General features: G+C 43.3%; 2 protein-coding genes across 9 annotated transcripts; one reads left to right on the forward strand and one right to left on the reverse strand.

The window, feature by feature from the left end:
- Positions 1–4,266: 4,266 nt before the first annotated feature.
- VSIG10L2 (V-set and immunoglobulin domain containing 10 like 2) lies at positions 4,267–15,366 on the forward strand. Its single transcript, XM_044943551.1, has 12 exons — positions 4,267–4,348; positions 5,922–6,269; positions 6,509–6,784; positions 8,804–9,079; positions 9,656–9,904; positions 10,633–10,893; positions 12,468–12,758; positions 13,390–13,686; positions 14,348–14,470; positions 14,955–14,979; positions 15,079–15,131; positions 15,269–15,366. The coding sequence occupies exons 1-12, from the start codon at positions 4,267–4,269 to the stop codon at positions 15,364–15,366; spliced, it is 2,379 nt and encodes a 792-aa protein (XP_044799486.1).
- A 2,018-nt stretch (positions 15,367–17,384) lies between these two features.
- Positions 17,385–118,226, reverse strand: CDON (cell adhesion associated, oncogene regulated). 8 transcript variants are annotated; one of them, XR_006551356.2, is made up of 23 exons: positions 117,963–118,226; positions 116,095–116,225; positions 83,950–84,086; positions 81,905–82,177; positions 80,270–80,416; positions 79,104–79,247; positions 77,952–78,239; positions 75,900–76,169; positions 70,403–70,747; positions 63,413–63,702; positions 61,520–61,694; positions 58,855–58,983; positions 55,216–55,419; positions 52,967–53,148; positions 51,985–52,090; positions 47,361–47,483; positions 43,214–43,435; positions 40,895–41,145; positions 37,596–37,675; positions 26,844–26,914; positions 26,723–26,749; positions 26,329–26,622; positions 21,684–23,187 (listed from the first exon to the last, which is right to left on the reverse strand). XR_006551356.2 is itself a non-coding variant. In XM_025286383.3 (21 exons), exons 3-21 carry the CDS (start codon positions 84,023–84,025, stop codon positions 20,466–20,468), a joined length of 3,744 nt encoding a protein of 1,247 aa, XP_025142168.3. In that variant the 5' UTR covers positions 84,026–84,086; positions 116,095–116,225; positions 117,963–118,225; the 3' UTR covers positions 17,385–20,465. The 8 variants fall into 8 exon arrangements, 5 of the variants coding, with proteins under 5 accessions (XP_025142168.3, XP_044799483.2, XP_044799485.2 ...); XM_025286383.3 differs by lacking the exons at positions 21,684–23,187; positions 26,329–26,622; positions 26,723–26,749; positions 26,844–26,914 and adding exons at positions 17,385–20,629; positions 21,380–21,654 and having other exon boundaries at positions 117,963–118,225; XM_044943548.2 differs by lacking the exons at positions 21,684–23,187; positions 26,329–26,622; positions 26,723–26,749; positions 26,844–26,914; positions 117,963–118,226 and adding exons at positions 17,385–20,629; positions 21,380–21,654; positions 116,955–116,973.
- Positions 118,227–144,179: the final 25,953 nt, after the last annotated feature.

The following is a 144,179-nucleotide window of genomic DNA, read 5'->3' on the forward strand; positions in this document are numbered from 1 at the left end:
ATACCATTACATCTCATCCCTGAATGTCTTAGTATTCACTAAAAGACAAACAGGACATTGTCTTATATAAACACACAGCTATTATCACACATAACAAAACCAACAGTTTTTCTAAGAGCAGCCTCCTTTGATAGGGGAAAACTGAGACTTGGAGTAAGTGACTTGTTTGCTGTAGCCAGGCTGGTGGATGATGGAGCCAGGATCTCAACGCTGAGCTGACTCCAAGGCCTGCCCTGGCCTCACGCCCCCATCTGTACAGTGGTTTTTATGCTTTTTACAGTCCTCTCCTCCTTCACCACACTCTTACAACAACCCCCAGAAGCAGCTGGTGGGTATGACAACCACATTGTTAATCCATCAGGAAATGGAGGCCAGGAGAAACGGGGTGTGCTGCGCACAGCAGCCCAGGAAGGGACCACTGAGAGTGGTCGAGCAGAGGGAAGGAGGGCTTGTGCCCAGGCAGAGCCAGCAGAGACCCCAGGCCCCGAGGAACCTCTGTCTTCAGGGTCACACCTCGGCCTCTGCCTCCCCTCCCTTCCTCCCTTGCTCTGTGGTTCTCCCTCTCTTCACCCCTCCACCTAGGCCTTGTTCATTTCCTCTCCAGCCTCCAAGGAGCAGTTTACAAAGTGACTAAGCGGTGACCCCTGCTGGACCCTCTGTCCCTCCGGCCCACCCCCCGCCCCTCCTCTCAGCCGTGAACTCAGCGGGAGCCGTGTGGACCGCAAAGCCTCTGGCCCATTTCCTCTCCAGCCCTCGGCTCATCTCCCGCAGGGGTCCCCAGGGCCTACAGTTGGCCTCCAACAAAGCCCACGTGAACACACATGGAAAAGCCGTTAATTTCTAGGAGCATCTGCTTTCTCTGCTCCAGCCCAGCTGTCCCCATCCTTCCATACTCTGCTCCTTCCGAGCGAGGTCTGGGGCTCCAGCATCAGATTCAAGATGGTAGTGACAGGCTGGCGAGCTGGTAAAACCACAGCACAGAATGAGGGGCCTACAAGTTGGCTCAGAGAAGCAGAGATGTGAGGGAAAGACAGGAAGAGACTGGCATGAGAGTCCCTTGGCCCCAGAGCTGAACAAAGTGTCACAGTGTGGCGTGATGCTGCCCACAGCAATGCAGAGGTTCCTGGAAAGTGAGGCAGTGGCCAGAAACCTGGAGAGTGCCTGCAGCCACACCGCTCCCTCGTCCAGAGCTTGGGGAGCACTATGGAGCTACTGTGTCCACTCAGCGTGCTGAGTTACATCCAGCCTTGCTCATGAGCCTGGGTGTGGGCCCTGCAAAGCAGCGGAATCAACACACCCTGGTACATGGTGGCCAGGATGTCAATGTTTACTAGATGGATAAACAGTGGTAGATTTTATTTTCTTGGGCTACAGAATCACTGCTGATTGTGACTTGTAGCCATCAGATTAAAAGATGCTTGCTCCTTGAAAAAAAAGCTTTGATAAACCTAGACAGTGTATTAAAAAGCAGAGACATCATTTTGCTGACAAAGCTATGGTTTTCCCAGTAGTCATGTATGGATGTGAGAGGTGGACCATAAACAAGGCTGAGCACAGAAGAATTGATGATTTTGAACTGGAGAAGATTCTTGAGAGTCCCTTGGACTGCAAGACCAAACCAGTCAATTCTAAAAGGAAATCAACCCTAAATATTCACTGGAAGAACTGATGCTGAAGCTCCAATACTTTGGCCACCTGATGCAAAAAGCCAACTCATTGGAAAAGAACCTGATGCTGGGAAAGATTGAGGGCAGGAGGAGAAGGGAGTAACAGGATAAGATGGTTGGATAGCATCACCAACTCAATGGACTTGAGTTTGAGCAAACTCTGGGAGATAGCAAAGGACAGGGAAGCCTGGCGTGCTGTAGCCCATAGGATCACAAAGAGTCAGACACGACTGAGCGACTGAATAACAAGAGATGGATAAGCAAAACCCTAACAGTACAACACTGAAAGAGATAGTGATCTTCTTGCTAGGGAGAAGAAACTTAGCACTTCCGTGGACCCCTAGCCAGCCTGGAGGGGTCGGAGCCCTGGTTGGGTGGGGACAAACTGAAGAAGGCCCAGAGGTAGGGAGCCAGGTGGGAAATGAAGGCATTGGAGACGGGGGAAATGGAGAGAATTTGAGCTCACTGGTGAAATGCAGGCAGCAAGGCTGTTTCCTGGCGGGCTGAGAACACCCGGCACACCCAGCACAGGCCTGTCAATGGACAGGAACTCTGATAACCACTCAGGTGGAGAAGAGGAGGGCCGGATATGCTGTTGCAAATATTGAATGCCTTTCATTTGAAAGTGGAGAAGGAAATGGCAACCCACTCCAGTATTCTTGCCTGGAGAATCTCAGGGATGGAGGAGCCTGGTGGGCTGCCATCCTTGGGGTCGCACAGAGTCGGACACGACTGAAGCGACTTAGCTGCAGCAGCAGCATTTGAAAGAGGAATTCGAATAGTTTTGCAAAGTTTCATTGGAAGAACTCAACCCCAAGGACAGATGTGTCAGAAAAGCAGATTATGGTTCAACCCAAACACAAAGAGGGCAAGAAAGAGACATTGACTGGACATGCACTGTGGGACAGGGTTTACCAGATGCTGGGGGTGTGTGTGTGTGTGTGTTAGGGGGTGGTTTGGGAAAGATTCAAGTGCATTTTGTATACTGGGCACTTCATTTCTGTTAGTTTTACATCAGCTCCACCTCAGATCCTCAGGCATTAGATCCCAGAGGTTGGGGACGCCTACTTTAAGGGTTTCTGATTCACCCTGTCTGGATTCTCAGGTTTTCTCTGGACACAGGGGGTGCCAGCCACCCTGGGTGGATGGCAAGCCCAGATCCCTATTCTCTGCTCCCCAAAGAATGGCTAATGGACATTCTAATGCTCCCCCAGTTAGGATGAGGGCATCAGAATGGAGGGGCCATAGAGCCAACAGGGGACAGCAAACAGGTGACAGTAGCCTATTTGCCCCACCTATCCCCGCTACATGGGACCCCAATCCCCAGGAACCATTTGCCATTCTACTCAAAGCTGAGTTAGGAACGAATGGAGCCTAAAGACCCTGTGGAAGACAGGGAAGAACCTTGGCTATGGGTTGAGTGAAGGACAGGGGTCTTTCCACTGTCCTACGGCCCCTGAGAGGCCGAGAGTACCAGAGCCAACATCTCTGGGCCCAGCGATGCCCCGCCTGGCATCAGCTCTGACAGCCCCTGTCCCGGCTGAGCCCCAAGGAACCTAACACCTGACATCCAAGCTCATCTCCCTGGGGTCCAGGAATCTCACCCTCCCCCAAACCCTGCCATCAGATAATGGAAAACTCTGACCTTGTGTCAGGTTGTCATAAGAGACAGCTACAGCAGCAGGACGTGCTGAGAACACGAGAGGGGAGACAGAGCTGGGATTCAGAGAGGCCAGTGCAGCAAGCTGGTGTCCATTCCATCTCCAGGGCCCTAACTTTGCAGGCCAGATCTGGCCAGGAGCTTGAATGTTGGTGCACCGACTATGTGCACCATTCACACGTGTGTGTGTATAAATTGTATCAAGCATATATACAAAACTAATATACAGCTTGATGTACTGTAACTCCTACCTGAGACAAGAAACAGGACATTACAAGCACCCAAGAAGCCCCCCAGACGCTAGTGTAAGTTTTTCGTTTATAGTCACAATAATCTTTACAAGAAAGGAGGTGTTATTATCCCCGTTTATCTGTGAAGAAACTAACACTCAGAGAGGCTCAGAAATGTCCTAAAATTTTTCGGTTGATCAGTCAAACCTGAACTCTGGAGTGTCTTTGACTCCAGGGCTCCTGCCAACACTCCACCAGCGTCTCCCCCAGAAATGTGAGGAAAACACGAGAAGGCACAGACGACATGAACCTCCTGATCCCCGTGATCTGGAGGGCTGCACACGGGGTCCCGCATCGGACGGGTGGTTGGACCTGGCGAAGTTGGGGCCTTTGCCACATCCATGCTCACACTCTCTGATTTCATATTACTGAAATCAAGTTTCAGGGAGTGCGGGTCCTCCCCCGGCCCGGTCTTGCCCTCCCCAACTCTGCATTATGGATGGAGTGAATCATCTGGTAAATAATTCACCTGTAATCGGGATGGTGAGGGTAACGGGAGATCCGGGGTGGATGTGTCAGGAGGTGCCCCGGTTGGCAACCTGAGCCAGACTGCCCCCCAACCTTCCAGGGCTGGGCTTTGCTTTGGAGAGAGGGAGCCTGAGAGGCAGGCAGGAACCTCGGCGGGGCGGCCACGCAGGGAGATGGGGCCATGGTGGGTCAGGGAGCCCTGCTCAGCCCACTCAGCCTCCTGCTGCTGGCACCCCTCTGCCTTCTGCATCCAGCGGCCTCGGGTGAGTGATGCTCAGTCCGCCCTCCACAGGAGCCCACCTCTACTCACATCCCATTATTTCTTCCCCTTTCTTCCTCTGGATCCTCTTTTTGCCCTTGTGTAGCCATTCAGTGAAGTCCATTAACTTCATCCACCTGCCAGACATCAGCCAGTGTGCACTGAGCGACCTCTCATGCCAGGTTGGGGAGGCAGGGCCGGAGCACCGAGAGTGCTCTGCTCTTCTGAACTTTGAATAGCCGTAACAGCTTGTGCTGAGGGCCACTGTCGGGGTGTAAGCTTAGTGTGACACGGTCAGACCTGGGTTTCAGGACGTTCCCTCCAAAGCTGACAGATTTCAGGGAGCTGGAGGCAGTGGGGAGATCTTTGCAATAGTCCAGGTGGGAGATGCTCATAGCGTCCAAAGTAAGGTCCACAGGGTTGGAAAGAACCAGTTTCTGGATTAAATGCCTTTCTCCTTGACCAGCTGAACATCAGAATCTTGACTGCTCCCGTCCCTCCAACTCCACACCCGTCTCCTCCTCTTCTCTCTCTGGGGAAGCTGACAGCAGTGGGGGAGAATCTGAGGTCAGGGATTAGGCAGGGCTCCAACCCCAGCTCCTCCATGTACCGTGTGGTTTTAGATGAAGTAATTTCATGTTTCCGAGTCTGGGGAGGGCATGTCGTGGTTGTTATGGTGAAGATCAGTAGGTGATCAGCAGGGGAAGAGTTCAGGGCAGGCACGGTACCGGGGGCACTCAGTCAGCAGAAGCTTGTGTGCGGGAGCCCTGGGGCTCGGTCCTCCGAGGCACTTATCTTTCCTAAGTTTGCTGAGGCTCCCTGCAGCATGCTGACCACAAGCGACAGAAGAACAGGGGCCCAGGCAGGCGTGAGGTTGCCTGCTGGATCTGCCCCCATCGCTGCTGTCTACTGCCTGGTGGACCGGAAGCTCCATGAGGGCAGAGATGGAGGGCTCATTTGTCACGGTAGCCCATGCCTGGCCCCGTGCAGGCGCTCCAGATTAACAGCTGATGAATGAATGGGTGCTGGGTGGGCTGACGGCAGGCTGGGATCATCCCTTTGCTGCAGTGGGTCTGGAATCCCCTGGAGTCCTTACGCAGATATCTCCAGAGCCTGAGTTACCAGTGGTCACGTACACCTCCTGAGCCTTGGGGGTCATTGTCTGGCTGGTCATCAGATTGACTTCTGGATGGTTGTTAATATACAGATTCCTGGGCCCTGAAACCCCTCTCCCCACTCGGGGATTCTGACTCAGTCTTCCGAGATGAGGCCCAGGAATCTACATTTTTATCAAGCTTTCCGAAAGGCCTAATGGGAATCTCTGCTCCAATCCATTCCCTGATTGCAAGAAATCCCCTAACCCCACCCACTCGTACAGCACAGCCAGACAGGAAGCTCTGTGGGCCCCTCAGAAACCATCTCTTGTCCACCAAGTCCAGAAGGGCTTATGCTGCCTTATCAAACCCTGACAAGCCGGCCCGCCCTGCAGACCACCAATAACAGAGATTGTGGGCAAGGAACGGGAGCAGGAGACCTCAGACCGGCCTGGATAGTCTGCGTTGCCTCTCTGTCTCCAGGGCAGCCCCATCCGACCCGAGGAGCCCCCAGGGAGACTTCCTCCATCCAAGGAGTGCGAGGTGGCTCAGTGGAGCTGGCCTGTGGCGCCCAGTCTGCCCCCCTGGTGGTCTTCTGGAGCTTCACTCCCCTGGGCTCTCTGATTCCCCAGCCCGTGGCCGTCGCCAGTGGAGGGGAGTTCAAGGTGGAGGCCAGCGCCTCAGCTCTGGGGGCCGTGAGTCTGCGAAACAGCAGCCTGGTGCTGTGGGAGCTGCAGGAGGGGGCCCGCGGCCACTTCCTGTGCCAGGCCCTGCATGAGGCCAGCGGCCAGCTCCACGTCACCTACTCTTCCCTCGCTCTGGCCGTGCTGGGTGAGGGGCCTGGCCGGGCACCCCGGCAGGCTTGAGCTGCTGTGCATGCTGCTTGGAGTCTATTTGCATGTGCCGCCCATTGTGTTCTGCTGGGCTCGGGTTCTATGGGGCCCTCCTCCTGGGAGCAGGGACACCTGGGATCATGGGAAGGGATGCTCAGGGGCCTGCCAGCAAGTGCTGGGCCGCTGGGCATGGCCTTGGTCTGCGATAAACACAGGGCCTCTCCTTCCTCTGGCCAGTGCCCGTATCGAAGCCTCAGGTGTGGCTGAGTGACCCGTCCCCAGTAGAGGGGGCCTCCTTGGTGGCCACATGTATAGTGCGGGAGGGCACGGAGCCTGTGACCTTTGCCTGGCAGCATCAGGCACCCCGAGGCCCTGCAGAGGCTCTCATGGGGGTCACAAAGCGTCTGATCCAGCTGGACCCCGTCAACCGGACCCACCTGGGCTGGTACACGTGCACTGCCCACAACGCCGTCAGCCAGCTGAGCAGTGACGGAGCCTTCCTGGACATCATCTGTGAGTCACAGTGGCCGAGGGGAAGGGGTCAGGGCTGGCACCCACCTACCCACCTGGGCTTGGCCTCCTGACACATCTCGGGACCCCCAGGAGTACCCTAGCCCTCCAAGAGGCTCCAGCAGGCGGGAGTCAGGGCATTGTACCCGTTGGTGTCAAAGACGGCTCTAGTACAGGGCATGTTCACCTTGTCAAGGTCGAGGGCCCTGTTCCCAGGAAAATGTGTATACGTTCAAGGTCAGTTTACCCTAATTTCAGGGGAGGGGCTCAGAAATTCTGCTTTTGACCAATTGGACCCTGAAGAAACAGGGAGGGAGTTTCAGTGAAAAGAGAGGGTGGCAATTTGATCCTAAGTCTGAGGCTGAGAGGTTGCAATTAGAAGTCAGAAACTTGTCTTGGAAGCACACACAGCAAACAAAGGATTAGAAAGATCTCCAAAACAAGTGAGGAAAGAAGCAGCAATCTGTACAAAAGTGGACCGAGGACAAAAATAGCTATCTCAGTAAAGAGAACACATGTAGCAACTTAACTTCTAAAAATTTTTTTCAAAAGATTTTTTTGAATTTAAAAATGAAATCAGGGGTTTGTGTGAAAGATGAAGACTAGGATAGTCTAGCGCTATACTGTCCAATAGGGTAGCCACTGTGTGACTTTGATTTCTTGGGATGTGGCTGAACCTGAGATGTGCTCTGAGTGTAAAGTGCACACTAGACTTTGAAGATTTAATCTAAAAATAAGTATGTATATCTGTGCATATATATGGGCTTCCCCAGTGGCTCAGACAGTAAAAAATCTGCCTGCAATGCAGGAGACCTGGGTTTGATCCCTCGGTCAGGAAGATCCCCTGGAGAAGGGAATGGTAACCCACTCCAGTACTCTTGCCTGAGAAATCCCATGGAGAGAGGAGCCTAGCAGGCTACAATCCATAGGGTTGCAAAGAGTCCGACATGACTGAGTGACTAACACACACACACATCTATATATATACTTATATATACATATATATATATATTCATCAATACTTTTTAAAAATGACTTTTGAATAAGTGTATATTATTTATTGATTTAGTTTTTAAAAATTTTGTCCATGCCACATGACATGCAGGATCTTAGTTCCCCAACTGGGGATCAAACCCATGCCCCCTTCAGTGGATGCACAGAGTCTTAACCACTGGACGGCCAGGGAAGTCCCAATATTTTTTATGTTGATTGTGCATTGAAACTATAATATTCTGCGTGTATGTGGTTCAACAAAATATTATTAAAATTGGTGTTTTTTTTCACTTGGTTGGCTTTGGTTATTTTTCCTTTCTAAGATTTGGAAAATTTAACACATGTGTGGCTCACATATACCTATTGGATAGTGCTGGTCTAGCACATTTAAGGAGCTAGGACTCTGCCTAAGGATGTCCACTAACAATGGTGGCCTGTGGAGATTGTCAGCAGAGGAGCATGGGGGAGACAGGTGAGAAGTTCTTGGGAAGGAATTAGGAGCAGAATGAAACAAGCAGAGAATTCAGTCATTTCTGGGAATCAGGGAGAGAGAGGACCCAGGAGACAGGGGCAGTGAGTCTCCTCCTGGCTGCTAGGGTTATGCTCAGGTCATCTTCTCACCCTGTTTTCATCCCTTTCCAGTCTAAAAGGATCAACTGCCCCAGTTCCAAGAAACCCCTCAATCCCAGGCAGATGGGAAGGACTGGGCGCCCTGCCTCTTTTCTGCCCAGCTGGGTCTTGCCCATCCCCCCACCTCAGTTCAACCACAGCCCCTCAGGGAACCACACCACAGTCACAGCTGCCCTTCTGAGCTCCCCCGGCCCAGGGTGCTCACCTCCACCAACCCTGGTCACCTACACTGGACTGTGAAGGCCCCTGCTCTTTGAGTTCCTGGGGGCCTAGCACGGTAGTTGACACAGCTGGTACATCATAGATACCCACTGGGTAGGGAGTGAACTCAGCGACGACTGTACGAGTGACTGAAGGAATGAAGGCTGGGAGGTATGACAAGCCTTCCTTGCCCTCCAGATGGTCCAGACAATCCTGTGATCACCGTGGAGCCACTGGGCTTCACTGAGGAGGGGTTTGGGGCCAGTGAGAGGGAAGAGGTGACCCTGAGCTGCCTGGCTGCATCCAACCCCCCCAGCCTCTACGTGTGGCTCCATGACCACACTCAGGTGCATGCCGGGCCCACCTACGTCATCGCCAGTGCCAGCCGTGCCCACACAGGTCTGTACACCTGCCTGGCCCGCAACAGCCGCCTGGACACCCACACGCAGACCAGCATCCAGCTCACCATCTACTGTGAGTGTGTGGGGAGGGGGCCCTTGCAACAGGAGCCCCCCGGACCTGTGCTCTGGCAGAGTCCAGGGGCCCTGGTGTGGACGTGGATTGGGAGGGAACACTTGGGAAACCAGATGGAGTTGCTAGGTGGTCAGAGCCGGTCTATGAAAGCCCTCCAAAGTGGGAAGGGGCGGGAAGACGGGATGACCATATGTAGACCCCCTCCCCAGGGAATTGTTCTTTCACCCTGGGGACTGAACTGAGGCACAGAGAAGGGTAAAGAGAAGGGGACAAAGCAGGGAAAGGGAGACTTCCCAGGTGGGGGCCTAGGGGGGCTCTGGAATTCCTCATGGACTCTGAATACCCACCCCTCTCCCAGCCTCTGCCCTGGGCCTGAGAACTATGCCTTTCCCTTATCAGCTCCTCAGACAGATCGCTCTTTCCCCTTTCACCAACTTCTCCCTACTTCCTCCACCCTTGACACCTCAGGCCTCCAGGCTCCCAGGTCCGTGGGGGGTGGTGGGGAGGTTGCAGCGCACTGCTCCAGCCCTGCCCTCACACTGCTCCAGCCCTGCCCTCACACTCTTCTCCACCCAGATCCCCCCAAGGCGCAGCCCTCCTGTGCTGTTCTCCCTGCCCCTGAGGCACTGACTTTGGTCTGCACCTGGCCTGGGGGGCTTCCAGCTGCCCAGCTGCAGTGGGCCGGACCCCAGGGAGCTGGCCCCACTGCGCTCAGCAACGTCACCTGGAGTTATGCAGCCACGCATCTTGCCAACAGCAGCGCCTTCACCTGCACTGGCAGGCACCCAGCTCTGGCTCTGCCCATGCTCTGCAGGATCACGCTGTGTGAGTGGAGATGGTAGATGGCAGGGCAGGCCAGTGCAGGCAGAGGAGTGGGCAGGGGGCCGGGGCCCAGACCACTGGGGCCATGGGGTTGGAGGAGGGGCTGCAGACCACAGTCTCCCAGACCTGCTGCTTAATGGGGAGGTGGCAGCTTAGTCCCCACCTCCAGCTTTCTCTCCTCTCCAGCCCTGGTCTCCACCCACACGGTGGCTTAAGTCTGGCTTAGAGCCCCGTGACACCCTTGTTACCATCTCCCAGCCCCCAGGGAGGACCTTATTTTTACTGGTCTATTCTCGCACGCTTGCAATATCCACAGGATCTTAAAGAGCTGGACACGACTTAGTGACTGAACAGCGAAAAATTATCGCATGTTGGCCTTGAGACTTGCCTTTAGTTTTCTTTCTACATTGGAAACTCCTACCCATCTACCAAGGCCAAGTTCATATGTCGTCCTGTCTTCAGTCCTCTTCCCTGAAGACCCAGAGACTTTGTCTTTCTACCTATGCTCTAGCACACATCAGATTATATTGCACTCTGTTCCCACTGTTTCCCAGGCACATGGTCAGCCCTCAATAAATGTCAAATGAATGAATGAATGAATGAGTGAGTGAGTGACTGTGTACTCAGAGGCATGAGTGAGTGAAGCAATTAATGAAGAGTGAAGGGATGGGTAGGCCTTCCAGCCCTTTCTCCTCCTGTAGCGCCGTGCTGAGCCATGATTCTCTACCCAGGGGAACCGCTCTGGAGCCCCACTTGCTGGACCATGGCCACAATCAGAGACCAGTTCATCATGCTGAGCTGTGAGTGGCCCGGAGGCGAGCCCCCTGCTGTGCTGAGCTGGCTTGATGAGCAGGAGCAGCCTCTGGGCAGCAGCAGCTCCTCCCCGGCCGTCTACCTCCTGCAGGCCCAGGAAGACCTAGTTGGCAGAGAGTTCACGTGCCGGGGCACTCACCCACTCAGGGTCCCTGACCCCCTCTGCCAGCTACGGCTAGGTGAGTCAGAGCTAGAGGCTTGGTTCTGGGGCGGGATGGGAAGAGTGGCTCTCTGGAATTAGGGCGAGGGGCTCTGGGGGTTGGCGGCTGAGGAGAAATGCAGAGTAAGTCAAGACTCTGGGTCACCTCCCCTCCCAGGGCCTCAAGTTTTTTGATGCATAAAATCAGGGGGCTTGGTCTAGGTCTGTGTTGTCCAATAAAAATATAATGTGAGCCATAGATAGAATTTAACATTTTCTAGTAACCATGTTTTAAAAAAGTAAAAAGAAACAGTGAAACGTTTTATTTAGCTTGATATACCCAACACACTGGGCTTCCCTGGTGGCTCAGATGGTAAAGAATCTGCCTGCAGTGTGGGAGACCTGGGTTTGATGCCTGGGTCAGGAAGATCCCCTGGAGAAGGGAATGGCAACCCACTCCAGTGTTCTTGCCTGGAGAATCCCATGGACAGGGGAGCCTGGCAGGCTACAGTCCATCGGGTCCCAAAGAGTTGGCACGACTGAGCGACTAACACAACCCAACACACTGATATACTAATTCCAACGTGTAATAATAAAATTATCAGTGACATTTACATTCTTTTTTCTTTTCATACTGCCTTCAAAATCTAATGTGTGTGTTTCCAGTGGCAGAACGTCTCAATGTGGACTGGCCACATTTCAAGTGCCAAATTGTCATGTGTGGCCGGGGAGTAGGGGAGGGGGGCTGTTATTGGACCGCAAGGTCTAGACTTGGAGGGATGCTGTGGCCCTCGTTTTCATCAATTTGCACAAGGTGCCTAACTGTCTTCTTGATTTGCATTAACGAATCAGGCACCAGAAGTCCTCCCCTGCTTCTCCGACTCCCGCTGTTTTTGGTCTGATTTCTTTCTCTGTCTTCATCAGGCCAGGCCAGTCCTGCTTATCGCCAACTCATAGACAAAGAATTAAACATTGAAGTAAAAATTTGAGAAAAGCAAACGGCATAGCCGTCACCCAGAACGCTTCTGACAAAATGCTTCATGTCTTGGTCTGCAAAGGCTGAGTGACTAGCATGGTTTTCAGGGAGGTCCACCACTCAACATATTTCTTTCCCTTATTACTCAGCCTCAGGACTGGAAATTCCATCATAGGAGATTCATGAACACCTGAAACCCTGGGTCTTTAGGAGTTAGTCCATAAAAACAGCACCTGCTGTGGGCCCGGCCCTGTGCCTGGGGTGGAGGCGCTGTGGGCCTTTGCGGGGTGGGGATAGGAGGCCCTGGGCCAGGTGCTGGGAGGAGGTGGTTAATGCAGAGGTTAAGAAGGGCGGGGGCCCACCTGTAGGAGCTGCTCTGGGGTCGGGAGGGAGAGAAGCATCATGAAATACAACTACTGTCAGTAAAACTTGGAGCAGGTGGTGCTGGGAATACAGCACAGAATGAGAGCCTGAAAGAGGGGGCAGACCGGGCCAAGGCAGGCTTCACTATCAACTCTACAGCCCTCGCATCTGCTTTCTCCCCTCCCCACTCCCTCCACCACTGGCCAGCGCCTCCCCTCTGAGCATCCCCACCAGCACAGGGGGCACCTTCTCACCTATCCTCTCTGTCCCTACAGAAGCCCCTCAACTGGCAGTGGCTGAGCCCCGGGTGTCAGTGCTGGAGGGGGAAGAGGCCTGGCTGGGATGTACCCTCCTGGGGGGCATGCCACCTGCCCAGCTCCTCTGGCTGGGACCTCAGCGACGGCAGGTGGAGCCGGGCACTTTGGGATTCACTCTGCACCCTGAGGGGACCCAGCTGCGCCTGAGTGTCCAAGGTGCCGACCCAGTCCGCCACGGGGGCACCTACCAGTGCGTGGCCCAAAATGCCTTGGGCAACAGCAGTCGGAGGGTCCTGCTGGAGGTCCTGAGTGAGTGAGGGGTGGTGTGCACGTGTGCATGTGCGCACAGAGGGAATGGGGAACCTCCAGCCACTGCTCTTTAGGTGGAAAGGCATATGGATTCTCTGCTTCAAACATTGGATGTGTTATCTTTCTCAGGCACAGATGGACCCTCAAAAAACACAAACCCCATGTGAACGTGAATCAGATACCCTCGCGTTCAGGCAAACAGAACTCCATGTAGTCAGAATAACTTCCTTTTCCTCCATTTATAAGGGGCTTCCCTGGTGGCTCAGTAAAGAATCTGCCTGCAAAGCAGGAGACCCGGGTTTGATCCCTGGGTTGGGAAGATTCCCCTGGAGAAGGGAATGGCAACCCACTCCAGTATTCTTGCCTGGAGAATCCCATGGACAGACCATGGAGCCACGGAGTCGGACACAACTGAGCGATTAACACACACCTCCATTTACAGAGGAGGAAACTGAGGCCAGTGTGTAAGTCTAGGGTAAACAGACCAAAACTACACAGAAGTGGTCGAGACTACAACCCCCCTCTCCGCATCCCCACACCACCAGCTGTATCTCAACGAAACCCTAATAAGCCCTGGAGCACACACATGCATGCACACACATGCCTGTATGTGTCCCCGCCTTCACCCCAGGATACCCCGCTCCCCCCAACGTCACCATCAGCCGCCTGACCTACGGGAGACGCCGGAGCGAGGTGCAGCTGCAGTGGACCGTCCGAGGCCCTGGCAATCTGACGGGCTTCCTGGTGCAGCGAAGGGCCAGCCTCCCAGGCCTGGGGGCAGGGGCTTGGGAGACCGTGGCTGGTGACATCGAGCCGGAGAGCAGGGGCCGGCGGCTGGGGGGCTTGGACCCGGGGGTCCTCTATGCCTTCCGCGTCCTGGCTCTGAATCATCGTACGGCTGGCCATCCCTCTGAGGTGAAGACACCAGGTGCCTGGGCTTGCGCCGTGGAGAGACTTGCTTTTCTCCACTGAACCCAACCCGAGTCATTTTCTTCTCCGCAGGGCATGCGTTCCTTTTTTGTTTCCTCCTGAGCCCCTCCACCCCCAGTCTCTGTCCTCTCCTCTGCCCTCCCCCTCTCAAGTAACCCCACTGCTGTCTTTCCGTCCCTCTCAGAGTCTCTGGAGGCCTGGGCCTAGCAGCAAGAACCATAGTCCAGTTCAGATGAAATAGTGAACGGGAGGTGTAGTTGCTGGTAGTTAAATTAGGGTGAGGGCCCAGCTCTGCGCCTCAGTCTCACCTCCTAGGGCACAGGTGGGCTCTTGGCTTCCTGCTGTTCATTCTCCACCGTGGGTATTCCTTCCCTCCTGCCCCAGGCGGCCGAGATAACCAGACTACTGCCTGCTCTGCCAGATAGAGGGGGCTTGGCTGGGGTCTCAACACCCCAGGAGCCCAGGCAGGCTGAGCACCCTCTCCTGGGGAGACACCTGGTCTCCCGATTCTCTAGGTCAAGGCTTGCTCTTGATCACAGCCCCCAACCCCCAGGTGGAGGGCCAACCGGAGGAGCAGGGCACGGCCTGCGTGATGCCCCAGAGCCGCTGTTGCCGAGCTCAGCAGTGGCTCTAAACCTACCCTGTACACCCTCTCCTAGCGGACCCTCCCTTCAGCGCCTATGCAGCAGTGCTGGGTGCGGCAGGCACAGGAATGGTGGTGGCGACAGTGGCCTCCCTGCTGGTGTTCCAGTATGCTGCCCGGCACCCGGACACCGTCCCGTGTGAGTGGGAAGCTCAAGGACTGGGCTGTTGACCCCAAGAGGCAGCCCCATATTAGATAGGCTTCCCTGGTGGGTCGGATGGTAAAGAACCCACTTGCCAGTGCAAGAGATGCTAGAAACTCGGGTTTGATCCCTCGGTGGGGAAGATCCCCTGGAGGAGGAAATGGCAACCCACTCCAGTATTCTTGCCTTGGAGAATCCCATGGACAGAGGAGCCTGGGCTATGGTCCACAGGGTTGCAAAGAGTTGAACACAACTGAGCAACTTAGCACACAATACGGAGACTCCCCTGGGCCAAGAATCTAGGCTCTTCCTTAGTTGTGACCTCTTCCCAAAGCTGGAGTCCCTCAGGGCTCCAACCCTGAACCTTGGGGCATCTAGGGCCACCCCCTTCCAGGTTCCTGAGCCTGGGGAGAGGAGGGTTATTCTCCCGGGACCTAGGCTGGCTGCTCAAGAAATGCACCTCTTCCTTTTCTTCCTTCAGGCCTTGGGCGCTTGCTCGTTCCCAGGTGCGTGTGGAAGCCCAATCATTCTGGAGGTCAGGATTTTCTTCTAACTGGACAGGAAGGCTGGGAAAGTATAACTTTACTCTCCTACTTCACCCTCAGGGAGCAAAGTCACCAATATCAGGGCTCAAGGGGTGGCCCCGAGGCAATGCCAGGTAAGCCCAATTTTACCCCCAAACTGGGGAGAATAGTCATGAGCCACCCGTGATAATCAGTCTCCCTTGTCCTCTGGGAGCAACCTGGGACACCCCCAGGCACCTCTCTTTCCTTTGCTTGTGTCCATTCTCTGTAGGCACCGAACCATCCCCCACCACCCCAGGTTCAGATCCTGCACAAGAATCCATGGAGCCCCCGGTGAATGTCACCGTCACAGTGACGGCCACACCATGAGGCCCCAAGCGGAAGGTGCCCACAGGCTTAGGGAGATGGTGGGGGGGATGGGAACATCCCCTCGTCACATTGAATCTTAAAGACCCTAACTACCCCTTCCCGCTGGATAAGCATCTTCTTACAACCAGCGGAAGGCTCAGCTGCAGGGCCTCTAATGACTTGGTTATGAAACCAGTCCTGGCCCAGCTCATGGCAGACGGAGGTGGAAAAACCAGGAAGACACATGACTGCGGAGAAGATCGCTGGCTGTCCGAGGGCAAGTGAGAACGGTGTCTGGAGCCATATGACCTAGCTTCCTGCCTCCAGCCTGAGTTCACGCACTGAACAATCTTTCAATAAATCACTCACGATGCTCTCACTGGTGGAGGGTTATTTCACTTGCAGTTCCCACAGGGAGAAGCTGACCAGCTTCAGTCGGGACCCAGGTTTCCCTACTGGGAGGAAGCTAGGAGATGGGAAATGAGATAGGCAGGTGTGTGTGTGCGCCTTCATGCAACGGTAGCAAGAAATGTGCTCTTCTCCCATCTAAGTACTAACCAGGCCCGACCCTGCCTAGCTTCCGAGAGCAGATAAAACTTGGCACCTTCAGGATGGTAGGGCCGTAGAGATGTGATCTTCTGGCTCTTTCCCAATCTCCAGCTCCTTCCCCCTCAAACACAAGCTGCACCAGGGCTGGTAGCAGAGCCAGGTGCCCAGAGCCCTTGCCTCCCTTTCACCTCTCATGCAGGCACAGCACAGAGCCTGCCGTGGCCAAAGGGCTCACAGTCGCTGGACTCGAGAATCTGTGCCAACAAGACGGGACAGGGGTTCCTGCCACCAGGCTGGGGGAGCTGGCTGCCAGGGGCCCGGGGCTGGCCAAAGTCACACTCTGTCAGCCGCCGGCATGACTCACTGGCTCCGAGCGTGTGTGTCTGACATCTGGGTGAAGCACAAATGCGTGCTTGTTCCACTGCCTCCGCGGGGGACGCAGAGGAGAACAAACAGCCAGGCGGCCAAGGGATGGTCCTGCCAGGAATCGGGAGAGTGGCGCCTGAGAGGAAACGGAGCGCTGACAGAAATGGCGCGCTCCTGTTTCTCACGGACTGTCTCTACGAGAAGAAGGCTTTCGGGTTCCCTCAGAGCTCTCAGGACTGGGGCTGCGGGTCAAGGAAGGCCTGTTTAAATCTGGGGAACACGGCGTGACAGGGCCCACCCCAGGCAAAAGTCCCTGGTGGCTTTCTGGTTGAAGCAGCCCAGACACTGGGTTTTTTTGTTTTTGTTTTTGGCTGTGCTGGATCTTGTTGTTGTTTAGTTGCTAAGTTGTGTCCGACTCTTTGCGACCCCATAGACTGTAGCCCCCCAGGCTTCTCTGTCCATGGGATTTCCCAAGCAAAAATACTGGAGTGGGTTGCCATTTCCTTCTCCAGGGGCTCTTCCTGACCCAGGGATCGAACCCGTGTCTCCTGCATTGGCAGGCAGGTTCTTTACTCTCTGAGCCACCAGAAAAGCCACTTGGGAAGTGCCAGACCTTAGCTGTGGCACGCAGGATCTAGTTCCCTGACCAGGGAGTGAACCTCGGCCCCCGGAGCATGGAGTCTTAACCACTGGACACCAGGGAAGTCCCACCCCAGACACTTTTTTTTTAGGGCAGTAAAGCTAAGCTGCTTCTTAAGACTAAATTTCTGGGGTTCACATGGACATGGCTCTAGGTTAACGGTAAAAATAGACAAGGTCTGAGACGGGATCCCTCTTTCTCACTCTCCTCTGCCCCCATTTCCTTCTGAAGAAATGCTAAGCCCCCTAAGGGGATGTATCTGCTTTGACAGAGCTCCTTGCTGCAGATATTTTCCCAGCCACACATAATGTATTTGTCCTGGATCCTTTTTCTTCAGGGCCTGGATCTCTGCAGTCAGATCAGAAAGGATTAATTCACTTGACTCTAAGTTACGCAGAGGAGGTTAAGGACGGACACGTCCAAAACATTTCAAAGACATGCACCCATCTCCACCACAAGCTATAAGCAGCTTCACACAGACAGGGAGCATCAGAGAACTGCATCTTCATGAGCTACTCTACATGAAAGCAGCATTCTCTTTTAATAGAAAATCATATCGACCAAATAAAACCTGTCAAAGCTACGTCATTTAAAATATATACAATTTCAAACATAATATTACAACTTTAAGGAAAATAAAACATACTTTTCAATATGATACAAAAACATGCATCTGAAAATCACTGCTTTAGGAGAGAGCAACACAGGTGAAATTCAGTTAGAAGGCTGACTTCTTGGCAGTCCTGTAGCTGGAATGAGACTTGCGTCACGATCAGCTTAGTAATCTGTATCCGTCTTCGCAGACTCATTTGACAAAAACAAAACTCAGAAAGAAATGCCTTTTGTTTTTAAAGACCACTTCAAAAGGTTTAAAACATTGCCATTTCACTTACATTCTGTACAGCGCCCATCATCAGAGGATCAGTGCATAACCAAAAGAAGGGGGAAAAAAAGGAGCTAGAGAAATGATATAGCAGAAGGGGCAGTTTGATGCTAAAACAAAGACTCACAGAGTTCTAAGAGAAGGGATGTGAAGAGGTCTGATGGATTACAGGATCACTCTCACGCTGAGAGAAGGTCAAATTTCCCGGGAAGGGGTGGTAGCAAGGGAGGGGGGTCACGGGGAGAAAGGAGGGCTCCGGGGAGACCAGGTAATAAGCTCAGAGCTCTGCCCGCGGGGCACAGGGACAGCCTCTCTAGTTGTGGAGCTAGAGCATTGGAGGAATTCTGCGGTGGGGAGGACCGGGGGCTTACAGAACGGGTTCCATCAGCAGAGTGAACCGCAATGGTTTTGGAAAGCAGTCTGGAAAAACAGGAGCTCAGATTCCCGCTCCAGATAAGTTCAGATTCAGGCTCTGTGGCTCACCCGTGTGATCTGGGGACTTTATCACCTACTTAGTAGCTGTGTCTTAACAGGAAGATTTGAGATAGTAGTAGCAAGCACCAGCAGTCTGGTACATAACAGTAACTCCACAAATGTTAGGGCCATTGCCCATGCTGTCCTGTCCTCTGACTTCCTGGCAAGTAACATTAGGTAGGACTGTTTTGGGTAAATGTGCAGAGCATAAAAGTTCAGAACAACTCATAGTTAGAGAGCACTCATAACTCCTAAACATGAAGGCAATTATATATATATATATATTTATATTTATATATCTCAATATATAAAAGCATTTTTTATAAATAAAATACAATTAAAGGGATAACACTTAAAACAGCGTTACTAATAATATAAATAAAGCAGTCCACAACGAGATTGCCCTACAGTTAAAGTCATTTTTCTCTTCCTAGTGGACAAATCCCATATTCAAACTCAATCTTTAAAAGCAGTTTATGACCTAAGGCTCACGCTAATACACCTCTGTTTCCTGAATCAAAATGACTGCTTACAAACACTTACCCCCCAGTTTTCTGAAACTCCCTTTGTGAGTGTAGCACTATAACCTGACTGGCAGACACAGGGGATGTTTTCATATTCCGTGTCCTTTGCTGGCCACAGAAGTAAAGGATGCAGCTAACTCCCTCCAAAGCTAACTGCATCTAGGCAACAATGAAGAATAAATCCAGTACACTATAGGTGTGGATGTCTGAAATGGAGAATTTGACTCTGGAGCATCCGTGGTACCTGACTATGAAACTGTATCCACTACATTCTACTCCAAGTAATCCTTGCATAGTGACCCAGCTCACGCGGCACATTCCGCTAGCGGTTCTATTTCTAAAATATATAGACGTATGTAAGGGAATATGGAGGCATTTACACAGGAAGTCGATTAATACAGTATTCTACTCTATTTTACTGCAATTGTTGGGAAACTGTAAAAATATTTTCACTTATGCTAGAATCGCTTGACTCTCCATAAAGAGAATTGTTTTGTTTTGTTTTTCCCCAAAGGGATGCACAATCCAAAAAAGGGCAGTGATCCATAAAGCTCGAGTCAAGCCATCAAATACACTGAGCGCTGTGCTGTTTTGTTTCGGACGTGGGGAGGAAAAGCCTTTCAACGGCAGCCGCAAATGTCCTTGTCACTCAGGGGCAGCAATAACTGTGATTTACGAGCTCCGCCAATCAAAGCTATAGGAGCCTGTTACAATGACGACATTCGGGAAAAATGTCAGGAAACTTCAGACCTCCAGATTCTTTTCTGACACTCACATCTTTCAGGTATTGCCCAAGCTGGAACTTAGAAAATACGGATTTTTCGGGGGTGTTGCACCACGATACTTCCTATACTAACAGGAGAGCTTCCGCCAAGATGATCCACCTGGAACCTTCCCTTTCTTCTTAAAATATGGATCTTTCTCTTCTAGTCACCATTTGAAAGTCTTATTTTTCTCTTAGAAACAGTCAAAAAGAGCCCCATGGTAACCATGTTATAAATAAATGTGATTTTAAATGATACTGGGTTTGAAGGCATTCTTTTTCTCTCTGGTCCTGGCTCCCTTTCTGCCTTCTACAACAACCCAACCAGACCAGCTTAACCTCCGTCATGTCCACAACACTGTGATTACTGCCTAGAAAACTGGACGTAACCTGTGCCCACATGCAGACAGCCTATAGGTCAACCATCACCTCCGTGGAAGGCACTCATCAAATTTACAAGACATCTATTATAAACATCAGGTGTAACAACTGTGGTTGATTTCCAATGTTCTCAGACAGTCTGATAATGCAATAGTGAAAGACAAGCTTTCCATCTGAAAACTCCCAAGTGGCCTGTGCAATTCCCTCTTAGCTGAATCAGCCAACAGGTAGGATCCTTGCAGGAGGGGCTCTTACTGTCGCTGAGGCTCTTGGACAACACGGTCTCAGGTGATTGAAACTGTGCCAAACGAGGTTGTTTACTGATGAAGGGAAGGAAGGAAGAGGGAGGGAAACTTTTAAGGCATAAATAACATAAAAGGGCACACCTTTTAAGATACATTCATATGACATCACTACGACAAAAAATAAATAACGATCTTTCTCTGAATTGAACTAATGTCCTTCACACAGTCCACTCCCAGGGCTGTTCCGTGCAGTTGCTGGCTTGCAGTGGGGACGTGACGGCGCCCTGCTGCATCCTCAGGTTTCCTGGGGTTGCTGAAGGGCCCCTGGAGGACTGTCTGCAGGAGTGCCAGGAGGACACCATGGTGTCTCTTCAGTACAGGCCTTCGAGACAGGTGGCAAAATAAGAGGATTCCAACGTAAAATGTTGTTCTCAGCTTCTGAAGGCACACAGCTGTCTCCTGAAAAACAAAGGTTTGGAAGCACTATGAAATGAGAAAGGCTGATTTTTATCAAAGCAGTCTAAAAACACTACCCTCAGCAATAAAGAAAGAACCATGAGCAAAATTAGAGCCCAGTTATGTTTATGTTTGAATCTGAGGGAGGCAGAGGTTTAAAATAAAGTTGAGCTCTCATGGACAGTGACATGATTCACCTAAGGGTTACAGCAAACCCCTTAAAAGCCCCCAAGTAACCATGTTCAAGAACTACTACAACTCCAGAATCAACTCAGACGAGAAAAGAAGCCTAGGATCACAGAATGCACCCTTCTAGCAAGTCTACTGTTCGGGTACAAACTGAATCAAAGCCTATTTGGATTTATTTTCCAGAATAGGATAGAATGAACAATCACAGATGAAGGACGTGTATCACAGAATTTCAGGGACCTCCCTGGCAATCCAGTGATTAAGATTCCCTGTATTGGGACTACAGGTTCGATCCCTGGCTGGGGAACTAAGATCCTACATGCCGTGCAGTGCGGCCAAAAAATTAAAAAATGCCAACAAAAGAACATCCCCAAACACCCCAGAATTTCAAAGAATCCTTTACAGAGTCAACTTTTATTGACATATCCAATACCCCCACACAATAATCTAAGAAATATGAGTTGATCACAGAAAGAACGTTCTGAAAGCATCATCTCTCCTGATATAGTTCTTAGTTAACTGAAGACTATTTAGAAACTTGAGATTTACAATGTCTTGCTGTACCTCTGTGGAACTCTGCTGTATCTTCCACACAGTGGGAACTGGCCCCATCTCTACTGTCTTGACAGCAAATCGGCTGAGCAGGTGTTGGTGTCTCGTCCTCTTTGACGCCCTCCTCAGGTGGCTGAACGCAGTCGGGGACGGTGGAAGCCAGACACACAGGCATCTTCATGTGGCCGAAGGGCTTCATTTCCAAACCGTCTTGAGTATAAGGTGCTATCACTGGGACCACAGGAAGGGGGCTGCTGCTGAAAGTGCTGCTGGTTTTGGTGAAACATCTACAAAGGGTAAACCCAAAGAGAGAGAATCGTGTCTAGAGGCATCAATAATTAAAATTCACTTATTTTGAAATATTATTTGGTATTTTGTATCCACAGATTCTTAAGGAAGACTGGTGCTTAAAAATAACTAAATGATTCACTATGATTTGAATTAGCAAGATCTCAAAAATTAAAGTGAAATACAAAGGAGAAGGCATCAAAATGCAAACCAGTGAATAATGGAACAGTACACGATGACTCATCACCTGCATCCTTTGCCTCTGTCCACTGTTAGAAGTTGTCTTTCATAATAAACTAGCTCCTGAATATAGCACACAGAAGGAAAAGGCCATTCATGCTGGAAGGAGTGAAGCAGAAAAAGAGGAAAAGGACAGAAAGCGGAGAAACTTATGGCCACGTGAGAGAAATGACCTTATGAAAGCCAACAAAAATACAGTTTTGAAACCAGCGATGTTCCCTTTCACTCTTGGAAGACACACTATAAGAACTAGACATTCAAAATCCAAGTTTTGTTTATTTTTCAATTTTTTTTTCTTTGCAGAATTAATTGCCAGAATTTATTAGTACTAAACATTCACTTCAATTCTGCCCTACTTTTGTCTCCTGTCTTCATCCAAGATATGTGTTTTCTCTAATTTTTTCTTCCTGTTCTTCAGATTGGATAATCTCTATTGATCTTTTAGTTTATTGACTCTTTCTTCTGTTGTCTTCAATTTTATATTAAGCCCAAACAGTAAATTCTGCATTCCAGTTATTTATGCTTTTCGGCTTTGGAACTTCCATTTGATCTTTACAGGTTCTATTTCTAAGATGAAGTTCCCCACGTGAAGCCACAGTGTGTTGTTCATTGAGTCCTTGAGCATATTTGTAACAGGGTCTGTTTCTATTGACAATTTTCTTCCCTTGAGTAAGGATCACTTTTTCCTATTTTTTACATGTATAGTAACTTTTTTTTTTTAACTGGATTTTTCCCTCTGATTTTCTGGTTGTTCTGTTGACCTCAAACTCCATCTTTCAACACCTTCAGTTTGTGTTCTTAATCCAAGATTGAAGAATGTCCTCAGGCAAAAACCCACAGACAAATGTTACCCATTGTCTTTCAAGGTTAGATGTATTCAGTTTCTGCCTGTTTCTTGTTACTCTACAATACTTTCAGATTTGCCCAGATTCCATCATTATTACCTGTGGATGATAAGCTATTCCATCATTAATAGAAACTGGAGACTGGAGACCCAGAAGTATTTACATATAAAATAAAAATACTTTTTATTTATAAAATTAGGAGTGAGAAAAGTGAAGACATTTTATGTGACTTTGGTCGGGAAGGTTAGGTAGGAAATACGCAAGTACGCTGGAGTTAGGCATGTTAGGGAATACAGGTAAGAACTCTGTGGACTTGCAGCCTTTTCACATGGGATAGCATGCTTCTGGAACATCAGATCAGGAAGGGGAGTCCACACAGCTGTCATGGGCATCTCTGTTGCTTCTAGTTACTAGAAATAACAAATGCTAAGCTTGAAGCCTTGGAACCTGAAAGAGAATAAGATATCTGTCAGTAAACCAAATCCTTAATTTAAATACGTTCAACTTTAATTTCAAAGAGAGAAATATATCGACTGTACACTTAGTAGAATCCAGATACAGTCATCGGGTATGAACGCAAAGTATGTCTGTTAGGTATTCATCTGCACAGAGAAACGTGACTGCAGCGTAATCTAATATGACTGTAATCCTAACCTTTAACACCATCAGAAAAAACACACACCTGATTGAAAGAAAATCTGTATTCCGATGCAAGTGTTAAGGCAGTAAAAAGTAGAGGAAGGACTGGTACGGAAGAAAGTGTGTTGGAGCCAGAATCAAAGCACTGGGCTAGCAGACCATGACTCTAGGAGAGCAAGGCATTCCTCATGGGCCTGCTGGACATTTCATTCAACTCTGAACTTAAAATTTTTCCTGGGATGCTGGGATGCCGACAAAGGTAAACACAGATCTCCTGACATTCATTTAAAAGTGTCCATGTTATCATCTTTTCATGAGTCTCTTCTGCTGTCTCAATACCCAGGGAATCTGAAAACTCTCTTGAATGTATTCAATTCATGAGAAACTACAGAGTCTAAACAGGGTATTCACCTAAGATGTGTGGCAAGGTCAGGGGGAAAATTTTTTGTTTCTTTTTCTGGCCCTGCCATGTGGTTTACAGGATCTTAGGTCCCTGACCAGGGAATGAATCCAGGGCCATGACAGTGAAAAGTGCGGAGTCCTAACCACTGGGTCACCTGGGAACTCCTGGAAAACTCTTTTTGTATTCAAATTACTTCTAGTGAGAATGTACTGAATACTATATCTCTATATAAAAAAACTTACTTAGAAGAACCCTTTATTCTAAAACCATGTGACATGTGAATACCTTCTAAATGTCAGAAACTGTGGTAGACACTGAAAATATAAATATAAATACAACAGGTTCCAGCTCCCAGTCTAGCAGAGGAGAGTGAATAAACAAATGGTTATACTATAGTGTAGTAAGTATAACGTAAGAAGATATAAGACACTGGGAGCACTCAGCTTTGAGGTGGTTAGGGCTGTATGGCTGATGAGAGTAAGGTACTTTCTGCATTCCAACTAGAGACTACTGTGTATCCTTCCATGCTCTTTCAGACTCAAGAGTCTTATAATTGAGGAAATTACATTAGATGATAATTAGAGAGGAAGAAAGATTCTGATTTCCAAAAACCAGAAATATCTCTGGTCAAGGGAATCTATATGACTACCATGATTTGTTGAAAATAATTCTTAAAAATTACATTCCTGGCTTCTGGCTATTACTGATTAGTTTATATCAGAACAACTCTCCTGCCAAGAGCAACTAAAAAAAAAAAGGATGGAGACATTGGAGTTTAAATCTATTGGAGTCATCAGAGAGCTACCCAGCACTTAAGCGGCTAGGATTCCAGAAAGAAGGTAAATGTGAGTTTCAGCACCACTTGTCCTCACAAGGCATCTGCCCAGCTCAGTGCAGGATGGAACACTGAGGCGTCAAGCACGCAGTGGCGGTTGAGGAACTGAGGAGAACTTCTGGCATTTTCACGGGGCTGGACAGACAGAAATTAAGAGTTCAGAGTCTGCCAAAGAGAAAAGGCCCAGTAAACACTCCAGGCTTTTAACTGGGACTCTTGAAGGGTTACACTGTGAAAATAACGGTGAAGCAGGAAGAGACAAGGCTTTTAAAAAGACCTGAAACTCAGCATTAAATCAGCTCAGTCTCTAAGTGGGTTAAAATGATCTGGTCCTTTCCTAATTGCCTGCCAAAAGCAAACGCAAATACTTTCTGGGGGAAGAAAACATCTTCCAGAGCCTCTAGGAGTTTTTATATGCAATGTCCAGAATTTAATAAAAAAGAATTACCAGGCATTTCCGAAGACAGAAATAAAAGAAAAATAAGTGATGCTTATATTGAGTTAGAAGACAATGACTTTAAAAGAACTGGATGATTATATTCAAGAAAAAAGGTGACAAGATGGAGAATTTTAACAGAGACTGAGCATCTAACAATAATTATTATTTGGAATTTCTAAACTAAATAGTAGAATAACCTAAATGAAGAACTCAGTTCATGGAGTTAAGTGGAAATTGAGCACAGATGACCAGAGGTTTAGTGAATGTGAAGTGTGTTCAGACTGAAGACACAAAAGGATGGAAAATATATAAAGAAGCTTAAGAGATGTAAGAGGCATACAGAAAAGCTCATATACAGAATGAAATATTACTCAGCCATAAAAAGAAACAAGATAATGTCTCTTGCAGCAACATAGATGGACATAGAGATTGTCATACGGAGTGAAGTAAGTCAGAGAAAGACAAATATCATATGATATTACTTATATGTGGAATCTAAAAAAAAAAAAAAATGGTACCAATGAACTTACATGCAAAACAGAAACAGACCCACAGATGTAGAAAACAAACTTATGGTTACCAAAGGGGAAAGTGACAGGGAGGGAAGGAGAAATTGGGAGATTGGGACTGACACATACACACTATTATATATAAAATAGGTAACTGATAAGGACCTACTGTATAGCACAGGGAACTCTACTCAGTACTCTATAGTGACCTAGGGAAAAGAATCTGAAAAAGAGCAGATATATGTATACGTATAACTGATTCACTTTGCTGTCCACCTAAAACTAACACAACATTGTAAATCAACTACACTCCAATAAAAATTAACTGAAAAAAAGAAAGGAGAGAATAGCAACAAAGATAATGTTGGGAATTGTGAATAAACATTGCAAAAAAACAGAAACTGTATTGTCTTAAAAGATTTTAAATATTAATAGAATTAAACTATATGATGAAAATAAGAAAGCACTGGAGAAGAAACTAGAGTTAAAACGCTCTAAAATATTTTGCTGTTCTAGGAAGTAATAACACTACTAACGCATGTTAGACTCCAATTGAGGTCACAATGTCCAGTGCCAAGCACATAGTAAATGCCATATCGTAGGACCTCAGCAAAAATGGTGAATGGATACATAAGAAACATTGAACATCGCAAAATTATTATCAAAGAGCAACAACTAAACTAATGGGTCAAGACATCATATAATAGATCACACCCAAAACTAAGACACATAGATTAAAAGTGAGAATGAATCGTATACTTACCCCTGAAGATTTTTGTACAGTAGGAATGATCTCTGTCTTCGTTCATATTGGCTCTGTTGTTTAGCTTTCTTTCTATCTGTTGGCTTCAAAGTTGTCTGACTTAAATGTCAGTCTTCTGGAGGATGGGCAATGTCTGTCCTTGGTGTCAGAGAAAGCTCTTAGATCAGTGAGACACAACACAGTCAGGCACTTAATGAAACCCCCAATCAGGATGTAAAACAAACAAAATGAGCTTCTGGCTTAATGTCCCATTTCTCTGCAGGAATCTGGAAGTAATACAAAGGTAGCTGAAACCTGAAAGACAGAAAAAAAAAAAAAAAAAAAGGATCGGGTCAGAAAGAGACATTTTCATTTAAAGAAGTAAAGTTAAGGTGTAGGAAAAAAATATACTCGCCAGATTTTGAAACACCAGGGCAGTTCCCTAAAAAACAAGATACTGTAAGTTAATAACTGGCTTTCACAGAGCTAACAGGAATGAAATTTCATAATGTTAACACAAAATAATGAAGACTCACCAGATAAGATGCCTTCAATTCTTCTGTTGTCTTTTTCTCCCCCTTTCATTTCTTTTTCGTCCTGCTCATTTCTTTAATTTAAAGCAAAGGATGAGATTTTTAAAGGACCTCTAAGGGCAGTCTAACAGTTTGAGTGTAGAGCACTTTTGCAAACATTTTATTTCACAGATGTTTGATCACTACACTGGCTACCAGCCTGAGAGCTGTTACAATACGGCAGATGTGGTCCTGATGCCGCCTTCACTGATGAAAACAAGTGCCAAGGCTTCACATTTTCCAAATGAACAAACTAGTTTCTTTCATAGTGGGGAAAAAAAAAAAATACAGCACTGTTGTGATAATGAAGGTGAACGACACGGATGGCACAGGACCAAAGGATGGTGAGGATAGAGGCGCCGGGGCCAATTACTGTGAATAGTATCTAGAAAGCTGATACTGTCGTCTGGTTTTATGAGCTGGGAGTTAACAAGTAAATACATATGTTTTAAAAGAAATCACAGATATTTAGCAGGAGAAAAGTACAATTTCCTATTGGATATCCTTTAGCATCTATCTTTCAGGTAAGTGATATAGAAAACCACTTCAGTGCATACTTTTATTCCAAACTTTGAGTCTCCATTATCAGGGTGGTGCTGACAGTAAAATCATCATGTGAGCTAGGCTGGTAAAGTGACGATTACCCAAATTTCAACCTGATGAACCAAACTGGTTTAAAATGTTCTAGTACAGGGAACCCTGACTCATAATTATCAGTAATTAACCACGTAGAGCAGGGCCTCCAGCCACCGCGTTCTAATGCCTGATAATCTGCAGTGGAGCTGATGTAAGAGCAAGAGAAATAAAGTGCACAACAAACGCCATGCACTTGAATCATCCTAAAACCATCTCCCGCCTGGGCCATGGAAAAACTGTCTTCCATGAAACCAGTCCTTGGTGCCCAAAACGCTGGGGACCACTGATGTAGAAAACCGAATATAAGTAATTGAGTCACATTACTTCTAGTTCATTTTTGGATGTCTGCACAGGTCAGCATAAAAATGGCTTTAACCTGGGGGTTACATGCTAAGATATAAACACAGAGGACATAGCCTATAGAAAAGAAACATGATACCTGTTCTGAATGTAATTAAGCTTGTAACAAGTGAAACAATTCTTTTACTGATGCTTTAATTAAAGCATTTACTGATGCTTTAATTAAAATTTCTAAAGCAACCAGATTACTACAAAAATAGTACCTGTATATATGTAAGAGACCCAAATCTACAGGTAGTGAGAGAGAGAGAAAAGGGCAAATGTCTGCATATTTATGACATTATTAACATGCTCTTACAATGCACATCTCACAGTTTATACGATAAAAATAGTTTGTATTTTCTTATCTATCTTAGGCTTCTCAAATAATCTTTCAGTTGCAGTTATTATTGGCTTAAGGTGGAGCGACAGTTTTCAATGGGTTGTCTCTAGCTCAATGAAATGAGTTTGCCTAACTTTGAAAACACTGAGTAATCAGAACTCCGTGCATCTTGCCACATACAAAGATTTGTGCTGCTTTGCAAGAATTCAGGTGGTCTGGGACCTGTTAGTTTATTACTAAGGTATCTTTCAGGCAACAGGAGAGGGCTGTCTGAGCAAAGTAGAAGATAGGAGAATGACTATTACAGTGTCATAAAAAATAAAATATTCTTGAAGCAGCCATCTGAAGAGCACGCACTAAGAAATAAGAAACTGGAATAGTGGTACAGCATTGTTTAGAAGAATACGTTGCATTAGTATTTGACTAAACATATTTTGGACATTCCAGCAAAACTACATAGCACCTCTGAGATGCTTTGCAGAGAAGTATCCCATATCTGATTACATAGTTGAATATTTGTTAAGCATGATTATGTACAGAATTTCTGTGATTAGATAATTGTACACATTTTGCCTTAAGTTTCCTCTTCTGATTATCCCTGGAGGGCAGGGACTAACTACCCACGAACCTCTTGTATGCGTGATACTTATTTTCATGAATGTGTTCCATGAATATTTTCTGAAACCGTCTCATCTTGGTGGTGGTTTGCTTTAGTGTTCACCTCACCCTTGCTGTTTCATCTTGCCACTGTGCCTGTCACTTTGCTGACCTGGCCCTTATCTTGAGGAGGTCATCAGCTACCCTGCAACAGAACCCTGATGACATTCCTCTGGGGCCATGGAGGTCCTCTGTTCTCACCATACACTCTTTGCTACAGGCTGCAGTGACCTGAGCCAGGCAGTGGAAGTCTCCTTTGGGGAATTAGTTTATTCGTGGCTGTCACAGAACAGGCGACAATACATGTTGGCGTTAGTCACTCAGCCATCTCCGGCTTCCCTGGTGGCTCAGACGGTAAAGAATTTGCCTGCAATGCAGGAGCTGCAGGTTTGATCCCTGAGTTGGGAAGATCTCCTAGAGAAGGAAATGGCAACCCACTCCAGTATACTTGCCTGGAGAAGTCCATGGACAGAGGAACCTGGTGGGCTATGGTCCATGGGACTGCAAAGAGTCGAACACGACTGAGCGACTAACACTCCCTTTAAATACATGTTGCTGCTGCTGCTAAGTCACATCAGTCGTGTCCGACTTTGTGTGACCCCATAGACGGAAGCCCACCAGGCTCCCCCATCCCTGGGATTCTCCAGGCAAGAACACTGGAGTGGGTTGCCATTTCCTTCTCCAATACATGAAAGTGAAAAGTGAAAGTGAAGTCGCTCAGTCGTGTCCAACTCTTAGCGACCCCATGGACTGCAGCCTTCCAGGCTCCTCTGTCCATGGGATTTTCAGGCAAGAGTACTGGAGTGGGGTGCCACTGGGTGACTATAAATGACGGAATGCATTACTGAACGTGGCAAGCTCACTCTCTCTCACACACACACACAATCTTACAAATAAAAGACCAAAAGCATGCACTATTCTAACCACATGACTCCTTGACAAAAGGATCAGGTCTCCATATCAAAAGTAGAATATAAGTAACTTCCTCCCAAAAGGAAGGTACCAATCAATTAAAGAAATTAGACACAGTTTTTTGAATATTTTTCTTAGAGAATCAGGGAGATTACCATAGATGGAAGAGAATCCAAATCTTGGGCTCTGTGTATTTCCTTCCTTTGGTTTTATGGCTAGTTTGGAAGTAGCTGAGTGGTCAGGGATAGGAGATGGGTTGAATCATAACCAATTAACCTGCTGGAGCAGAGTCTAATTGTCTTTAGATAAGCAGTAGTTTTCATATTTCACAAACCAATTGGGTAAACCAAACCCTCCACCTAAAAGATCTACTATTATACTGGAATGTTTTCATATTCATCTCTACACACTTACGTTTATCTGGGTATATCTGATTCAGTGGAAGGTTTCAAGTTGGTGAAGGAGTACCTTCAAACCCAACAATACCCAGACTTTTAAGGTGACCATTACATAAAAACTTGGAGGTCATTTATAATATCTATGTTTTCTAAAGCACTATTCCCAATAGTTTTCTTTCTCCTCTTGACCACCAGCCATGTATAGCTCATACTTTTATCCCCAGATGGATTATATACATTTTTCCAAGTTGATTTTTACTTGGCAACTTCCTGCCCATTTCCAATCTCTCTAGGACACTTAAAGTTAATTTTTGTTCCTTCCTGATGGGACCACTCAGTTCATTCATCTGTGAATTTCATCAGCGTCCTCTCTTACAAATTATCAAGACTGATGGTAAACAGAGCAGATTTAATGTCAATCCCGTCCCATTAAACTAGCCAAGCAACTGACAAACCCCATTTAATGACATATCCAGACCTGCACTACTGTTTTCTGAATTGAAGAGAGAAGAGTAGAAAGCTATTGATTTATTTGATTAAAATCTGTTTAACTCTTGCAATGCACAAGGATTTCTCAACTGAGTTGTTCATGCAGGGGGCTGGCTCCCCCAAAGCTACATTAAATATGTTTCTTTCCAGCTGTTCGTAGTGAGTCGTTACATGAAACTTTTAAACCTGAAAAGCATTCAAATGGACTGAACGCAGTGAGCAGACTGCTGCTGGCTAAGTTGCTTCAGTCGTGTCAGACTCTGTGCGACCCCATAGACGGCAGCCCACCAGGCTCCTCCGTCCCTGGGATTCTCCAGGCAAGAACACTGGAGTGGGTTGCCATTTCCTTCTCCAATGCATGAAAGTGAAAAGTGAAAGTGAAGTTGCCCAGTCCGTGTCCCACCCTCAGCGACCCCATGGACTGCAGCCTACCAGGCTCCTCCATCCATGAGATTTTCCAGGCAACAGTACTGGAGTGGGTTGTCCTCTACAAATGCTACCAAAGCCCTAGAAGCAAATAAAACTCTAGAATGCTAGCGTGTGCACTCCCCTTTCGTTGTTCGGTTGCCACGTTGTGTTCAACTCTTTGTGAACCCATGGACTGCAACATGCCAGGCTTCCCAGTCCTTCACTATCTCCCAGAGTTTGCTCAAACGCATATCTATTGAGTCCATTCCCCTTTGACCTGTTCTCAAGTTTTCACGTCAATATGCCAGTTTAAGAAAGGCAAAGTTTTCTCTTACTGAAATAGAAAGAGGATAAAAGGACCTTAAGGTTAGCAATGACTTGCTTTTTAAAAGGCCACTCCAAGAAGTACATTTGAGTTTAAATCTATAAAGGCGGGGGGGGGGGGGGGGTGGTGGGGAAAGCTAGGGCGGCAAGATACAGGGCAGGTAGATTCCAAGGGGAAAGGCCTTCATCAATTCTTCACCCATCAGTAATCTGTAGAGTAAGACACCTGCCCTGGGTCAAGGTGAGTTTGATGGGGCACCACCGGGGTTGAAGGGGACAACTCCCAGGTGTGTGAGGGGTGGACGGGCATAAGCGTATTCCCGCAGTGTCTCCTCATTCAGTGATTACATCCAGTTACCTGGACACCATCCTTGACATCTTCCCCTCGGCGGCCTCATATCTTTTAAAAAAAAATTGCACCTTCTAAATCTCTCCAAACCACCTACCTTTCTCTGCATCTGCTGTAGCTATCTTAGTGCACCGTTTCTCATCTGGACCGCTGCCACAGCCATCCAACTGATCCCCTGTATCCTTTCTTGTGCCATCCAACGGAGTCTCCAAACTCTATCCTCCAGAGTGCTCTCATCATGCTAGCTTTCGCTGACTCGACTGTGGCTCCATATGGTCTTAATTCACTCATCTACCTCTGACTCTTTCCCTTACTACGTTCCTGCCACATTAGCCTTCTTTGATTCTGTAAGAATTCCAGCATTCTTTTTATAGCTTAAAGTATCTATTACCAATGACTTTAAGATTTTTTTTATTGATGTGGATCATTTTTAAAGTCTTTATTGAATTTGTTGCAATATTGCTTCTGTCTTATGTTTTGGTTTTTTGGCCACGAGGCATGTGGGATCCTAGCTACCCAACCAGGGATCAAACCCACGCCCCTCACTCCCTGCATTGGAAGATGAAGTCTTAACCATTGGTTCACCAGGGCAGTCCCTTTTTATTTACTTATTTATTTTTAGAAATATTTATTTATTTGACTGTGCTGGGTCTCAGTTGGGGCACACAGGATCTTTTAGTATGGCATGTGGAATCTAGTTCCCTGACCAGGGATTGAACCAGGGCCCCCTGCATTGGGAGTGCAGTCTTAACCACTGGACCACCAGGAAAGTCCCAGGATTTCAGTATTCTGCTTTAAAGGTTTTGCATAAATAGTACCTTGCCTTTCCCTGGAAAGCTTTAAACCCATCCCTATTCTCTTTGACCTAATTTTACAAATTCTTCACATAAGGTGCCACTTGCTTAGTGAAGTCTTTCCTTTCTAATGCATTCTTTATATTGTCTTTAAAGCACCCAGTTTGAATTATTTATTCATTTTTATGATTTATTTATGCCATTTTGAAAAAAGATGTGTCTCCCCATCAAATTATAAGCTCAGTGAAGGCAAGGACAATGCCCGTTTTGTGCACAACTGTAGCCTTGGGACCTAGCTCGGCACCTGGTCCACAAAAGACTTTCAAAAAAATGTCTGTTGAGTGAATGATGAATGATTGAATCCTCTTTATTTTTCACTCTCCTGATTTTATCACACCCCTTGCCTCATCTCTTTGAAAATATGTCAAGGCAGTAAGCAAAAAAATAATAACAATATGAGAGGATTATGAAAAGAGTGTCTAATTACTTCAAATACTTAAGAAATAAAAGCCTTTAAAAGTTAAATATATAAAAATAATCACGGTCTCCATTAGTATATCCACTTATTTTTAAGTTTGTTTTCCTTTCAAACTTTGTTTTATTAGGCAATATGGAATTGGTGGTATTCAAACATTTTTATCCTACAAAAACAGCAATTTCTGTATATATGTGTGTATACATATACACATACTTATGCATTTCCAAATAAATGTCTTATTGATAAAACAAAAATCTCCCCCCTACCACCACCAAATATCTTTAAAATGGTCAACTTTTACATGCAGGTAGAGAACTTCAAAATGTCCAACCCATCTTTAAGTTCTATTACTTTGATACAAATGACTCGTAAATATAGAGATCATTGTCCCAATCTACTCCCTGAACCCAAGACCAGCATTTTCATCTGTCTGCTTGACTTAGATGTTTAACTAGCACTTGAAACTCTAAAAACATCCAACCAATATCATCACCTTCCCTCAATATACCATTTCATTAAGTTTCTTGTTTCTATGACTATCACCATGGTGACTACCAGGCCATTCACATCTGAAACTCTCTATTCATCTGAACCTTTTCCTAGATTCCTATCAGTGCATTCCAGTCAATGGCTAATCCCCAAAATTCTAACTCTAGAATCTAACTCAGCTCTCCTTTTCTAGCCTCATTCCTTTCATGAAGCTAAGGCCTTCATTACACAAGTAGTCACACTGGTCTCCTCCCTCCAATCCCACCACCATTAACCAGCCTAAACACATCTCTGCATAGCTGGCTCCCTTTCTCAAACATCTTCAAAAGAATCACGATGCCACTAAGCCCAGCGTGTCTCAACATTTAACCCATGTCCCCCGCTTTTTGATTAAGGCAAAAATCTCATATCTCTCCTATGTTATATTACAGAAACAATGGGGACTTTTCCTATTCCTTAAATAAAACACAATGAGATTCAATGTGCTTCTTCAAACTCTGCTCACCATACTTCAAGCTCTGACTGTGACTCCCTCTTATTAACTGTTGCCTCTCTGGAGGGAGGTCTACTACGTGGTGGGCACTCAATAAATGTTGATTAAATGAACTACTAAACCCTGACAGTAAGGATCATCCATGATATAAACTCAGCCTGGTTTTCCAGTTTTATGATCTGTGATGGGCTTCCCAGGTGACTTAATGGCAAAAGAATCTGCCTGCTAACTCAGGAGACGCAGCAGACGCAGGTTTGATCCCTGGAGGAGGAAATGGCAACCCACTCCAGCCTGAAAAATTCCATGGACAGAGGAGCCTGGCTGGCTACAGTCCATGGGGTCGCAAAGGGTCGGACATGACTGAGCACGAGTACTGTACTTTATTGAGAGGTAGAACTTCAGCCCCTGATGTGGAGCATGTGCTTAGGTGCTCAGTCGTATCTGACTCTTTGACCCCATGGACTGTATCCCACCAGGCTCCTTTGTCCATGGGGATTCTCCAGGCAAGAATACTGCAGTGGGTTGTCATACCCTCCTCCAGGGGATCTTCCCAACCCAGAGATCGAACCCAGGTCTCCTGCAATGCAGGGAGATTCTTTAGAGGCTCATAAAATGAGTTAGGGGTTCACAAGTAATCACCACTTGGCTACTCCAGCCAAATTATGCCAGTGGTTCTCAAAGCATGATCCCACAAACAGAGACATCAGCACCCCTGGAATGCACTAGAAAAGCAAATTCTCAGTCCCCACCTTAGATCTACTGAGTCAGAAACTCTAGAAATAGAGCCTCATAATTTGGTTTTTACAAGTGCTCCAAGCAACTCTAGAGCATGCTAAAGCTTGATAACCACTGAACTAGACTATTTACCCTCATGTAAGTGTTATCTTTCCTCCTTCCATGACTTGATTCCTTCTGCCTGGAAACTCCAGTGCCTGGCTGCTGCTGCTGCTGCTAAGTCGCTTCAGTCGTGTCCGACTCTGTGCAACCCCATCATAGACGGCAGCCCACCAGGCTCCCCCATCCCTGGGATTCTCCAGGCAAGAACACTGGAGTGGGTTGCCATTTCCTTCTCCAATACAGGACAGCGAAAAGTGAAAGTGAAGTCGCTCAGTCGTTTCCGACTCTTAGCGATCCCATGGACTGCAGCTCACCAGGCTCCTCCGTCCATGGGATTTTCCAGGCAAGAGTACTGGAGTGGGGTGCCATTGCCTTCTCCGAGTGCCTGGCTAGTACTCAATAAATGTTCATTTTGCCTGAACAGCCAAAAACTCTAAAATGCCCCCTTGATACACTCACATAGCTGAACTGACATTATGCCTCTTTTTGTGTACATACTCCTTTCAGTTGGCATGAGGAAATGCAAGCTTATTCTGAGCAATAATGTCAATATTTTAGAAGTGTACATTGTCTAAAATTGTGCATATTTGGGGGAATAAATGATATATCATCTACTTCTCAGTATTCGAAGCTTATTACAAATTTTGCCATCTCGAGGATCTTGAGAGGAGATGCCTGTTTTCAATTACAATGTTAAGATGAATCAGAAACCTTTAGATTTAATGATTCCAATTTTGCAGAGTTGAAGATATGTACTTATTGATGTTAATCTGTGTCAGAATCACGTAAGTGTTCCAAGAAGCCAGATGAGCCACTTGGCTAACCTCGGAGCCCAGGCAGGAAACTGAAGGTTTGCCCTAAAAGGGTAGATTCTGAGATAGGAAGAATATTTGGGCCAGGGAGAAACTGATGCTGGCTTTCTAAGGCTGCAGAGAATTCATCTGTGTTTCCAGATAAAAGTAAAATCCCAAACATGAAATACAAGAGGTCGCTAACTTGAAAATCAATAGAAATATTGATTGGCTTAAAGGAGAAAACCATGTATAATAAAACCCCAAAGACCACACACACACATACACACACACACACACAAGCTCACATAAACAAAAATGGCAGTGAACACAAGATGACAGAAGTCTTTCAGATTCTTTTAAGGAAATGGGATATATTTCTGGTACTAGGATATGATACCTCATTATAAAGATGATTAGCAGCAAATTACCAAAAGCTATAATCAGAGTACACTGTGAGCAATTTTACACTATCTAGACAATTCACTATTTTTCAGATAAGGAACAGCCTCAGAAAGATTACATAACTTTCCCAAGAGCATAGATTTAATCAGCGGCAAAGCCTATGTTGATTTCTTCTTGGACCTGAGGTCTTCTTGCTACATCATTCTAATGTCTGGGTTGAATCGTATTTGCTGCTGGCCACAGAAGCCACCGAGAATGTGTTTTAATTAAATCCATCTGATTATTCACCGGGCGTATGAACTATCTTAACCGATTCTTTAGCATGTTCCTAACAAGTTGTGATAAAGCCTTTGACAAACTCAGGACAAAAACGTGGCTTTACTGGTACAAGCATCTTAAAATTTAGTTAAGGTCATACAGCATTTTAAAACATAGCAAGCAAATCTTGGTACACAAAACAGGCAGATGGCTTTTGCTAATACAGAAACCCTAAAATGGGTTAAGCAAATGATGAAAAAAAAATCTCTAGGAAGCTTTATTGCTTTTGCTCAGCAACTCTCAAAACACAAGATGAAACAATGTAATTTTAATTCAGTGGCTGATTGGATCCTTCTTTAAGTTCTGGCTTTGATAGCTCCCAGATGCAACTTTTAATTTCATAATTCATTTTTAAAATATGGGTCAAATCCCATTTCACTAATGAAATATCCAAACTCTAGTCCAATACTCCAGGTATTTTATGTACTAACTGTAATATGATTTCTAAATTGCAGAGTTCTAGAGCTGAGAAGGACTTTTGAGACCATGTAATCAAACACCATCATCTTGTAAAAGAAAGAACTGAGATTTCCGACAGTCGTAACTTTAGTACAACAAAATATCTGATAATCCTTCAGGATTAATATATAAAGAAGCAGCATGAAAGCTTTCTGACTATTCTGTCAGAAATTAAATGCATATGTCACTCTACATATTCTTATCTTGTTTGAAATATTATGAGCACATATAATTCTTAATTAAAAAAACCCAGAAATTAAAAGAAAGCAAGCTTGTGCTACTTAATTATTAATTATCTTAAGGTCTTAAGATTTTTTTTAAAATATTGAACAACCTGATAAGAAAATTTCAGTAATGTTACCATGAAAAAACATTATCACACACACAGGGTTTTTCCCCCCTGACATTCAAAAAGGCTGTCATCTACAATAAAGAGTAGAAAGTATCACACAGCACAGAGAAGTCTATTGAAAATAGAATATGTGAGAAGAGATAAAGTCTATCTAAAGAGAAAGACACTGATTTAAAGGTTTCAAAAAGATCAAACCTTCTAACAGTATCTCAGTGAGAAATACAGCCTTTATATTGTCAATATATCAAAAGAAACCAAAGCACGAAGCTTTAACAATTGTAAAGCTGGGGCAACAACTGGGTAACAGCCTTAAACCTAAGACTCCATACTCTGAGATTTATACATAACTTAGGTAGAAAACTGCAAGAACTTTCTCTGCTGAACACAGCATAACAAACGGAGTCACACACCCCTATTCACAACTCGCAATTACACACCGACATACCTATTGTTGTTCCGACAGTTTCGACAGTTGATGCACTCCATCGGGTCAGCCGGAGGTACTGCTGTGTACAGGCCACCACCCTTGTCAGGAAGGAAGTAGAGGGAAAAGGAAAAAAGAGAGTGCTAAAGGTGTCACAGACTAGAAATCAGATCATCTCTCAAGTTAAACAAAGCCACACCAACAACAAATGGTTACGTGGTATATGTTAACCATCTCCTTGAGCTGTGTTATGTTTATCACTATTTACCTATATTCACACAGGAGTTGTACACAATACTAAAACTGTTCTCCCCAAACTCAACCACCATGGGTTTTTGCATGTATGTTTGTACTGGAAAGAGGGAAATAAATGAAGGGAGAAGGTTAGTCATTTCCCTTCAGTGTTTCAAATCTAATGGGCCCAAAATACACTATACGTTATAAGCTCCTATTCATTTTCACTTTCCTAGCAGTCATGGAAAATTTTTATGGGATGCTAGCTGGAGAAATAGGGTGGAAATCTGTTGGAATGATGTCACAAGATAAACCCATCTTCATTTTCCTGTAATTATTCCGATTAGGTTTGTTCACTTGACTCCATGAAGTCTTAAAACATGTTATATTTTTCCAGATGGAGTAGAGTCTCAGCCAGCGATGACCTGGAGGGGAGTATTAATATTGTGCTGTTGCTTTTGGCGGAAACTGCCCAGCAATTAAGAAAAATGCCCAGATTAACACATACCTCACTGTAAAATGTTCACTTGACATATACAATGGCAAGAGTTCTTCAAAACAGGTTAAGACTTGAATCAGCCTCATGGTCAGAGTCAAAATTCTGCTTTCAGAAGCAAAACAGCACAGCTGAATTTGATAAGGGTGGAGGAGGCTGTTGCTCTGCTCCCCAAGCCCAGAGCAGGCCCTCAAGGTTAGGAAAAGTTCAGGCAATTGTTTTTCCCAGAATACTTTCCATTTCCATTCATCTCATAACAACAGCCAGAATCTAAGCAAACCAAAAGTACTGAAAATTTCTTTGCAACATTCCTGATCCAACTAGCAACACGAGCTTTTGAGAAAACAGAGAGAAAAAGAATATTCCTATGCTATATTCAGTCCAGGAGGATAAACTCCAAAGCTGTAGAAAAACCTGAAGTTAAGAACCTATAGGATAGCATATTTATTGGACTCACCAAACATATTAAAGTTAATTCAATCATTTTATGATCAAAAGCGTTTTAAAAATATATCCAGAATATCCACATATCCAGAAGAGTAAGAAAATGAATGAGCTAAGATCACAGAGGATAACATCTAGAACTGCACACTTACTGGGGCAGCTATTATTTAAATAGCAACTCATTGTTCAAAAAACACAAAGTACTGTGTTCAAATACTAAAGCAAACATCAGACTTATTTTTTTTTTTCTTATGGAAACAGCATGTGCTATTTAAACGGGTAATGCTCTCTCCTTCAATTTCTTGGACAATGTTAGTAGTTTGGATTAGGAATGGTGACAAAAAAAAGTTTAGAAAGTCTGAATATAAGCCATGTCTTTCCATACAAAATAATGAAATCATTATTCACTTTTGGTAATGATGTACTAAAGCAAATTAAATATTTTTTCTACAACATACGAAAGCTAGGTCACAGGAAAGCCATTAGATTTCTAGCTTTAAGATACAAATATATATCATAGTTTTGGTCTCCAAAGGTAAGATTTTAATAAATTTTTACTACTGTTCAAGATTTTTTAAAAAATCTCTATAAACTTCTTCATTTCTAGCACATTGTAGGTTATGACAGATTTATCTGTAATTGAAACAATGACAAAAATGTAAATGAGTGTTTAATTTGATCAACTAAACATTTTATTTATGTGATTGAAAATAAAGTGGCTGACTATCCAAACATTGTAATAAATCAAGCTTCCTGGTGCAGAGAATCTCTTAAACCAGTACAAATCTAAAATGCATTAGTCATTCTATTCCCATTTCAAAAATGAAAGTATATCAGCTGGTTGAAAGTGAAAGTGTTAGTCACTCAGTCGTGTCAGACTCTTTGTGACCCCATGAACTGTAGCCTGCCAGCCTCCTCCGTCCATGGGATTCTCCAGGCAAGAATACTGGAGTGGGCTGCCTTTCCCTTCTCCAGGGGATCTTCTCAACCCAGAGATCGAGCCCGGGTCTCTTTCACTGCACTGAGATAAAGTAGTACTAAAGCTTTATCACTCCTTGTGGGAAGAGAACACTAATCTTATAAAATATAAAAATCTTACAGCCAACCACAAAACATACATGGGCAAAAAAGATTAAGAAAACCTCATAGGAGGTCAGAAGTGACAATCTGGTGGTTCCCAGCCATGCTGTGTACGGCCCATGCAAGGCTTTCTTCTAAAAGTGGAATTAGTTGCCAACATGTAAAAAAATCTAGATTTCACCTGGATTTACAGATGTGAAAATTCAGAAGACCTGGCCACACAGGGTGTGTGGACAACAGGCGCTGAACCTGGGCCGCTTCTTTTTTTTTTTAATTTTATCTATTCATTTTTTGGCTGCGCTGGGTCTTCATTGCTACAAGGGCTTTTCCCTAGTTGCAGCGGACGAGCGGGGGCTACTCTGTAGTTGTGATGCGTGGGCTTTCACTGCGGTGATTCTCTTGTTGCACAGCGTGGGCTCTAGGCCGCGTGGGCTTCAGTATTGCAGCACGTGGGCTCAGCGGTTGCGGCTCCCAGGCTCTGGAGCACAGGCTCAACAGTTGTGGCCCAGGGGCTTAGTTGCTCTGCAGCACGTGGATCTTCCCAGATCAGGGATCGAACCTGTGTCTCCTGCATTGGCAGGGCGATTCTCTACCACTGAGCCACCAGGGAAGCCCCCCAGGGCTGCTTCTACATGGCTCTCCCATACCTTTACTACTTCCATCTCATCCCCAACTTGTTTCACTCAATTTCAGGATCTGCCTGACTCCTCTAAGCGTATAAGCTTTTAGACTTTGCTCTAAATAAATCAAATTTAAACTGTGTGGCTTGGTCCATGGCCAATAGTATTTCCGCTTCATCTCAAGAATAACTTCCAGTCTGTTTATAATTGGCCCTTCACTTTCGGTGCTAAATAACTCTAGATATAATTCAGATTGATGAATACAACTACTGCTCGATAATAGAAAGCTTCCAAAGATGTCTGGATCAAGGGGCTACCGGTGCCACAAGCTACCCCAGTGACCCTGTGAGGTTTCTCTATTGGGAAAAGCACATGTGCTGACCATGTTCTTGCACCCTGACATCGTGGGGCACAGGGGGGCTTTTATTTATAAGTAGGTCTCTTACATTCACTAGATGACGAGGATGTTCAAAATCCACACGTGTTCTGGTTAGAGAGCTCACGTGCCCGGAGTAGAGCCCTCCGTTTAAGCTCCCGCTGACTCCATTGGGGACTTTATGGTGCAGATGCGAGCAGCCATTGCTGAAGCTTCCATGAACACTACCGTTTATCCGGTTTGTGCCGGGCAGAGTGGTGTATTCCACCATCTGCCCGTTGACATCTGACCCTTGGTAGAGATAGCCTGGTGGGTCGTATTCTGTTGAGAGAGAACAAAAAAAGCAAACAAACAAACAGAAAGGGTAAGGGACTGAAAGAGACAATTCTTCTTGTTCGGGAAGTTTTATTAATTAAATCCCTAATAAACTACAACTGTACTAAAATACACTCTTAAAAAGTGTTCACTTACAGCTTCTTTGTGAGATTTGCTTTAATCAAGTTATTACTGTTATTTCCTTAACGCTGTAGAGGCAGCCAGGAACTATGAGTTAGTTATGACTCTTTTAATGGGAAGAGAAATCAACCAGAGAGAAATTGCTCAAAAGAGAATGAATAAATTGTGCAAGTTGCAACTATCGAAGTACCGGCAACACTAAGAAAACGTGTTTAAATTCCCCGATGCGTCAAAGTGCTGAAAGAAATTGTATAGAACACCAGCAAAAGGCTAACTTTAGGTAGAATATTTCAAAAAGCAATAAACACCACTTAGGTAAAAGGATGGGATTGGGGAAACATTCACTATTCATACAGGTCCTTGGTTATTACAGCCAAGTTGGAAATTGTGGGGCATGCAAGTCTAATTATTCCCTTTCCTTACATTAAAAGTATTTCCATAGCTGCCTCAAATATCTGGTTTCCAGAAGCACACCTACCAGATATATTTAGAAAACGTGAAACGTTCTTTAGAATATATATTATCTACACTGCACAGGATTTGTTGCCAGAGTTTTGATCAGTTCTTCAAAGGTCCTGCAGGAGAGTGCCAAGACTGGAGTAGCTGTGCTCCTTCTGTGGCAGCTGTGTGAGCAGCGCAGGCGTGTTCCTGTCAGTGCTTCTCTCCCCACTAAACCACACAGTGTGGGGCACACAGGTGATTCAGTGCGTCTCTTCCCCACTAAACCACACGGGAAGGCGTTGCACCTGCACTGTCCACCACAGTGTGGGGCACACAGGTGACAGCCACAACGACTATCTTCTGAATCAATGACTCGATGGACATTTCCATCAATGAACATTACCATTTCCCATCTTTCAACATATTATCAAGTCACAAAGAAAAGTAACTTTAGCCAGATTAATCTTGCTCAGACAAGCAGATCAGTACTCTTAGTGATTTAGCGCACTCTCACACAATTAAAGTCAATGACATCAGAACCATTTAGAAAAAGACCCAAAAGATGGCCAGCTCTTCCAGTCTGGCACCACCATCACCATCTCCACCACTTCTCACCTTGCCTATCCCTTGGAAGGCAACAAGGTGATAAAAATAAATCACTTTTACCCCCTGAGCTGTTCACTAAAAAGTGACCACAGGCAGGAACCAGCTAAGAGGTGCTGAGCGCTTATCACTGCTGGGGTCTTTGCTTTCGTTTCATCTCTTTACTCTGGGGCCAAAGAGGAAACTGAAATACTTCCTCCCAGCAGAGACTAAAGCCTCTGATTGATCTGACTGTCCTCTTTTATAATAGCTGGGGGAAGAGGAATGGTAAGAAGGTGAGGGGATGAAAAAAGAGGAAAGAAAAGGGAAGAGGGTTCTAGGTTACATGTTTTACTACAGCGCCATCACTGACCGCTCCAGAGCTCATGGACACGTCTGGGGGGTGGGACACCACTCTGGAGCTATTTTGGTACATGAAGCGCCGAATCAGGAGCGTGGTGTCTTCATCTGTGTCATCCCAGGACAGTAACTTAGAACAGTCTTCACTAGCTTCCTTTCCATCATGTCTTTTTCATTCCTTGTTGACAAGATCTGGAGCAGTACGGAGGGGTTCCTGCAGCAATTCCAAAGCTCCACGCTTCGAGTCCTCAGCCTCTTTGGTGGTCCAACACCACCAGAGTTTCCTAGCACTGAGTCAGCTATTTACTTAGAGACCTGCTTAGTTTGGGCTTTGCTGTTTATTTCTCCTGGGCAATTTAATTTGATGCTCCACTTATTTTGGCTGACAGCTAGCACCATCTTAAAGTCATCTCCACTGAATGAAGAGCATCTGATGTGTTCTATCCCACAACACTCATGCACAAACGTGTTAGAAATCAATATTTATTCTGACAATATTTTTCTACCCATCTTTAGAAAAAAGAGGAGGAGACACCGATGAATGGCTTACTCTGTATGGTGCTCTGCTGGCGGTTCTTCCACAGGCACATGGCGATGAAGGCCATGAGAATGAGCACCATCACACCCAGCACACAGCCCACGATCAGGTACAGCATGTCGCTGCTCCTGGTGGGGCTGGTGGCAGGGCCCACGTTCCCTCCACTTCCCGAGGAATTCGGAGGGGTGCTCAAGTCTTTGATGGGATACTCAGAAGCTCCAGGGACCCGTTTCACTAGTTGAAAAACAGAAAGGAAAACATGATGTCAGGGTGAAGACAGTCTCTACGAAATGGTTTACTCTCCGAAGGAGGTCTGGTTAGGAAGGCGAGCCAGCCTGTTTACACTTATGACTGAGATGATCTGACCACCAATGAGTCACAAAGAGGGCTCCAAAGCTTACAAGTCTAATGTGCCAAGGTTTTAGGCCACAAATTCTAGAGAAATCATCAGATCAGAGACACAGATGCACTTGGTCTAACCCAAACTGCTGTACGATGATCTGCTCAATTGTACTGGCAGAAGGCTCCCAAAGAGTTGAAATAAAAATATTTTAACCTACAGATGGGACAAAAACTCCTTTATGTCTGACATACTTTGAGCTGAACGAGACTCACAATTACGTATTTTATGCCTTTTGCCTGTAAATCACATTAAAAGACATGACTTTGAACTACTAGAACAATTATATACAATTCCAAAAACTGCACACATAATACTAAGCATTCCCAAACCAAGAACTCTTGAGGTCTACGTAACCACAGTCCTTTCACCTAATTCACTAGTATTCTGGATAATGGCAAGAGCAAAAGCTAAAAACAGGTGGCACATAAACCCCACTTTCTCTGTCCCCAGAAAACATGCTCTTAATGCTCTACATGTTACAGAGAAGCAGCAGACAGCACAATGGTTGATGGCCTGGTCTCTGGAACCAGACTGTCTGTCCGGGTTTCTATCCTGTTCCACTGTTCACCCCTTAGCCATATGACTTGACTTCCATAAACCAGTTTCTGCATGTGGAAAACAGACATAATAAATAATACCAGCTCCATCATAAGGTTGTGATGAAGAGTAAATGAGGGGACTTCCCTGGTGGCCCATTGGTTAAGAATCTAATTTCCAATTAGAGGACGTCGGTTTGATCTCTGGTTAGAGCTGGACCATAAAAAAGGCTGAGCGCCAAAGAACTGATGCTTTGAAATTGTGATGCTGGAGAAGACTCGAGAGTACCTTGGACAATAAGGAGATCAAACCAGTCAATCCTAAAGGATATTAACCCTGAATATTCATTGGAAGGACTGATGCTGAAGCTCCAATACTTCAGCCACCTGATGCAAAGAGCCGACTCATTGGAAAAGACCCTGATGCTGGGAAAGATTGAGGGCAGGTGGAGAAGGGGGCAACAGAGGATGAGATGGTTGGATGGCATCACCAACTCAATGGATATGACTCTGAGCAAACACGGGGAGACAGCGGAGGCCTGGGAAGCCTGGCATGCTGCTGTCCGTGGGGTCACAAAGAGCTGGACACAACACAGCAACGAAACAACTGAGAACTAAGATCCCACATGCAACGGGGCAACGAAGCCTGCAGGCCACAACTAGAGAGAGCCCTCGAGACGCGACTGGAGAGGTCTACATGCTGCAGGGTCTATGGCACGACTAGAGAGCCCATGCGCCACAACTACTGAGCCTGTGTGCTCCAGGGCCTGTGTACCACGACAAGAAAGAGAAGCCCGGGCAGCACACTGGGAAGCCCATGTGCCACAGCAAGAGACGCCCTCGCGCACTACAACTAGAGAAAGACTTCACAAGAAGACCCAGAGCCGCCAAAACTTTTTAAAAAATTAGAATAAATAAATAAAATCATAAAAGAATAAATGAGTTAATCCGTGTAAAAAAGCTCTCGGCTTACAGCCTGGCATGTGGTAGCGTTCAATCAATTTTGTTACTGCCATTAGTTAATATTCTACATTTCTTGTTATGGTTCCTAACTACTTACAGGAGCAGAGTGATCTTTAAAAACAAACCTACTTCAACAAATATTACATGGGGGTTCCATTTTCTAGCAACTTCAACTCTATAGAACAGGGCTGGAAATCAGTCAAGGAGAGGCTGCCTTTCAAAGGAAAGAGCTCTGCAGCATTGAAAGCTAGAAGAATACCTGGCAAAGACTCTAAAGGAAATTTCTACTTTGGGTGGTATGTTGGATTATACAATTCTAAGGTCCCTGCCAATTCCTAAGACAACAAACAAGTTTCTAAGGCAAAATGAATGTTACAGATTGTACATGAAAGACCACAATTACTCATAGGGAAGTCCTTCAGGTTTGTTCACTCTTCATTTACTCTGAATTTATTCATAATTCCACCAAGCTTGATGAGCGGTTGCCAACCTTTCGCTGAACTTAAAAACTTTTGCAGTGGGTGAGACGGTCCCACGGATGTGAATGAGAAGAGAGAGCCAAGAGCAAGACATGAGCAAGGTAAGGGGCAAAACAGAAAGAGAAAGCAGAGAACTAAACAAAAATCACGATGGCCTACAATCTTTAACAGTGGGGGGAAGTGGCTGGCCTCCAACCCTGTGTCATTCCCGAGAAAACTGTACGGAATTACGAAGATAAGATAATCACTGTTCACAATAAGAACCTTGAGTCATTTCTTTAAAAAGGTGAACTCATGCATCTAGCGTTCTACTTAAACAGGCTGGGGATTGTGTAATACATTTTAGAAAGTCATTCAGCGTGAATGGTTAAAATTTTATTTTTTTAGATTTTTCGTTTTTTTTTTAATGTGAACCATTTTTTAAAGTCCTTATTGAATTTGTTACAATATTGCTTCTGTTTTATATTGCTTCAGTTTTTTTGGCCATGAGGCATGTGGGATGTCAGCTCCCTGACCAGGGATCAAACCTGTACCCCCTGCACTGTAAGTCTTAAACTCTGGACCACCAGGGAAGTTCCAATTAACGTTTTAAAGAAGGTTTTTGCTTTTCTCTGATCTGAAAGTCTATAGCTGGAACCTTTGATTCCCCAGCAGAGTCGATTAATGATGTATACTATAGGACTATTAAAAACAATACAGTTATTTCATTGTTGTCTGTGTTTTATGTTCTGCCTGGCTAGATTCTTAAATGTCTTGGGAGCAGAGACAAGAAATTTCATTTTTATGTAATTCTGTTCTGAGTTTCACAGCATCTGGAGGCAAGTAAGAAATGTTCATTAAACAGTGTCCAGTACAAAAAGGTACTCAAATATATGCTAAACAAATGAAATTCAAGGTTAGTCTACAGGTCTGAGTGTATAAACGTTTAAATGTGAATTTAACATGTGGGTTTTGAAGCAGAAAGACACGTGATTCAGAATTAAACGATGAAGCTGAGTCCTGGCATATGAATTCAACCTTTCTGAGCCTCAGTTTCCACTTCGGCTGCTTCTGTTACTCAAATGTGGTATCTTCTGTTTTCAACAATTGTAGTATTTTACAGCTAATCTATGTCTGCAAGCAGTTGAAATCTTATTTTAGAATCATCGACTAATTCTGAACTTAACTACTACACTTAACTGAACAGGTAGGTAGTATACATATCTGTCATTCAAAAACCACTTTAAACATAGGTAGCACCTTCTCTTTAACTTTTTTGGGGAAGCATTCTAATTCTCTCCGCAATCTCAGAAATTAGTCAGCAAATATTTCTATTCCTTCATAGAGGACCAAAAAAAAGGGGGGGTGGGAGTGACCTACCCAGAGGCATGCAGAAATTTACAATGAATACTTATCTAAACTACTTTTAAGGCAAGTTTTCTAGCCCAGGGGTCCTCAACCTCCAGGATCTGATGCCTGATGATCTGAGGTGGAGCTGATGTAATAATAATAGAAATAAAGTGCACAATAGATATAATGCACTTGAATCATTCCAAACCACCTGCTCACCTCCCTGGTCCATGAGAAACTGTCTTCCATAAAACCAGTACTTGGTGTCAATAAATTTGGGGATCGCTGCTCTAGCTGACATAAGGCTAGACTGTTGAGACAGTCTAAGTGGATGTACCTAGAAAACAGTCCAAAGTATCTTTGGAAACACATCGATAGTCAGAAGGAATCCAGAGTTCAAAATCCTAGCTCTGTCCAGGCAAGAACCACTCATTCTCACCCCTCCCTACCTTTCGTTTCACAGATCATCACGTTACTGAACTCGCTCTCTCCTCCTTCGTTGAAGCATTGCATTTTAATATCATAGGAGGTTTCTGGCTGAAGGTGGCCGATCATGTGCCACTGCTTTGAACCTAGAAAGGAAAAATAGATGATAAGCTTTAAATACCCCACAACCTAAACAACAGAGTCAATAAAATTATTTAGTAATTTCAAAATGAAGTTGGAGCAGGTGCCATCACCACATAGTCAATTTGAGCAATAAAAATGTCCTTATACTTTCAGCAATACATGACAGATGAACAGCATTTCTATTGCATGGTATGAAAAGAAATGGTAAAGAGAAGACAGAAACTGAATTAAAGCTAAACCTGTCTGTGGGGATTCAGACTTTGTTTCATTACAAGTAATTAGTAGTAAGTCTTTCATAAAATACATATTAATTTTCTGCATAAGTTAAAAGAAAACCCTCAAGTCCTTTGATCCCATACTTCAGTGAGCAAGTCCACCCACTCTGTTCATCCACCAGAAAGCAATGCCATGTACGAGGTCAGAAAACAATGTCTTACCCAGAACAAGTGACCATTACAAGACAGACCTCAGCAAAACTCTCAGTTCCACTCTACTGGGACACAATGTGTGTGTGTGTGTGTGTCGTGCACGCATGTGCACGTGCTCAGTCATGTCTGACTTATTGTGACCCCATGGACTGTAGCCTGCCAGGCTCCTGGGTCCATGGAATTCTCCTACCAAGAATACTGGAGTGGGTTGTCATTGCTTTCTCCAGGGCATCTTTCTGACCCAGGCATGGAACCCGTGTCTCTGTGTCTCCTGCACTGCAGGCAGATTCTTTACCCCTAAGCCATCAGGGAAGCCCTCCAACATATAAATGAATGCTCAAACAGCAAAATCTACTCTGGGAAGCTCTTGGCTACTGCTCCCGCCATTTCTTTCCTTTTGAATCTGGATCTCCAAACCACACAAGTAAAGAATGAGGCTGTGATCCATGGCACACAGCCAGCATTTCATTTAGAAACACTTCTAAACTGAGCAACTTCAATATAAATCACTCTCTGTTTTTACTTCCGTGGACCTGTGACAAACTTTAATAAACAGGGACACGTCTGCCAGACTCAATGAACTCTTCAAGCACCTTTAATCCTTCTTAGAAAATACCTCTTCAAACTGTTTTCACTGTTTCTTAGAAACTCAACTATACCACCAACTGATTTAAGAGTCAATTAAAGAGAGAGAAGGAAAAAAATAAATGAAACAAAACCATGCACACAAGTCAAATCGACTTGGCTGACAGAACCAATGGCTCTGGGATTCTTCCTGATTCAACACAGACAAAAACATCCCAACCCGGAAGCATACCCCTTTCCAGGCCACCAACACAAAGCCCCTCATTCATATTCTACAAGCCCCATATTTTATAAGGAAGAGAATCTGCTTACTTTAGGATCGAAGGACTATGAAAAACTCACAGGTGGGGAATTCTAGGCCCCGTTTATAAGTGTAAAGAGGATCCTAAAAGAAACTTGACTCAAAATCTACTTGAGATAGGAACAGATTCATTTTTAAATTCCAAAAACTGTGCTAAAAGACTTCTACTTTTTTCTCTATCTTTAGTTCTTTCCTGGCCCAGCCCCCTTACTCACTTATCAACATCCACTTGAATAATTATTACACTAGATTTGAAGTTTTCCTTTCATAGCACTAGTAAAAATGGAATTAAACTAAGCTTCTGATACCTTACTAGTAAGAGAAAATGAACTAATACATATCTTATTAGAATAATATCCCATTGTTATTGAAATTATTCCAATTATAGGAAATATCACCAGAAAGGTTTTACAGGTCATTGACAAATAAGACACCTAAGTGTTATTATTAGGTTTATAATCAACCAACCAGCATGCTGTTTGCTCAGCAGGCAGTTTTTTTCACCAAGAATGTTTTAGAAAAGGTGAAAAATGAAAGCACAGGCTTAAAGATCAGGATGACATATTCTGATTTACTTGGAACTCAACTTAATTTACAAGATTAAAATAATCATCATAAAAACACTGGTATGTTCAAAACGTTTACAGCTTATCTAAACGTGGAACTTAATTCAAAAGGTAGGGTACCAGTATAATTGCTCTTCTCTTACTGTATTCTTTAACAATGTAATTGTGTTTCAAAGCTTAAACAATTTTGAGTTGATATACGTAAGTAATCTAAAACTTTAAAGAAAACTTTACATAGAAAGGATAAATACTTCTGTTTCTCGGCTCAGGAGAGCAAGCCAATAGTTTCCAACTGCCACAAAAAGAATTTCAAGTGCATAAACTTGAAAATAAGGAATAAGCAAATTACACAGCACAGTGAAGCCCACTTAAACAGCTAACTGCTCTATTACATTCATAAACAAGTTCTCGTGAACCACAAGGCAAAGCTTACATGTACAGATGCTAGTAAGAGAAACAAAAGCTCCTTTAGAGGAATTTCCCTGCTCCACACTCCACAGGCGCAACACTCAAGTCTGTAAACGTTCAAAGATTTAGCTAGAGAATATAGAAAGCGTTTCTCAGCGGATTTCTAGAGTTGAACCCGGAAGGGGAGGGGAGGGAGTGATACTGACAGAGACAGAGAGGGAGGTTTGTTTTATTTATATTTGGCTTGTTTAGAACGACCTTCTAACCAAAGTGTAACCTCTCTCAAAAGAGTTTAAAACTAAAAACCAGACACCTCCACCTGCCTAACCCAGACAAAACTAAAATGAAGACTGAGCCAAGGCTACAGTGTGGATCGGTCACTAACAATGCTATTTCCTTCATGGACATGCATATGAAAAAGTATCCATCACTGTGGAGATGAATGTTCACACACACAGACCACAGTCGTGGGACCAGCACCCGGGTGAAGCACGTGTTCCTGGCCCCCCACGGTCCCCTCATGCTCCCTCCAGCCACTGCCACCTCCAGGAAGCCACCATCCTGACTTCACTGAATCTTTTTTGCCACTAACAATGATCTTTCCACACTTCCCCAATTCTTTATGAAGAAGGCAGGTTTGGGGAACTCATTTCTTTCCTACTTTTCCAGATTAAGAAAAGAGAAACAATCACTCTTCCATTCAAAAAATATTTAGGGAGCACCTACTCTGTGCCAGGTATTAAAACTTAGATAACAAATTTTTCATCATATCACAAAAATAATGGATGCATCACATCACAAAAGTAATGGATGAACAATAAAAAGAAAACCACAATATTTAAAGAAACATGATGTCACCTATTAAAAGTAATTTATTATAAGATTACTTACAACAAAAAAAACTATTGGACGTTGAAAAGTCAGAGGCAAGTCACCTTGGCTTGGGACAATTTTTTGAGATGATTCATTAGGAAATTAATACTTCAAAAAAAAAGAATCTTAGAGTGAAAAAAGACCTCAGAAGAAGCCTTCCTCCCAAAGCAAGAATCTGTTCCAACTTAGCACTGAGAAACAGGTATCCAGCTTCTACTGAACACCTCCCAAACTGGGGAGTTTATTATTTTGTGAGGGGACCCACGTTAGAGAAATATGGTATGACAGGGTTCTTCCTCACTCGATTTCCTTCTAGCTGCCCTCCCCCAACAGACTGAGTACCTCTTCCACATTCTAGTCCTTAAATACTTGAAGACACGACTTTCCTGGTGGTCTAGTGGTTAGGAATCTGCCTGCCATGCAGTAGACACGGGTTGATCCCTCACCCAAGGAGATTCCACATGCTGTGAAGCAACTAAGCACAGCACCACAACTACTAAGCCCACAAGCACTGAGAGCCCGTGCTCTGCAAGAGGAGAAGCCACCACAACGAGAAGCCCGCACGGCGCAACTAGAGAGCAGCCCCGGCTCGCTGCAACTGGAGAAAGCCCAAGCCCAGCAACGAAGACCCAGAGCAGCCAAAATAATAAATTAAAAAAAAAACACAAAACTTGAAGACAACTGTTCTGCTGCTGGCTATCATAGATGTCTTTTTTCCAACCTGATCACCCTAGACACACTCCATTATTCTTTTCTGGACTCTGAGCATTCACCCATTCATTCACTCAATAAATACCAAACAACTCAACAGTGTAGGGCTTGGGATACAGACGTGGGAAAGAAGGCCCTCTGCCATGAGGAGAGTACCATTTAGTGGGAAAAGCAAATGTTAAGCAAATAATTTCATATACACACACATATGCAAAGCTGAACCAGGACGCATACTTGCAAAATCTCTTCAATTGTGCCTGACTCTTTGTGATCCTACGGACTGTAGCCTGCCAGGCCCCTCTGTGCATAGGATTCTCTAGGCAAGAATACTGGAGTGGGCTGCCATGCCTTCTTCCGGGGGATCTTCCCGACCCAAGGATCAAACCTGTCTCCTGCAGCTCCTGCATTGCAGGTGGATTCTTTACAGACTGAGCCACCAACCCCTCACTCTTCAAGGGTCCATTGTATTAAATTGGACAAATTAACTTTCTTTGGAAAAAATTCAACGTAGTAGCATATATGCCATTTCATTTTTTACTCTATTTTACCCTGGGACATTTTTCATAATATATATAAACCCTCTCCGTCCAAAACTCCCTTATTAAGACTCGAGCTTGTCCGCGGCTCTTACCTTCCACAATATCCCTCTTGTAATCACTGTCATTGTCACTATCCGTTGGCCGGTAATAGATATAAAATCCTTGGATGGGAGTGTTATTGTTACTCGATGGAATGTACTAGAAAAGGGAAGCAAAGACTTGTCAAAGACAAAAATAAATGCAACTTTTACATCCATTAAGATTTATTTATCTGTGTGGCAGTATTTTTTGAGCTTCATTTGATAGAAATCCTTGATAGCCATTTAAAGTTTAATTTAAAGGTATTCAAAGTTGTTGAGAGCATTTTAGCTCACTGCAGGGCTAAACAAAAATAAAGCACTATGTCTCACTCGGCTCAAAGACAAAGAAGTACAATGGGCTCAAAGACAATAAAACATGAAATGGTGATTATGTTAATACTTGGATGAGAGCTGAAGAGACAATCATTTTATTTTTAGCCCTGCCCCCTGAGCCTGGATGGGAGGGGAATTGGGGGGAAGAATGGATATGTGTGTGTGTACAGCTGAGTCCCTCTGCTGTGCATCTGAAACTATCACACTGTTGATCAGCTATGAGTGTGTGTGTGCTAAGTCGCTTCAGTTCAGTCGTGTATGACTCTGTTCAGCCCCATGGACTGTAACCCACCAGGCTCCTCTGTCCATGGGATTCTCCAGGCAAGAATACTGGAGTGGGTTGCCATGCCATCCTCTGGGGGATCTTCCCAACCCAGGGACTGAACTCACATCTCTTATGTCTCCTGCTTTGGCAGGTGGGCTCTTTACCACTAGAGCGCCACCTGGGAAGCTCTAATCAGTTATACTCCATTATAAAATAAAAACTAACACAAAACAAAACCTGCCCCTCTTATAATATATGCTCTTACACAAATTTGTGGCCCTCAATTTCCTCTTACTTAGAAGTTCAAAAATTTCCCATTCATAGTATCATGTCCTGATATTAAATTAACATGGACACATCAGAAACTTTTGTCATTAGAGAAGATGTTTTACTTACCGTCCACTTTAGCATGATCTGAGTATCACTGACAGCTTCTGTGTAGGCGATGTGAGGTCCAGTTATTGGACGGTTAGAAAAGCGATTGGGGAACCCAGCCACCTGATACGGACGAGAAGCTGAACTCCGAAAACTCTCACCATAGTGGTTGATAGCAATGACCCTAAACTTGTATGTTGAGCCTTTCGAGGGAGGGAAAAGAAAAACGGAATTTAAGGGACAATATTCAAAACACAACAATCATACTTAAACATCTCTCTGCAATAACAATGACATGCTCTAAAGCCTAGACAGTAAACAGATTTCAACCCACTTGTCACTCTGGTATTGCATGCGTTCATTGCATGTGTTCAAGATTCCAATACCTTACTGGGGGTCCCTGGGAGAGACAGATGCTGTTCCTCGTGAAAGAAGCAAGGAGAGAAGAGGAAAGAGCACATTTCTCTTTCAGCATCCTGTTCTAAAGTCATACCCATCAAATACAGGACTAGCTGGTGGTGATGATGATGGTGTTAAGTCACTAAGTCATGTCCCAGTCTTTGAAGCCCCATGGCCTGTAGCCCACCAGGCTCCTCTGTCCATGGGATTTCCCAGGCAAGAATACTGGAGTGGGTTGCTGAAACTATTGGGTTGGCCAGAATATTTGTTTGGGTTTTTCTGTAAGAACATAGGAAAAATCCGAATGAACTTTGTGGCCAACCCAATAGGGTTTTTTTCACTTTGAAAGAAACAACTGAAGCGAAGTTTAACACAGGGAATACAGCTATGAAGAGGCACTGTGTGGCTGATCACAGATGTCACTCTGCTCCCTCTAATAAGAGCAGAAGAAAGATCAGATTTAAGCTACAACAGAAGGTATTTGTTTGGCTTAGATATTAAGAACTTAAAAAAAAAAAACAACTCTAAGGATTGTGAGTTTCTGAAAATCTGAATCTAAAGAATAAATTAGACCCCTAAAGCAAGTTTCCCCAAATCTCAAAAATAACCCCTGAGCTTCTGAAAACAGTCTTTTCTATCTATAAAATGTTACTTAGCTTTGCCCATATTTAAAACTGCCACCTTCTCCCGAATGTACCTACATATTCCTGAGCTCCTCTTGTTACCTGTCAGACAAACACGGGTTTTTGCTGCTAAAGTACATTTAAAAGTTCATCAACAAAAACAGTCATGAAACCCAAACAAACAGAATTAAAGAAAGTTGATTCGTGATTAGTGCTTTCCTCTTTTATGGGTTGTTTCATATATTAGGGAGTCTGGATGGGCTTCCCCGGTGGTTCAGATGGTAAAGAATCTGCCTGTAATGCAGGAGACCTGGGTTTGATTCCTGGGTTGGGAAGATCCCCTGGAGGAGGGCATGGCAACCCACTCCAGTATTCTAGCCTGGAGAATTCCCATGGACAAAGCAGCCCGGTGGGCTACAGTCCGTGGGATCACAAAGAGTCAGACACGACTGAGCAACTAAGCACACAGGGGGTCTGGAGAAGCTCCCCTGATGCTGAAACAAAACTTAGCAGAATGAAGAGGTGCTGAATGTTGTCTCATATCCATAAAGCAAAGTAGTGGGTTTAACCATGCTAAGATGCATCATCAGATCAACTGTAGTCAAATAACAAGTAATTTTCCTCTTAAAACATTCATTCATAGCAGAATACACATACATACACACACACAAAGATGTCACCACAACCCTGCTTCCATTCATTTGCAGTTAGAAATAGTCTAAAGCCCAGAAATAAAGACTAGGTTAAGTCAATCATGGTATACTTACACAGTAGATACACAGTTATTAAACACTGAGTTCTGAAGAATTGTTAATTATGATATAACATGGGAAAAGGGGGTCACAAGACAATATTTATGGCATGATCCCAGTTTGTATTAGAAAGGAAAAAAGACTAGAAAGAAATACAACATAATATAAACAATGGTTATATCTAGATGGGTGGGTTTGGGGTGAATATTCTCTTTTTATATTTTGCTTTCAGATACAATTTTGCTTTTTATACAATAAGCTCACATTACTTTAACGATTAGAAGAATATACGATTCTTACAAACATGTATTTAGGGATTTCCCTGGTGGTCCAGTGGTTAAGACTTCCCAATGCAGGGGACACAGACTGGATCCCTGGTCAGGAAACTAATATCCTGCATGCAGTAGGCATGGTCAAAAAAAAAAAAAAAAAAAAGACGAATATGCGTCTAAAGTCAGCACTGCTGGCCTAAAACCAAATGTGTGAATATTACTACCTGGCTCTAAACTACGAACTTCCACAGAAAGCTTAGAAGGAGGGATGTCTTCAGCTGCCACCAGCCAATCACTGGTCCTCATCCGTTTATATTCGACCTTGAAGGCAGTGATTGGAGAGCCCCCGTTCGCCCGAGGAATCCACGTGACATAGACAGACGTCTCTGACGCAGTGGAGATAGTAGGCCGGTCAGGTGCCTCTGGGACTGAAAATGGAAACATTCATTTCGATAACCCTCAGCATCAAAAACAAGAATTACTCAAATGAACTGAAAGGGATAAGTCCCCAACATCACTTTATTAAAGGCTCTTCACCAAAATTCTTGCCAGAGTTAATAACATTATGACTTTCTTTCTGTCCTCTGAAAAGTTAATGTGCAATGAAATAGAGGAAGTAGCAGGAAAAGTGAGATACTTTATAAACTTGATAAGTATCTCTGAAAATCTGAAAGTTAATGAGTATGATCACTGACGCATGCTAAAACAATATAAGTAATTATTATTTGGTGCTTCAAGTCTGACTGTGGTAATAATTTACAGTAAATTTTCAAAATGATGTGTTATTTAAATGGTTTTCATTATCCAACTGAGCTATAGAAAACATATTCAGCCAACAGTCTATAGATTGTTCTGTTTATTAGCTGTTATGATCATAGCCTGTCAATAATCAGCAATGTAGCTATTAGTACTGTACATATCTTAACACACTTAAAGGCTACAAGAATGCTAGTCCAAAAAACAGACTGCAAGCAGTAAATAGAGATAAAATGAACCAGTAAAATCAATACTGATAAAAATGGGAAGGGAGAACCACTGCTCAGGACGAAAGCAGGAAGACACATTCACAGTTAAATAAAGACAAGTGTTATCAGGAAACAGATGATCCACGTGATCATCCACGTGAACCCAACACCTGGCAGCTGTCGGTTAGCATGGCCAAGAGGAGGGATGTTTCCAGCCCACAGACAAGACGGTCTCGATTCTATGGCAGGTGGAAACCTCAGGAGTAAGTCCATCAGCCATTTAAACTGTGTAGCCAACACGTGTCCCTAACTGCTGGCCAAGCAATCTGGCGGTTCTAACTGGCTTCCCACCTGATCCCTACAGAGCAAGGGTGCAGACAGAAACAACCTGGGCTGTACGACAGTTCAGAAGTCGTGAACCGCCACCCACTTCACAGCAATCACCTGTGAGCTTTTTAAGAATGAGCTGGTTATCAAGACCACTGCCCTTCCACATGCTCACTGTAATGTTTCTAGGGCTAGAACAAGGAGGACCAGCTCTGGACCACAGTTCCACTGTTGTCGTTTTAGTCGCTAAGTCATGTCTGACTCTCTGCAACCCCATGGACTGTAGCCTGCCAGGCTCGTCCGTTCGTGGGATTTCCCAGGCAAGGATACTGGAATGGGTTGCTATTTCCTTCTTCAGAGGATCTTCCCAACCCAGAGATCGAACCCTTATCTCCTGCATCAGCAGGTGGATTCTTTTTTGCTGAGCCACCAGGGAAGCCCCCATGGTTACATTACTTCAGTGAATTACTCAGGAAGCCCTGTCTCTGTCTAGCCTGGGTCTGGCCTCCACCAACACCCCTCTGTCTCAACATCTTTTCAATCTGAATACAAACACATGACAAAATAATGTTGCATATGGTGCCTGTATGAAGGAATCTGTGGCATTTTAAAAACAAATTGTTTAATGGATGAAAAGATGAACACATTCAAAGCAGGCAACTTGGCATGATACTTACTGTATTCCTTTCAAGTTAGAAAGCAATGGAAACAGAACGAATAGAAGTTAATGAATTTCTCTTTTAATACGAAGATAACCAAACAACTTCCTTTGTTGATTCACATGAGGTTAAAAACTCATAAAGAATACCACGGACCAAGCAGAAAAAGAACGTTATTAGGGGAAAGTCCCTATAGAGAAGGATACCATCAATACCTAAAAGAAACAGCATGTGAAAGGAGATAAAGAATATTGCTCTTGGAGTCTAAATATCTGACTGTGGATAGCAGTTCCACCACTCTCTGGGTGACCTTAGGCAAGTTCCATAACCCCCTTGAGTCCCAGTTTCCTGATTTGTAATATGCTGATGCTCCCTTCCTCACAGGGTTATTGTGAAGATTAAATAAATCCTTTCTTTAGGGTTATCTCTGCTTGGATAACACCAAACTCATGATTGCCAGAATAGAATCCACAACCTTCAGCAACAAATTCTTATCACCTATCTTGGTAAATGGTTCAAGTTGCCCAAGTCACCGTATTTCTCGCTTTCGTTCAGGGAGGATTCAGTTCCCTTCATCTCTGGTCTGTGTCCTTCTCCACCCACACTGTCACTGTCTGTATTTCCAAGCCTCATCTGACGCCACTCCCCCGTCTCATCTCTAAAATCTTTCAGGCTTCTTCATAGCTTTTAGGGAAAGACTGAATCTTTAAGGACATCATACAAGGCAACTGCTTTCCTCCCCGACTGTAGCATGATTCCCCATAGCACTAAATAAAAATCCCTGAATCTCTAAATGAAATAGAACATGTCCTTCATCTGTCTCTGCATGAGAGGTCTCTGCCCAGAACTGTTTCTCCTGCTTCTTCATTCAGCTATAACATTCTTGCCTTTGAAGCTCAGCTTAGGGAACATCTCTTATTGCCAGCCACTGGGCCTCCTTCCTATCAAGTAAGTAATTTAGGTAAATCTCATGAAATGTTTGATTCCAAGGCAGAATCAAAACCATCGTTGCTGGTTGATCTGTCTATCTTCCCTGCTATATTGGTATTGGCTTAGTTGTCTGCATCATCTCCTATACTGTAAGCCTCCCCAAGGGCAAGATTTATTTGATCTCTGCTGCTCCAGCATGTAGTACTGCGTGTTAGTTCATGAGGTTTATGTTCTTCTGATCTCAGAGGTGAAAGGACTCAAGAAAAAGCAGCTGATACTGAAGATGCAGAGGCATTCCACAGAGGTGTTGAAATGTTATGACTTGCTTCTGTCTGAGACCAACTCATGGAAGACTATAAAAATAGGGAAGAGAAGCTTGAAAATTCTTAGAGCTCAGTAATAAAATGTTAAGCCTTTCCTAGATCACAAAAAGCACATTATGTTGTAACGGGAGAATTCATGTATGATTAAATACAAAAAAGAAGTCTTTTAAAAATCTTATTGCTTTAAAAAAAAATCTTATTGCTATGATATCTAAACACTCTAAGATCAACATGATGCAACAATAAAGCTGAGAATGACATGTAATCATTCGATAAAAAACTAAGTCATACTATAGGTACCATGACATATTTTGACAAATCATTAAAAAAAAACAAGTCAGATGTTCAGGGTTTCAATGTAAATTTGGTTTCCATGCCAGAGAGGAGACAGAAAAATCCTTTTTGTGAGTTATAAAAACTTAGTATCATAACATTTGAAATCTGAATTTATTACCTTGAATATCAATCATGGTACTGGGTATTCAAGATTTCAAATTCAAGACATTTTAAAATGGTTGAAATAAAACCTAAAAGAGTTATATGGTAGGATATAATTTGAATAATAAATATCCTGTCCCACTCCACCCCCTAATAACCTGAAACAGGTCAGTTACATTTGGAAACAAACAGAATGAATAAGTGAAGAATCTTCTCTTTACCTCCACTATGCCTAGAGGCATCTGTGAGTACCACTCCGAAGTTGTCTGCAGCCTCTGAAACAACAGGGCGCTTAGGGATGCCCACAGGTGGAGAGGAGGCCTGGGTATTTTTGGATGATGCTGTTTTCTCTAGAAAGGTACAATATAACATAATATAATACAAATAAGCTTCTTTGCATAAGAAAAGATACTATGAAACTCAACTGGCATATAAATATATGAATTTATTGGTTACAGTGTCTAAATTTAAAATCTACATTGTAATTACTTGGCTAATATGAGGAATTAACTTGAGAAGTTACTTTGTCTTTTTCTAGTACCTATAACAAAAATGTGTCTCTCTTCACCAGGATAGCTTTAATCTACACACATAAAAAAGGACACAAATGAAAAAGCCAAATGACTAAAGGTTTTCAAACTATTCACCCACTTTTATTTTTACTGTACATATTTCTTAATTCTGATGCAGAAAATTCATTATTTAAGAGCTTCGGTTAAGTTTCTTCATGCAAAAGCTGTCGTGCCGTTTTACAATTTCAGAGGGGGAAAAATGAAATTGATTATTTCAGAACTGAAATACATGCTCATTATTCAGTATTTGCAGGTCAGACTGTATAAACAACTAAGGACTAATTATGGGTAATAACTCAAAATACATTTCAAATAAGAAATACTCACTATTTTTCTGTCTAGACACAGTAATTAAATAAAAGGATATTTTTCAAAAGTCAATAGACAATTTCTTTTCAATCATCAGAACTCCTTCCCAACACTGTGCTACACCAAAATCTCTTGTATCCAATTCCCGTCTCTGCTCATAGAAGTCTTTTTGTTCATTGATGGCCAACCTGTGATGGCATCTTTTGAAATTGTTTATTTTCTTTATTGATTTATGCCAGTGCTGGGTCTTGGCTGCGGTGCAGGCTCTTCTCCAGTCGTGGCGAGCAGGGGCTACTCTGTAGCTGTGGCGGCTTGGCTTCCCCGCTCACGGGCTTCAGGGCACACGGGCCTCAGTAGTTGCGGCACGTGGGCTCAGCAGTTGTGACTCCCGGGCTCTGGAGCTCAGGTTCACCGGCTGTGGTGCATGGGCTTAGCTGCTCCGAAGCATGTGGGATCTTCCCAATGAGGGATTGAACTCATGTCTCTTGCATTGGCAGATGGATTCTTTACACTGAGCCACCAGTGAAGCCCTGAAATGGCATCTTTTCAATCAAGCTACCCTCACAACCTGGGTGGGCTTCCCTTGTAGCTCAGTCGGTAAAGAAACTGTCTGCAGTGCAGGAGACCTGGGTTCGATTCCTGGGTCAGGAAGATTCCCTGGAGGAGGGCATGGCAACCCAATCCAGTATTCTTGCCTGGAGAATCCCATGAACAGAGGAGCCTGGCAGGCTTACAGTCCATGGGGGGCTCAAGATTTGGACATGACTGAGCGACTAAACCACCACCACCACCCTCACAAGCTGCCCCACAGAAGACTATCCCCTGGCATCTTGTCTTGCCTGGACCATGTCAGATCTGGTCCCTCCCTATCCCTTTGCCCTCCTCCAATCTATCCTGACCCTACAGTCAGCACGGCCCTACAGCCAGCATTGAAACACACAAGAGGCAGTGTCAAAACTCTGCTCAAAACTCTCCAATGCTCCCAGTTCACTCAGGGTCGAAGTCGGTGTCCCTGCAGGTTAGACAATGTGCCTATGATCATCCATCTCCTTGAGCATTCTCCCCTCCTCACTTACTTTACTCCCATCACTGTGGCCCCTCAGTGCTCCTTGGAAACACCAAGCACACCCACTTGCTATCCCCTCTACTGGGATATTCCAGCCCCAGATACTCACATGGGTTTCCACACACCTCCTTAAAGTTCTGCCCTGCTGTCCGCTGCTCAGTTCTCTGGCCACCTGTTCAAACTGGGACAACCGCCACTACCCCATGTGTTTGCATGTAAGTCATTTCAGTCGTGTCTGACTCTTTGTGACCCTGTGGACTGCAGCCCACCAGGCTCCTCTGTCCATGGGATTCTCCAAGCAAGAACACTGGAGTGGGCTGCCATTTCCTCCTCCAGGGGGTCTTCCCGACCCAGGGATCAAACCCATGGCTTGCAGGTCTCCTGCATTAGCAGGTGGATTCTTTACCACTAGCACCACCTGAGAAACCCATGCTACACCCATCCCTTAATTTATTTCTCTTGTTAACATTCAACACCTACTACTGTTCTTATAACTTATGTGTAAACTTCTCCCAACTAGAATGGAAGCTCCATGACAGCAAAGGAATATTATCTATTTTGTTTACTGCCTGGCACTGAGAAGTCATTCAGTAAATATTAGCTGAACTGAAATTTTGCCTTGAGTTGGCATTTATGTGTATGTCTTACCTTTTTTAGCAAAGTAGAAGCTCTATCAGGATGGATCTTGTCTTGATTATCCTTGTTTTCCCTGTGTCCCTTACCCTAATGCCTTACCTATCATAAGCTCTCAAAAATACCTGTGAAATGCTAGATGGACTAGAAGAATACAACCATCTAAATGTGGCCCCAAGAGGTACTATAATAGGTTTATCTAGTAAATTTATATATAAGAAACTTTGCTACCCCAAAATGACACTAATTATTAAAAAGTGACATCAATACAGCCAACTCCCTCCTCTTAGGGAAGATTATACTCACCTTTGCTGGTTCGGAAGGTGAGCATGGCAGGCTGTCCTTCCCCGGCTGCACTCCTCGCCACCATCAAAACTTCGTAGAGACTCGATGGCTCCAGTTCCGTTAAATGGAGCTCATTCTCACTTCCTGGGACTCGAACTGTGTGCCAGCTTCCCACGACACCAACACCATCCTCCAGCTACCCAAGCGAAAACAAGGCATTTTTCAAAATGGAGATACAGGGCAGAAAAATCTTTCCATTTCAATTGGATAAAAACTAGAAGTCCTTCAATTCCAAAATGAATCTGGGGAAGCGATGCACCGTCAAAAGTGAAAGAGACACAATGCCTCTTCCAATTAAGAACTAGAAGGGGACCTGTAGTGAGAAGTTTGGGATTCTCACTGTTTTTGAAAAAGGCTACCGCTCATCAGCTGCCACTAACTTATGGCCTCAAGGAAGTTACTTGATTACCCAGTCATTTCCTTTCCTGATAATGGAAACGTTGCTCCTTTCTTACTGGACTAATGGGAGAATTAAGTAAGTAAACAATAATATGTACTAATGATAATATATAATATACACAATACCTGATAAATCATAGTTCATGTTTATGGCTGTATAAATTATGCAATTATGCATTATATATTTCTAACAGTCTTGCTTCATGTTTTTATACTGTTTATTGAGTTGAAGGAAAGAAAAAGAGATCCAATCTGTTATGCCTTCCTTAATAAAACCAAGAGCCAACATTCATGGAAGTTTCCATGTGGACAGGATTACCAGTGAAACTTCCTTCATCTAGAGTCATCAAGTTAAAAACAGTGAATAAACTTCCAAGTATCATTATGTTAATTTTTCCAGATATTAAAAATATTACTATAGGGGGAGAAATGGAGTGGGAGGCTGGAATAGCAGATGTAAGCTTTTATACAGAGAATGGAAAAACAACAAGGTCTTACTATTTAGTACAGAGAACTAGATATTCAATATCCTATGATAAACTATAATGGAAAGGACTATTTTTAAAAAATGTATATATAGGGATAACTGAATCCCTATGCTGTACAGCAGTAATTAACATTGTGAATCAACTACACTTCAGTTAAAAAAATACCTAAAGGATAAAAAAATATTCCTATTAAATGATGGATACCAAAACATCTTGAATATAGAAAATTATTTTAAATACGAGTACATCTCCTCTCATTTCATTTACTAATCTCATTAAACAAAGGGAGGATTTTTATTTTGTTTTAATATAAGTCTGTGGATAAAAAATATCATCTGAGAAATCAATTGAGACAGACCAACATTTACCATAACAAATAATCAAACAATGAAAAATATTAATACAATTAGGAAGACAACTGGAAATGAACATATTAATCAGAGATTATAACAGACAACTTTGTTCAAACAGTGGTTTCTAATAAGAAATTGCTTCTTTGCTAAATAAACTGTCTTCTGCCACTTCACAGAGGGAAGGAATTACTTTTTAAAAAGTGGTTTATAAAGCTTTACACCCAAGGGGTTAAAATGTTTGATTAAAAAGGTCAAGAAGCAAGGAATCCCTGGCAGTCCAGTGGTTGGGACTCGGGGCTTTCGCTGTCAGGGCCAGGGTTCTATGCCTGGTTGGGGAACTAAGATTTCTCAAACCCCAAGAACGGTCAACAAAACAACTGTCAAGTTACTCGGTTCTTAAAATCCCAATCTGGGGGAGGTTATTTGTACTTCACTCTTACTGTTTTTATAAGACTGGTGAACCCAGTGTGACTGCTGACTCTCCCAAACCCATCGCCCTGGGATACTCCTGTTCTGCTTCCTGCCACTCCACTAGTGTGAAAGATAGCAAGTATGTGTTATACACAGGATGCGAGGATGTGAGAAGAGAAAGAGCACAAACGACAAGACATTACCTTTCGATACTTCACGAAATAGGCATTGATGGGCAGCCCGCCATCCTTCCCTGCCCTCCAGACCAGGTTGTAGGTGTCTGGCGTGTGTGTCTGAGGGGGGCTCAGAATGATGGGGGCATCAGGGACAGAGGTGCCGCTAGCGTTTTTCTCTGATGATGATTCCTTGGCACTGGAATGTTCTTTCACCGGAAATGAGCTCAATAATCCAGTTTCTGAATCATCACTTTTATCATTCTGAGCGGGATCAGAAGATGTGACTATTTCTGCTTTGGTGTCTGTCTCAAAAGGAACTGCAGAGAAAGAAAGAGGAGATTGAAGGACTTCATGATTTCAGGGTCTCTCACACATTGTGCTGTCATCTAACACAATGTTAGCGCAATTTGAGCCCTAGTAGTTAAAACAGGTAACAGTGCACCTTATAATTCATGGAGACGTCTAATCTCCAGTTGCTGTTGTTGTCATTCAGTCACTAAGTCATGTCTGACTCTTTGCAACCCCATGGACGGCAGCACACCAGGCTTCCCTGTCCTTCACTATCTCCTGGAGTTTGCTCAAGTTCATGTCCATTGAGTCAGTGATACTATCTAACCATCTCATCCTTTGTCATCCCCTTCTCCTCCTGCCCTCAATCTTTCCCAGCACCAGGGTCTTTTCCAAGGAGTCAGCTCTTCACATCAGGTGGCCAACATATTGGAACTTCAGCTTCAGCATCAGTCCTTCCAATGAATGTTCAGGGTTGATTTCTTTTAGGATTGACTGGTTTGATCTCCAGTAGCTATCTACTGGAGAAGGCAATGGCAACCCACTCCAGTACTCTTGCCTGGAAAATCCCATGGGCGGAGGAGCCTGGTAGGCTGCAGTCCATGGGGTCGCTACGAGTCGGACACAACTGAGCGACTTCACTTTCACTTTTCACTTTCATGCATTGGAGAAGGCAATGGCAACCCACTCCAGTGTTCTTGCCTGGAGAATCCCAGGGACGGAGGAGCCTGGTGGGCTGCTGTCTATGGAGTCGCACAGAGTCGGACACAACTGAAGTGACTTAGCAGCAGCAGCAGCAGCAGCAGCTATCTACTATTCATGAAGGAGCAAATTAATTTTCTGAAAAAGCAGTTCTACAATGCAGTAGTTTAGTAGCTAGTACTAGTGCTAAGTTGCTTTAGTCGTTTCTTACTCTTTGCGACCCTGTGGACCATAGTCCACCAGATTCTGTTCAAGGGATTCTTCAAGCAACAGTACTGGAGTGGGTTGCCATGTCCTCCTCCAGGGGATTTTCCCAACATAGGGATTGAACCCAGGTCTCTGATGTGAAAAGATGATATTTTCCCCTGCTCTCTGCGAGCAGTCCCTCTTTTACAACAACTTGCTAGTGTAACCTCTGGAGATTTTAAGTTGGCGAACAAGGAACTTTTACTCTAATTGGTAAATGAACACAATGAGTAATGCACTCCCTTAGGAACAAAATAACACAAGTAGCAAAGAACAGATCAAGACTTAGACCATTACCTACTGGGTAGCTAGTCCCCAAAGGTCCCTTAGTATTAACACCCTTGGACAGTCCTCTCCTATGCTGAATTGGGCTACCCCATGAGTGGCTGTAACCAATGCCAAGCCCAAGAGAGGCTGTAGTCTTCCAGGCTTAAGCCTTAAGAAGGCCTGGCACCCCTACCAGAGCACCACCACATAGACATCCAACCTAGCCATGGAGAGAAGTGACCAGGGAAGGGAGAGAGGGAGGAAGGGAGAGAAATGGAGGGGGGCGGGAGGGGGAGGAGGGCATGCAGGTGGAGTCCAGCCCTCACAAAGATGCCACACGTGTGAGTGGAGCCTCTTGGGCAGTTCCAGCCCCAGGTGCTATCTGATTACAAAGGTCTAAGAGACCCCAAGCAAGGCCCACAGAATGGCCCACTTTATCCATTTAACCCACAGACCTGTAAGATAATAAGGGACCTGTTAAGTCATTCATCAGATATAACTATCCCCAAAGATGGTTTTTCCAGTCGTCATGTACAGATGTGAAAGTTGGACTACAAAGAAGGCTGAATGCTCAAGAAGTAATGCTTTTGAACTGTGGTGCTGGAGAAGACTCTTGACAGTCCCTTGGACAGCAAGGAGATCAAACCAGTCAATCCTAAAGGAAATCAATCCTGAATATTCATTGGAAGGACCGATGCTGAAGCTGAAGCTCCAATACTCTGGCTACCTGACGCAAAGAACCGACTCATTAGAAAAGACCCTGATGCTGGGAAAGATTGAAGGCAGGAGAAGAAGGCGAGAACAGAGGATGAGATGGTTGGATGGCATCACCGACTCAATGGACATGAGTTTTCGAAAACTCCAGGAGATGGTGAAGGACAGGGAAGCCTGGCATGCTGCAATCCATGGGGTCGCAAAGAGTCAGACACGACTGAGCAACTGAACAACAACAACAGATGAACAACTTAACACATGGGCTTCCCCAGTGGCTCAGATGGTAAAGAACCTGCCTGCAATGCAGACTTGAGTCCAATCCCTGAGTCGGGAAGACTCCCTGGAGAAGGGAATGGCTACCCACTCCAGTATTCTTGCCTGGAGAATGCCATGGACAGAGGAGCCTGGTGGGCTACAGCCCATGGGGTTGCAAAGAGTCAGACAAGACTGAGCGACTAACACTTTCACTGCATACAACAACAGATAACTACCTCCCCTCTAGTATACTCGGAAAACAAGTCATAGACAAGAGGGAGGAAATGAAACAAGACTAGCAAAGGTAAAGGAAGAATTTACTTGTTTCCAATTTTTTTTTTCTAGATAAAATGGAAGGTTGGCTTAAGAAATTGCCAGTCTATATCATAGTAAGCGAAATAAGAAAAAGGCAAATACCACAGGATATCACTTATATGCAGAATCTAAAATATGACACAAATGAACTTATCTACAGACACAGAACAGACTTGCGGTTGCCAAAGGGAAAGCGGGGTGGAGGAGGGACGGCCTAGTCGCTTGGTATTAGCCGAGGTGCAAAGTATTATATATAGAATAGATAAACAAGGTCCTACTGTGTAGCACAGGGAACTATATTCAATATACTGTGATAAACCAGAATGGAAAAGAATATGAAAAATGTATTATATGGATAACTAAATCACTTTGCTGTACAGCAAAAATTAACAAGGCACTGTAAATCAACTATCCTTCAGTAAAATAAAATTTTTAAAAACTGCCAATCTAAAAACAGCCTTAATATTCACTACTAAGAGCGTACAGAATACATAGAAGAAGGTAAAAATAATTTATTTGTGCTGAAAAAAATAAATAGGTCGCCTACACCCAAAAAGAATTACAGAGCACATATTATGTGCTCAGCATGGAGCCAGACATTAAATAACCATCATCTCATTTAATTCTCAAAACAACATTCTTAGGAAGATAGTAATACTTCCATTTTACAGATGAAGAAATTTGGGTTCTGAGAGATTAAGCGACAACAGCTGGCAGAAGAATGTTAGTGGTGCTGCCGTGAAAAAATGAGAGAGCAATTTATGAAAACAAATAAACTGCCAAGACAATAAAACCCGAGGACTGACAGCCTGGTCCCTCTAAAGCGCTGTTAATACAGACAACGAAAGGTCTCCGATGCTGCGGAGGAAGGGAGCCTAGGAAACAACAGCAGAGTCTCTTTTCCACAATGAAGTCAGATTCCTGGTAAAAGGTGGGAGTATTTTTAGAATGACTGCAGCTTCATAGAGAACCAACCAGAAAACAGGGCTAACAGTGGGAGGTCAGTTCTCTGTTTGTTTAAAAGAGAGAAAAGGTGTCCCAGAAGCTTTCTCCATCAAAGAAAACAAGAAGCTAGTGGAAAAATAAGATAGAAGAAAATTAATTAAGTTCACTGAGACAACTTTCAAATATTGCTCCTGGAACAGGCGTGTTTACTTAGTGAGTCAGAATGAGGGCTGGATGTGAAGGGTGTGGCTGGGAGCCTGCTCATGCAGAGATGGATTCTAGCAAGTGGAGGCAATTAGTTGTGGCTTAGGGTAGTGGAGAAGGACCTTTTTATCATTAGTGTTTCATGCATCCTCTGGGCAGGTCACCACTGGGAAGTGGTATTTGGCTGTAGATGAGTTTGAATACCACATGCCGCAGTTTATACAGAAGCATGAGAAGAATGCAATGTTACAGCCTGTGTCTACTGCAGGAGTAGCAAAATTCCACTTGTGTTATTCGGGCTGCAATGACACTTTTCCGTAACTTTTATTGAAAAGGAGCTTCAATTAATTTTCTTCGACTGTTCCCAACAGCACAGTTAGAGCGCTCACAAGATGCTAGATACAATGCATAAAGCCTTCACAGTACTTTCCAAAGGTTCTTCACATCCATGATCTCAATTTACCTTCAAAGCAGCTCTTTGGAAAAGACCCTGATGCTGGGAAAAGACTGAGGGCAAGAGAAGAAGGGGGCCACAGAGGATGAGATGGTCAGATTGCATCATGGACTCAATGGACACACGAGTTTGCAAAAACTCCAGGAGACAGTGAAAGACAGGGAAGCCTGGTGTTCATGGAGTCACTAAGAGTTGGACATAGCAACTGAACAACAACTCTTTTTATCTTCAAAACAACTCTGCAATGGTCATCTAAAAGAGATATCTAGCATTTTTTATGGTAGAATGTTTTTTGAATTGGAAAAGAGATTGATAAAACACTGGCTTTCTGAGTACTATGACGGTGGCCATGTTTATGAGTTAATGACTCTGAGTTGAAACCAAGTCAACAGGGAATAGAACCAAATCTGCCTAAGTGGTTCCCACTGTGACCACTCAAACCAGCAACCCCACCCTCAACTATTTAGGACCCTAGGCCAATTCTCAATATAGTTTTGAAGAGTTACAACTCCCTCTACACATATTTGTACATCCAGAAACTCAAAAACCCAAGGTCTCTGGGAAGAAAAAAAGGTGAGGGAATGATTCATCTTGCTTACTGCCCTCTTCACAATAAACAAAGAAAAGGCTGTCAGCACGCTAGGATTTAATAATAGGCTCAGACTTCCAGGGAAAGAATTGGGTTGTTACGTGCTGTTTTGAGCTTTAATAGACTCAGCTAGACTTTGATAATTATTGTAGAGCATGTAAAAGGGTCAATGGAGGACCACTCAGGCAGGATATGGTTCATGGGGTTACTATACATTAAAAAAATGATATTTATCAAGATATAAAATCCTGGGGGTGAGGGGGAGCTTCAAAATCTAAAAATATCTCATCTAAGGCAATGGCAAACCACTCCAGTACTCTCGCCTGGAAAATCTCATGGACGGAGGACCCTGGTAGGCTGCAGTCCCTGGGGTTGCTAAGAGCTGGACACAACTGAGCGACTTTACTTTCACTTTTCACTTTCATACATTGGAGAAGGAAATGACAACCCACTCCAGTGTTCTTGCCTGGAGAATCCCAGGGATGGGGGAGCCTGGTGGGCTGCCGTCTCTGGGGTCGCGTAGAGTCGGACACGACTGAAGCGACGTAGCAGCAGCAGCAGCAAACAAATTATATATCTTCAAAGAGCTTCGGATTTCTCATATTTAAAGTGAGGCAGTTAGGGGGACTTCCTGGTGGTGCAGAGGTTAAGACTCCGCACTTCCAACGCAGAGGACTTGGGTTCGATCCCTGGGTGGGGGAACTAAGATCCCACATGACACAGTATGGCCAAAAAAATTAATGAGTAAGTAAAGTGAGGCAGTCAGACAACTAGACACTTACTTGTCCCAACAGCTATGACTGTGATGTCGACAGCTCCATCTTCCCCTTATTTACATAAAATAACCACGTCAGCCAAATGCTCCACCCTAGCAATACCTGCATTACACATCTTGCAGCTAACAATTTTGAGCAGAGCCACTCCTATTTTTGCTTGGCAGACTGATACATAAACACACACACGTATATATACATATACACATCCATAAGTGTGTATAAATTTATATAACACTTAACTACTTTTCTATACTTAAGGATTTTTTAAGGTTTACTAAAATCAGGAACTATTTCTTCATGCCTTAGACACTATCACAAAGTGCTAGTTGCTCAGTTGTGTCCGACTCTTTGCAGCCCATGGACTGTAGCTCTCCAGGCTCCTCTGTCCATGGGATTCTCCAGGGAAGAACACTGGAGTGGGTTACCATGCCCTCCTCCAGGGAATCTTTCCAACCCAGGGATCTAACCCAGGTCTCCAGCAGATTCTTCACTATCTGAGCCACCAGGGAAGCACAAGGGATAATTATAATTTAACAATAATTAGATGGCAATAATTATACCCAATACTTAGTATTTATTGAAGGCTTTCTATTAATACTTCCAGACAGTGTTCTAAGCACTTTACAGATATAATCTCCTTTAATTCTCACACCAGCCCTATGCATAGGGCATCTTCACTAATGCCCATTGGTATTAGATTTGATTGTGAATTAAGTCAAATCTGAATTAATTTGAATAATATTGATATTCTAAATACCAGTACTCCAAATTAAGTCATTATATCCAACATCAGTAAAAATAAAAAGAACAGTATACATCTTGTTAGAAAAATAACTGTGAAGAAGGGTGAGGCAAATATATAGATGGGGACTTTCCTGGTGGCTCAGCTGGTAAAGAATCTGCCTGTCAATGCGGGAGATGCAAGAGACTTGGGTTTGAAGTGCATTTTAATAAGTCTGGGCTTCCCTGGTAGCTCAGCTGGTAAAGAATCTGCGTGCAATGCAGAAGACCCCGATTCGATTCCTGGGTTGGGAAGATGCCCTGCAGAAGGGATAGGCTACCCACTGCAGTATTCTTTCTTGGAGAACTCAATGGACAGAGGAGCCTGGCAGGCTACAGTCCATGGGTTTGCAAAGAGTCGGACATGACTGAGCGACTTTCATTTAATAAGTTCAACAATCTCTAAAAAATGTATATTTAATTTTATCCCCTACTATCAAAGAAACCCATTCACCTGGGAAAAGATACTAATGACAACTCACCAACCACGAGGACAGCTTCTGACCGTGCGGTGCCGTGCGCGTTTGTGGCTTCACAGGTGTACTTCCCGGCGTGCTCCCGAGTAACAGCCTGAATGTACAGAGAGCCTGAGCCTGCCCGGGATGTGACAGGCTCTGGGTCAGAACTCCCAGGTCTTAATAAGTGGGATTTTCGGGATTTAGATCTAAGAGCTTGAGACAGATGACTGGTGATCAATCCATGCTTGTCGTACCAATGGATGGCAGGCACCGGTAGCCCAGTGGCATCGCAGGACAAAGTCACAGAGTCACCAACGGCCACCTCTACACTTGCTGGCGCTCTAGTTATAATGGGCTTGAGTCCACTGCCTATGAAAGAGAAATAATTCACATATAAAAATTAAGTACATTATATATAGTATCTACAATGCAAAATAATTTCATCCTATTGCATAAATGTAAATACAGAACTATGAAGAGAGCTTGCCACTATAAATACAGAACATCTGAAGAGAGCTTGCCCACAGGTATCTTCAGCACATCTGGTCACTGCAAACACAGAACATGTGAAGCCAAAGCCTCAGACTTTACCATGAAAAAGGTGTAAAGAAGTATAAGACTAAGCAATAGGCCTTCAAAAAAAAAAATAATAATAATAGTTGGTTCCAGGAGGCAAAAATCTGATCACAAAAATTCTGGGAGAAAAACCTATTCTGAATTATAGTTGATAAATGTATTTCTGACCATATACATCAACAAATTTTTGTTTCTAAAGTGGCACCACCTCCTTCCTTTTGGTTTCAGATATTTTAGAAGCATATATTTCATGACCTTACAATAGAATATTGACATTTGACATTTTCTCCAGCACATCTTTCTCCTTTTCTAGTCCTACTTCCTGCGTTTGACAAAGTCATTCAACAATTACCAGATTTCTGAATTTTTGCCCATCTAGTACATGTAAAATGCTATCTCATGGGTCATAACCTGCATTTCCCTCAGTACTAATGAGGTTGCACATCTCTTTTGTCCTTTTTTCTATTGGGTCCTTTATCTTTTGCATAATGGTTCTGGACTCTTTGTAACTACATACTGTTGTTTTGTGAGTTACATTTGTTACTAGTATTTTCTCTCTTTTCATTTTAATGGTATCTTTTAATAATAAGGATGCTTTAATATTAATATGGTCACACCAATCTTTTCTTAAAAATTAGCCTCAAATTTCTTGTTAAAAAGTTTTACCTAGATCATATATTCTTCTATATTTTCTTGAAAAACTTCACCATTTTGCCTTTCATATATAGGTCTTTAACCCACTGGAAATTAGTCTTTGTGCATCAGAGATTTAATTTCTTCTTCTCCATTTGGATAACCAGTTATCCCACATGGAAACCTGAAATGGATATCCTTCCCTTGGTGACCTGCAGTCCCACCTAGGTCAAATCCTTACCTGCATATCCTTCATGACCGTCTCTGTCTTGTTCCAAGAGTATACTTGTCTTTTCCTGCACCAATAATACATCACTGTCTTTTAAAAAAATTTTTATTTATTTATTTATTTGTTTACTTATTTTTGGCTGTGCTGGATCTTCCCTGCTGCTCAGGCTTTTCTCTAGTTGCCGGGAGTGGGGACTTCTCTCTCGTTGAGGTGTGCAGGCTTCTCACTGTGGTGGCTTCTCTTACTGCAGAGCACCGGCTCTAGGGTGCCCGGGCTTCAGTAGTTGAGGCTCCCAGGCTCTAGAGCACAGGCGCAGGAGTTGTGGCACATGGGTTTAGCTGTGGAATCTTTCCAGATCAGGGATCAAACTCCAGTCTCCTGCATTGGCAGGCGGATTCTTCACCACTGAGCCACCAGGGAAGACCTACAGCACTATCTTAATTACTATAAATTTTTGTATATGTTCTAAAATCTGGTAAAGCAAGGGCCCCCACATTCATGTTCTTCTTTTAGAGTATCTTAACTATTGTTGGGCTTTTGATCATCCATATGATTTAGAATTAGTTTGTCTAAGTCCTCAAACTAGTAATAGGATTTACTTGAAATTGCCTGAATCTACAAAAAGCCTTTGGAAAGCCCCGGGAAGTATGTTAATACTGAATTTTGGTATCCATGAACTGTTATATATTACTATGTACTTGGAACTTTTTAATGTTTCTAATATAAAAAGGTGACTTTTAAATGACATTTTTTGTTGCTGGTCGTAATGGTTAGTTTTATGTGTCAACTTGACTGGGTTAAAGGATGCCCAGATAACTCGGTGTGTCTGTGAGGAGTGTTTCCAGAAGAAATTTGCGCCTGAATTGGTAAACTGAGGATAGCAGATGGCCCTCCCCAACGTGGGTGGGCACCATCCAACCTGATGAGGACCTCAGGAGAACAAAAACGCAGAAGAGCGAATTCTCTCTATGAGCCTAGTCATCCTTCTTCTGCCCTAAGGACACTGGACTTCAGTGCTCCTGGACCTCTGGCTATGGGGCTTAGGTTGAGACTTACACCATCACTTCTCCCACAACTGATGAACTGGCTTCATCAGCTGACCTCCTTCTCCAGTTTGCAGACGACAGACTTGACCACCTTAACTGTGTGAGCCAGTTTCTACAGTAAATCTCCTCTGATGTGTATCTTATTATCTTATTATCCTACTGTGTTCTGTTTCTCTAGAGAAACTTGCTAACACACTGGTACAGAGAAAGGCAACTGATTCCTGTTTATTGGTCTCCATCAGCCACCTTGCCAAAGCTTTTATTATTTTTAATAATTTGCCAACAAACTATAGAGGATTCTCTCTAATGACAACGATAGGAGCTGTGAATCAATAACATTAATAACAGCTGGGTTTCTTTCTCTCTTATCTTTATTGCTGTTCAGTCACTAAGTCCTGTCCAACTCTTTATGACTCCATGGACTGCAGCATGCCAGGCTTTCCTGTTCTTCACTATCTCCAGGAGTTTGCTCAAACTCGTGTCCATGGACTTAGTGATGTCATCCAGCCATCTCTTCCTCTGTCGCCCCCTTCTCCTCCTGCCTTCTTATATCCTAATATCTTTATTTCTTTTTCTTATTCTGTGCTGGTTAGAATCTGCACTATGATGACAACTATAAGATATTTTAAAGGGAATGTTTAACATTTTGCCACTAAAGGTAATGTTTCTTCTAAGTTTTTTATTGGATATTCTTTATCAAGTTAAGACAATTTCCTCCTATTTCTATTTTTCCAAGAGTGTCTAACATGGATACTGAATTATGTCAAATGGTTTTTCTGCTTCTATTGAGATCATCATATTATTCTTCTCCTTTATTCATTAAATTGGATGAACAATACTTTAAATTTTCTGACTGATTACTGGGCTAACTCCTTGGTTTAACTTTATCCCTACTGATCCTATCTATTTTATCTTAATTTTCTATTTAACTGATTTCTGTCCATATCTTTATCATCTCTTTTCTTCTGTTTTCTTTAAATCTATTCTGTTATTTTACTTAGTCCACTAATTTTTAGTTTTACTAGCTTTCTTTTAATAAGCATTTAAGGGTATAAATCCTTTTATATTCTACTCTCCTATATCCCACACAATTTGATTTTGATATTCATTATCATTTTGAATTTTAAATTTCCATTACGATCTTTCCACCCAGCCATTGAGAACTATAATTCTAAATTTCCAAATACATGCCATTTAAAAATTCTTTTTTATTATTAACATCTGAAGTAATTCATCGAAGTAGCAAGTTCAGAGTCTAAAGTAACTGCAACAAGTTCAGAGAGTTGGTCTCTGTCATACTGATTCTTTGAAATATTTCTAACTCTCAGCAAAAGCTTAATTTCTATAATATATAAAGGCAACCTAGATATCCATCAGCAGATGAATGGATAAGAAAGCTGTGGTACATATACACAATGGAGTATTACCCAGCCATTAAAAAGAATACATTTGAATCAGTTCTAATGAGGTGGATGAAACTGGAGCCTATTATGCAGAGTGAAGTAAGCCAGAAAGAAAAACACCAATACAGTATACCAACACATATATATGGAATTTAGAAAGATGGTAACGACAACCCTGTATGTGAGACAGCAAAAGAGACACAGATGTATAGAACAGTCTTTTGGACTCTGTGGGAGAGGGAGGGGGGAGATGATTTGGGAGAATGGTATTAAAACATGTATAATATCATATAAGAAATGAATCGCCAGTCCAGGTTCGATGCAGGATACAGGAAGCTTGGGGCTGGTGCACTGGGATTACCCAGAGGGATGGTATGGGGAGGGAGGTGGGAGGGGGTTCAGGATGGGGAACACATGTACACCCGTGGCGGATGCATGTTGATGTATGGCAAAACCAATACAATATTGTAAAGTAAAAATAAATAAATAAATAAAAGAATTCCTATAAATAATAAAAAAGATGAACAACCTAATATAAAATGTACAAAAGACAATGGGCAGTCGATACACAGGAAAGCAAATTCAATGGCTCAGAAACACATGATGAGATGCTCAACATCACTCATAATAATAAAAAATACAGGGGTCAAAAGGTAATTTAGAAAAACCTATCAGAGAGGCAAACATTAAACAGAATTCTGACAACCCACTGCCTTGGTGAAGATATAAGGAAACATTGCTGGTAGGAGTGTAAAATGATAACAAGAGAGAGAGAGCAAGGTATCTGTCAAAATTACCATGGCATATATGCTTTTATTTAGCAAGTGTATTTCTAGGAATTTACTTTAAAGATGTTCACGAGTGTGCAAAATAATCTATGTAGAAGGACATTCATCACAGACTCCTCGTAATAGCAAAGGATTAGAAACAGTCATCCGTGAGGTATCAGTCAGACCTTCACAGCTGTACAACAGAAGACTAAGCAGCCATTTTTTAAAAGAAATGAAAATATTCTTTAATGTACCATATGCGAAGATGGCCAAGATATATGTTAAGTGAAAACAATCAAGGTAATTTTTAAGGTAAAATCCAAGGAAATTTTTAAAGGAGAAATTCAAGGTAATTTACATGAATGCCAGCATCATTTGTGTAAAAAAGCTGGTTTGCTATTAAATGCACACAAACTCACGTTATATGTAATTAACCATATACACAAACTCACATTATATGTAATTAACCATATACACAAACTCACATTATATGTAATTAACCATATACATGCATACAAGATTAGTCAGGACAATTATAAAACTTGTTAGTTCTAAGAGATATCTGACTGGCTAGGGAACACGAGTGAGATTTTTACAGCATACTTTTTAAAAGTATACCTTTTTTAAGCAATGATGTATCTGTTAAAAAATATTTAAAAACATTTTTTTATGAGCCTGATTCAATAAGGTTGCTTCTTCATGGAAAAGTCTACCAGCAGGCAGAAAAGGAACATGGAAAATGAACACAGCTCTGTTATGCTGATAGGATTACTTCCTTTTTGTAAAGAGGATTTGATTTTTAATCAAAACAAAATCCCATCTATACAGTGAAATTTCCTAGGATGACATGACCTAAAAGCCTACCTTTTTCAATTTCAAGTCTCCCAGTAGACTGTGTAAATCCAATGCCATTATCTGCGACACACTGATACAGCCCGGAATCTTCCTTGGTAGCACCACTGATTTTCAGCCCATTGCCCACAGTCACATGTCGTGGGGAGGGGCGAATGGGCTGGGCGTTGTGAAGCCAGGTGCGGTTGGGCGCTGGGTTCCCATGAACTTCACAGGTGAACTGTACTGTCGCACCCAGGGACACTGTCTGATCCTGCAGTCCTTTAGAAATTGAAGCATGTTCTAAAAATAAAACATATTATGATTTAAAAGGACATACTGTATACCACAGGGACCTGTACTCAACCCTCTGTAATGACCTATATGGGAAGAGAATCTAAAAGACTGGCGATATGTATGTGTATAACTGATTCACGTTGCTATATACCTGAAACCATCACAACATTGTCAATCAACGAATACGCCAATAAAAATCAATAAAAAATGAAAATAAAAAATATAAAGTTAGCCCTCACACAAGTCATACAAACTCTCTCTACCAATAACTAGTTAAAACCAAAATGTATTGTTTCCTCACATTCTCCCATCCACTGTGATCATCAACAAAAAATTAGAAATGTATTGACTTCCCTCCAATAGGATAAACCATATGTTACTAATATGTTGCAGTCCCTTTTTATGTAATAGATCTCTCCACCCAATTAACCACCCCCCAAGCCAACATATGTGCGCGCACACACATGCACATATGCAGAGTTTCAGATGATCTGTTTTGAAATAATAATTTCCTTTACTATACAAGAGCCAAAATAGAAGAATGCTTATTTGGAAGTGAAAAAAAATTTTTTTTTTTTCCCCTGGTGAATTCTGCTTTGAGGTTAGGTGTACTCTGGGCAAAAATCTTCTTTTAGTATCCATCAGGCCACTTTTTACTTGGACAAAGTAAATCATGTATCGGCATTTGTAACATATGCCAATATTAAATGATTAAGTATATTAATCTAGTTCTCATTATCATGAAATTTTAAAGCCTGCTTGCCATACACTTAAACTAATGCCAATGTAACCTGCGTCAAGCCACTGTTGCACATACACAGGGACAGAGGGTTGACAAAAACTATAGTATGAAACTTGTTTCTGGTTTTCATGCAAATTTGTTTCGATAAAACACTTTTGCTGCTACACACGACAGTGAGATAGGTAGCTGGAAGAAAGGAACGTCGTTGAAATAAATAGTGCACATAGAATGTGAGTGAAAATAACACAAATTTTATGAATCAGCGATCGTGAAACTATTTCCAAATGGAAAATAAAATGAAACCCACTTCCTTTTGAGATGACATTTTCTAGTCAGTACCCTGTCTTAGTTGGGCTTCCCAGTGGCTCAATAGTAGAGAATCCGCCTGCTGATGCAGGAGATGTAGGAGACACGAGTTCGACCCCTGGGTGGAGAAGATACCCTGGAGGAGGAAACGGCAGCCCACTCTGGTATTCTTGCTTGGGCAATGCCATGGACAGAGGAGCCTGGTGGGCTACAGTCCACGGGGTCGAAAAAGAGTCAGACATAACCGAGCACCCATGCACTCTGTCTTACTGTTGCTGGACACTACACACCAATACAGCCCAGAATCCTCATCCTGTTGAACTCCAGTCTCTTTCCTCCATGTCACTGAGAAGAACCAGCTCCGTTTTGTGTAACAGGTTAGGGGTGAGGTTCCAAGAACATCCCAGGCGAAAGGCTCTGTGCTACACAGAAATACCACCCAACTCAGCAGTCCTCTTTCTTCCGTGGCAGCACCATGCAGTATGTGGTGGGATCTCAGTTCCCTAACCAGAGACTGAAGCCCACCTCCTGCATTGGGAATGCCAAGTCTCAAACCACGGGACCCCCGTGGAAGTCCCAGCAGTGCCTGAGAGAAATGAAGCTTGTTCTGGCTACTGGGGGAGCTATTTCTAGATAGTCTCTACTCCATTTAGTGTTCACAAATAGATCTTCCATTCAAACATCAGTTAGATCGGAAAAATAGCCTGACTTGAAAAAACGCTTAACAAGTAACGTCTTACCAAGTACATTCACCACGTAAGTCACATGTTTGGCATCTCCAGACTTGTTTCCCACCACACAGGAGTAGTTGCCAGAGTCCGCTGGGTCGATGCTGTCCGTGGCAAGATGCGTATACAGCCTTCTCCAAGTACTTCCCACCACAGCATCCTGACCACCCTTTAGCCAGCGCACGTGAGAAGCCGGGACCCCACTCACCACACACTCCAGGGTCACAGGGCTACGAGAAAGAACGGCTAATGTCTGTGAAAAGGTGGGGTGAAGAATGTGAAAGTCATCTGAAGAAGGACCTGGAGAAAGAAGGCAAAGCAAAAAAATCATTATCATTAGGTATCCACTTCCACTTTCTTCCTTAGCAAAGCTGTGAGCGTCTTCATCTTCCCATTTACTCTTTTTTACACTACAAGGTCCTATTTGGTAACGAAGCCATTTTCAGTTGAGAATTAAATTTAAAAGACTTGGGGATCCTTTAGGACTACTTCTGAATTAATAGTTCTGAAATGTCAAATTCACACCAAGCACGTGGACCACTCCTTCACTGTGCTTTGACTACTGATCCACTCACAACTTGACTACCCTAAGCTAAAAATCAGCTATGACTTACCATATCTCAAAAAGAACTGAGAAATATTTTTTCGTAATTCACAGTCAGTCACCAATTTGATTACCACTGATACACAGTGATACTTGCTCTCCGATTTCTTTTTTTTTCATTTTAAAGATTGTGTTTGTCGTGGACCATTTTTAAAGTCTTTACTGAATTTGTTACAATAAATTTCTGTTGTTTATGGTCTGGTTTTTTGGTTCTGAGACACATGGGATTTTAACCCCCCGACCTGCATTGGAAGGCAAGGTCTTAACCACTAGACCACCAGCGAAGTCTCTCTAATTTCTTTTTCTCTGGGCAAAAGGCAGAGTCCCCCGCATGAATTCTACTCTGTCAATTCGACCAAAATTCTCCCCTGGAAAGCCATTATATTTGTATTAATAAAACATGTACAGAATTATGCTATTTAGGCATGTAATTTTTTATAAGACTTTCTCATGATAAACAAACAGGATGTGAAAGAAAAATGAACTCCCATTTCCCAACTCTTCACGTGGAATGCTTCCAAGGACTCTCCCCAGTGACCATGATTCCCCCAAATACTTACGACTCACAAGGAGCTTTTGGCCAATGGGTTCAACTTTTAATTCATGTGTGACAGGATTAAAAGCTGCACATTTATAAGATCCTTTGTCCTCTAAGGATACATTCAAAATCTGAAGATTTCCTGATGGAAGGATTAGATAATTCTCTGTGGAAGGAAGGGAATGCAGTTAGGCTTCTCTCTTTATGAAGGACACCAGTTAAAATTTACAAAGGTTGATAGTTATGCTTTAAATGTAGACATGACACAAGCAGCCGATAAGCAATCAGGGAAAAAAAACATTAAATGAAGGAAAAGGAAAGCCAAGACAGGAAAAAAAAGTCAGCAGCACTTGAGTAACAAAATCAAGCCCGTGACTACAGACCACTCACTGAGAAAATCAAAAGCACAAGAAACATATTTGGACAAAGACACAATGACCGCAGTTATCACCTTGGGCAAACCTCTGCCTACAGAACTGACCACCCAGTATTCATTCACGTCTTCATTCCTTTCTTCTCAACAGTATGTACTGAGAGCCTACTTTCTGCCAACAGCGGCCTGGGCCCAAGCGATACAACAATGAAGCAAGCAGATAGAGCAAACCCTGCCCTCCCACGGCCAGCATTCCAGTGCAGGGATGGGGTAGCCAAGAAAGAGGCAAAGAAAAAGCAAGCCACCACTGACATAATACAGTGCTACAGAAAAGAGGAAGCTGAATCAAGGGGGCAGAGAAAACACGGCCTATCATTTTAGATAGAGCCAGGAGAGTGACCTTGAAGGAAGCATTATCTGAGCAGATTCCTGAACAGGTTGAAGGAGTGAACCTTGGAGGTGCAGGGTTGTAATTATTTCTTTTTAATTTTTACTTTTTGGCTGCACCTCTGAGCATACAGGATCTTAGTTCCCTGACCAGCGACTGAATCCTCGCCCCCTGTGTTGGAAGCCCAGAGTCTTAACCCCTGGACCACCCGGGAAGTCCCTATAATCATTTCTATCCTGTTCTCTATATTATGTTCTATCTTATACTGTAACCATTTGTTCTAGTCTCCTCCACTTGACTCTCAAGAGGAGAGACAATATATCTCAAGTATTTTTGCGTCCCCAGCCCCCAGCACACAGAGCTTAAAGGAAGCTGGTGAATGGCATTTGTTCCATGGGTGCCACTGGCTTTTCATTAGAGTTCTCACCTGTGGACTGCTTCAGCCACTTTCCCCGGATTTTATAGCGCACTTCGGCTTTGGGGTTACTATCTGGTACCTTGCAGCCAATGAAACCAGTACTCTTTTCTTCTGCTGTAATAACATGTTTTCCAGATGCACCAAAATCACCAAGAACTGAAATATATAAGTAAATAAGTAGACAGATCAATAAATAAATGCAAATTTGAACTCTCTTCCCCAAAGGACATTTTAAAACCAGAAAAAATATTGGCACCACAGCCGTGTGTGGCAGCTAATCCCAGTTCCCAGAGTACAGAATCTTTTTATCTCAGTAAGCAGTTGGGATAGAGGTGCATGGTTGAGAGCTGGGGCTTAGTCATGGCACCTTTTTTGAGAAGTCAATGCTTCCAGGAGACTACGAGACAAGCAAACTGTTCCTGAAACATTAGGGAGGACTATAAAGCATAACTGTTCCCCATTCTATCAAGATGAATCCTTTTTAATCCAGTCTCTCATCACAGCTCACTTTCCCTATGCATCTTTATTCTGTTTGTAGCTACTCACATAGCAATAAAATGGTTTATAAGAATGAACCTAGGACATAGAAGAAGAAAAAAAAAAAAAGCAGTGTATCATTTGAATTTCCAGGGAGAGAATCCAGTCTCCTGCATTGCAGGCAGATTTTTTACTGTCTGAGCCACCAGGGAAGCACCAAATATACTATTAATTCTTTTTTTTTTTTTTTTTTTAACTTTTGTGTGTGTGTGTGTATGTGGGATTTTAGTTCCCAGACCAGGGATGGAACTCAGGCCCCTTGCAGAGGAAGCACTGAGTTTTAACCACTGCCAAAGAAGTTCCCTAACTAGGTCTCAATTTGCCCCTGTTTAAGTTTACTACAGATGGAGCCAGCACCACTCTTTATTATGGCCAATGGTGAAAGCACTCTGCAGCCTGCCCCTAGGAATTCAGCCCTCCAGCGTGTGACTTGGAGCTGTCCATGGGTCACAGCTCTACAAAAACATTTACTCTTCTCAGTTATGACAAACTCACTACTCCTGGGGAATCCAGATTTGTTCTGTAAATAGGGGTGCCCTCACAAAGACGTTTTCCATTACTGGAAGCCATCATCGTTTGAAAGGCAGATGGCTCAAACTTACTAAGAAAACCACGCAGTCTAGATTTACCATAAGTTCAATACTCAACATTCCTTTCTTTGCCGTTATTTCCCCCCCTCCCCACTTCTTTAACTTGGTTTCAATTAAATACACGAAAACCACTCTGCAATCAAAGTAAATAAAACAATTAGATTTGAGAAAATGATAAAGGACTGCAGGAAATAACTGTGTCAAAGCAGACAACAGCTGTTGTTGCTGATATTAAGAACTTTAAAATACAAGGAAATTCAGTTTCACGTTAGAAAATTGTCCTAAGTCTGCACAAAATAATTTTCACATCCCTTATTACAATGGAAGACACCAAGCTAGGCTCACAGAGGTTCAAGTATCATTCCCCTGGGGTTAAACACAACAAATGTCAAGGCTGGGATGAGAACTCACATGTATCTTACTCCAAAGCCCATGCTCCTTCCACAACTCGAACAACGCAGGTACCGAGAGTAATTTCAGGAAAAAGCATCTATCACAGGGACACAATTAAACTCACCCGCAGTGGACACGGTTGCAGGACCACTCAGGATGGCACCGACGCTGTTGTTGGCAATGCACTGGTAATAACCCGAAAGTGAGGGGTTAAGAGAAAGGATAGTCAACGTGCCCTGATGAACCTTAATCTGTTCCACGTTTCTGTCCAACCTTTTTCCATTATGCAACCATGAGATACGAGCAGTCACAGGTTTAGCAGAGCAATGCAGTACTACAGGTCCACCAAGTTTCTGGACAGCAGACAATGGCTCAGAAACAAAATAAGGTGCCAAGTCTGCAAGGGAACATTCCCCGTACACAAAGGGTGGAGGTGGGGGAGGGAATGGGGGAGAAGAGGGGATATGGGGAGAGAGAAAAAGAGCACAGTTAATATACTTATTGGCATATACACAACAAAAGGCAATCCCTTACTGCATCTATATGCTATGGTCCTTAAGAGCTTGTATAAGTTCTAGGAACAGCTTTACATTTGTAAAGAAACAAGGCAATGTCCTGATATAGAACATAACAATTAGGGCAGTACAGATAACAATCCTTACGATCTAAATAAACAAAATACTAATTCTGTAGATGAGAAATGGTGAGCTGCTCTTTGAATGAAGCAGTTTTTAAAAACTGGAAATTAGGCATCTGAAAAAAAGATGACTTTCAAAATAAAGAGAATTCTCTTCCATATTACCAATAGGATTTGACTTTTAAGAGCAAATTATTTTATCAATAAAGATTATGGTACTTCTCGATTGGGCTTCCCTGGTGGCTCAGTGGTAAAGAACCTGACTGCAATGCGGGGGGCAGGGGTTCGATTCCTGGGTTGGAAAGATCTCCTGGAGAAGGAAAGGGTAACCCATTCCAATACTCTTGCTTGGTAAATCTCATGGACAGAGGCGCCTGGCGGGCTATAGTCCATGGAGTTGCAAAAGAGTCAGACACGACTTAGCGACTAAACAATAACAACCACTTCTTGACTACTTCTCTTTAATATAAATCATGTTCAACTTTTAAGAAAGCAGAAGTAGAAAGTCAGGAAGCCACATTGAAATACAAAGCCTATCCTTTCTGGGATGTAAGGATAAACGGGGTATCAATCTGAACATTTTTATTTGGTGTTTGGAATAGTTTCATTTGTTATGTCTGTTCTTCCAGGAATTTGGGAGAGAGAAGTTCTTGCACTCAAGTATCAAAACAGATCCCTCTCCTCCACCCATAAAAGAGGATGGGGGAGGAATCCTGTTAATCTGGTATAATAAAATACTTAAAAGAAAAAACACAATAAATTGTTGAATCTACTTTTATAGGGTATTTTACCAGAAATAAAGATTAAGGGAAATGCCTCAACTGAATCTGAGGTTGCTATTTAGCCCAACAAAAAACAAATAAAACCACTAAATCAATTTTCCCTTACTAAATCAAACACAGTTATATAGTATTTTTAACAAAGATTATAAAGATATTAATAAATAAACATCACCGTATTTGTATATACTTCTATATAAATCTTCACGCAAATCTAAAATAAAAAGAAATGCATATGGGCCATGTATCAGCCTTGGGCTTATATGTACATTTAATAATAAACACATTAAAGCTTTTCAGTAATGCAAGAGATAATAAATTAGGTGAGGTCATGAGACCTGGGATTCAAACCAAGTTCTCTCATTCCAAGTTGAGTCTTCTTACATACTGATTCTAAAACTCCTCTGCGGTGGTATGTAGTCAGCACTTTATTCCTATTATAATTTCCAAATTCAGAAATCTGTAACATATCCTCATTGGAAAAAAAGCACGATCAGAAAATATTTATTTTCAAGGCAACAAAAGGAATAAATTACAAGGACAATGATGGGAAGGACTGTGAGTGCCTAGAAGTACTACTAAGAAATCCTTAAATTGTTTAATTAAAGTTTTAAAAATTGTTCCGTTGGCCAAACAAATCTTAGAAATGTCTTTATAAACCATTACTACTGGCAAAGCATTAAAGTTGAAGTTTTTCATAGGATTAAGATGAGGACAAGCTTCAGCCCAAAAGTTACCATTCTCTCTTCTTACCTGGACTCACAGAAGCGCACAGCATCAGGAGAGTAACGTACAGCAGCGTCTGTAAGGGTCTAGAATCTGGATGCATAGCGACAGATTACAGAAGCGGGCAGGGCAGACTTCCAGGGCAAAACCCAGGCTTTGGCTCACTAAGAGACATAGGGGAAAAAAGAAGGAAATTATAAAGTACAAAGACAGTTGAAATCTATTCTCAGAAGAGCCAGAGTCCTGCACATGGAGGCTGCCTTCAACTTCGCAAGCTTTATATAGATCGCATCAAATACAAGGCATTTAATGATCCACATCTTCCCAGTTCACAAAATAATCTGTAGGCATTAAAGTCAGAAGTTCCGCTTATTCTTCCAAGATACTAAGATACTTATTTTACACAGACCCAATCATTCCAAATGAATCCATTATGGTCTTTCGCCCATTTCTGTTTGTACAACTCACAACCATCTAAAACTCAACCAAAACGCATTCCTTCTCTACATTCCTTACAATACAAACAATAACAAAAACAACAAAATTTTAACTACCGTTTATACAGTGTTTCGCATGGGCCAGACACCATCTCAGTGGTTTTCATACATTAACTGAACCTTCGCAACAACACTATGAGTTGGGGACTCCTGGGTTTCTTCCCTTTTTTTCAGATGGGGACTCATGGATTGCACAGAGAAAACTAAGGGCTGGCTTGGGTGGGGCCTGAGCCTTCTGCAGAACGTCCAAAGACCCCTGTGGTGAGAGTGGGATGAGCCAGAAAAAGAGCACAGAGGAGAGCCAGGTGAGATCCCACCCAGCTTCAAAAGCCACGGTGAAGATGTCGGCATTTCTTCTCAAGGCAACGGCGGGCCCATGGAAGGCTTAGAGAAGGGAGTAATGGGGTCTCATTATGCTTTAAGATCCCTGACTGGAGGATGACTGAAGTGGGGCAGGAACGGAAGAGTGTGGACAAGCTGGTGCAAGCACCTCGTTAGTGGCTGCCTGTCTTGTATGGGAGGCTCTCTACACAAAGCTTGCAAAATGGTGGGCAGCCACTGAACCCAGTGATTCACAGGATGAAGATGCAGAAAAGCTTCAGCCCCCAAACTGCCATTCTCTCTTCTTACCTGGACTCACAGACGAGCACAGAGTTGGGAGAGGAGCATACAGCAGTGTCTGTAAGGGTTCAGAATTGGGATCTGAATAACTGAATTTTCAACTGACCAAGCTGCTTCATTCAAAGAGCTGTTTACCATTTCTCATTTATAGAATTAGTATTTTATCTCATTTATATCATAAGGATTCTCTCATCTATACTGCCCTAATTGTTAAGCTCTGTATCAGGACATTGCCTTATTTCTTTTAAAATGTAAGACTGTTTCTAGAACTTTTACAAGCTCCAAGGACCAAAACATATAGATGTAATAAGGGACTGCCTCTCACTGGTCTATAGGGTGCATCAGATACAACAGAGGCAGTCACTGAATCACTAGATTTAAAGCAGACTCTAAAGGTAAACGGGGCTTCCCTGGTGGCTCAGAGGTTAAAGCGTCTGCCAGCAATGTGGGAGACCTGGGTTCGATCCCTGGGTTGGGAAGATCCCCTGGAGAAGGAAATGGCAACCCACTCCAGTATTCTTGCCTGGAGAATCCCATGGACAGAGGAGCCTGGTGGGCTACAGTCCACGGGGTAGCAAAGAGTCGGACACGACTGAGCGACTTCACTTCACTTAAAGGTAAACCAGCAGAATCTGCTGAAGGCTTGGGTAGAAAAGGCAAGATAAAGAGATGTCAAGGATAACTCTTAGTCTTTGATGTTACAGAATAAAGTTCTGTTTCCTGAAATGGGGAGGACTACAGGGGGGAAAACAGCTGAAGAGCAGGTTGCTCAATAGCCATGCTTTGGCCATCTGGATCTTCCCTACCCAGGGATAAGACCTGGGTTTCCTACATTGCTGGCAGATTGTTTTACCATCTGAGCCACCAGGGAAGCCCATTGCTATCAATGGCAGCAGAAAAATTGAACTGCTAAGGATAGATGGATGACAGCCATGGAAATATTGGGTTCTTTGTTTTTGGTTTTTTAATATAGAAATTCTATAACACATTAACAAAGCTAAAAAAGAAGTTTCACATAACCCAGCACTGGTAAAGATGTGGGTAAAAATCACTATAATATCTCATTGGTGGAAATAAAATCAGTAAACTCCTTTCAAAAGGAAAATTATTCATTCATTCAGCAAGTATTTATTGAATTTTTTTACAGTTTTTTAAATTTGTTTATTTTTTAATTGAAGGATAATCGCTTTATAGAATTTTGTTGTTTTCTGTCAAACCTCAACATGAATCAGCCATGGGTATGTATATATATATCCCCTCCCTTTTGAACCTCCCTTTGAATGTTTACTATATGCTGGGTACTATTCTAGGAACTGGGGTCAGAGTAGCTTAAATACATATATAAGTAAAAAATAACAGACAAAAATGTATACCTTACATTTTTGTGAGATGAACAATAAACCAAACAAATAAATTAGGAATATTCACAAGGTCCATGCCATTCTCCAGATATGTTTTATTCCTTCTCCTCTGTGCTAACTCTATACCCTGGTCACTGCCTACCACTGCACTCACTGCTCTGTGCTGCAAGTTATCTGGTTACATAACTGCTACCTCTTTAAAGGCAAGAATGACGTCATATTCAACTTTGCAAATTCTAATGCCTAGCAGAAAAGTTATGACCAACCTAGATAGCATATTGAAAAGCAGAGACATTACTTTGCCAACAAAGGTCCGTCTAGTCAAGGCTATGGTTTCTCCAGTGGTCATGTATGGATGTGAGAGTTGGACTGCAAAGAAAGCTGAGTGCCAAAGAATTGATGCTTTTGAACTATGGTGTTGGAGAAGACTCTTGAGAGTCCCTTGGACTGCAAGGAGATCCAATCAGTCCATTCTGAAGGAGATCAGCAGTGGAATTTCTTTGGAAGGAATGATGCTAAAGCTGAAACTCCAGTACTTTGGCCACCTCATGTGAAGAGCTGACTCATTGGAAAAGACTCTGATGCTGGGAGGGATTGGGGGCAGGAGGAGAAGGGGACGACAGAGGATGAGATGGCTGGATGGCATCACTGACTCGATGGACGTGAGTGTGAGTGAACTCCGGGAGTTGGTGATGGACAGGGAGGCCTGGCGTGCTGCAACTCATGGGGTCGCAAAGAGTCGGACACGACTGAGCGACTGAACTGAACTGAACTGAATGCCTAGCAGAAAAGAGGCACGTGATGTTTCTGAAAATGAAAGGAATACCTTCATAGAATGTAATTCCCAGAAGTACCTTAACAAAGTAATATTTAGTGAGAACTGTTATATCAACTGAATTCCGTGTGACCTAGCTATATTTTTATTCCTTCATTCAACTATTCATTCATAGATATGATTTCAAAAATCAGCAAACATACAGTAAGTACCTACTGTATACCAGGTACTATTGGTAGGCTAGAGATCCAAAGAGTGGTTATTTTGATGACAAATTCCACTTCCCATATTCCTGCTTGGCCAGGACACAGAATTTGTGATACAAAACACAACAAAATGTAAGGCCAAAGCTACATTAATGACATTTTAGTAGTGAGAATTCTACATGCATACTTATTTGTGAAAAGAAAGGTTAAATCTAACCATCGATAAAACTGGGTATAGCAATACAAGGCAAGGCATCTTAAGAATGTCTCTGAATAAATCAAGTACTTCTCAGGATCTGCTTGCTTCTTCTCTATACTACGGACTCCAAAAATATCCAAGTTGCAAAGTCAAGTTCATCTACTATCAGTTCAAGGACTGCCTTTTTTTTTTTTTTTTTTTTTTTTAGGACTGCCTTTTAAATGTTTCCTTGATGAGCTCTTTTAAAAAGTGGGAGAAAATACTACAGTATCACTCACTGGCAGAAAGGGCCAGCTGTGTGAAAGCCTTTTTTGGTTTATTTGAATTCTCCCCTGTTTCAAGGGCAAGAACTGACACACCGCTGCTAAGCAGTCAAGGCAAAGTAAACATTCAAACAACTTGTTAACAGCAGACACTTTCCTGAGACGATGAGGACAAGGAGGAGAGTTTCTTCCTTTTGCCAAATCTTTCCTCAACTATTTATTTATTGAAAAGCAGTGAAACAAATTCCAGAGTCAACTTTAACCCCAGCATGAGATCTAGTGAGTTACTTTACAGCTGTCCTTTAAAACGTCACAGCTCATTATTGCTACCTAAACAGTATCACACAGGAATATGCCCATGTTTTCTATGAGACTCTGTCAGTTAATTTGGGTGGTTGGAAGGAATTACAACCCTAACCGTTACTGACTAAGTATTTGTTGACTTGGTTTATATTTATCCCTGGCAGGCCTGCTCAGCTTGTTAGAGAATTGTGATATTCAGAAAAAGGACCTGGATTCCATTGCCCTGCTCATCAGGTAGCTTGAAATTATATTCAACAGCCACCAAGGGAAACCTAGGTCCAGCCTCACAAACATCCCTGACCACAAGAAGAGTAACAGACAGCCCAAGTGCTGCTCCTTGAGTCCTAACTCAAGATTAGCTGGTACCTCCTGAGTTTCAGGGCTTTCTGTAAGCCCTTCCCGCATGCCTACAGAGAAGCCAATTTGTCTTGCATTACAAACTGTACTTTTAAGCCATCCCAGGCTTAAGAGAATTTCTGTCGGCAAGGGGAAACTAAAGGTATGCCTCATCTCAGAATAAGAAAGGAAATAGTTCCCTAACATTTATTTAACTTATTGTTCAGGTTGTGAACTTGTTGCTTTTATAACCCCTTTTCAACACACTGCCAGAATAATCCTTTGGGAAAAGTCTTTCCTGAATTTCTAGATTTGATTCCTCTGTTTTTGAAGGAACGCCTCTGCTTTCCTAAGGATGATCAAAGCGGCCTCTCTGCATTATCCCCTCCCTAGACTCCTATATCAGATGTTCTTAGAGTTTTCTTTGAGGCTTAGGGAATAACTGTGATTAATTTGTGAACAAAAAATTCGGCTTTGGGATCAGTACTGTTCTTCAAAACATAATATTCTTACTTTTCTTTCTTAAAGGCATCTTTTTCTTCATAAAATAATAATTTCCTTCTTTTTTAAAAAAAAGATAGATTCTTATTTTCAAACTATTTCAAAGCATCCTATTTCTCAACTGTGGAGGGGAAAAAAATGATATTTTGGCAGTAACTAAACAAAAGAATGATGCTAAAGCTGAAACTCCAGTACTTTGGCCACCTCATGTGAAGAGCTGACTCATTGGAAAAGACTGATGCTGGGAGAGATTGGGGGCAGGGGGAGAAGGGGACGACAGAGGGTGAGATGGCTGGATGGCATCACTGACTCGATGGACATGAGTCTGAGTGAACTCGGGGAGTTGGTGATGGACAGGGAGGCCTGGCGTGCTGCGATTCATGGGGTCGCAAAGAGTCGGACACGACTGAGCGACTGAACTGAACTGAACTGAAACAAAAGAAAAAATAAAGCATGTCTACTTAAAATTTTTTTACTAGATACTGCTTAATTCTGCACAATTTCGGTTATGGAAGTCAAAAACCTTTTTTTAAACCCGTTGAACCACCTTGACCTTAATCACAAGCAACTGTAAATCTCTCCAAGTTTTCTTCATTCTGAATATCTGAGTAGTTTAGCTAAGCAAACAACATTTCCTGCACAGACTTCTCAGAGAATCTTACTTTTTCCAATATTCATTCAATCAGTTAATTCCATATGCAGGGTATTTACTTGGGGCAAGATCCTGGGAGAGGTACAAAGATGAGGAAGATGAGGAAGGCATGATTTCTGAGCTGGAGGAAAGTGCAGCCTAATTTGGAAAAGAGGGCTTGAATTAATGAACTCTGAAATAAAGAAAAATATAATAAGTAGATGAGAATGTAAAAAGTATTGAAAGAGTTCAAAGCAGAGGAATGCATCCTTCACTGGACAAACATTAAGCCTCCTACTCCGTGCCAGGCGCTGCGCTGGCCTGGGAACCCAGCCAGCGGCAAAACCAGCAGGACCGCTGCCTTCAAGATGCTTCAAATCAGGTAAGCGCAGGTGACAGCTCAAGAAGCCCGTCCAGTACTGATTCACCCAACAGAGCACCTAAGCTTGCGGCTCCAAGGCTACTGCATACTGTGGACGGCTTCTTTGTTCCTCTTTCTTTTTTAAATTATGAAAGTATGGTAACACATTTACAGAAGACTTGGAAAATATGAAACAAAGTTACAGACAGTTTCACTATATATTACAATTAAGTATTAAGATGTTTCGTTGGAGTTTCAATATCAAACTCTCAAAAATTAACAGAATGAATATACAGAAAAGTAGAAGGATACAGAAGACCTGAAAAGCACCATGAACCAATTCAACAGAATTAAGATTTATTCCATTTTCACACAACAGTAGGATACAAATTCTACTCAAATTTCCATAGACTATAAACTAGGAGACACTGGAACATATCCAAGGATGTGAAACAAGATCCAAAAATTTCATGGCCTAAATATTGAAATCATACTGAGTCTGTTCTCTTATCACTGTGGAATTACATTAGAAGTCAATATCAAAAGATATTTGAAAATACCCCACACAGTTTTAAATGCAGTGTGACATTTACCAAGAGAGACCTTTGACTTGACCGTTGAAACCCTCAATAAAGTCAGAAGACAGAAAACACAGGGTGATTGCAGAGAAGAAAGCATTTAAATGAGAAATTAATGCCAAAGACACTTTAAAAACCCCATGTGTTCGGAAATTAAATGTCCAGTTTTAAATGATGGCTGTATCTAAGCAGTGGATGGCCTCTTTTTATTCGGTATAAACTTTTATATAACTTTTACAATCAGAAACTAAACAAGGAGACGTGGACAGCTGGGGGCAAAGAGACACCCACCAGTTTATACGACGCCACAGTCTTTATCAGAGAATATCTAGAGGATCTGAATGGTCCGCTATATTTATTTGGATGTTTTGTGAACAGATACCAAGAAAGAAAAGACGGTGAACGCTTAATCTTCTGCCTGCAGCAGGAGTACATCGTTTTCACAACTGTGGAACACCCTGATGCTTAGCCTTTATTCTGCCATCAGGTGCTTTTGTGTGCTATGACTTGACGTGCCACGTGAATGGAAGGTAACTACATGCTTTAAAGGACTTCCTGTCTCCAAGTCCACTTCCCTGCCCCACCTCGGCAGGACTCCCTCACCAGCCCTCCCTCACCAGCCAGCACCCTCAAGTCTTCTCTTTCTCCTTTGCTAAGTGAAATAAACTCATTGCAACATATTTAGGAAGACACTATTTGCTTTCAAAATAGTATCACCTATTTATCACCTACACAAATTGGTTTTTATTGCTAAGTTGATTTACTTTTCTATCCATGGAAATAGTTTAGCTCTCCTGGTTTGGGATGGAACATGTCATGACTTTTTTCCCCATCAGAATCAATGGAAATGGTTTTCACTAAGAAGCAAGGCTTTCAATGGAATTATCTGGCAGCCCATGGTAAGGATTAGGTGCTTTCACTGCTGGGGCCCGTGGTTCAATCCTTGGTCAGGGAACTAAGATCCTGTAAGCCGTAGGGTGTGGCCAAAAACAAAGAGAAGAAGATAAAGAAGCAAGGCTTTTAGGATATACAAGTTTTTAGGAATTAAAGTAGGTAAGGAGGGGTTAGATGAGCCACAAAATAAAGCAAGCACAGGTGCTACTGGAAAAACAGAAGGGTCACCCAATCAAGACTCAGAGGCTGAGAAGACATCCCAGAGGAGACGATGATTAGGGGAGTCAGATGCAGAAGTTTGGGGGAAGGGAGGAAAAGCAAGGGGAGGGGCATATTCCAAGCAGAAGGAAGAGTGTGTGCACAGAATTAGACACACAGAGAGTAAGGAAGAACAGACTAGAGTGGACAGTAAGGACAGGGAGACAATAAGGCCACATAGTTGAGTAGATGCCAGAGTATCAAGAACAAAATAAATCAGGTTATAGCATTTGGCTTTTTTCCTCCGAGTCGAGTATTAACAGCTTTTAGGCAGCAAGAGTCAAGATCAGACTTGTGCCTTTGACAAACCATTTACCCTGCCATGTGGAGAAAGGCTGAAGAGGGTTTAGGAGGTTGTTGTGAAAAAGAAAGGGGACCTGTACTAGAGAAATAACAGGGCATACATGTGAAAGATTTTATTTAAATGTTAAGACATGGACAAGTTCAAAAGCTATTTAGGAGGTGGGACTAATGGAACTTGGGTAGTGAACGATGTGACCTGGGAAGGAATACATCTCTTAGACATCTTTGGAATCCACTGTCCGCTCACTTCTGTTTCCCTTTGGCTTCGGCCATAAATAAAGGCATTGAGGCTGCTGTCCAGATTTCGGACGTGGAAGAGTGAGTATATGGACGACTGCCTTCACTAAGACAGGAAACACATGAGAAACCACAGGGCTTTCCGTGGTTTGTTGTTGCTGTTTGGAGTTAGCAGGGAACGAAAAGGATGCACCTTAAGGTGTGGAACTAATAAGTTGAGTTGGAGCTAAGAGAAACTCTAGAAAAGACCTAGCAGGCAAGCTGAAAAGCTTAAGAGTAATGAGGGAGGCAAGGGCAGACAGAGAAACTGTGATTCCCTAAGGGGGAAGGAGTCTCAGGCTAAAGCCTAAAAATGAAATAAAATCAACTTTAAAGGGGTATCCATTCCTCTCTCAAAAATAAAGCTCATGATCAATGCTAGTAAAAGTTTTTTGTCTTAACAAAAGAGGAAAAGACAGAAAATTATATTCCAGGGATGGAATCAGACACTCAAGACTTCTTAAAAATGAGTTCCCAAATGTCCCTGGACTTTCATGCCCCCGTATACCTTTCAAAGGTACCAACCATGGTTTAGGGTAACCAGACACATTCCTTCCCTGCAGCCTTTGATCAGTGACAGTCTTCAGGCTGCCCACATGGGGTTCCAAGAAATGAGAGTAACAGCTGGCAGGCATCCTTCAGTGGTCTGACTGGAGGCGTGGGTAGGGGCAGGAGGAGGGGGAGGGAAGGAGAAGGGAAAAAAGAGCTCTCCTAAGTCCAGTGGCAGCAAATGCAGCCTCTAAGAGTCAGCATGTTCCCCTCTGGGGGCTATTCTCAGCGCTTTTAGAAACCAGAGCATCCTTTCCAGCAGTCATGTGCAATTGACAAGGACGCATTCTGCGACCTGCTGCAAAGCTCGAGGGCAGAATGAGTGTATAAATTTTGTGCAAGCAGAGATGCAGGATGTCCAGCATGTAGGCCAGGTCAACAATGGGTAGACCTCTCTTCTCACCAGAACTCAGCACAACTGGCCCCCCCGCCAACCCTTCCACCCCCACCCCCACTCCCCTACCTCCACTGCTGTTGGAAACGCAGCTCTTGGTGGTATCTGCTTCCATGAGCTTGGAAGGATCACGCAGTCATAAGCATCTAGTTTTTTAAACCATTGACACCTATAGACCTCACAGCCCTTCCCCCACTTCTCCAGAGCCTCAATCAAGTCAGCCGAGCAGACACGCTGATCCTGCTGCCTCCACAAGCATTTCCTTTCACTGTGGACCATCAAAAGTAGAGGAAGCAAATGGAAGTGACTTGGAGTTATGGCACCAAAAAGGCCAAATGAGCAAAGAAATAATCAACTGCACATGAGCCACTTCAGCTCCAACACAATGAAAAGGGCCTAGGACTAACCCCAGGAAAGGTCACTGAGATCAAAGGTCATGAGCAGAAAAAGGCACCCGTGAGGGGCTGCCAGCTGCAATGGGAGCCAATGTGGTCTTAATTACTCACCAAAAGAGAAGGAGTCTGAGCCAGGGTCGAGTTGGGTTCTAGTCACATATTTGTGTGTGTGTGTTTTTTTTTTTTTAAAAAGTCAAGTGTTCCTGTTCCACTCTCTTTCAAAAAGGCTATTTCTTCCTGCTTCTAGAGCACAGGAAACCAAGAATTGTGGAGATAAGATAATTCTGGCATCCACAGTAAGCTGTACAGGAGTGTTCCAAATATTTAAAAGCATAGCTGCATACAGACAAGGGAAATTCTAAAGCATGACTTAGGAGGGATCATTAAAAACACAAAATACAGCAAGTTTCAAGGAGATTATTCTTGAATCCCTTGAAAGCATCACAAAATCAACACTTGCCACAAATCCAACTCTCCGTCGATTTTCGGGTTTGTCATTGGAATTGGCTTCGTGGGAAAACATAACACAGTAATGGTAACCACAAAACAAATGCCAAATGCAAAATTTTAAGTTTGCAAAGAACTAGCTGAACTTGAACAGGCTGATGTTATAAAGATACAGACAGACACTGGGCTAATGCTCTTTGATGGAGAATAAGAAGAAGGAAGGTGAAGCCATTTTAAAAAGAGCTCTGGATGATAAGTGTTAGGCAATAAAATTAATATAGTTGTTAATAAGGACAATGCCTTGCTCAGACCTTACCAAATGGAATGAATTTTCCTTGGCCATGACGAATGACACCCTCAAGGGGTTTTGGCTTAGATTTCATTTTCATAATGAGGAAATAAGGACTGAAGGAGAAACTCATTTCCATGCAATATATTCTAATGTATACAGTAAAATACTGAGGAAAAAGCAAAACAACAACAACAACAAAAATTTAGAGATCTAAGAATAAATATCTTGGCTGCAAACAAACGAATCAATGATGGTTGGGCACTGGACCTCCATCAGGATGATTTTTATATTATATGACCTGCTGAATTATGAGTTTCCTAGAGACCTGGAACTTAGTGATACTCGTCTCCAAGTACCTTCTTCCACCTTTAAACTTGGCTGCATAAAATACAGGGAGCTTAGCCTGGTGCTCAGTGATGACCTAGAGGGGTGGGATGAAAGAAGGTAGAAGGGAGACTCAAGAGGAAGGGAATATATGCATACATAGAGTTGATTCACCGGAGAAGGCAATGGCACCCCACTCCAGTACTCTTGCCTGGAAAATCCCATGGATGGAGGAGCCTGGAAGGCTGCAGTCCATGGGGTCGCTGAGGGTCAGACACGACTGAGCGACTTCCCTTCACTTTTCAGTTTCATGCATTGGAGAAGGAAATGGCAACCCACTCCAGTGTTCTTGCCTGGAGAATCCCAGGGACGGCGGAGCCTGGTGGGCTGCCGTCTATGGGGTCGCACAGAGTCGGACACGACTGAAGCGACTTAGCAGCAGCAGTAGCAGCAGAGTTGATTCACACTGTTGTACAGCAGAAACTATAACACAACATGGTAAAGCAACTATATTCCAATTTAAAAAAAAAATAAAATAGGGACTTCCCTGGTGGTCCAGTGGCTAAGACTTCACACTCCCAAAGCAGGGGGTCCGGGTTTGATCCCTGGTCATGGAACTAGACCCCACATGCTGCAACTAAGACCCAGCATGGCCAAATAAAGAATTTCTAAAAAGCAAAATAAACACAACCAAAAATAAATAAACCTAGCTGAATAAAATAACGGAAGGGGTGTATATTTCTTAGGAGGCCCAGTTTGTTGAAGCTGGTGATGGGATTGGGTCAGACACGGCTCTGTGAGAGCTGGCCACAGCAGCACGCCCGTGCTAGGCGCTGAGAATGCGGCCCTTCGCGCGCTGCCATAGGCTGGCATGCGTGTCAGTCACAGGTTCCTGGGCACTTAGCACAGTCACCACAAATGGACTGATAAATACAGAAACAAGTAAAAACACACAAAGCCCTGTAGGAAAAAAACCCTGCATTCTTAGAAGCTTTGACAGACAGATAAAAACCAAAGAAATGATCAAGATACAACGTCCTGACGAAGTGAACATAGAAAAATGGATCAATTAAGATTGGGATATCTTTGTAAACACAACACAATAGTGCATGAAGTTTTAGTCCAACTGGGAGAGCCTGAGACGCCGTTTTAGCAGTGGGTCCACCTTGTCCACCAGAAATGAAACAAAGCTTGCTGGAACAACTCTGCTGGGCTGCACGCAGGTACACCAAAGAGCAGCAGCTGCTTTGTGACATTATATTGGACAATGGGAAACAGGAAGGTCCAAAGAAAGAATTCAAGAGCACACTGATAGAGGAGACACACACAGACACACACAGTGCACGTGGACATGAGCGGAAAAGCAGCACAGCAGACACACACAGTGCACGCGGACGTGAGCGGAAAAGCAGCACAGCAGACACACACAGTGCACGCGGACGTGAGCGGAAAAGCAGCACAGCAGACACACACAGTGCACGCGGACGTGAGCGGAAAAGCAGCACAGCAGACACACACAGTGCACGCGGACGTGAGCGGAAAAGCAGCACAGCAGACACACACAGTGCACGCGGACGTGAGCGGAAAAGCAGCACAGCAGACACACACAGTGCACGCGGACGTGAGCGGAAAAGCAGCACAGCAGACAGACCCACCCAGGAGGACAGACAGACTTATTCCAGTGACGCTCCTCTGTGTAAATCTTTTCTGAAAATCCCCTGTTTATTATTTTTGGTGTCCATGTATAAACAAGGCATAAAAATCATCTCATTAGATTATGATTACACTTGATTTTTAACCCCATATAGTTTTAACTCCATCAACATCACCCAATTAATTTATTAATGGTTCGTTCCAAAATACTCAAGAATACAAAAAAACATTTTTTAAGTGCCATAAACAATAAAGGCAATTCCAAAAGAACACCAAATTTCTTGGTACAATAACAGCAATGTGATATTAAATACACAGCTTCCCAAGGTAACAGACTTCTTTAAAGACATAATTCTGATTTAGATATTTTAAGTTCTGGTATACTTCTGATATATATTTTTTTCATATCACACTATACTCACGTCATAGCTGACATTTGTAGAACATACATGTTGATACAGGCATATACCTTGTAGCTGAACTCTTAAGGACTTATTATTGGCCTCTAGAACAACTTGAGGAGTTTTTGGTTTTCATTCTTGGTGAGATTTAGAAGAGAATGATTAACTTGATTGTTCATATAATGACAGGTGATTATTTTTTTTTAATTTTATTTTATTTTTAAACTTTACATAATTGTATTAGTTTTGCCAAATATCAAAATGAATCCGCCACAGGTATACATGTGTTCCCCATCCTGAACCCTCCTCCCTCCTCCCTCCCCATTCCATCCCTCTGGGTCGTCCCAGTGCACCAGCCCCAAGCATCCAGTATCGTGCATCGAACCTGGACTGGCAACTCGTTTCATACATGATATTTTACATATGGAATTTAGAAAGATGGTAACAATAACCCTGTGTACGAGACAGCAAAAGAGACACTGATGTATAGAACAGTCTTATGGACTCTGTGAGAGAGGGAGAGGGTAGGAAGATTTGGGAGAATGGCATTGAAACATGACAGGTGATTAATTTGAATCTTATAAGAATGCTGTGGGTTGGATCCTTTGCTTAAATTTCTAAAATCTCTTCCTTCAACCCATTTTCTAAGACATTATGAGTAGAGTTGAAAGTTGTAGCCTAAAAACACAAAAAGCAGTTTCTCAATTCATTTATACAACAAAAATGTATTGAGCGTCCATATTCAAAGCAGGTGGGGAAAAAAATGATTAGCGAAAAGATGACATAGAAGTAGAATAAGATAACAGAGACCTTGATCTCATTTCTTAAATCTCTGACATCTTTAACTCCTGGATTACATATAAACAGCAGCATTTAAAACTTTTTTGACATTAAAAAAGTTTCCAAAAGTGACAGGAGTTTGAACTTTTTAATAACATATTTTTAAAGTATTTAATAAGAATATTCAAAATATATTTTTTAAAAATTAACAGTTGGTAGTCTACAGTGACGTATTTCTTTTTCCTAGAGGATTCAATCAGGTAGAACATTTAGTAAATTAGTGTGGCTTAGGTTCTGTCTGCAAATAGAGGGGGGAAAACCCCCACAATTTTCTCTCAGTTTTAGAATTCTATGACAAACATTTTACAAGGGCTATGTTTAAATGAAAAAGCACTTGAAAGCCCGTGCGCACCTCTTACACTAGTTTTGCCTCATCTTTGGCAGACTCCAAACATGACTGCATTAATGAACGAGGAAAGGGGGAAGAGAAACAGCCAAGGTGTCCAAAATCAACAACAGTTCAGCTCTAAAAATTAAGTCAAAAGCATATAGTTCAGCCCTCCAGTTTGCAAGCAAAAAAGAGAGTGCTTGTGTTCACTCTTATTAAAAAAAAAAAAAAAAAAACCAAAACACCAAGTTGGAAAAAAAAGAGCAGGAGACAAGTTTATGATTTCATTGTAAGAACTTGAAGAGGCAGACCCTTTACTTTGTATTCGGGTAAAGAAACTGAGGTTCCCTGGTGGCCCAGTGGTAGAGAATTCACGTGCCAATGCAGGAGACAGGGCTTCGATCTCTGGGTCAGGAAAATTCCCTGGAGAAGGAAAAATCCACTCCAGTTTTCTTGCCTGGAAAATTCCACAGACAGAGAAGCCTGGCAGGCTACAGCCCATAGGGTCCCAAAAGAGTCAGACACGACTTAGCGACTGAACAATAATAACAAAGAAACTGAAGAAATTTCCCTACAAATTTTTCTTGCTTTGTGAAAGTGTCATCCACTATTTTACAGTCAAATTGTCTGTGAGGTTTTCACAGAATTCTGGGAACACTGGTAGAAACATATGCACAATGGAAAAGACAGAACTTCTTGTGAAAACTCAGGGTTGTCTTACAAAAGAAAGACTGATCATGAAGCAAACAGCCCCGCTGATTTGAAAACTACTAAGTTATCAAGCTTTCCAAGAACTTACATTGAAGAAAACATTTCATAACCTACATAATCACCTCCTTTTTCTCTGCCCAGCTTCCATGCCAACCTGAGTAAGAACTTAAGAGGAAGGCCCAGCTGGCAGGTGTGGGTGTTCCAAAAATCAGATATTATTTTGTTTATTTGAATTGCATTCTTTGCTTGAGCAGCCTCAGGGTACAAATAAAACATACAAGTAATTAAAATAACCAACAGCAGGACTAATAAAACAGCTAAAAGCAACTCTTACAGAGAGAGAGAGACTCTCTAAGTGTTTGCCTCCTGACCTCAGTATATGGAACAATGAAGGTACATGTAAAACTAAGTGAGGCATTACCATTTCTGCTGGAGGAGGATAAAAAGCCAACTCAAGTCTGTGGTCAGAGGGAGAATCCGACTTGATGCTGACGCATCATAAACACACGGCTGTAAACACTACAGATGGAGAAACATTCAGCATGAGACACAGCAAAGACGCCACACATCCAATTTGGAAAACTGTACACTGATAGTTTACCAAATTTAATCGAGAGCAATGGTTCCCAGAGTTTTGGATTTCAATAACCAGAGACACCTAAAAATAAAACAAAACACCCGTATGTCCCATGTAAGTATACCAACCATTTACCAAGTTAAAAAAAAGAAAAGAAGAACTGCCATCTACAATCATTGTTCATTGGAACAGAACAAAACATGAGCCAAAAAGTAATTTTAGAATAAATTTGGCTTTAGGAAGTAATCACTCCATGTCTTTCAGCTGGCTGTTTCTCATTTTACTCCATATGTATATAAAATCCTCACTATAAATCAAGCTGATTTAAAGATCAATGTTGAGAAACAGTGATCTCAAGACTTTAAAGTCTTCAGTCTGAAAAATCAGTAGATTATGTTATAACAGCTCATCACCAACATTTGGTTATAAAATAGGTTAAATCATGTGTCTCTTAATGGAGCATTAAACACACACCCCCCTCAGATTTTTGTCTTGAATGTCAACCAACAAATCTTCCGAAAGCAGCGTTTTCGCTCTTAGTACTGACAGGTTTCTGCCACTCAAAAAGACCCCACTGGTCCCAGTAGCACCTGCACTTTTCATTATTAACATTCCTCTCCAAAATAGGCCAAACTTCTAGACCTTATTGGGAAGCAAAATTCCCGTTATCCCCTTACTTTCTCTGCAGACTATTTTCAAACTCTGTTTTAAAACTTTACAAAAAAGAAAAAAAAATTTTTTTTAAGAAATTACTGAGATAAAACATAAGGAATTTCACTCCAATACTATGTTATAGAAGTCCTATATCTCCCTGTATGCACATTAAATTTAATCAGTGAACAAGTATATACCTGAATCTGTAGCATTTCCATAATAAATTATTGTAATCTTCTATAAATTAAAGCAATTTTCTCTCTGTACCATCATGTTACATCAAATAAAGATGGCCCTGTCTATAAGATCTTTAAAAAAAGATAAAATAAAACTTCTTCCCTTCTTCAGTAATGGCTTTGATTTTCATTTGAATCTGATTTCCTGAGAAAAAATGGTAACCAAGGAACAGTATTGAAGGGAATGCACAGAAGTTGGTTTTACCTGACTCATTACACTGTGAAAATAAGGAACTAGGCTAGATATCTATAGGTCATATAAATGTAAAAAATTTCTACCGAACCTGGATTAAATATTAGGTCCACGAGGGAAGGGAACTACATCTAGTTTGGTCACCTCTGTATATCTAACACCTGCGAAGTAAGCTGCACAAAATGAGTGCTCAGATAATCTCCCCAAGATTGCATAGCTAATAAATGATGGGGGTGAGATTGAGCCCAGGGTGAGCCCAGGCCTCCACTTCACCCTTTCTACACACAGCTTCCTAAATAAAAGGAGAGCCTTGAGTATAGTCTCTTCTTTATGCCTGTTGAAATCACTGTGAATCCACAGCCACTTCTTATTCTGGAAGGATGCTTCAATCTACCAGGTTTTAGTTTTCCTTCTCTATTTTAGTTTTAATCTGCAGATGAATTTCTGAAGGTATGAAAATCTTTTTTTTTTTTTAAATTTTATTGTGTTTCCTGTATTGCTGAAACCTGAATTATTGTTATCTTATTCCAGGTCATCAGTCAAAACGATAAAGACACAACACAAGATTTCCATGCCCGGTTTACATTTGTGTTCTTGGATCATACCCATGACATGTGAAGGTCAAATGATGTTACATAATACCATTCAAAGAAAGTTCTGAAACAGGTGAAAATAAAAGTAGGAACTGTAAATCATCTTCTAGCTCATGGCAACATAAGTGCGCCAACTTGAAAAGCAGATGACATCGCAGATGGTATAATATAACATTAGAAACACATGTACTACAAAGATCCCACATTACCATGGCTCATCAACAATAAGTAAATAAGAATGCATACATGCACTTCATCAAATGAATTCTAAATTTTTTTTCAGTATTATGTATCAGAGTGTACTTTTAAAGTGGCCCACAAAATACTAGACCAATAGTTAAAAACAAGTTCATTATTAAAAAGAAAAAATAGGGGCTTCCCTGGCAGTCCAGAGGTTAACGATCCAGGCTTCCAATGCAGGGGGTGTGGGTGTGATTCCTGGTTAGGGGACTAGATCCCACAAGCTTCAAGGTGCTGCTGTTGGTGCTAAGTCACTTCAGTTGTGTCCAACTCTGGGCGACCCCATAGATGGCAGCCTACCAGGCTTCCCCGTCCCTGGGATTCTACAGGAAAGAACACTGGAGTGGGTTGCCATTTCCTTCTCCAATGCATGAAAGTGAAAAGTGAAAGTGAAGTCACTCAGTCGTGTTCAACTCTTAGCGACCCCATGGACTGCAGCCCACCAGGCTCCTCCATCCATGGGATTTTCCAGGCAAGAACACTGGAGTGGGGTGCCATTGCCAAAAATTAATAAAATCAATTAATTAATTAAAATAAAAATGAAAGGTTTAAAAAAAGAAAAGAAAAGAAAAATAATGTTAAACATGCTTAAAATCAAAGAATCAAATCAAAAGGCCAAGTCTTCCTATTAGGGCTTCCCAGGTGACTCCAGTGGTTAAGAACCCACCGGCCAGTGCAGGAGATATAAGAGACACAGCTTCAGCCCCTCGGTTGGAACGATCCCCTGGAGGAGGGCATGGCAACCCACTCCAGTAGTCTTGCCTGGGAAATCCCAGGGGAGCCTGGCAGGCTACAGGGGTCGCAGAGAGTGACACAACCGAAGCGACTTCGCACACATGCATCTTCCCGTTACTCAACTCAATACTGACAATGTAACAAGACAGTTTTTAAGATTTAACATTTTGAATTACATTGGTTTTGTGATTTTGTCACAATGTGCAAATTTAGTTTTATAAGAAGTTTGCATCTAGTTTATTTTTTACCTAATTAAATGAGGTTAATAATAAAATTTTTTAAACAATATTGGGGTTTATAAAAACTTTTCCCTTTGATAAGTGAAAGTGAAGTTGCTCAGTCATGTCCAACTCTTTGTGACCCCATGGACTGTAGCCTACAGGCTCCTCCCTCCATGGGATTCTCCAGGCAAGAAGTGGCACATTATTCAAGTTTAAGTGTCCAGTCCTTTTTAGCAAAATACAGGACATTATCACCTCCGTTAAGACGTTAACTAATCACACACAAAGCTAATTCCTTGATTATGTACATCTTTGCAAATCTCAACTGAGACTGGGGGTGACAAGACAAGGATTATAGTTTCAAATACTAGAGTCACATTCCCCCAAATCAAAAAGGTTGAAAGAATCTTGTAAATGCTACCCACCTCCATAGCCACCAAGACCACTACCTTAAGAAAATTCTATAAATGCAATTCAACTAAGCTTTATCCTCTATTCCATAGGCCCCAGAGGGAATATCTTAAAAATCTGTGCATGTTAGAGTTATGGTACAATGTTTTTTTCTGCAAACAGGCTCATTATTGCTGCAAAATTTACTGTGCTTCCCTGAAAACCTGGATTCCAGTGATATAATAAAAATACAATAATGAGGCCAACCTGTAAGGTAGAAGAAACAGATGAATTCTCAAACCTTAACTAAAGAAAATATTTAAAACAACAACAAAAAAGTAAGACAGAACAGCATCTCCTTCCTGAAGCATTAGTACTGTCAGTGCTGATGACAGAAAGGAGCTCCAGGACAGACAGGCCACAGTCAGGTAGAAAGTGATGCCTGCAGCCCCCACCTTTCCATGTTCTGATTCCACAACTCCGGGCTCCAGTTCTTTGGATTCCCCTCTACTGCTAAACTCAATCTTCAACAGTCACTTGAGGGCTTATCCCGGCCAGAACTCAAGGGCGTGGCTAGGGTGGGGCTGACAGTGCACCTCTGGCCTCCCTCCAAATCAAACATTTGCATCAGATGATCGAAGGTCTATTCTATTTCTTTTTTAGAAACAACTTGGGAATGACACTTTATTGGTGGTCTTCAAAGCTATCAAGCCCAGTTAAGTATTTATCTGCTGTGACCATATCTAAGCCCAAGAGAAAAAAAAGTAATTTGAAAGAGACTTGAGAGCCAAACTCATTATTAAGTACGTATACATCAAAATCCTAGAAAGCACTGGGATTCCCCACAGATAAGAACATTTGTACCTTTGGTGGGAAAATTATCAAGAAGAATTAACAAAAGGTTCCAACCATAGGTAGCTCTTGCTTTTAAGAACGTGTCAATAAGACTAGGCAAGAAGTTCATCTCGTATCTAAAATTTTATTTTCCTGGTACTAAAGTATGTTTCTATTGAGTCTGGGGAGATGAGGAGAAAGGGGAGATCGCAAAGAAACAAAATTGAAATTTAGGTAAGAAAGGGGATATGGGAAAATCACCACCAGCTATTATATTATTCACGTAACCTAACCACTCTCTGCGATGGAAGCCAAGTCCTAACCAACTCAGTAACAGCAACATATAATCAATTCTAGTTTCTTTCCACGTTTACAGTCCCCAAAGTTTAATCCCAACTCATTTTATTTTGAAATGACTATCTTGAATTCAGCAACATCACAATAATATTTTGTCACTATTAGACCAGAACTCACAGATAATATAACAGCAGCAACCCCTCACGTGCAAGAAGCACCTATCAAGCACCTACCACTCTGTGAGGATTAACTGAGGTGATCCCATTATACAGACAGGGAAAGGAAGGCATATAGAGGCCTTGTCACAGAGATGGTGGGGTCAGGCTTTGATCCCACTCACACTGACTCCAGAGTTTACTGTAGTCTAAACCTGTATGGTCAATAGCCTGAAAGCTCCCAGGTTATGAAAATTCCATTTACAGAAAATGAATTCATTCTCAATTGTTTCACTCATCTGGAAATTCCTTATGCTCAATTTACTTAAAATAAGGTGGAGAGAGTTCTTCTGGTCCTATACTCATTTCTACTAAGCAACATATGAATGATTAAAACACAAGAAATCATGGTGGTTGGACAGAGAACTACACGTAGACTAATGATTTAAAGCGTTGCCAAGACCCTGGATGGGAGGGGAGTTTGGGGGAGAATGGATACATGTATACTTATGGCTGAATCCCTCTGCTGTTCATCTGAAACTATGACAACATTGTTTGTTAATACAAAATAAAAAGTTAAAAAATTTTTAAACAGTAATTAAAAAGAACATCTGCACATTTCAGTCATACAGAGAACCTGTTGGTAATGAGAATAAGGAACAAATAACGTAGCAAAGGTTAGCAGGGATGCTCAGTGACACTATTACACGTTTCTAAATCATGGTTGTATGGTAAGACAGCAAGAGGGTAAAAATGCCTTAGGTTAAAGCCAAAAATTGGCAAAGAACTCAAATTTCACTAGAAAATAAATAAGAAAATTCCTTACAGGTTAAAAAATTCCACTAGACAAAAGAATATATATATATAACGTCAAAGAAAGTCGTAAGAAAGATGTTAGGGTGTGAAGCAAGATCTCCAAAATTTCAAGAATTTAATCATGTAGAAGTCAAATTAACCTACTGATCTAAAAATATTCTTTTAAAGCCATTTAGTTATACCATTAAAAATAACATATAAATTAATACCTATTAACCCCGACAGATAAAACTACATTACATTACAGACTTGGCTGATACTGGGCAGTTGGAGATCTGAACAAGTATTCATTCTTGCTCTGTTTTTGTCCTTTCAAAAAAAAAAAAACTTACAGACAAGCTTCATCAATCATTAAGAGGGCCTGGTTCTGATATTATATGAGTTCTGTCAACCTTAATCAAATCGCTTGCCAGATCGTAGATAAGTAATGACTTGCTTAGGTTAAGCAAGGCCAGAGTCTTCCTTCTGTAGTATATACAGCTCCAGAGTGAAAATAAACAGCCTCACACCTCAAACTAGGAGCTGGACTCTGTGCTCTTATAACTCAGCTTCTCCAGCCCAGGAGGAGGGGCAAGATTTGCCTTTAAGTTAACTATTTTTCTTTCTTTCCTTCTCCATTTGGTCATCAAAACTTTTAAACTATCTCATTAAACTAGTTTGATCTACAATGAAAGAATACAAGTAAGCTATCCTTAAATGCTGTAGCATTAATATTTGTTTTAGCCAATATTATACAATGATATGGGGCTTCCCTGGTGGCTCAGATGGTAGAGAATCTGCCTGCAGTGCAGGAGACCTGGGTTTGATCCCTGGGTGGGGAAGATCTCCTGGAGAAGGGAATAGCTACTCAGTCCAGTATTCTTGCCTGGAGAATGCCAAGGACAGAGGAGCCTGGCGGGCTATAGTCCATGAGGTTGCAAAAGAGTCTGACACAGCTGAGTGACTGACACTTTCACTTTCTTTCATACAATGATATAAAACAGAAAAGAAATAGCTACTAATTGGGAGGCAGGCTCAAGCTGCTGCTGCTGCTGCTGCTGCTGCTGCTGCTAACTCGCTTCAGACGTGTCCGACTCTGTGCGACCCCATAGACAGCAGCCCACCAGGCTCCTCTGTCCATGGGATTCTCCAGGCAAGAACACTGGAGTGGGCTGCCATTTCCTCCTCCAATGCATGAAAGTGAAAAGTGAAAGTGAAGTCGCTCAGTTGTGTCCGACTCCTAGCTGACCCATGGACTGCAGCCTACCAGGCTCCTCCATCCATGGGATTTTCCAGGCAAGAGTACTGGAGTGGGGTGCCATTGCCATCTCCAGCAGGCTCAAGAGGGAGGGTATATATATATGACTGATTCAAATTATGACTGATTCAAACTATTATAAAGCAGAAACCAATATGATATGGTAAAGCAATTAACCTCCAATTTTAAATAAATTAAAAAAGAAAAGAAATAGTTAATGATTGACAAAAGAAATATGAGAAGAATCACTTAAAGTTACAAAGTTTGTATTCATTTTCTAACATATCCAAGAAACAGAAAATAAGATTAAGCATTGACCTCATCTGTCATGCTCAGAACACAGGGGTACCATGGAACAAATGTTAAGAAAAAGAGCATTCAATTTGATTTGATATTTATTTCACAAGCAAAAATGTATATGTAAAATGAGATTTATTTCTAAAAGCCCCCTTTGCTATTTTCCTTACTGGGCATGTAACTGGATAGGGCTTTCAAACTTCATTTTCAGCTGGAATATACCATTAAAGAATTTCTAAGAATCCAGGTACCTGCTCTAAAAAAATGGAAAGTAAGGATCCCTGTTGCTGGGGGGTGGGGAGAGGGGCGCGGGGAGCGTGGTGGTAATTAAAGACCTCTTTAAAGAGGAAAGAGCTTAAAAAAATACAAAACACCTGGGGGTCAATTTTACCTTGGCAAAATTTACTTCACTATCTCAGTATCTTCTATTAGGTCAATAGAATCTCAGATGCAGTTTGTGGTTTACAAATGTCATAGACAAAAACAAAACAAGAAACTTCCTGGCAGTCAAATGTTTAGGACTCAGTACTTTCACTGCAGGGTGCCAGGGTTCGATCCTTGGTGGGGAAACTGAGATCTCATGAGTTACATGGCACAACCAAAAAATTAAAAAAAAAAAAGAAAAAAACCTTAAAATTCAACTATTTCATTCTATTCCTAATCAGACAAACGTGCACTTATAATCTAAATTAAGCTTAAAAACAAAGACCCCAGTTTCAAATAATCTCCTCTTCCAACATTAGAGATATTTTAACCCAACTTTGAACTATATTAAAAACTCCTGTGTGTGAAACCAATGCTCAATCTTTATTTTCCTCATGACTTCCCTTCTTATGAAAACTTTACTATTTCATACATTATTGCAAACAGGAAAAAAAAAAAAAAAGCTTTTAAAACACTCTGCAAAGTACAAAGGACCCTATAGAATTATTTAAGAAATAACAACCATTAGAAATAGAGGGTAGGAGACAAATATTCTGTAAATAGAATGAAAAGAACCACAGGATAGGCGTCTAACTGAACTAGCAATTCCTCAGCACGGAGCTGCGTGAGCACAGGGGGGTCCCGGTTCCACCCAACCTGTCTGCGCATGCACTGTCAGGACCGTCTTTCGCTCCCCAATCCTCTGGAAGCATCATTCTGATAAGTCTGCAGGGCACTCATTCAATCAAGACCCCTGGCTTAACCAAAGCAATACTTTGCTCCTTTGTCACCACACTGTTTATTATTAAATTGCCCAAGTATTCCTGTAGTACAAATCCCTCTAGATGATTCAGGCACAAAAGATGCTAGTATTTCCCAGTGAATTAGAAAGAACTTTTAAAGCAAATGGGGACTGTTTGTCTAGGAAATGGCAAGTGAATGGATTCTTTCTCCAGAAAACTCACATTTCGACATGAAGGGGGGAAAAAAATCTTAATTGCACAAATGAAAAACTCAGAACTCAGTCTCTCATTCTTGATCGTTGAAGGCCTCAGGAGTTTAGTATGTGGTGTCTGTTAATTTGATTCCATGCCCAGCTGACATCTACAGTCACAACTCATTAAGTATTCAGTATATGTGTACAACACCGAGCTGAGAAAACATGGATCTGATCAAGGGCTGTCTTTGTTCTACAGGGTCAATTGTTTCCCTATCTTTTTCCTAATAATCTGCCTATCTGGAAGAGAAAATCTCCAAATAAGTAAAACCTTGACAATTTTTCTTTAAAACAATTTCTACTGTTACTTTCCTGTGGGTAGGGTACAACCTGGACTTACTAAGCTCATATTTAGAAACTCACTTTGGGAGTTAGCTACAAGACCTTATTAACATCAACAAGATGTATTCAGTCAAATCCCTGAGCTAAAATTTATTTGATGCTGCAAAAAAAAGATTGTCAAATCTCTGCACAAGCTTTATTGTTTACGATTAAAAATCCCACCGCGGCTGCAGTCACAGTGACAAAATTAAAATTATTTTAAGGCCTAACCACGGTGACAACAGCTCTTTTAAAATGCATCCTCGAACACAAAAGGATAACAAATAATGACAATTTCATTGGCTAGCCTAATAGGAGACCACAGTTAACAACCCATCTTAGAATGATTCAAAATTGGCTTTAGTTGCCATGAGGCTAAAAAAAAAAAAAAAAAAAACTTTGGCTCTAAAGTGTATGAAGAAAATTCTATGAAAGGCGTTTATATGGATCTACAGTCAAAACATGAATAACTTAATAACTAGAGCTTGGAATTAGGGATTCAGAGTAGAAGTTTGATCTGTTTTCGTTTTACTCTCAAAAAGGACTTGACCATAGTAAAGGGAGTGTGCCTAATATTCAATGACTAGAAATCAAAAGAACTGATTTAGAGGTCAGGCCCAATTCTAATTAGATTATAATATGACTTGAAAATATGTTCTTCAGGAGGAGCAAAAATGCAGAATTAGGTCTAAAATCTAACCCATCCGTACTATAATCCTTCTTATTGTAAAACAAAATGTGTAATTTCATTTTGGAAGACCATCTAAGACTTAATGGAAGAAACAATAAAATGATCTGGTTTAAAAAAGTGATCAGGAATAGGAGAACCCACATGGTAATTTATGGACACAACACAACGGTAAGACCAGTGTGGTTCTACTTGGGTGTTTTAATAATCTATTAAGAAACATAAATCTATTTTCCCAGGACTCAGCAGTCCCAAGATCTACTGGAACAACTGTTCAGATGCGTGGAAACCAATTTGAAATCCTGGTGCATCAGTTGTCATTAAATCATGGCAATATCTAAAAGCCTAATTAGCCTAATTTCAAGAGTGAACAGGGTGATACAGGCAGGAGGAAACACTAGATTCAAACAACGTCATTTTACTGGTGTTTACTGGAATAAACAGCACTTGTCTGACACAATCCCACTCATAGTCACATTTAGACATTCCCCCTCATATGACCATTTCAACAGCTAATTATCAAACTTTTTCAATATATTGAAAGCTATGTAATATCAATAATGAAGCTTAACTTCACTTCATAGAGGAGGATTCTTCATACCTACTCTCATAACTTCACACTCACCAACCTAGGAGGAAGTTTAAACCACTGAAACAGAGGTGAGTGAAAAACAGCGTATCTGTTCCAGCTGAAGCTATGTTCACTCCTTCTTATTGCCTGTTATTCACTGTGCTATTTTGTTGCACACATGCCCTGAGGCTAAAACCATGAAAATAATCCAAAATAAATGGGCAAGAAAAATCTTATCCCTAACTTATGATGCTATTTCTCTTTTTATTGGAATACAAGAGGCTGCCAAGTTCTGATGCCACTACAGTAATTTCATGGCCTGATAAAAGTAGTATTTTATCCATTAGACATTCGTCCCCTTTGCCAATTTCACCTCCAACCAGGCAGTGTATGCAATTACTCACTGAACAGATTTCAAATGATAGTAAAAGAGAAAATACTAATTACTGTTATTCTGATACCTAAAAAGCCAATAACTGTTAGAAATTTCCCTGGCAAGAGACAGAAGGCAGAATGTACTTTTTAGTGCCAGAAATCCAGGAAAACTCCTCTAATACTACGTATTTAAAAAAAAGACAATATCTGACATCAGCTCTCTGGGCACAAAATAACAGCACAGAACAAAATTAAACATCTTAAATACATAAAATGTTTGACAAGCATTCCAGTGATAATGTGATGATAGAAGTCCTAATATCTTTAACATTTAACTTTTTTTTTTTTTTTAATCCTAAGCTTTCTTTTAATTACACACTTCTGCCCTTAAAAATCCAGTGAGATTAGTGACTCTGCATGTCCCTGGGATTTCCCAGACAAGAATACTGGAGTGTGTTGACATTTCCTTCTCCAGGGTATCTTCCTGACACAGGTATCGAATCCTCTTGTGTCTCCTGCATTGGCAGGCAGGTTCTTTACCACTGAACCATCTGGGAAGCCTCGTAATTCTCTGTAGGAGTGAGTCAGTTACTTGGCCAGTGGTGAAGCTGCAAGTAAACTCAGGTGTGTACCTACCTAAAAAGGTAGCAGATATTTGTAAAGTGTTCGCATTTCTGCTAATGATATGCTTAGAATACTGGAAAGGGCCCCGTTTTCTCTTTAAATAAAAAAGAATATTTGACATTTACTTGTTATTGATAAACTAAATTACCTTTAAAGTGAAAGGGTCAACAAGAAGAGGCAGTCCTCAACTTTAAACTAGGGCTGGTTTGAGAAATTTTATTTATCCAATGGTTGTTTGGAACTCTACACATTTTTTCCCTCCAAAATCATGTACAGTTGCCCCCCGCTCTTATCCACAGGGGATACATTCCAAGGCCCCTAGTGAATGTCTGAAGCTGTGGATAGTACTAAACCCTATTTACACTGTGTTTTTTCCTATACATACATATCTATGATAAAGCTGAATGTATAAATTAGGCACAGTAAGAGATTAGCAATAAAATAGAGCAATTTTAACAATATGGTATAATAAAAGTTATATGAATGTGGTCTCTCTCTCTCTCAAAATATTGCACTATTGTGAATATTGCTCTTATGATGATGATGGTAGGAGGTGACCAAGTGCCCAACTGGATGTGATGAAGTGAGGTGAGTAACAGGCATTGTGATGTAGAATTAGGCTAGTACATATCATCAGAAGGACGATCACCAGCTCCTGATAAGCCTGGTCACCCAGGCGTGACGAAGTGAATGGCTGGATGTCAGCGGCAGGACAATACTGAAGGTCTGGGGATCTATGGTGGCAGCGGTGGGGGGAAAGTATTTCATTACACTATTGAGAACAGCATACAACTTGCAACTTATGAATCATTTATTTCTGGAACTTTCCATGTAATATTTTTGGACTGTGATTGATCCCAGGGAAATGAAACTGCGGCAAGTGATCCCTGGGGTAAGGGGGAACTATTGAATGTGATGGTTAAGTAGCACAGCCCCCTCAGGAGAGCCTGTCTCATGGGTTCATACCGAAAAGGCCTTTGGGGGTCATAAGGTCCCAACTCTCACCCAAGGGAAAGATTTCTTCCGCAGCATCTTTTGCAAACACCACTATAACACGTCCAGCAACAAGGAGCTCACGCCCTTTAAAAGAGCATTTTCTATCCTGAGGCAGCTTTAGTTGTCAACAGTTCTTCTTTTGAAAAAAATCTGCATCTTTTGAGTGCCCCCTCTGGGACGAAAGATGAATCATATATCACTATTTCAACTCTCCCCACCCCCAGTGAAATCTTGGCTGCTGGGGTTCTGATTTAAGAGAAAAGGGGACCACTTGCCCCCTGTAGTCCAAAGGAACCCATCCTGTACATGGCTGTATGTGAAGATGGACCTGGTGTCAAGGAGCTATGAAAAAGAAGATTTAATAAAATTACAAACGTTGAAAAAGACAATGTCTCCAGAGAGAGAGAAGTGGCTTGTATCCCAGCAGAACACCCAGAAAATGCTTCATCAACATTTCCAAGAGCAGAAACACACACTATTAACCTCAGCTGCAGCCCCTTCCAAAATTTAAAAACAAAAAACACACTTCTGATTCATCCATATCATGTGGTATTCTTATTTCACTGTTTGGTGAAATCAATTTTACTTATTTTGTAATAGGGAATTCCAACAATACCAATAGAAATTCCAAATATATAGGCAGAGACTGACAGCAACTGTTCAGAACGTTAGTGACTAAAATTCTTCTTCCTGATTCAACTGTGGGGTCCCATTCTTCAAAATTTTCCTGCAGTATAACAATATCCTTGCTCCATTTTCTTCCATTATGGGTGGATTCCCCCCCCCTCCCCTCGCAAGAATCCACTGTGTTGCTTCGCTTTCTCCTAAGAGAATATGACGCTAATGCTGAGCTAGTTATTGCTTTCCTTGAATGCACCATGCTAAGTATTGACTTTGACATTAAATCCTAAGCATGAACATTATCAGCTACCTTAGATGGTCCTTATTTTGAGGCTCCGTCTCTCCCTTTCTAAACACACAAACAAATGAAGGCAGTTATCAAAGGATTTGGTTCATGGAACTGTCACTGAAGGTGACGGAACCTTCAACCCAACTTCATGTACAAACGTAAGTTCTTTCTAAGATAGTGACTAGGATCTCATTTTCTAATGACTGAGGAAGAGATGTTGTTATTTTCTTGTTTTCCCAATAACCACATACCTAATGTGCCAATAAAATGAACTACTATGAATTTCAAAATAGGCAAAAGATGCTAAAACAATTTGAAAAGCATGAATTCCTACCATACACAGTAACAGAGATGGCTCTCAGACATAAGGAACAGTGCAAGAAACCAGATATAAAGAATATTTATCATGTGAGTCTATTTTTACAAAGTTCAGGAACAGGCAAAACTCACGTATGGTTGAGACTAGTCAAAATAGCTGTCCTCGGCTGGGGGCGGCAGACAAGTCCGTGAAGGGGCACCAGGGTGCCTTCCAAGATGAAGAAGTGTTCTACATCTTGATCTGGGTAACGGTTACCACACATGTGCATATATAAAACTTCATCTGGCTGTTCGCTCAGTATACATTAACTGTACACTTGTGTACATTTTTCTATTATACCTCAAAGGGTGGGGGGGGTGGTATGCAACATTGTTTCCAAGTGCCTTTTAAGTCTCAATTGCAAAATGAAGAGAACTGTAGCATACTAAAACTAGAGCAGTTCCATGTGCCCCCACTATTACTAACGTCAGAGAATTCCTCATTGTTTAATCTTCAAAAGAAATCACTTCTGGATCAAAGTAACAGACTAATGTGTACAGGAGGAGTTACCTAAAATAGCAGCTAACATTCATAGAGGTCTTACTATATGCCAAGTGCTTTACTTTCAGAATCTCATGTAATCCACAAAACAATGCAAACAGTTACTACCGTTATTAGCCCCATTTTAGGGATGAGGAAGTCAAGGCTTAGATCAAAATCACTTTCCCAACTCACACAAATAAAAAGAGATGAGCTAATCTATGACAAGAATGGCTGAAAAGCAAGCTGTATGTCAGTTTCTTAATTCTGTTTACACAAGAGCAATATAAAAATATTGTAACCAAATGTAAGCAGAATATGTCTCAGTTCAGTAACATAACCTGTGTGTTTTCCCCCTCTCAAGTAGTAAGGAACTGGACAGTTTCCTAAGTCTATGGTTAAAAGCACAACACTGGTTCTCAAGAACTGAAGTCCTGACTCACATTCCAACTGACAGGTAGCAAAACAAAATCTGCTTTGCGATAGTTATTATCTCTGGCCATCAAAATACACCACACAGCAAAGTTCCTGAACAACTGTGAACAGAGAGGGGCCCAATGCTAACTTTAGTATTTACTCCCATTCATCCCAGAGTCTTTTCAATCTGGCCGTACTAGTAGACGGAGAAGGCAATGGCACCCCACTCCAGTACTCTTGCCTGGAAAATCCCATGGACAGTGGAGCCTGGTAGGCTGCAGTCCATGGGGTCGCTAAGAGTCGGACACGACTGAGCGACTTCACTTTCTCTTTTCACTTTCATGTACTGGAGAAGGAAATGGCAACCCACTCCAGTGTTCTTGTCTGGAGAATCCCAGGGACAGGGAAGCCTGGTGGGCTGCCGTCTATGGGGTCACACAGAGTCCGACACGACTGAAGTGACTTAGCATAGCATACTAGTAGAATGCAAGCCCAGGAAGAAGGTAGAAAAAAAAGTTAAACATATTCTCTAAAAGACTTCTTTATTTTTTAACACTTAGTGTTATACATTTAGGACGCTCTAGTAGAGGACTACACAGGAATCGGATGGAGAGATCTGTGACACACAAGATTTTAATCAGAAACAAAATCTATCAAATAGGCTACTGCTCTCTGCTCTAGTTGAAAGCTACAAACACTGGAATTCACACTCATTTTTAACTATTCTTGGAAGATGAAAATCAATTAAGTAGAACGTCCAAGATTCAGAACTGCTCTTCCTTGAAAAACACACAAGAAACAAACCAGGCTCATAGTCTGTATTCAAAAATCATTCATGGGCAGGGGAAGAAGGGTGGGGTGAGGGCTGGGGTAGGGGTGGAGTGGAGAGACATGCTGATGTTTCTCAAAAATTTTTCTCCAAAGATTTTACAGAATATTTGATAGATATATATTTCATTTATTTGTGGGCTGCTGGCAAGTGTGCAAAGCGATGTCTTAAAAAATCCTAGCAGAGAGAAATTTTTCAAAAGACAACAGAAGAGACAGACATACCCTGCACAAAGGTAAATTCTGCGATAATGTTACAAAAACACAATAAAAGTCATATAAAAACAACACAGCAAACTTAAATATGCCTATTCAAACAAGCATTTCATCTCTGCAAAACACTCTGCTTCACAGAAAAGTCTGATTCTGCTCTTGGCTGAAAAAGTTATTAAAACAATAAAGCGGCCCTTACAGGCGAGATCGAACTGTACCATGATTTTACATAGTTATCAAAAGATCATTCAGAGAAAACTTACCAGGTCTGCAACGTGTATATGCTTGTGCTTCAGAGGGAAAGCAGAAAAGTGACTTTCTGTACTTACAGTGGCGTGCACTTCAGGATAAAGACGCATCACCACAGTCGTGCTGGTAAGAAAGTCCTGGCCAGCAATCTGCCTATGGGTTGGGCTCTTCTCGTACAAGATAAGCTGTTAAGTCCTGCCTTGATTTTAGATCCGCTAACATATGGAGTCTTCTAATGTAGCCTCTCTCCATCCCCACGCCCACCACCACCCGCCTCCCCCATCACCACTCGCCTCCCCCATCACCACTCGGCTCCCCTCCCTCTCCACACACACACATACACACATACAAAAAAGGCACTGCAGGGCAGAAATTCCTCAGGTGCTCGCTAATGGAATTCCCAGGGTCTTGGAGCCGCTTCGGGGATCAAGAGATCTCATCGCCCCTGCTGGGGTAAGGAGCAGCAAGTCTGTTCCATTTAATCAAATACAGAATGAATTTTCAGCTCTATTCACTAGCTTGTCTCCAGGGCTCTCAAAAGGCACCAGGCAGCTAGAATCACACACATGTGGCTCTTTTAGGCAAGTATAATTAGTTTGATTTTAAAAAGCCACATTAATAATATCACCTCAGGACCATTATTCAGGGGACAGATGACAATGATACTGTATGTTTTAAGCCTGACAATGGGGGGAAAGAGCACAGACAATGAGGGAGAACTTGAAGGATTAAAAAAACCCAACAAACCAGTTTTTCATTTAATTGTAATCCAATATATTTAAAGTGAAATTAAATATATCCCATATACTATCTCTTCATTGTAATTGAAGAGAGTCAAGCTCTCCTTTCTGTTCTCCTGAAAAATGAGTCAGTACCATATATACAACATTTATAAATGGAGTGCTTATAAATCAATGAAATGTTTATGTATAATGTAAAATTTAAAATACAAACAATAAAGCATTCTCTAATTCAAGTTAATAAAATTTCTTGAAAAAAAGCACCCATCAAAACCCACATTAAATCAAGTCCTTCAGAGCAATCTGTTTACCAACCAGACTCCAAATTTCCTTTCTAATCTAATTAGTTTCTATTAAGTAGTAAGATCATATGTCTATAGAAAGACTATCCCTAGACGTCAAGGCTTCTCTTCTGATGTGTTGCCTTAGCTCCACTCTTACACAGTAGAAATGCTAACGACAAGGCAATAGCTAATGTAACAATGTGTTAAAAAATAAAAAATTTTTCACTTAATCGTTTTAAATTTCTGATCTCCAGCCTGATTTTGCTACAATAAGGCTTAATTCTTGAGATCATTTTTCCAGTATTTTACTTAAAAACAGTACCGATTCACTTACAAACAGTACCTAAAAATCTTAAAGATTTTTAGTCCAAACGTCTGCATAAGAAACATTTCTAAAGAAGCAACATTATACTTCAACTTCCATTTTGACAAAACCATTAATGAAATCATCTAGAAAGTCGCGAAAGCATAAGGGCAAAAGTGGGAACAGAAAAAGAAAGCATGAGAACTAGTCAACAAGTTTTACCTGAAATTCTTGGAGCCCAGCCCTATGGCAGAAGTTCTTACTCCAACATAAAGATTCCTCTTACAGATGGGACGGTGGGGAGTGTCCTATCTTAAAATGAACTTAATTCCTTCCATGCACAGGCAAGCCACCTGCAAAGAAGACAAGTAACACTGATTTAGAAGCCAACCTACACAAGGTAGATCTGTATGCTCCAAGTCCTAAGGGTTCTCTGTGCTTCCTGGCTGGAGGGTCAGAGCTGTTTAAGTACTTTCCACAGAAGAGGAGGCTGATGAGAACCATGGCAATCAATCAAGGCGTCCCAAGTGAGTTACTATACAAACAATAGCACAGTACCTCTAGTAACTGATTTTCCTGGTTGACTAAACTATTCAAACAAAGACAGATTTCCCAAATACTATATCCGAGTTTTTGCATGAAAGTTAAACAATATACACATGTGTGTGTCTGTGCGCGCGTGTGCGTGCATGCGCGTTTTACAGAAATATAAATGTTTCTGCTCCACACGCTGCCAAACACACACCCAGGGCACGTCTTTACAAAATGAAACAGGTTTTCTCCATCCTTCTCATATAACTTAGAGTATGAGGCAGTTTATTTCCACATGTGCAAAACAGAAACTACAGTATTTGGTGCCTCTCTGGGTTCCTAAGAATGCTTTCTAGTTAAGCACTCATTTAAATTTTCCAGAAATTTTCTAGAGGTCGCTTTCATCTTGTCCTAAAAGTTGAACTACTCCCACATTCTCAGCTAAAATAGACTACTCCCCCAAAAATGAGCTATAAAATGTAATAGACTGTTTAGAATTATACTGAGAATAAACCCATTTCATGCTCCAGCCCCCTCCCACCCTCTCCTACCAGACACTGTCCACTAGGTATGCCAAGAGTCAGCTGGAAAGTCTGCGGCTTGTGGCATCAGTGAGGCAAGGAAGGAGAATTGGCCTTGTTCACCTTTACTGGCCACTGGCCTCAGACTGTATCTCATGTTTCCTTTTAGTCCAGTCTTCTGTTTCTCAAGGTGTCTGATTTAAGGACACAGAGGTTAATGAGGTTCCCTCAATTCTAGATGCCAACTTGGAAGGCAGCCTGCCCTTCAGGCACCTGCCACCCTCTGGAGTCTGAACTGGGAAAAACAGGCATTCTGGAGAAATCTCTTTTTGAAGAGCCTTCCACCTGATTTGGTGGGCTGGGGAGAACAATGAAGAGAAGGGCGAGAGAGGCTCTCTAGCCCCTCGGTGATTTATTACTGAAATTCCTAGATGTGGAGAGAATGCAACAAAGGTCTGGAAGCTGCAGAGTGAAATAAATAGCGGGCTGTAATGTATTTAGCAAATGATAATGCAATCCACAGAATGCTTTACAGAGGAGAAGGAAAAAATACGCTCCCTGGGGCTGGGAAGTCACTGAGTCTGTGAAGGCAGAGAAAGATACATTGTGCAGGAAATTTCTCTTGATTCTCCCTACACATAAATCACTGTCTCTCTCGGGCGCTCCGCGGGGATGGAGGTTGAGAGAGGCGAGAGATCCGGCTCCCTTGGGAAAACGTGCCCGGCGCCCCTTGCACCCCGCTATGCTTCATCTCACCTGCCTCAGCGGATCATTGTCAAAGAGATTGTATCGTGTCACTGACACCTCACCCCGCCTCCTCCACGAGGTGGCTCAGAGTCCCCAGGACCGGGAACCTAGGAGCTCCCCGCTGCGCATCCTTCAGTTACCCTTTCCAGACCCCGCACGCAGCCTGGACCCCCAGCCCTCCCAGGCAGCCCGCTCCCCCGGACCTCCAGCTCCCAAGCCTCGTGGCGCCCAAGCCCGGTGTCCCCAGGCCACCCCTCCCGCCCACCCTTAGGTGCGACCCCACCCCCGCACCTCTCAGCGGGGCTGGCTAAGCCCCCAGACCTCCTGCGCGGCAGCCGGCTCCGAAAGCCACCCCCAGGTCATCCCCCGCGTGCTGGCGGCGGCTACGGCGGCGGCGGCGGCGGCTGCGATCCGAACGGGCCCCTCCATGCACCGGGCAGGGCAGCGGGAGGGCGTGGCACCTCTCACGCCGGGGCGGGGGGCGCGGGGGCGGGCGGCGCGGGGTCCCGATCTCCTCGCACCAAGCCGCGCGAGCCGGGCACCCGGGACTCAGGGGAGGGGAGGCGGGGGTGGGTGGGCGGAGTCACCGGGGCGCGCCCCCGAGGCCGCGCTCCTCCCCGCCAAGGCGCGCGGGCGCGTCACCCGGCGGGCGCCGCGCCAGCGAACAGCACGCGAGGAGCGGGAGGAGGGAACCGGGCCGCGGAGGCCGCAGCTCCCCGCCGGCCCGCGCCCCGCCAGAGGGTGCGCGCGCAGCCTGCCAGATCAGCGGCGGGGGGACGGGCCATACCAACGAGCTGGGGGGAGGGGGTGCGCTCCGGGCAGGCCCTTCTCCCTGTCCCCCTCTTGCTTGCGCTACAAGGTAGCCCCCCCAGGAAAGGAGAGGACAGTCTCTGCTTTGGTTTAGGATCGGGAAGGATGAGTTGCCTTAGCAATTCTCGGAGTTTCCCATAATGCCTGCACTCCCTTTCCCCTCACCTTTACTTCCCCGGGAGAGGCGGCCTTTGGGGCGGTCCACTACTGGGCTCGAGCACGAGCACTACTGGGTTATACTGGCCCCGGTTTCCCCGCCCAGGCCCCGCCGCTCATCCCTCCACCTAAGCCGTCTGCGGAGCCAGCCAGTCCATCTCTTCTCTTGGCTCGTGCCTAGTGTCTGCCTTATGGCTCCGGCTTCCCGCCGCTTTTGGTTCCTTCGCCTTTGCCCCACGTTTAGTATTTACATTCTTAGGCGGTGAATCTTCCTCGGATTCACCGCTTCTCCCGCTCTGCCTTCACATATACGCAGGCAGGTAACAAAACTTCCTAGAGACTAGGAGAGGCTCAGCGTCGCCTCGTGCAACCACCTCGGCCTTTGGCCCCAGAATCTTCCCAACTTGTCCTTTGGACGTGCCCCAAGTGATCTGATTTCACTGAACTTCAGTTGTTCAAACAGAAAAGGAAATAATTTCTACTGTATTTAAAGGTTGCTGTGAAGCATAAGTATGATACTTAGTGGAAAGCACCTGCCACATATGGGCATTCGAGGATTGTGACCTCTATATAGTAATAATAATAATAGCAGTTAATTTTTTTACCATCGTCGTCCCTTACTATTTAATTACAAAAAAGAGCTCTAATGATACTTGGAGTTCAAAAACACTCAGTTCTGAACATCAGGAGAAATATGACATTCCTAACCTTCCATGGGATCGCAAAGAGTCAGACATGACTGAGCAACTTTCACTTCACTACCTTCTTAACTGAATTTCACAAGCAAAGGCTATGAAAGTGTGGTGTTCAGACAGTTTAGTTTTTTACTTTAGCTACATCCAGGGTCTTTATGAAAGCATCTGGTCCTAAGAAAGTCAGTATAGGAGAGGGAAAAAAGAACTCTACTTCATTGTTCTCTATTGTTTCATTTATGATTTTTTCAATCAGTAAATAAGATGTCCTGTAAACAGTGAAGGTTTATTTGAACTGAGAGTTTTATATGAATGAGATGGAAGTCCTGCAGGTTTCTTGCAGCACTCTGAGAATCCCATAGCAGTTTCTCTACAGGCTCTTGAGGGTTCTCTCCTGGAGCCTCATTGATTCTGGGCTCTCCCAAGACTCATAGTGCCCTTTGAATATCACTATGCCTATTTGTGGCACTAGTGGTAAAGAACCCGCCTGCCAGTGCAAGAGATGGAAGAGAGGCAGGCTTAATTCACAGGGGCTTCAGTTCTTGCGTTGGGAAGATCCTCTGGAGGAAGACATGGCAACCCACTCCAGTATTCTTGCCTGGAGAATCTCATGGACAGTGGGCTACAGTCCATAGGGTTGTGAAGAGTCAGACATGACTGAAGCGACTCAGCACACACATATGGTATTGTTACTCTTAATCAGGCCTGAGAAATAATCGTGATGTTTCTGGATGCTGATTACTCCCTTGCTACCTTACCTGTAAAGTGGAGAATTCATTTCAGGGGCAAATTGTTTCCCATTAATGAATTATTCACTTATTTGTTCACTTACAAATGTAAAGTAATATTTTACAAGTATTATCATTGAGCGCCTACTCTATGCCACTGCTAGGCAAAGAGGTACATGGAGAAATAGGATCCAACACAAGCTTCAAAGAGCACACAATCTAATTGTGATACTGATCCATCAGTGGATAAGTATTTTGAAACATCTTCAGTGCAATGAACAAGCAAGGCGTGGGAGCACAGGGTCAGTGTAGCTAACCCAGTTTAGAGTTTGGGGAGAGTGGCTTGTCAAGAAAGGCTTCCCAAAAGAAGTGACCCATGAACTAAGCCTTAAAGGACAATAGGGTTGGCCAGGTGCTGGTGAAGGAATGGGAGGGTGGTCTAGCAGAGGGAATGTTATGAATAAAGACAAGAAAGGAGGCCGCTCAAAGGAACTGCAAATACTCATTTGTGATTGAAGTGTGAAGGGTTAGACTGGTAAGGAAAGGAATTGCAGGAGGAAGCTAAGGCCAGATCACAGATGGCCATGCATGTCATGCCAAGCAGCTGAGACTCGATTCTGTAGACTGTGGGAGTCAGTGCAGTGGGGAGTGTGATATGGGCAGATTCATGTTTAGAAAGATCACCAAGCAGCAGCTATAAGGGCAGATTTAAGGGATCCAAGCCTGAGATCAGACAATTTGGAAGCTTCCAAAGCAATCCAGGCTGTCCAGTTGGATCAACTGTAGAAAAGTGAAGAGAAAGGAAATTCCCAAAACAAGAGGAAATCTTGGCAGGATTTGGAACCTGATGACATGTGGAAGGTAAAAAAGAGAGAGGACTTGAGGATGATATCAGCCTTCTAGCTTGAGAAGTTGGTGACCTCTCTCTACACCCATGTACTCGGGAAGAGAACCAATGCCCTGCGCGACAGATGGATTTTAGAGGAACAATGGTGTTTGATTTGGATATTTTTGAATTTGAGGTGTCCATGGACCTTCCAAGTAAAAGCGTCTATTAGATAGAAGAGTCCAAGCTGCAGGTTCTAGATTTGAAAGTCATCAACAAAGAGTAGTTTTTACACTATGAAAGTAGAGGTGAAGCCTCAGGAAGAATATGGAATCCTATAAAACTGTGGCCAAGGATAGATCTCTAAAATTCTGAAATCTAAAGCCTTCAATTATCCCGATGAATTTGGAGGGTGGGTTGCTTAGAGAACTCAAGGTGTAAGACTTGAAAAGGATGCTCGGGGAAGGTGATGGCGGGTTGGAATAGTCATTAGAAAAATGAGAGTTGAAAATTGAAAGTTGAAAAGCATTTATGGGATTGATGAGGGACAGTGAGGGCCTGGCTTAGATTGGAGATGGTGAATTTGTAGTGATGGAATCTACATGACTTTATCAAAATTTAACTGCTCAGGCATAAGGGGAAAGAAGCACTAGACTGAACTAAATTTGGAGCTGTGCTGGAGGATGTGCACAAAGAGATTAATATGCAATATTTGTAAGAAAATAATTTAAATCATCAATCACAAAATCTGGTCTGTGAGCTGGAAAGAAATGACCAAACCCAAAAGTGCAGGTGTGTTATCACCTATCATAGGTTATCGTCCCTATGACCGTGAGAAGGGTATGGCACACCACAGTAGCTCCCTTGTCTATCCATGTCCTGTTCCAAGGCTTGGTTTTTCAGTTTATCCCCACTGGAGGCAACTCTCATGGCCAAGCTGGAGCACCTGGTGAGGGACCAGCTATGTCTCTTGTGATATATCAGAAAGCAGTGGCCAGGGTGGTAACATGTTCCCCCTCACTTGTCTCCAAATTTGCCTGTTTCATATACAAGGAAATGGAGGTAAAGAAAATGCAAGATCACCGAGTTAATGATATTCAAGCTGGGCTGAAAACTTGTGTTTGGCGGCATCCTGCTCATTTGGTATTTATCAAATAGTTATTTGTATTGTAACTTAAGATTGAAGGCAGGAGGAGAAAGGGACGACAGAGGATGAGATGGTTGGATGGCACCATTGACTCGATGGACATGAGTTTCAGCAAGCTCTGGGAGTTGGTGATGGACAGGGAAGCCTGGTGTACTTTCACACATTGATGGTAAGAATTAAAAATGGCACAACCACCAGGGTAGAAAATCGGAAGATATTTATAGAAATTAAGTGTGCTGTCACCCTTTGATCCAGCAGTCCCAGCCTCTAAATCTATCCTACAGACTCTCCTACACACATGTGCAAGGCTGATGTGAACGTCATTCACTTCGGCCTTGCTCGTAACAGATCAAGAACAACTCAGGTGTTCATCATTAGACAAAACCCCAAAATTTGATAGGAAAACAATACCCCCTTTTCCAGACTTAAATGAGATCACCCGTGTCAAATTCCTAGCACAGCACCTGATGCATAGTAGGATCTCAGAACATGGTGAGTACAGAAACAACACCCAGTTGCAGGGAGAGGTAGAAAGACTTTAAGAAGGAAGGAGAATGTGACCTCAGCCTGGAGGCTGGGGAAGGCTCCAAGAGAAGTAGAGAAATGGGGAGGGTTCCCAACAAGGAGTGAGGGGCACAGGGAGTAAAGCTGTGAGTGCAGAACAGAAAGAGGAAGGAAGGTTCTGGACAGCGAGTAGCCCGAGTAGCCCGGGGGATGAGAGCAGAGTGGTACTTAGGAGCAGTGGGAGGTGGAGTTGTTGAGAGCAATCGGGGCCACAGGGGAAGGACTGAATTGTATCATGAACTTGAGAATTTCTTCTTTGGGTCATAAGAGTAATTAACTTATATTTGTCTTGTATCTTATGGTATAAAATCAGACCTTACTGGTTGGATTTGGTACCAACCAAAATGAATGTTATGAGCTTCTCAAATATTCTTGGGCTGGAAATGACCTTATAAGGGACATCCCCGGAGGTCAAGTGGCTAAGACTCTGTACTCCTAATGCCGGGGGCCTGGATTCAATCCCCAGTTAGGGAACTAGATCCCGTATGCCGCAACTAAGATCTGGTGCAGCCAAATAAATAAGTAAATACATAAATATTTTTTAAAAAAGAAGAAATGACTGATAGACGTGGCAAATGTCAGAGTGTCCCTCTTAAGCAAGAGTGGTCAGAGTTGGTCGTCACCAAGCCGGCTCAGTCTGTTAAAGGTTTTCAAACCAAGCAGTGATTTCACATGTTTCGATGTTGGTCATGGCTTTGGATTTTATTGGATCTTATTTACATAAGAAAAAACATTAACCAATTTAAAACTGAAAGAGGGAAGGGAAAATGACCATCTAAAAGTCAATTGGTTTAGGGCCTTTCTCTCTGCTAAAAGTTCCAAAGTTCAAAATAACAAGTAAATCCCACAAGAAGTTGGGCCCGGAGGGCTAAACAATAACAAAAGTCGCTTGTCTCCCTTTGGACGGTTTCCAAATTTATACAACAAAGTTCCCGTTAAATATGCAGGAAGTTCTGATTATTTATGATGTAATTTAATATTGACATGTTATTAAGGGAGCTGACCCTCCTCCAAACCTTTGGAATTTCACATCCAAAGACTGCAGGATAACTTCCCTACCAAAGCTCAGAGGTGGGTCATCAACAGTTTTCCTCTGCGAGATATTTTTTTTTCCTTCAAAAAGAAATTCCAATAGGTTGACTGTACCCTCACTGTCTTGTACATTTCCTGAATGTGTGCAAGAGGATTTCACGGAGAGAGAGATTTCTATGGCCTTTTTAATGCTGAGCAGGCTAAGCTCCGGAGGTTCACGGCCTAAACCCATTACACACAGATCACCTAATGCTGTGACTGGGTTTGTGATGTCAGATTAATTTACCCACACACCAGGTCGGGAGAAAATGACTTTACGCATCTCCTTTGCACCAGCAAAGAATGTGGAGATCATTTTACAGGAAATGTAAAATGTAAAGAGAAAGACAGGTCTGTAATGAAAGCTGGTGCAACGTGTTTGCTCTTTATATGCACCAGCTTGCTTTAGACAGCCACGGTTCCTCATCAGTTATTTTATTTCTTAAATCAGCAGCAAAGAATTTTACAGAAACTGATTTGCCTCTCAAACAAATTACTTAGGCTTTGTGCAGCAGTTTTCTCATCTGCGAAACAGTAATAATGATACCTGTTTCCTATGACTGTGGTGAGGATTAAATGAAATAATGCATACAAGCAATGGGCTTTGAAATAATAAAAACATTATCAATAATTTAAAATAGCTACTATTATTACCTTTATCATCATGGTAAAAATCACTGTGAATTCTCCTCCCCCAGACTAAAGTTTTCTCTCTCTGCTTTATGTTTTTTTCTCTCTCTCTCTGCTTTCATTGTGAACAACTATCATGCTACATGAGCAGTGGAAGACTGAGCACATGTGAATTAATGATCTGTTTCCTGATGGTTCACGTTTTAGTAATAAGGATTATACTTGGTCTTCATATGAATAGCTAACCATGCTGCTGCTGCTGCTGCTAAGTCGCTTCAGTCATGTCCGACTCTGTGTGACCCCATAGACGGCAGCCCATCAGACCCCAGAGACCCCATAGACGGCAATCCCTCCGTCCCTGGGATTCTCCAAGCAAGAACACTGGAGTGGGTTGCCATTTCCTTCTCCAACGCATGAAAGTGAAAAGTGAAAGTGAAGTCGCTCCATAAATGACGTAAATTTAGAAGCCTGTTATGAGGATGAGATAAGCCTGGCACACGGCAAGCCTTCTATGGTGCTTGTTAACCAGATTAACACATACATACATAAAAAGACAAGGTGAGCTCATGACTCATCATCCTTAGTCTTGCTCGCACCCCACCTAACCAAGTGTTTTCTCTAGGTTGGTTAAAAGTATTTCCAGAGAGCCTCAGTGCTAACACGCCCCTCCTAACAGAGCTCCCTGAGTCCCTGGGTCTCCCTCTACCTCATGCCTTGTACTAGCCACCATGCTTCCCCGCATCCCCTCTTCTGCGTCCTGTCCTCTCCCTTGACCACATGTTGACCAGGTCATTTACCAACTGCCTGCCACTGAGAGCTAGCTACCCCAGTGAGGGAGGTTTACGAGTGGTGGTGGGGAGGGAGAACAATTTTCACTGTGTAAGAACTGTCCCTCGCCTCCCTGCACCAGGGACTGCCTTAGTTAATGAGGGAGTGGGATGGAGAAAGAGACAGATTTTCTCCACGTTTCTCCAAGCTGCCAATGTAAACTGGCCATGGGCTTCTCAGCGTGTTTTCAGGCTAATTCAATCTAAGGGGTTAATAACTGAGACCAGCTTTGTAATTGGTTCTCCTGGGATCTCAGGCCATCACTCTATAGGAGCAGACTTCCAAGCGCTACAGCAGACACCCCTGGAGATATTTTGGCTTTGGGCGGGGGGCGGTCTTCTGTCTCCTCCACCACCGTTCAGATCACAGCACATGTTTGGCTCTGTGCTGCCTACATTTAAGGCCAAATAGAGGAGCCTGGCGGGCTACAGTCCATGGGGTTGCAAAGAGTCAGACACGACTGAGGGACTAAGCACACACACAGACACACACACACACACACACACACCCTTTCTCTGGGGGCTTCCCAGGTGCTGCTAGTGGTAAAGAACCCACCTGCCAGTACAAGAGATGTAAGAGGCATGGGTTCGATCCCTGAGTCAGGAAGATCCCCTGGAGGCGGGTATGGCAACCTACTCCAATATTCTTGCCTAGAGAATCCCATGGACAGAACAGCCTGGCAGGCGACAATCCAAAGGGTCTCAAAAAAATCAGACAGGACTAAAGCGATTTAACACACACACACACACACACACACACGTGCACCCTTTCTCCGCTTGCCCTATGGCCACTAATCTCCTAACCAGCAATGTGGGGACTGAAATTAGCAACCTCCATCCCCTATGTGGTCCCAGACTAGGTGTGGGCATGAGAAGACCTTTGGAAGAACCCATTCACAGGCCCTCTTGATGTCTCAGACTCCACCTGCATTCAGAAACATCTCTTGGCCCATTCTCTTTGTATTCATTTCATGGATTTGTCAAAAGGCTCAACACTGAGCCAATTAGCCCCTCCTGCAGCCCAGCTTCTCTTGGGCCCCTTCACAAAGGGTTTCCACCTTGATTAAAGGACTGTGCCTGGGGAGATCTGTGCTTAGCATTTTTCAAAATGCTGCAGAAGGAGGACTGTGGGGCCTTTCGCAAAAGGAAGGGAGGAATGGACACGGGGGCATTGCGACTTAAGTCCCAAAATAAGCCAGAGCAAGGCAGAATGTCAGGACTCTGGGACTTTTTTCTGCAGTGAGATCATTTCCTTTTTAACCATCAGAACCAAGCCTCTGGGGGCTATACATGCCCATCAGGTCCAATCCACTGCCTCCACGCATGAGGCTGGCTCAGAGATAGCTCACTCCTCTCACAGGCCCTGTTTACCCTTCTCTCCCCATGTCAACATCTTGCAGCCTGGTCCCCTTCCAGGCCCAGAGGTTGGCTTCACCATTCTCCTACACAGGAAACATTTCAGAATGTCTTTAGGATGTTCAGCCCGGCTCGATTCCTGTTGGTGAGCCTTGCGACCATCTGGAGTCACCAGGAAGGTGGCCATTCTCAAAATTCTCTTTCTACCGCAATCAGCAGCCCCAGTCTGGAGAGTCAGCCCTGTGTTTCCTCTCGAGCCCGGGTCAGTGCACACTTCCACCTCATGGCTGCCTCAGAGATGGCTCAGAAGGTGCTGAGCTTAACAAACACTCTGAAAACACAAGGCAAAGGCTAGAAGGAGATGAATTGATCATTATCCTTCTACTGTCCTTTTTCTCTATTTCTTTCTCTTCCAGTAAACACTGAAACTGCCGTAGTTCTCCATAGTGCTGATCAAGTGTAATGAAATTATTCAATGACATTTACTAAGTGCTTACAAGATATTATCAAGATTCTACACTTCTTTGTGTGGACTTCCTACTTTGCTGCTTTCCTGGGTGGAGTCCCAGGAAGACACATGTATCTTCTCACCGTTTCTTTGAGCAGCCAAAGACCCCCACAAATGCTTATCAAGCTTTCTCTGTTTGTTTATCACTAGCTTAGCACTCATATAAAGACACAATAGCATCTCTGCCCTTGAGACATTTAGTCTTTTTTTAAGTGAGATAACATCACACTTAGCTAGTACCTATTATGTCCCAGGCACAGTTTGATAGCACTCACTCAGCGTTCCTCTGAAACAGGTATATTATTCTCATTTTATAAAGGAGGAAACCAAGGCTCAGAGACATTGAGTAACTTACCCAAGGTGACACAGCTAGAGATATAGAACTGGATTCAAACCCAAGCAGGTGAACTTCAGAATAGACACACACTTAACTCTCATGCTTCATAGCTTTTTAAATGTGGGTTCCACAATGAGAAAACCAGGCAAAGCAGCACAGAAGCAAGCACTCAGTGGTTATGGTAAAGACTGAGGTTATGGGTTTAAAGATCAAGAAAGAAATGGTCCTTGAAGAGAAAACCACTGAAAGAACTGGGTTGGACTGTTTCAGGGCTTCCCAAGTGGTACTAGTGATGAAGAACCCACTCGACGGACAGGTTCGATCCCAGGGTCGGGAAGATCCCCTGGAGGAGGAAATGGCAACCACTCCAGTACTCTTGCCTGTAGAATTCCCATGCACAGAGGAGCCTGCTGGGCTACAGTCCATAGGGGTCTTAAAAGAGTCAGGTAGCACTGAAAAGAAGGACTGTTTCAAAGCTAACGGAAGACCTTGGTCACATTCAGAATGAAGGAGGTAACCTGGAGATCTGAAGAGAAGCTACGGGGGAGGGAGGGAGACTGGCCTGACTTAAGAATAAGGAAAACAGGAGAGCTCCACTTTCAAAACTGACGGTGCTAGGAATGCCTGCCTCCTGGTTTTGTAAGGATTAGAACAATGCCTTGTACGTAGTAAGTGTAAGTTTGGGCTATACCATTACTATTATTGTTCTTGGATGAACTTTCACTTTGGGACTTGCTCGAGGTATGGACTGGGGAGCCTGGCTTATATTATGGTGTCTTAGGCTAGTGACTGAAACACAGTGAAAACCTTTGTTCCTGGCAAGGCAGAATTATGCTCTCATTTCAAACCCACTTATAAATCCTGCAATGGAAAAAACAGGGCTGGCCCATAGGGAACTCACTGAAAAGGTCTGACACTTGGGCCACACTCTCATGAAATCCACTGGCAGAAGGGCCTTCAGGCTACCCAGCCCCACGTGTATGTGGGAGGCGATTAAATGGGCGATCTCACTGGGTCCCTCCTGATTGAAGAGAGAGCCGAAGTCCTCGGTCCTGTAAACACACTCCTATCCACTGCAAACCATAGGCGTTTTTGTGGATTGTTCTTTGTTCAGAAAAAGCCAGAGCAGTTCCGAGGAGCCTGCAGAATGTTAGAGCTGTCAGTCCCAAAGTAACAGAACTCTGTTACCCAGCGGACCAGCAAAGCAAGGCAAGGTATCCGTCTCCGTGAGTTAGGGTTTACTTAATATTCACAACCCTGGCAGTTTTTTGACTGATGAAAATGTTTTGCAAACAGAACCTGGTCCTGTTTTTCTCCTCACTCCTTCCCCTGCCAAACGTCGAGTGAGATGTTGGCAGAGGCGGTGCTAAACTAGTAGGGCTGATGAGATAGTATCTCTGTCTCCTTGTAACACAAAACATTTATTTTGCAGCGAGTTGAAAACCAAACTGAAAGAGGTCCAAGATTTCTGGGAGCAAGAGGCTTGATCTTCCCCACTGCTGGATGGCCTGGTTTGTTGACTTTCTGCCTTTCGTCTCCCCCACAGCAATGCACCAGCCCCACCAGAGACTCTGGTTCAGTGATAAAGAACCCACCTGCCAATGCACAAGATGCAGGAGACGTGGGCTAGATCCCCGGTTTCAGGAAGATCCCCTGGAGAAGGCGATGGCACCCGACTCCAGTACTCTTGCCTGGGAAATCCCATGCACGGAGGAGCCTGGTGGGCTGCAGTCCATGGGGTTGCTAGGAGTCGGACGTGACTGAGCTACTTCGCTTTCACTTTTCACTTTCATGCATTGGAGAAGGCAATGGCACCCCACTCCAGTATTCTTGCCTGGGAAATCCCATGGATGGAGGAGCCTGGCGGGCTGCTGTCCATGGGGTTGCAAGAGTAGGACACGCCTGAAGGACTAAACAACAGCAAAGGTGTGAGTAGGGTTCCCTCTTTACCATCTAGGAGCCGCCAACACCGGCTCTCAGGGGCCTCATTGTGCCCACAGGCTGGGGCCTGAGCCTCTTCTCATGAAGGCCCACTTTCCTCTTCTGTCTGAGCAGACTCTGTGTTATCTCTGAGACTCCTTGGGTTCATAATTGATTTTTTTGGTCCCGCTTCTTGCACGGGACTCCAAGTACCCGCTGGCACTACTCGGCCTCAGCCTGTTTGTTCCATTACTTAAAACACAATTATTATCCAAATTTTTTCTTTGAGAAAACAGAAACACCCAAAGAGCTGGTTCCAAGGTGACTTGCAGCCACACTGCTGTGGGCCTGCTCTAGAAAGCATACCATCGCTTCATGACTTCTTCCTCTAAGTCAGGTTTACTAGGTACTGTTTAGGTCAGAGCTTCTCAACCTGAGCACTGTGGGTATTTGGGAGCAGATAATTCTTTGTCCCATGCACCTACTGAGCAGCATCCCCTGCCTCTATCCAACAGATGCCAGTAGCCCCCACTTATCCAGTCGTGACAGCCCAAACATCTCTGAGACAAGCCAGTGTCCCCAGCGATAAGGTTGTTGGATTTAGCAAATAAAAATACATAGATACATCTTATCTGTCTCCTTGTGGAAGTAGGCCACCCCATTCAGGAACCATTAGGTTAGGCGTGAAACCCTGAGCCTGTTGCATTCACAACCACTTACTTACATGATAACCGTGTCAGGCTCTTGTGAGCACCCCATTCCGAAGATGAGAAAATGCACTGTGGTGTCCTAAATGGGAGGGAAATCCAAAAGGGAGGGGGTATATGGATACTGTACGGCTGATTCATTTTGTTGTGCAGTAGAAGCTTCCCAGGAGACTCAGTGGTAAAGATTCTGCCTGCCAACGCAGGAGATGCAGGAGATGCAGGAGACTCAGGTTCAATCCCTGGGTCAGGAAGATCCCCCGGAGGAGGTCTTGGCAACACACTCCAGTATTCTTGCCTGGGAAATCCCATGGATAGAGGAGCCTGGAGGGCTAGAATCCTTGGGGTCACAAAAAGTCAGACACGACTGAGCGACTGAGCTCACAGAAACTAACACAACATTGTAAAGCAACTATACTGCAATAAAAATTAATGAATAATAAACAAAGATGAGAAACTAGGTCTTGGAGAGAAAGTGGTTTGACCTAGTCTGCCAGGTGGGTGATTCATTTCAGTCTCTTTCTGTTCCATTAGAGTCTGGATGGTGCTCATCCCTTTGTAGAATCCTCCATGTTTATGGACACAGAGGAGCCCCCATTCCCACACATTCCAACCCGTCTGTGCCCTGATGCTCTGATAACTGGGGCGTTGATTGTACAAAGGACCAAACCAGACCTTGTCCTACAAACCCCTCCAGCCTGTACAGCTCTGAAAGCCTCTCTTGGAGAGATGGAGGGGAAGGAGAAGCGGGAGGTGCGGGGTCCCTGCCTCCCACTGCTCTGCAGCCCAGGCCCAGAGAGACAAAGGGCGTGCGGTGAGGCGTGATCGCTTCCCGGGCTCCGCCACCCAGTCAATGGGGCATCCTGGATCCCTGCCCTCCAGCGCTCTGGGGCCTTATTAACAGACCTCAGCTGTTGCCCAAAGCCCTTACCTCACCCGAGAGGGCTCTATTTGCATGATAATACGCTCTTTGGGGGGATGATTGCTTAATTAAAGAACAGCAATCACGTTAATTAGCATGTCTCCTTGCGCCCTGGTCCTTCGGCGGATTCCAGTGAGCTGCTCATTAGATCTGGGCACTGGGACAAGCCCGGGGCCTCTGGCAGTCGGAGGAGGCTCCCAGGGCCGGCGGCCGCAATCAGGACCTCAGGGATGGGAGGCCCAGAGCTGCCAGCCGCACAGCTCAGGCTTTCTGAGGAGGGCAGCTGATGGGCCTGGGCCAGCAGCACCTTCTGGGCCCACATCCTGTGTGCAGGGGAGGGCCGGTCCTGGAGGGTGGCTTTGCTGGCTTTCTCTGGGCTCCTGCTCATCCACTCGGCCACACTTCCCTTCTCAGCTCCTTTGTCCAGAACCTTCTGCAGCCTGACACTATCCTCCTCCTCCCATGAGCCACTTTCTGTCACCCACAACCCATATCTCTTCTCCTCCGGCCCAACGCCGGAATCTATTTTCATCTCATTGCCCCGCAGAGCCCTCACTCCCAGTTTTAGGGGCCAATTTTTCTCGCTTAACAGGTTTTGTGGGGGCTGGCAGGTAAAACCAAACAGAAACAAACAAGGGAAAACACCTGTCCTGATCGAGAGATGGTCCCCTGCCCCAGGCAAGATCACCACCTTTCTTTAACTTCTCTCCCCTGAAATCCACTCCTCTGAAGAGGATTTCCAGAAATATGGGCCAAGGTGGATTCTTACTGCCAAAGCTCACCCTTCCCTGATTATTAATAAAATAGAAGGTGTTATGTCGGCTGCTGGTCAGACATTTCTTGTACCTTACAAGGGATATCAGCTGAACTATACTTTTATATCTCTCTTGATGTTTTCTGGAAGATCCTAAGGACAATAGCCTTCCCTCTATTTAAGAAGGAAATCTTATATATTTCTACATAAGACAAGAAAAGATCTGTCTTCTACCTGGATGTCAATGTACCTAAGATCAATTGACCCCCTTCTACATTACATACACTCTCTCCATACTTCAAGGACTGTGTCTATAAGATTCTGTCTATTGCAAATTAAAGTAAAATACACATTTTAGAAGTAATGAAAGAAATAGCCCTGAATTTGCACTCAAAGAGATCTGGCTTTCAGTAGTTTAGCATTTTCTGGGACTTTCAAGTAGAGACTGAGATGGATTTCCCTAGTGGTCCAGTGGCTAAGACTACACACTCCCAATGCAGGGGCCCCAGGTTCGATCCCTGGTCAGGGAACTAGATCCCACAGGCCGCAGTGAAGAGTTTGCACACTGCAACAAAAGATCCTACATGCTGCAATGAAGATCAAAGATCCCACATGCTACAACTAAGGCCCGACCTGGTGAAACCACATAAATAAATATTTTAAAGAGACGAAGAAGAGAGTGAGAGGCTCTCGGACTCCAGTCCCAGAGAGGGACCCAGCCCAGCCTCCCCCATCAATGCAGGGCTTTCTCCTCCCTCAGCCTGGCGAACGCACACCCAGCCTTTAGCATCTCCATCTTGCTCGCCTTGGTGCTCCTAGACAAGCAGACCTGGGCCCCCCATCACTGGAGCCTCCATCTTTGCCCATGTGGCACGAGAATTCAGAGGGGAGAGGAGTCAGAGGGGAGAGGAGGTGACCGGGACTGACTTTAGGGACTTAGGCTGGAGAGAGAAGGGGGAGGGGAGGGAACACACAAGGCAGGGGTCTCTGGGGAGAAAGAGCCCCACTCCCCCTGGGTATGGTCCTGTGGCGAGAGTAACAACAAACCAGGGGTAAATCCACTTCCTGGCAGGAAGCTGAGCCTGAAACCAGATGAAGCCACGGCAGTTCAAAGGGAGAGTGACACCCAAACAAGAGAGCAGCTCTTAATCCCGCACAGAAAGACGAGAATGGGGGGCTCAGGCCCAGGAGGGAGGCGGCCCGGCTTTGTTTAACCGGGACTGAGAACACAGCCCTATTGAGAGGCTGGGCCTCCGAGACACAGACCCTGAGGGGTAGTTGCCAAGTTGAAGGCAGCCTAAGGCTGCCAGCTTTCACCTCTTTAGTTCTGGGCTTGGCAGTAATGAGGCGAAGGGCCAGGACTTTTAACTGGCTGGGTCAGAAAGGTTTCTTCATTAGACAAACAGCTGGGGGTGAGGATGGAGGGTGGGGGGTGCGTCTCAGTTTAGAAGGAGCTTCCAGAAAAGAGGCAGAACCTGGGGCCTGTGGGGCAGTCTCCTTCCATCCCCTCCTCGCTGACTCCCCAGGCCCTTCACCTCCACCCCAGCCCCACCCATGCCATCTCCACCACAGCCTGAAGGAAGTTGGAAGCAGTGTCCAGTGGGCAAGGAGAGGGTCCAGACAGACCAACAGGTGGCCAGGGGGAGGGCCCTGCCCCAAGCTAGTTCTTGACCTGTGAGTCAGCACCCGAGCTCAGGTACACTTGGGCAGGACAGCCCTCGGCTGGTGGGCAGACAGGCCCACGGAAGGGAGGGGTCCCTCTCTCCTGGGTGGCAGCAGAGTGGCTACTGTAGCCCAGCCCCAGCGCTGGGGTTCAAAGCCCCATACCCTGCTGGGTTTTCTCCAGAGCTGTTGGGCAGCCTGCTCCCAGCAGGGATCTAAAGCTTAGGAGGAGGTGATTCATGCAGATGAGGAAGGGGGTTGTCCAAGCTGAGTGAGGGGTCCCATCCTCTTGTCCACATGTCTGTACTGGATGTCTGCTCACATTGGCTTGATCTGCCATTCCTGTCGGCTGAAGAAACAATCACAGAATCTAGAAAGTCTGGGATGCACTGCCCTAAGGGGTAAGATGCTTTGGAGGGGAGATTCATACATCTGGGTTTCCAGGACTGGATCTCTGCAGAGTTGGCATTCAAATGTAATTCATTAAATGCTTATTAAACACCTTGTTTAATATACCCACTAATTCTGCAGAAGATTTGAGTCAGCTTACAAAGAGATGCGCATAAAAAGGAGAGGCAGGGATTTCCTTGGTGGTCCAGTGGCTAAGACTCTAAGCTTCCAGTGTAGGGGACCCTGTTCAACCCCCAGACAGGAAACTAGATCCCACCTGCCACAAATTTAATTTGGCACAGCCAAATTAAAAAAAAAAATTAAAGTAGAGATAAAGTAGAGATATAAATGGAAATAAATGATCAGGACCAGAGAAAACATACCTTAATTGATATCCAGACTAGGGAAGAGAAGTATATAGATGCAGGTGATAAAGTTCTGTATATTTACTATAACTGAACTCCAAATTGGCTTCTGAATTTCCTATAAGGGAGAGAGAGTATGTAGGTCTGGTATCCAGCTCTCCTTATCAGAATGCAGGAATGATACCAGCTTCTCAGGCTAAGCAAAAACCCTTTCCATCTTAAAATTTTAGAAGTAATTCTCACAATGAATGTCATATAGCAAGTGTTGTGTAACATCTTTAGCTGGCTCCTGAAGGTATTGGGCTCCTGTGGCAGCTTCTGGGCATAGTCAATAAAAACCAAAAGCATTACCATTAAAATGCACCTCTGTAAAAACACGCTGATGGGGAGTCCCCTGGTGGCCTAGGTGGTTAAGATTCCAGGCTTTTGCTGCCATGGCTCAGGTTCAATCCTTGTGGGGAGCCTGAGATCCCCCAAGACTCAGTGTGGCCAAAAAAAAAAAGCAGTTCGATGAATATTCAAGATAAAGCATCCTGAAAGAGTAGCTTTGTGTTGCTTTACTTGGCTCCAAGTGTAACCCATCTGTCTTAGTTTGGGTTCCCCTAGGAATAGACCTTAAGAAAAGGATTCAAATGCATGTCATTTATTTGAGATACAGTCCCAGTAAGCAATGGTAGTGGGTGGGCAAGTGAGACAGAAGAAAAAGAAGCCCCCCAAAAGATGTACGGTCAAGTTAGTTGCTACAAAGGAAGATTAGAACTTTCCCATTGGAAATGCAAGGCTTGTTAAACAGCCTCAGAGTAATCCTACCTGGGTGGGGAGGGAGCTGGGGCATTTGTATACCAACTTCCATCAGTCATTGGTTGAAGGCTGCTCCTAGAAGCATTAATCCCCAGGCATTTTCACCCTACCAGGCAGGTGGAACAGAGCAAGCTCCAGGAGGCAGAGAAAGCCTTTAGCAAAGAGATGCAGATGCTGCCAGGGACTTGTGGGCCAGCGGGCCTTGAAGTAGTCAAGGAGGTATGGGAGGGGGCTGACAGCATCCGCTACACCATCCCGCTCTGTGACATACGCGCTGGGGGACACATGGTGACACTCAGCAAAAATGGTCTACATCCTCCTGGCTCTTATTCAGACCCGCTGATGCAGGACTTCTAGTTCTCTGCAAAGTCTTCCCATAATTATTCCTAGGAGAATCCAGGGAGCATTTTGCATGTCCTCACAAGCCAGTTGGGTCAGCTGGGCATCCGCTGGGCACTGCCACCTCTTCTGGGAACAGTTTATCCTAAGTCCCAGGTCAACTGCCTTTTCTGCTGGTTCCCAGCAACGTCACAGGGAGCACCAGGCCTGTTCAGCATCATCGTCTAGGCTGGACATTGACTTTCTTTCCCTGCAAGTTCAGGGAGACATGGAGCTCTCAGAAGGCCCTCCACTGAAAAGGAGAAAATGTCTCTCTCCATCACATCATATCTCATTAGAGATCCACCAACATGATGCAGTCTTGTGTCCTGATATGGACCAAAATTTTAATGAAAACAACTCTTTTGCTTTTTACATGAAGCTACCTCTTTTCATTTCTTAGGCCCAGACAAAGCAGGGGCCAACCCAAAGAATATTGTACACATGATTGTTCCTCCTGGCCCAAGAGGTTGTATTCAGAAGTCCTCTCTCTTCCCCTTTGACACTGAGCTTTGTGATTAGATCAAATCCAACTTCCTCTCTTTTTCCTTGGGATTATTTTCTGGGAGGTGCCTTGGTCCTTCACACAAATAGATTTCTAGACAGTTTGTCTCACCAGTCTTGCCAAATTTGCTTAGACTTGTCTCAAATTGCAGCAGTAGATACAGCATAGACCAGAACCGGCATCTCCACTGGAAAAAGATAGAAATTTTAACCTTTGAAGAAATGGATAAATTCAGTGTTTCTCAGACAATCTCCCATAAGTGTCACCTTTCAAAGATGCCAGACGGCAGGTAGTTCAATATTATATTCCGTAAAGAGACCCTGGAGCAATGACGTTCTTTGTTGAAGAATGGGACTAGATCCATAAGTATGGAAACCAGTTGAGCAGGTAACAAGTTTGATATTATTTTTAAGATGTCTAACCAGGACTCTCACCTGCATGGAGAGTCACACAGGAAGGCTGGAGGAGCACCCACAAGTAAAAGTTTCTATGGATTTTTCCTTAGACACACATTTTATTTTGGTATAGTCCATGAACAAGTGGTCAGTGAATTTACAAAGTTCTACCCTGTAGAAACTATCCTACCTTTCTCATCAAAGCAGTCTTTATCGAAAGGCGTGCGCCCTGGGTTCTTTATTATTTAAGTATTTCTGTCCGAGTCCCCACATAGTTTTGAGGCTGGGTAGGGCATCTGGTCCCATCACTTCATGGGAAATAGATGGGGAAACAGTGGAAACAGTATCAGGCTTTATTTTTGGGGGCTCCAAAATCACTGCAGATGGTGACTGCGGCCATGAAATTGGAAGACACTTACTCCTAGCATGAAAAGTTACGACCAACCTAGATAGCATATTGAAAAGCAGAGACATTACTTTGCCAACAAAGGTCCGTTTAGTCAAGGCTATGGTTTTTCCAGTGGTCATGTATGGATGCGAGAATTGGACTGTGAAGAAAGCTGAGCGCCGAAGAATTGATGCTTTTGAACTATGTTGTTGGAGAAGACTCTTGAGAGTCCCTTGGACTGCAAGGAGATCCATCCAGTCCATTCTGAAGGAGATCAGCCCTAGGTGTTCTTTGGAAGGAATGATGCTAAAGCTGAAACTCCAGTACTTTGGCCACCTCATGTGAAGAGCTGACTCATTGGAAAAGACCCTGATGCTGGGAGGGATTGGGGGCAGGAGGAGAAGGGGACGACAGAGGATGAGATGGCTGGATGGCATCACTGAGTCGATGGACGTGAGTCTGAGTGAACTCTGGGAGTTGGTGATGGACAGGGAGGCCTGGCGCGCTGCGATTCATGGGGTCGCAGAGTTGGACACGACTGAGCGACTGTACTGAACTGAACTGAACTGAGGGGAGACAAGTGCTATTATAATGTGAACATGTCCTCTAATGAACGGACCACTCATATAACCAGCCTCCCTCCTAAACCTAGCATTCATCTCTTCGCCCCCCATAGCTGCATCTACCTTCTTGTTCACAAGACTGCCTGGTGGTCTGGGCGGTAGATGTGGTGAGTATCTGACCCCAAAAGGCAAAGACAATGGCAAATCTGGCACAAAACGCAGGGATTTCATGAAGTCAATGAAAGGGGTGTTGGATAACCACTGAAACTCACGCAAAGCCCCGAGAAAACCATAGGTCACTCATAATTACAGAGAAAATTGACAAAATTTTTAACTTGATAGGTGCTCTGAAATAGAATTAAAAAAAAAACACATTTATTTATTTATTTGGCTGCACCAGGTCTTAGTTGCAACAAGTGAGATCTTCAAATGCGGCCTGCTAACTTCTTAGTCGTGGCATGTGGGATCTAGCTCCCTGGCCAAGGATTAAACCTGGGCCCGCTGCTTATGAGCTTAGAGTCTTAGTCAGTGGACCACCAGGGAAGTCCCTGAAAGATAATTTTTGAATAACAGAGGATTTAATTCCCTTGAGAAATATAACATTCTTTATGATCCTGCTGTGAAAGTCAAAAGGCAAGTGATGTCTCAGGCCATATTATATCCTGTCAAAAATCTTCCCAAAGTGAAGATTTGCTTTAAAAAAAAAAAAAAAAAATCATTTGCTTTTTAAAAAAAAAATACTGCATGGTTGCAATTAGAACTTAACGTTTTGTAAAAATGGGGTTAAATGAACTTACTTTTCACATTTTTTGTATAATTTTCAAGGTAAAATTTGAATCTACCCCTTTCCCCCTGCTATTTACTATGAACTATTTTTGGTCCTCATTCTAAGTGGATTCACTTTCAGTGACCATTTCCCAAGATCAGTGAAAAATCTGTGTACCCTGAGGAGTCTGAGACAGTAGCTTATCACTTGTATGAAATCTTTTTAAAGTTTCACACTTTATCTTAAAATTTCATGAAACTATTTTTATACTCTATAATTGTATCTGATAAATTACTATCTGTTCAGTTACTCACATGATTCACTAAAGATTCACTGTAAGTCTTTATGAAAAGGACACGCTCAGAAAATGAGTGTATTTATCCTGCAATTTTACAGGTTCCCATGGCATGTTGCCTGTTTCCCTCCGGATATATGAACTTCATTTGAAACGCATGGCCATAAAGAATGATCAAAACTACTTGGGTCTTGACAATGTCCAGAGGGTAATGCTGCCATTAATTACTGTACTCATATAATAGAAAAAAAATCTCAAAAATGCTCCCTTAGGAGATCTAGCCTGAAGCAATGTTCTTACTCTAGGAAGGAAATTAATTGTAAATATACTCCTAAATTGCTAGGCTGATTAATCTGATCTGTGGGATTACCCTAGGTGAGACAGTTCAATTTTGGAGGATGATACTTGCAGATGTGAGAGTTGAACCATAAAGAAGATTGAGCGTCCAAGAATTGATGCTTTCAAATTGTGGTGCTAGAGAAGACTCTTGACTCCCTTGGACTGCAAAGAGATCAAACCAGTCAATCCTAAAGGAAATCAACCCTGAATATTCTTTGAGAGTACTGATACTGAAGATGAAGCTCCAATATTTTGGCCACCTGACGGGAAGAGCAACTCACTAGAAAAGACCCTGATGCTGGGAAAGATTGAAGGCGGGAGGAGAAGGGGTCAACAGAGGATGAGAAGGGGTCAAGAGAGGATGAGATGGTTGGATAGCATCACTGACTCAATGCACATGAATTTGAGCAAACTCCAGGAGATAGTGAAGGACAGGGAAGCCTGGCATGCTGCAGGTCATGGGGTTGAAAAGTCGGACATGACTTAGTGACTAAACAACAACAAATCTGCCCCAGACAGTAATTCTATTATAGAACAGCAGTGAGTCACTCAGCATGGTATTCTAGGAGTCTTGGTCCCTTCAATATATCTACTCCTAGAAGACCTATCACATCTGTAGTCAGAGGACTCTTTCCCCTCCTACTTTTAAAGCAAGAATATTCATCCATAGATAATCTTAGAGCAGATTACTGGGGTATACTTTTTAAAGTTTTAAATTTAAGGGACATCGCTGGCAGTCCAGGGGTTAAGACTTCGAGTTTCCACTGCAGGTTAGATCCTTAGCTGGGGAGCTAGGATCCTGCATTCTGCATGGTGTAGCAAAAAAAAAATTTTTTTTAATTAAAAAAATCATACTAAAGTTTTAAATTTAAAAGGTGAAGAAGGTCAAAAGAGAAAAAGAAAAAGAAATCAAAATGGTTTTGTGGTTCAGAATGTTCTAAGCTGTTATTAGCTCTGATTCCTGATAACTTTGATTTTCATGGTGGTACCCAAATTAGATTAGTATAAACGTTGACAGCTAGGGATTTGTCCTGTTCTTGCATGAGTGCTGGGTCGCTCAGTCATGTCCAACTCTTGTAACTCCATGGACTGTAGCCCACCAGGCTCCTCTGTTCATAGAATTTTTCAGGCAAGAATACTGGAGTGGGTTGCCATTTTCCTCCTCCAGTGGGTCTTCCCAACCCAGGGATGGAACCTGCGTCTTCTGTGTCTCTTGCATTGCAAGCAGACTCTCTACCCGCTGAGACTTCAGGGAAACCCATCTTGTTCTTCTGTGATCCATTTCCTGTCCATTGAGTCAAGGCCAATGAGAAGCTGGCGGAAACCTCAAACAACCTACATTGGCTTTGATAGATTCCTCATAACCACAGGGAGAAAACCAATCATTCATGTGGAGTGGATGTGCTTGAAAACTCCGGATGCTCCCCAAGTAAAATATTGCCCAGGAAACACAAAACTATGACTTGCCAGGAAGAAAGAGTGCACAATTTTATTGAATGCAATGTGTTTCATTTTATTGCTTTAACAGAAAGAATGTTCCATATCATCAAATGCTTATAAAAAAAAAAAAGTTGTGTAAGATGAAAGCTAAGAAGAACCTGTAAGGGTCTCCCTTCAATTAGACGAGAATATTTGAGCCCTGGATAGTTATGTGGGAACTGAATCTTGAACTACGGTCCAGTTGAAGACAAGCCCAGTGAAACCACTGGTATTTGAAGACTGGTTAAAGGGTGTGATGGTCAATCACATCATAAAACTAATCCAGGTATTAAGTTTAAGATGGTCTGGTTTAATGGAAAGAGATTGAACCTTATGGTGGTTCCACCACCTCTGGCTGTGTAGCTTTGGCAAAATTGTTCATCCTTTTTGTTTTCTCATTTGTAAAAAGAGGGTAATATTGAAATAGCATCTACCTTCTGGACTGTCGTGAGGATTAGAAATCTGCCAGCCTTATTTCTGTTAAAAGCGTGGTGAGAAGAAACTGTGATTTTCACCATAGAAGACATTCTAGACTTCAGAAGTGCAGTTCCTGGAGAAATACTTCCATTAAACACTGTTTTAATGTCTTGATATCAATTTTAATTGAGGATTATCATAAGAAGTTATCATAAGAATTCTGTACAATGTTATTCATTCTGGGTCTTTGGGATTCTTTTCCAGGATAGAACACATTACTTTGAATTTAGCCCCAGAAACAGGCATCTTATTTTCATTTGCTTTTTATCAATAAGAATCACAGTGTTTTTAGTTTTCGTTTAGTTGCCAGGAAGTCTAGGACTAAACTAACTAAACCAAATAAGTTTTTGTTTTCCTCTTCCTCCCTATATGGTTTTGGGGGTTTTATTTCTATGTTAAGTCTTATTTGCTATGTGTATATTACCATTACTATTACTTCTACTTCTGATCCCTTGGAGAAGGAAATGGCAACCCACTCCAGTATTCTTGCCTGGGAAACTCCCTGGACGGAGGAGCTTGGTAGGCTACAGTTAATGGGGTGAAGTAGAGATCTGAAGCCAGATTCTTTGTCTTTTTTTGTCTCAAGTTTCTCGGAGGTGCCATGAGGCATGTGGGGTCTTAGTTCTCTGACTAGGAATTGAACCCACTGCCTCTACAGTGGAAGCACAAAGTCTTAACCACTGGACCATCAGGGAAGTCCCCAGATTCTCATCTTTAAGTCCTGGGTTCCTCTTGCAGCTCCATCACTAATCTTTTTTGGAAGTGGACAAGCTGTACAAAAATAACTTGCACTGTCTTTCTGGTCTGTTCCACTCTGCCCAGATGTGATTACTCACATGCATTATGATGGCTGGTGTATGTCTGTTTGAACAGCATACACGGGTGTTCTGGTGATTAAGGACATTCTGCCTGGGAAGATGAGGGACAAGCCCATGGATGGAGCTCCTCAAGGAGTAAGCTCTCTGTACACAAGAGCATCATCACTAGGCACCAAGTTGGATATTTGACCAAAGTCCTGTCCTGCTTGGTCCCAAAGCATTTGTGGTTGACCTTAGTTACTTCATTTAATCTCTCAACAGCTTAATGAGGCAGGTGATGATCTCCATTGTCTAGATGGGAAAACAAGGGTTAATTCTTTGATGACTCTGTCTGTGGTTCCAATAATATTAATTACTATATGTCAGAGACAAAAAGAACACTGTCAGTTATGGATTATTGTCCTCATTTTTTGAGGAGAAAATCAGAGAAATTAAATAATTTAAATCATTTGCCCCAAATACAACAGAACCGTCTTTACTGGATCCTTCTGAGTTCTTTTCCTCCACCTCCTGCTCTTACTTCTGTTCTTTATCATTTTTTTTTAAATAAAATTTTCCTGGCACATAGTTTAAAGATACCAAGAGTTCTACAAAGCTTGATAAGAAATACAGTACAGCCCCTGCTCCAGCCAGTTCCTTCTTCAACTCCTTTTAACTAATTCATTACTTTCATATTGTTAAGTAGCAAGATTATACCACTACTTTTAATTTTTCAATGTTAGGCATTTCTTAAAAATTTTAACGTAGGTATTGCTTTATTCCCCATTATGGAAGAAAAGGATTTATCCGTCTTTGGCCAAATCCCCCTGCCCTGGTCATACACCCACACATGTTTTCTGACCCACTCAGCCTGCCTTTTCCCAGTATAACTGGATCATGTTTTGGGTTATATCAACATTCAATATTTACCTTATTATGAATATATAAACACTATTCACAGCCAAGTCGTAAGTACATAATGATTGTTTTCCTTTTTCTGCTAAATTTTTCTCTTCATGTTAAAAATGATTTTGGTTTGTTTGTTGAGATGTTTTGTTTTCTATGTGTTTGTCACTTACTTAGTCCAAACTCTTCCCACATTGAGTGTTGCTCCTCATTTATCTCAAATGCTGAAACTTAGGTATTTTATCCATCTCATTTCCTTTTTTTTTTAATTTTTAAAAGTATGTATTTATTTACTTGGCTGTGCCAGGTCTTGCAGCACATGGGGTCTTCAGCCTTTGGTGCAGCATGTGGAATTTTTAGTTGTGGCATGCAAACTCTACCTGAAGCATGTAGGATCCAGTTCCCTGACCAGGGATCCAACCAGCACCCTCTGACTTGGAAGCATGGAGTTTTTGTCACTAGGCCACCAGGGAAGTAAGTCTCCCTTTGGAAAACTCTTGATGTCATCTGGTAATATTTCTCGGCTGCTGCTGCTGCTAAGTTGCTTCGGTTGTGTCTGACTCTGTGCCACCCCATAGATGGCAGCCTACCAGGCTCCCAGTCCCTGGGATTCTCCAGGCAAGAACACTGGGGTCGGTTGCCATTTCCTTCTCCAATGCAGGAAAGTGAAAAGTGAAAGTGAAGTCGCTCAGTCGTGTCTGACTCTTAGCAACCCCATGGACTGCAGCCTACCAGGCTCCTCTGTTCATGGGATTTTTCCAGGCAAGAGTACTGGAGTGGGGTGCCATTGCCTTCTCTGAATAATATTTCTCAGAAAAACTTTATCTGGTCTCCTCCCTGAAGAGGATGAGCCTGGCTTTCACCATTTATGGGGAAAAGGCTGGTGGTCTCCACATTCAGTCTGTAAACTGGCACTTAGTTCCCATGTGTTCATGTACCTCTGATTGTGCATGGTATGCCTCAGACTAGAAACTATCTGTTTGATCTCTTCTCTAGAGAGGTCCAGTCTTTGCTAGGGATGGGAACGTGGAGTAGGGGAAAGGATCTGGGGCTCATCGGCTCTTTGAACAAAAATTTTTTTATAAGCTGACATTTAGAAAAATAATTTATTTTTGGCTGCGGGGGGTCTTTATTGCTGTGCACGGGTTTTCCTAGTTGCAGCAAGAGGGGGCTCCTTGCTGGTTGCAGTGCACGGGCTTCGCATTTCGATGCCTTCTCTCCTTGAGGACCATGGAACCTAGGCATGTGGGCTTCAGCAGCTGTGGTGCTTGGGCTTAGTTGCTCCACAGCCTGTGGGATCTTCCCAGAACAGGGATCGAACCTACGTCCCCTGCATTGGCATGTGGATTCCCAATCATTGAACCCCCAGAGAAGTGCTTGAGCCAACTTTTAATCTCCTTGTTTTCAGTGCTAACTTTGCCCCTCTCTTTTCTAGAATTATCTTATATCACTAATTCCTGAGTCTTTGGGAGTTCTGAGGTACAATTTTCAGTGTTCATGTCTCAGGATATAACTTTCTCCATCCTGCTTAGACCATTTCCACATATTAATGTGGTATTTATTAAATGTGCTTTCTAGCCTCCAAAATTGTGTTGCTATTATCTCCTTTCCCATGTCTTTGTGGGTTTATACTTTTGTTTGTTTATTTGTATTCTTTAATCTTTGTTTTAGTGGGATTTGAGGAGGAATGAAGTTAAGGAATGAAGTTAATGTGTTCAACCTGGCATCTTTAACCAGGAGTTCAAGTCTATGCTTGGATATGATCTCCACTGTTCTATCCTGCCTGCCGAGACACAGCCATAGTGATGATGATGATGGTGAAGATGATAAGACAATTATTCAGCTTTTATGATCTGTCAGATACTATTTTAAGCTTATGCTGCTGCTGCTGCTAAGTCGCTTCAGTCGTGTCCGACTCTGTGCGACCCCATAGACGGCAGCCCACCAGGCTCCCCCGTCCCTGGGATTCTCCAGGCAAGAACACTGGAGTGGGTTTCCATTTCCTTCTCCAGTGCATGAAAGTGAATTAAGCTTATGAACAGTAACCATA

The sequence above is a fragment of the Bubalus bubalis genome, chromosome 5, assembly GCF_019923935.1.
Source record: "Bubalus bubalis isolate 160015118507 breed Murrah chromosome 5, NDDB_SH_1, whole genome shotgun sequence".
NCBI classification, from domain to species: Eukaryota; Metazoa; Chordata; class Mammalia; order Artiodactyla; family Bovidae; genus Bubalus; species Bubalus bubalis.

What these genes read in the sequence shown, in the direction of transcription:
- CDON (XM_025286383.3), bottom strand. Translation starts at nt 84,025, where the DNA reads ATGCATCCAGATTCTAGACCCTTACAGACGCTGCTGTACGTTACTCTC. An exon ending in TGCCTCTAGGCATAGTGGAG is followed by an intron (nt 55,420 to 58,854) that starts GTAAAGAGAAGA and finishes TTCCATTTTCAG; the next exon opens with TCCCAGAGGCACCTGACCGG. An exon ending in AGATCATGCTAAAGTGGACG is followed by an intron (nt 52,091 to 52,966) that starts GTAAGTAAAACA and finishes TCCCTTTTCTAG; the next exon opens with TACATTCCATCGAGTAACAA.
- VSIG10L2 (XM_044943551.1), top strand. Translation starts at nt 4,267, where the DNA reads ATGGTGGGTCAGGGAGCCCTGCTCAGCCCACTCAGCCTCCTGCTGCTG. An exon ending in GGGCGCTTGCTCGTTCCCAG is followed by an intron (nt 14,980 to 15,078) that starts GTGCGTGTGGAA and finishes CTTCACCCTCAG; the next exon opens with GGAGCAAAGTCACCAATATC. An exon ending in TGGCCCCGAGGCAATGCCAG is followed by an intron (nt 15,132 to 15,268) that starts GTAAGCCCAATT and finishes CATTCTCTGTAG; the next exon opens with GCACCGAACCATCCCCCACC.